The sequence below is a fragment of the Hyla sarda genome, chromosome 1 (genome assembly GCF_029499605.1).
Source record: "Hyla sarda isolate aHylSar1 chromosome 1, aHylSar1.hap1, whole genome shotgun sequence".
Lineage (NCBI taxonomy): Eukaryota > Metazoa > Chordata > Amphibia > Anura > Hylidae > Hyla > Hyla sarda.
In genome coordinates, this window is record NC_079189.1 from 60,215,117 (window position 1) to 60,359,295 (window position 144,179).

The 144,179-nt window shown below is 44.2% G+C and overlaps 1 protein-coding gene across 1 annotated transcript; it reads left to right on the top strand.

Moving 5' to 3' along the window:
* Window positions 1-9,235: 9,235 nt before the first annotated feature.
* On the top strand, window positions 9,236-83,083 carry LOC130296478 (proton channel OTOP1-like). The gene is made up of 6 exons (XM_056548460.1): window positions 9,236-9,635; window positions 27,885-28,021; window positions 51,354-51,412; window positions 66,452-66,582; window positions 78,720-79,573; window positions 82,713-83,083. The coding sequence occupies exons 1-6, from the start codon at window positions 9,236-9,238 to the stop codon at window positions 82,890-82,892; spliced, it is 1,761 nt and encodes a 586-aa protein (XP_056404435.1). The 3' UTR covers window positions 82,893-83,083.
* Window positions 83,084-144,179: the final 61,096 nt, after the last annotated feature.

Genomic DNA, 144,179 nt, shown 5'->3' on the forward strand with positions numbered 1-144,179 from the left:
TGTCATGTGACATGTGTCACCTTGTAGCCTTAGCCATAAAGTGGCATTCAGATACAGCATGTGCTATAAATGGCACCCGCTCCATTCATTTGTATGGGAGCACTGGAGATGACGAGTGATGTACTCCTATACAATTGTACTCGCATACAATTTCTATATTATATTTTGTAAGCTAGAAAGAAAACAGCTTATGGCTTTCTATGGGAGAAAAATGCCACAAACTTAGCAAAATTTCGAGAATGCTGCAAAAAGCAAACTGTCACTGTCCCAATCAAAGAGAAACACTGCCACAAAGTTTTTTCAACCAAAAATGCATATTCAGTTTTTATCCTTTAAATGCCATATGTAAAATCACCCCAATTGTCTTGGATGCCTCTAGAGATGAGCGAATCGAATTGGACAAATTTAATTAAAAACTTTGATTCGGACCGAATCCAAATTTCCACTCAATTCGAAATAACAAATTTCTTCATCCACTCCATTTTGTTATTACTCTAAGGCTAGGATTCCACTGAGTTTTTGCAGTAACAAAATGTATTTAACAAAATTTTTATTTTTAAACAAGGACCAGTTTATGTTGGCGGGCAGGGACCTAAAAATGTAGCCGACAGTAATAAAAATGTAGAAAGGGGTCATTTAAATGTAAAAATAACATATTTTTTAGAATTAATTTTGTTAAACTTTTTATTACTAATTAATTTTAATAATGTGTTTAATAAAGTGTGTGTGTTTTCACTTTTTTTTTCTTTTTTTAAACATTTTTTAGGTAGTACTACTACTCCCAGCATGGAACAGACTGTTCCATGATGGGAATAGTAGTACCTGTAATAATAGACAGATCCCCCCGGGTGTCACTTCTGACACCCGTTGCGATCCCTTTGTGTAATGTCTAGAGGCGGGCAGCCGGCTGCTCTTCTGCGTGATCCTGCACTATGTTCTGCGATAAACAGGAAAATATCCACTCCCCTCTCCATGTAGATTGTAGCTGCCATGATTCCTGATTGTTCAAGGGGCTGCCGGGGTGTTGCTGCCGTAGACAAGGTGCGTAATGGAAAAAAAAGGTTTGCTCAGCAGACCTTGAAAAAGGCTACACAGCCGAAACGCGTGGATCCATACTTTTAACTTGATTTGTCACCTTAAGGCTTTTAATGAAGATTAAATAAAGCTTGTGTTTTTATGCACATTAATGTGTCTGGAAGTGCTGAAGGATTCCTGCTCCAAGTGAGCAAACCTTTTTTCCATATGTTCTGCGATGTAAAGTTCTTCACATCACAGATCCATATTTCCCGCAGAAGGCTGTGATTGGCCAGATGGTTCCAGCCAATGACAACTCTCTGCAGGAAATATGAATAATAGGTATATATACGGCAGTGCAGGGTACCAGAGAAGAGCGGCCGTCCCCCGCATCTATACATTATACAGGACGATCGCAGTGGGTGTCAGGAGTGACACCCGCTTGTAACGCTGAGCGCTCCGGGTCCCGCTCCTCCCCCGGGGCGCTCATGGCGTTCTGCTCTTGCTTGCAGCGCCCCGGTCAGACCCGCTGACCGGAGCGCTGCTCTGTGTCTCTCGGCAGGGATGCGATCCCCGTGGCGGGATGTGCCTGCCCACGGGTCGCATCCTGTGTCATTCACCTGCCCCGTCCTCCTGCTCAGTCCCGGCGCGTGCACACAGTTAATTGCCAGACATTATTGGTGGCCCTCTCTGAAGAAAGATGTGACGGACTTTGTACGGGCCTGTACAGTGTGCACACGAGACAAAACTCCACGCCAGAAGCTGGCTGGTCTTCTCCTTCCTCTGCCTGAACAACCATGGTCCCATATAGGTATGGACTTTATCACTAACCTTCCTGTATCTCATGGCAACACTGTCATTTGGGTGGTCGTGGATCGTTTTTCCAAAATGGCTCATTTTGTCCCACTTCCAGGTCTTCCCTCTGTGCCTCAATTGGCTAAACAATTTTTTCTCCACATTTTTCGTCTGCACGGACTTCCCACGCATATTGTGTCTGATAGAGGTGTTCAATTTGTTTCTAAATTTTGGAGAGCACTTTGTAGTCAATTAAAAATCAAATAAAATTTCTCTTCCTCTTATCATCTGCAATCCAATGGACAAGTGGAAAGAGTAAACCAGATTCTTGGTGACTACCTTCGACATTTTGTCTCCTCCCATCAAGACGATTGGGTTGATCTTCTGGTCTGGGCTGAATTCTCGTACAACTTCAAAAATTCTGAATCTTCCTCCAAAGCTCCATTTTTTGTGGTGTACGGCCGTCATCCTCTTCCCCCCCTCCCCATTCGCACTTCTTCTGGAGTTCCTGCCGTGGACGAATTGACTCAAGATTTCTCCTCCATCTGGAAAGAGACTCAAAAGTCGCTCCTACTGGCCTCATCTCACATGAAGAGACATGCTGACATCTTTTCCCCCGGTGACAAAGTGTGGCTCTCTGCCAAATACATCCGTTTCCGTGTCCCTAGCTACAAGCTTGGTTCTCGGTACCTCGGGCCATTTAAAATCCAAAATCAAATCAATTCTGTCTCCTACAAGCTCCATCATCCTCCTTCTCTCCGCATTCCTAACTCTTTTCATGTCTCCCTTCTCAAACCTCTCATACTTAACCGCTTTTCCCCCAAGGTCACTGTTCCTGCTCCTGTCACTGGGTCCTCGTATGTCTTCTCCGTGAAAGAGATTCTCGCCTCCGAAGTTGTCCGAGGTAAAAAATGTTATCTTATTGATTGGGAGAATTGTAGCCCCGAAGAGAGATCTTGGGAACCCGAGGCCAACATCCTTGACAAGGAACTCATTTGTAAATTCTGTGGTTCCAAAAAGAGGGGGAGATCTGAGGGGGGGTACTGTAATGCCGAGCGCTCTGGGTCCCGCTCCTCCCCCGGAGCGCTCACAACGTTCCGCTCTTGCTTGCAGCGCCCAGGTCAGACCCGCTGACCGGGAGCGCTGCTCTATGTCTCTCGGCGGGGATGCGATCCCCGCGGCGGGACGTGCCTGCCCGCGGGTTGCATCCCGTGTCACTCACCTGCCCCGTCCTCCTGCTCAGTCCCGGCGCGTGCGGCCCCGCTCTCTAGGGCGCGTGCATGCCGGGTCTCTCAGATTTAAAGGGCCAGTGCACCATTAATTGGTGCCTGGCCCAATCAGTTCCAATCACTCCCTACTCTATAAAAACCCGCTTCCCCTTCCTGTCCTTGCCGGATCTTGTTGCCCTAGTGCCCTGAGAAAGCGTTCTGTGTGTTCCCAAGCCTGTGTATCCAGACCCTTGCTGTTGCCCCTAACTACGAACCTTTGCCGCCTGCCTTGACCTCTTGCTATGTCCGACCTTGCCTTCGCCTTGTCCTTGTGTACTATGCCTATCTCAGCTGTTAGTGAGGTCGAGTCGCTATCGGGGGATACTACCTGGGAGTTACCACCACAGCAAGTCCATCCCGCCTTGCGGCGGGCTCTGGTGAAAACCAGTAACTTCTTAGAACCGGTCCCCTGGTACGGCCCACGCCATCGCCTCACTAACACAGAGGATCCACTACCCGCTTCCAGTCCAGTTTCTGACACCGCTGTGAACTTTCCTTAACTGCAGGTACTACTGCTCCCAACATGGAGCATACTCTGCTCCATGTTGGGAGCTGTAGTACATGTATTAATAGACAGATCGCATCAGGTGTCACTTCTTACTCCTGTTCTGATCTGTCTGTTAATGTACTACAGGGACTAATTATCGGGAGCGATATTACACAGTATATATTTTCACTTTACTTTTTTAGCCCCATTAATTTTATTTTATTTTTTCGGGCATTATAATTGTAGGGGTCAGAGACGAGCTGAGGACAGGGACATCAGTAATATGCATAATACAGTAGGCAAAAAAAGGCTGACAGTTTCCTTAATTTACCAAAAATCCATAAATTTACAGAGGTCTTCTATCAGAAATTAAAGATCCTTCAAATTGTTATTTGCAGAGGCAGATGGATGGGACAATAATGTATTTGTATGAATATATATATATATATATATATATATATATATATATAATTTCTTTTTTTCTGCTCACACAGCAGACAGATGAATGAAGAACAGGAAAAGGAGGGAAATACCTTAATTGAATAATAAAACCACAGCCAATTAAGGTCAAACCACTTGACCTACATTCCTTTGATGTTCTATTACCTATTTGACCTTAATTGGATGTAGTCTCATTATTCATTTAACTTTAATTTGCTCTAATTAGAACAACTACATATTTCAAAACGTTATTTCTTCCATTCATACGGCCCCAGGACGGCCATAGACTCCCTGCCGGTCCTGCTGCAACCACTGTACAGGAATTCAGGAATTACAACCCCCATCATCCCCTACATAAAAAATAAAGATTTTTCACATACAAAGCAGAGACATTGGAATTTTAAGAAAAGGTTTTCAGTAATTTGTCAATTAAAACCAGCTCATACTGTATAATTACAATGACATCGTCTTTCCCAATTACATCAAATACATACATACATACATTATTGTTCCAGCCATCTGCCTCCGCAAATAATAATTTGAAATATCTTTAATTTCCGATAGAAGACCTCTGTAAATTTATGGATTTTTGGTAAATTAAGGAAACTGTCAGCCTTTTTTTGCCTATTGAATTATACATATTACTTATGTCCCTGTCCTCAGCTTGTCTCTGGCCCCCGCAATTATTGATGCCAGCACATATAAATACCCGAAAAAAGAAAATAAATGGGGTACAGTGAGCCTTAACACCTCACAGGTGTTTGACGACTTTTTATTAAATTTGGATGGGTAAATGAAAAAAAAATGTTTTTCACTAAAATGCAGTTTTTTCCCTTAAAATGTTACATTTTCACAAGGGGTAATAGGAGAAAATAACCCCCAAAATTTGTAACCCCGTTTCAAATGGAGTATGGAAATACCCCATATGTGGACGTCAAGTGCTCTGCTGGCACACTACAATGCTCAGAAGAGGAGGAGCGCCATTGAGCTTTTGGAGAAAGAATTTGTTTGGGATGGAAGTCAGGGGCCATGTGTGTTTACAAAGCCCCCCGTGGTGCCAGAACAGTGGACCCCCCACATGTGACCCCATTTAGGAAACTACACCACTCACAGAATTTAATAAGGGGTGCAGTGAGCATTTACACCCCACTGGCGTTTGACAGGTATTTGGAACAGTGGGCTGTGCAAATGAAAAATTACATTTGTCATCTGTCAGACACCTGTAGGGTGTAAATGCTCACTGCAACCCTTATTACATTACGTGAGGGGTGTAGTTTCCAAAATGGGGTCACATGTGTGGGGAGGGGTCTATTGTTCTGGCTCTATGGGGGCTTTGTAAACACACGTGGACAGATTTTCTCTTCAAAAGCCCAATGGCGCTCCTTCTCTTCTGAGCATTATAGTGCGCCCGCAGAGCACTTTACATCCACATATGGGGTATGGTCTTACTCAGAAGAGATGGGGTTACAAATTTTGGGGGTCTGTTTTCCTATTTTCCCTTGTGAAAATGAAAAATTTAGGGTAACACCAGCATTTTAGTGTAATTTTTTTTTTTTCATTTTCCCATCCAACTTTAATGAAATTTCGGCAAACACCTGTGGAGTGTTAAGGCTCACTATACCCCTTGTTACATTCCGTGAGGGGTGTAGTTTCCAAAATGGGGTCACAAGTGGGTATTTTTTTTTTTTGCGTTTATGTCATGAACCGCTGTAAAATCTGGTATAGACCCCAACTTTTCCATTTCATAAGGGGTAAAAGAAGAAAAAGCCCCCCAAAATCTGTAGTGCAATTTCTCTTGAGTACAGAAATACCCTATATGTGGCCCTAAACTGTCTCCTTGAAATACGACAGGGCTCCGAAGTGAGAGAGCGCCATGCGCATTTGAGGAATAAATTAGGGATTGCATAGGGGTGGACATAGGGGTATTCTACACCAGTGATTCCCAAACAGGGTGCCTCATGCTGTTGCTAAACTTCCAGCATGCCTGGACAGTCAGTGGCTGTCCGTACAATATTTTTCATTTTTATTGGGGGGGGGGGGGGGGGAGACAGTGTAAGGGGGTGTATATGTTGTGTTTTACCCTTTATTATGTGTTAGTGTAGTGTAGTGTTTTTAGGGTACATTCACACTGGCGGGGGGTTACTGTGCAGCTCCAACTTGAAGCAGGAAACTCACTGTAAACCCACCCGTGTGAATGTACCCTGTACATTCACATGGGGGGGGGGGCAAACCTCCAGCGGTTTCAAAACTACAACTCCCAGCATGTACTGACAGACTGTGCATACAGAGAGTTGTACTTTTGCAACAGCTGGAGGCAAACTGGTTGGAAAACCTTCAGTTAGGTTCTGTTACCTAACTCAGTATTTTTCAACCAGTGTGCCTCCAACTGTTGCAAAACTACAACTCCCAGTATGTACTGATCGCCAAAGGGCATGCTGGGAGATGTAGTTGTGCAACAGCTGGAGGTACGCAACTACATCTCCCAGCATGCTGAGACAGCTGTTTGGGCATGCTGGGATTTGCAGTTTTGCAACATCTGGAGGGCTACCGTTTAGAGACCACTGCACAGTGATCTCCAAACTGTAGCCCTCCAGCTGTTGCAAAACTGCAAATCCCAGCATGCCCAAACAGCAAACAGCCATCTGGGCATGCTAGGAGTTGCAGTTTTGTAACATCTGGAGGGCTACAGTTTAAGACTACTGTATAGTGGTCACCAAACTGTAGCCCTCCAGATGTTGCTAGGCAACTCACGGGCTTCTGTAGGATCCAGGGAGCCGCATCGCTGTCCTTTGCTGCCGCCAATTGCCGCCCGCTGCCGCCGCCGATGGGTAAGTGGACCTTTGGCGCCGGTTCCTGTCGGTTCCCCTGCTCTGCCCGGAAAACAGTGGGTGAGCAGAATGGGGGAACCGAATGTTAACCTCCCTCCCCCGATCTGCTATTGGTCGTCACTTCTGAACTCCCAATAGGAGGGATAGGAGGGGTGGCACCCCTGCCACCTCACCCCTATACCTTCAGGGGGATCGTGGGTGTCTTGGACAACCCCGATCCCCCTTATTTTCCGGGTCACCGGTTCATTGGAGACCTGTGTGACCTGGAATCGCTGCAAATCGCCGGTGTGAATTCACTGGCGATTTGTGGCGATCGACGACATGGGGGGGGGGGGGGGGTCCATCAGCAGTCACCCCCCGGTCCATGCCCAAGGTATGGTCCCTGCCCAAGGTAAAGGTACGCCCTTGGTCCTTAAGTACTAGGGAGCGAAGGCATACCTGTACGCCCTTGGTCCCTAAGTGGTTAATGCAGGTACTACAGCTCCCAGCATGGAGCAGAGTGTGCTCCATGTTGGGAGCAGTAGTACCTGCAGTAAAGGAAAGATCACAGCAGGTGTCACTCCTGACACCTTCTGTGATCCTCCTGTATCATGTATAGATGTGGCGGCCGGCTGCTCTTCTCTGTCCCCGGCACTGCCGTATATATACCTATTATTCATATTTACTGCAGAAAGTTGTGATTGGCTGTAACCATCTGGCCAATCACAGCTCTTTGCAGGAAATATGAATCTGTGATGTGAAGAACTTCACATCGCAGAACATAGTACAGGATTGCGCAGAAGAGCGGCCAGCCACCCGCTTCTATACATCATACAGGAGGATCACTTCTGACACCCGGGGAGATCTGTCTATTAGTACAGGTACTACTACACCCATCATGGAACAGTCTTTTCCATTCTGGAAGTAGTAGTACTACCTAAAAAAAAATTTTTAATAAAGAAAAAAAGGGAAAAAAGTTAAAAACACACACACACTTTATTATATCGATTCGCCGCAAATTTATTCGGATCAAATCAAATTTCTTTTTTTTTAATTTGGCAAATCAGCTGAATCGAACTTTTCGAAAATTTGCTCATCTCTAGATGCCTCCATCCTAAATAAAATTTTAAAAGTAGAAGATCTATGCAGCATTCATTGTAATGCCCAATGTGGTGCACTCCTATGGGAGAATACAGAGCTATTAAACACTTTCCATTGTTCAACATGTCTGGGCCATGTTAGTATTAACATCATTGTTTTCATGTAAACTGACAGAAAATTATTAGCTGAGACCATGTGGGATCTTTTGGTTTACGGAAAAAAATAATAGACCTAAACAGTACAGCGATGTAATTCAGCACCAGTGACAAGTGCTTAAAGGGGTACTCCAGTGAAAAACAAATGTTTTCAAATCAACTGGTGTCCGAAAGTTATACAGATTTTTAAATTACTACTATTAAAAAATGTTTTAATCCTTCCAGTACTGATCAGTTACGGCATGCTACAGAGGAAGTTGTGTACTTCTTTCCAGTCTGACAACAGTGCTCTCTGCATCTACCTAACATATATATTTTTTTCCTCTGAAGCTGACTTTTTTTTTTTTAATCAACTGTTGCCAGGAAGTTAAACAGATTTCTAAATTACTTCTATTAAAAAATCTTAATCCTTCCAGTGCTTATTAGCTGCTTAATACTACAGAGGAAATTATTTTCTTTTTGGAACACAGAGCTCTGTGCTGACATCATGACCACAGTGCTCTCTGTTGACACCTCTGTTCATTTTAGGAACTGTCCAGAGTAGGAGAAAATCCCCATAGCAAACATATGCTGCTCAGGACAGTTCCTAAAATGGACAGAGATGTCAGCAGAGAGCTCTGTTTTCCAAAAAGAAAATTATTTTCTCTGTAGTATTTAGCAGCTAATAAGTACTGGAAAGATTAACATTTTTTTAATAGAAGTAATGTACAAATCTGTTTAACTTTCTGGCACAAGTTGATTAAAAAAAAAAGTTTCCCACCGGAGTACCCCTTTAAGTTCACAACATAACAAAACATGGTAAATGACCAAAATGTAGTCACTAGTTGACTGTGATTGAGCCATTGAAATGAGTGGTGCCTGAGCGTGACTATGATAGTCTAGATGGTACCCAGTTTTAATTTATTATATTCATTTATTATTATTATTATTAATAATATTATTAATAATAATAATAATAATAATAATAATCTTTTGCACTCTGTATAGAGTTGTAGCAGAGCTAACTCGATCACATATCTTTTATGCAAGATAATTAGGTTGTGTTTTTCCCCCCATAAATAATAGAATATACATTGTAACATGGTGTCAAGTCCAAGTATACCACACATATATAGACATATTGAATTGCTATGGTTCATGACAGGCATTTTCTTTCTATGAATAGGTATGGCCACGATTTCCAACAGTGGGTCCACTTCAGTCAATGGAACAACTCCAGAAAGTATGGATCTCAAAGATGAAATGATTCTTCCTCCTCTGCCACCTCCTCCTCCTATTATGGCTGAACCACATATTGGAAGCATGAAAAGGATTTCGGGCAGGAAGCATAAGAACAGTGAGGTTGCCAGCAGACAGTATGGCATTAACATCTTCATTGTTGGACTTCTTCTGATGTTTGCCGCCTATTTACGGATTAATGGCCTGTCTGAAAGTGACCGGCTGATCTTCCTGATCGCTTTAATGCTGATTCAGATCCTGTGGATGATTTTTCATATGGCTGTAAGTAGTAGAAAGACATGGGGTTTTCCTGAGAGAGATGGACACGCTGGTGCCAGGTGGCTGCGATGTAAGTCAATGTGTTATTATTGTTTTAGTAGTTGTTTTTTGTATAGAACTAACACCTTCTGTGGGAAATGTACAAAAAATACAGACATGTCAGCCCATCTTCCATCAAACCACATACAGGCCTGAATTACATGAGGGGAAAAGGGAAATTGCCCAAAATCCTCAACCAAAAAGCCTCCATCTTCCAGTTCCTCCACCCAAAGGCTATTTCAAACTCCTCTAAAAGGGGTACTCCGGTGGAAAACATTATTTTTAAATCAACTGGTCCCAGAAAGGTAAACAGATTTGTAAATAACTTCCAGTACTTATCAGCTGCTGCATACTACAGAGGAAGTTCTTTTCTTTTTGAATTTCCTTCCTGTCTGACTACAGTGCTCTCTGCTGACACCTCTGTCCATGTCAGGAACTGTACAGAATAGGAGAGGTTTGCTATGGGGATTTGCTTTTACTCTGAACGGTTCCTGACATGGACAGAGGTGTCAGCAGAGAGCACTGTGGTCAGACAGAAAAATAAAATTCAAAAAATAGAGAACTTCCTCTGGAGCATACAGCAGATGATAAGTACTGGAAGGATTAAGATTTGTAAATAGAAGTAATTTAGAAATCTGTTTAACATTTTGGCACTAGTTGAATAACAAAAAAAGAATAATAATTTTCCCACCGGAGTACTTCTTTACAGATGTTATCAGATAAATAGTTTCCAACAATTCCTAAACGGGGAAAATTGTATTTACAGTGTCCACAAATATTAAAGTTTTTTGAGTATCATTAATGGCCTATTCATAGGCATAATACCACTACACAATGAACAGAGCCAACTCCTTCCAGTAGTTCATCGGGTATTCACTGGAGCCCCGTTCTACTAAACAGGGGATCGGAGGGAGTGCTGGGTGTCGGCCCCCCATTGATTAGACATTGATGGCCTATCATGAGGATGATACACTAGGTGATTTTAGTACTCTCACTGCTGTTCCTAAGCCCACAAGAGGGTGGGAACAGAGCTGGGTTGTTTGTCAGTAGTTCACATACATTAATTCTCTGGTCAATCAATGCACAAACTCCTCTCTATGCCATGACAGTGCTGGTAAAAGTGGATTGGGCTGAACAAGCTCCCTATTAGGTACATAGTCCCCCAGTAGGTTGACTGGTGCCTCCTGTAGCTATTCAGATCTATCTGTTAGTAGATAGGTGCCACTTAGTAGTTAATGGGTGCATCCCTGCAGCTAGTAAAAGGGTGCATCCCTATAGCTAGTAAAATGGTCCTACTTAAGGTACATGGGTCTCCCTATTGGTAGACAGTCCTCCCCATCCCCCTTGTAGGTAGACAAGTCCTCTCTTCTAGAAAGAAAATAAGAGCTCCCTTCTCCTACCCTTTATTGTAGCCTAGTGATGAGTGATGTCGTGTATGGCCCAGCGCTTGAGGCAGGATGCAAAGGTTTCTGCTTCGCTCCAGGACCTTTGTAGGCCGCAGGCCTAAAGCAGCATGCAGCCTGCAAAAGAACTTCCTGTGTAGCATACAGCAGCTGATAAGTACTGGAAGGATTAAGATTTTTAATAGAAGTGATTTAAAAATCTGTATAACTTTCTAGCACCAGTTGATGAAAAACATTTTTTTTTTCCACTGGAGTACTCCTTAAAGGCTGTTTATTTGGGTAAGTATAGATTTTTGGGGAATAAAGTGATTTACAAAAGTGTTGGGAATCACATTGGCTATACAATGTAAGGAAGTTATTTAAAACGACAGTCCTCTTTTAACCCATTTGGGACATCAGGTGTATAGGTATGCCCTTGCCCCCTGGGCCTAAACATACAAGGGCATACATGTACCTGGTTTAGCCAGGCTGTACCAATAGATTGCGTATCTTACTGTGCGATACTTTCCCATAAACATAGCATTATACAGTGAATACAATCTAATGATTGCATATAAAAGTTTTCTGTGGGGTCTTAAAAAGGATAAAAAAAAAATTAAAAAGTTTCTAAAATTATATAAAACCCCCTGTTACGCCGAGCGCTCCGGGTCCCCGCTCCTCCCCGGAGCGCTCACAGCGTTCTCCCATTCGCAGCGCCCCGGTCAGACCTGCTGACCGGGTGCGCTGCGATAATGTTCCCAGCCGGGATGCGATTCGCGATGCGGGACGTGCCCGCTCGCGATGCGCATCCCGACCCACTTACCGGACTCGTTTCCCGTCTGTGCTGTCCCGGCGCGTGCGGCCCCGCTCCCTAGGGCGTGCGCGCCGGGTCTTTGCGATTTAAAGGGCCGGTGCGCCACTGATTGACGCATGGGTTTTAATCAGTACCTTCAGCTGTGCACTTCCCTATTTATACCTCACTTCCCCTGCACTCCCTTGCCGGATCTTGTTGCCATTGTGCCAGTGAAAGCGTTTCCTTGTGTGTTCCTAGCCTGTGTTCCAGACCTCCTGCCGTTGCCCCTGACTAAGATCCTTGCTGCCTGTCCTGACCTTCTGCTACGTCCGACCTTGCTCTTGTCTACTCCCTTGTTTTTTGATTGAAAGAGCTTTATTTTCCGTTCAGTCATTACAAGTCGTACAATAAATTACAGTCACACAAAGCATGATAGTACAATACACAGCAAAGGTTCCCTAAGCTATACATCGCACACCATGCTACTCTAACATTCAGCTCAATCCTGCAATAGAAAGGCACAAGAGATCAAACAAAAACCAAATAATACAATCTGTGATCGGGGTAGGGGTGTGGGCGACTATGTGGGGGTAGGGAGGGGGCGGATCACAGGGCCAAACTGTTGGGCTGTATCTTCAGGGAGACATGGGAGAAGGAGAGGGGTCTTCACTCCTCTTCTTCCTCATCAACGGCCGAGCTGTCCAAGATGGAATAGTCTCTAAGCAGGTTCTTGATGAACCTGCGGCAGTCCCGGACGGACATGTTTTCCCTGTTGATCACGAGGCGGTTCCTGGCAAGCCATACTGCGTCCTTAAAACAGTTCATAAGGCGCCAGGCCTCCTGGATGGCCTCCACGTCGTGGGTCCCAGGGAACAGGCCGTAAAGCACCGAATGGTACGATAGGCAGCTCCTGGGCACTGAGTCTCTGAGTTCATGTTCTAGGGCGTCCAACAGACCCTGTGCAAAGGGGCACTGCCAAAACACGTGGAAAGATGTTTCCTCCACGTAGGGGCAACGGGGGCAGTACCGGGTCTTGCACAGGTTGCGGGCATGCATGAATGACCTGAGAGAGAGACCTCCCATGACGGCCATCCACGACAAGTCCTTGTGTCCATTGGTAAGCCGCTTTGAGGCCACATTGTTCCAAACTGTCTCTGCAGTGGCTGCGGGGAGTCCCGGAACCAGCTCGGTCAAGTCCTTAGCTCGGATGAGCTTGTGGATTGTCTTCGGCTTCCATAGGTCGGGTTTCAGCCCTTCCAGCTGGTGCTCCCTCACAAACCGGACAACATCCCCATAGAACCAGGGAGTGTTCCAGTTGTAAGGGATGGAGCTGTCCCACTTGTCCCAGCCCAGCTGTCTCCAGAGGGGCATGAGAAGCAAGCGAGACATGGACCTGCCCGCTGAGCCAGTCTTTTCAACAAGAGTCCGCTGCACCGTGACACATGCAAAGGAGGCCCTCAGCAGAGCGGGGATGTCGGGTATTCCCTTCCCACCCTTGCGGGGTTCCTTGTACATCACGGTCCTCTTGACTCTGTCCATTTTGCCCCAGACGAAGCCAAACACTGTCCGGGTGATGGCCTTGCAAACTGTGGTATGGGGAGGCCAGGCCTGTGCGGTATATTGGAGCACAGGCAAAACTTCACTCCGCAGGACAAGTGCCTTCCCTTCCATCGTGAGCTTTCTGGAGCTCCACAGTCCGATCTTCGAGTTTATCCTTCCTAGTCGGTCTTGCCAAGACTTAAGGGCCGCTCCTTCCTTCCCGAACCAGACTCCAAGAATTTGAATGAAGTCCGGCTTAACCGTAAAGGGGAAGGGGGCGGAAGAAGCCAGGTGCCACTCCCCGAAGAGCATGGCCTCCGACTTCCCGCAGTTGACTTTTGCCCCCGAAGCTCTGCCGAAGTCCTCGCAGGTCTGGACGAGTGCAGTCACCGAACGCTGGTCAGCGCAGAAGACGGTCACGTCGTCCATGTAGAGCGAGCACTTGACCTCGTGGCGATCTGGTCCTGGTGCGGTGATCCCTCTGATCACTCCATTCTGCCAGATAGTCTCAGCGAAGAGCTCTATAACACAAACAAAAAGGAGAGGTGAAAGAGGGCAGCCTTGTCTAACCCCTGAAAGAATAGAAAAGGGGTCAGTCTTCCAGCCGTTCACCAACACCGTGCTGTAAATGTCAAAATACATAACGTTAACAAAAGAGCAAAACATCTTCCCCAGACCCAGCCTGCGCAAAACCCTGTCCATGAATGCGTGGGAGACACGGTCGAACGCCTTCTCCTGATCTAAGCTGACCAGGGCGGCGCGGCCCCCGCGGTCCTGGATGTAATGGACCGTGTCTCTCACAAGGGCAAGGCTGTCAGCAATCCTGCGGCCAGGAATGCTGCAGGTCTGGTCCGGATGGACGATCTGCCCCATAACAGGTTTCAGCCTGTTGGCCAGCACCTTGGCGAGGATCTTGTAGTCCACGTTCAGGAGAGAGATGGGACGCCAGTTTTTCAGGTCACATCTCTCCCCCTTCCGCTTATACAAGATCGTGATCATCCCTTCCCTCAACGATGGAGGCATTCTGCCCCCCACCACCATCTCCTCGTACACCTCCAACAGGTCCGGACAGATCAGGTCACCCAGCGCTACGTAGAGCTCGGCCGGGAGACCATCACTGCCCGGGGTCCTGCCGGGCTTAAAGGATTTAGCGGCAGAGAGCAGCTCCCCCACCGTCAAGGGATCGTCCATAGCCGCCGCACCTGCGGGATCAACAACGTTAGTGACACCTGACAGGAACCTCTCGGCGGCTTCGGGGTCGGATGACTTGGGGGCGTAGAGGTTGCTGTAGAAGTCGTGGACGACCCCCATCACTTCCTCCTTGCCGCTCCTCATGTGTCCGGTCTCATCTCGTAGCTCAGTCAGGGGCGTGTGGCCGGCATGGAGCTTCCTGAAAAAGAAAGAGTTACATTTCTCACCCTTCTCCAGGTTCTCCACCTTGGAACGAAAGACGATTCGCTTGGATTCCTCCTCAAAGTGCCTTTTCAAGCTCTTTTTGGTCTCCTCCAGCTCCTCCCTGACGTCCCAGCCACACTGGAGCAGGTCCTGCAGGGACCGCAGCTCGCGCTGCAGTTTCCTCAAGTCCCACTTCTTCGCACACGCCTGTTGTCTGCCTTTTGCCTGAAAGAAACAACGGAATTCGACTTTAACACATTCCCACCAATCGCTGATGCACTTGAACAGACATTTGTCATTTCGCCATACAAGGTACGCATCCCTAAGTTCCTCCATGACCTCCCTCTGCTCCAACAGGGCACAATTCAACTTCCAGGAGCCTGGGCCAGGTGGGAATCCATGGCCCAGAGTCCCCCGGAATCGAATGGCCCTGTGGTCAGAGAAGAAGCAGGGGACCATAGAGTACGACACCTTTCTGACTGCTCTCGAAGTGAAGATGAAGTCTACTCCCTTGTACCGTGCTTATCTCAGCAGTCAGAGAGGTTGAGCCGTTGCCGGTGGATACGACCTGGTTGCTACCGCCGCTGCAAGACCATCCCGCTTTGCGGCGGGCTCTGGTGGAAACCAGTAGCAACTTAGAACCGGTCCACCGACACGGTCCACGCCAATCCCTCTCTGGCACAGAGGATCCACCTCCAGCCAGCCGAATCGTGACACCCCCTCCCCTAATAAACAATAAAATCATCCTTATTTTCCAATTAGAGATACAAATTACATATTTGGTATCGCTGCTTGTGTAATTGTCAAAATTGTTAAAAACAGCTTAAGCTTAAAAAGAAAGTCAAACACCAAAACTACAGATTTTTAATCACATCAAATATCAGTAAAAAATTAAATAAAAAAATAATTAAAAAGCCCTGTATACGGAAAAATAAAAAGTTATAGGACTCAGAAAAGGACAATTGTATGCATACCAATATTATTAAAAAAGTTAGCATTTTTTTGAAAGTAGTACAATAATAGAAAAACTATATAAATTGTGTATTATTTTAATTGCATTGACCTACAGAATAAAGAGAACATATTATTATTTTAACATAAAATGCAGTGTGTTAAAACCAAGCCCCCCAAAATATGCAAAAAGGCAGTTTTCTTATTTTTTTTTGCTGGCAAATAATAATTTTTGGCTTTCACCATACATTTTTATGGTAAAATGAATGGTGACATAACAATGTACAATTGGTCATGCATGGAACAAGCCCTCATGTGGTTCTGTAGGGGGGAAAATTAAAGAGTTATGGCTCTTGAAAGGAGAGGAGGAAAAAACGAAAACACAAAAATTTAAATTGGCTGTGTGCTTAAGGGCAAAATGGGGGATGTCCTTAAGGGGTTAAATCATTGATTTGCATAAACAGTGTTGTTAATTGTAACACAATCTGTACATTTTGTTTGAAGAGACATACACATTTACAATAGCTATTACAGCTTATTGCTTGCCTTTCGCAAGAACCATCACTAGGCAACAATAATGCTCCCCACCTCCTGACAACATTATACAGTCTCTATATCAAGTATACAAAAAAAAAAAAAGGTTGCAGCAGCACTCTTGGTCAAAAAAATGGAGGCTCTTAGGACACTTTTTGATCAAAACATGTCCCCCATACACCACGCAGAGGTATCTCTATATCAAATATTTCCTAACCCATTGTATTAATTTCATGCTTTTCAGTATTGGTTCTGCATCATGAGATCATATAATGGAATTAAAGGGGGTACTCTGGTGGGGAAAAAAAATGTTTTCAAATCAACTGGTGCCAGAAAGTTATATAGATTTGTAAATGACTTCTATTTAAAAATCTTAATCCTTCCAGTATTTATCAGCTGTTGTATACTACAGAGGAAGTTGTGTAGTTCTTTCCAGTTTGACCACAGCGCTCTCTGCTTACACCTCTGTCTGTGTCAGGAACTGTCTAAAGCAGAGGAGGTTTACTATAGGGATGTGCTCCTGACAGAGGTGGCAGCAGAGAGCACTGTGGTCAGACTGGAAAGAACTACCCCTTTAATATGTACACTTTTCCTTGTTAACTACATATTAAACACATCAAGGGCTAATGTTAAAAACATTAAAGTCTTTGGGCACTATGGTAATCACCAGCACAGTAAACCAAAAGCGCATACAATATTAACACTAGGAGGTCAATGGCAGTCATTTTATCATGGTAATTTGTTATACTAAGACTCTCTGTACCCGGTCAAACTACTTCCTATTTGGATTGGCTACTCCTTCTGTGCCATGCTTGCCTGGGAATTGGAATGCAATTGTAGTGTCAGTATGTCTATGTAGCTTTAAAGGGGTACTCCAGCGCTTAGACATCTTATCCCCTATCCAAAGGATAGGGGATAAGATACCTGATTGTCGGGGTCCCGCTGCTGGGGACCCCCGTGATCTTGCATGCAGCACCCCAGTTAAAATCAGTCTGCGTGCAAGATCACGGGGGTCCCCAGCGGCGGGACCCCCGCAATCAGGCATCTTATCCCCTATCCTTTGGATAGGGGATAAGATATCTAAGCGCCGGGATACCCCTTTAAATCTACCGCTGTCTGCTACAGAAGATAGAATCATGGAAGGGTGCTTATGGAGCAGTCTGTATGAATAAGGAGCAGTCTGTGAGTAGCTGGGGTAGGGGGAGGTAAAAGGAACCTTTACAATATCCCACATTTTGAGGGATTTGAAATACCTTGTATATCAAATGTGGCTTTACTCAAAAATACAGTAATGAGAAAAAGGACATAATTACAAAAAAAATAAGCTTTAACTGTGTACAGATACAATATTTAATTCTATTGAGCAATTGCTATAGTTGGGAGTTGATGGTTGCACCTGCAATGATTAAACAAACAGCTATACAAAGCTAAGTTCGGATCCTCCCTACAATGAGTCAATGTCAGGGTAACATGCAATGTCCAAATAATTGTATGCAGATCTAAAAAATCTGACATATCACAGAGGATGAACCATTTAGAAAGGGGGGTATTAAATTAACTCCCAGGCCTGAACAAATGTAATTTCGAAAGGTTCATCTGAATCCCAAGGATTAGCTTAAACAAAGCTTAAAGGAGTACTGCAGTAGGGGATAAGTGTCTGATCGCGGGGGGTCGACCGCTGGGACCCCCCATGATCTCCCTGCGCTAATGCGTGTGTCGTCAAACTCACGGAGGTCAACAACACGCCCCCCCCCCCCCATACACCTCTAAGGGAGAGGTGGGGATGTACGAACCCCATAGAGATACATGGAGGGGACATGGCGGATACAGCGTCATGCTGCGGCCGACATGCCTCCTGCACGGTAGAGACCGGGGCCCTGTAAAGGAGATCGCGGGGGGGGGGGCTCTCCTGTGGATAGGATATAAATGTCTAGGGCTGCAGACTGCAGAGCTCCTTTAAGCAACACATCAAGGCATCTGTCAGAAAGTTGGGTTATAACCAGGTACCACAAAAACCCTTCAACTATGAGAAAGAAAAGATGACACAAATAAACCATAAACGTAAGACATATCCAATCACCTACAACACTATACGAAAGTAATGTAAAAACTATCACTGCCGAAGCCTGATATTCTAACATGTTTTTCATTTTGTGGAATAGTATTTTACGCAATTAAGAGAAGTGCTTTTAATTTAGAGTACTTTGGAGCTATTAGTTTCACCAGGTGAAGCGCCACTAGATATTGTTCAACTTTTCCCATATGAAGTTCGGTCCTAAACTACAGGCAGAAGAAAAGGGAAGGAAAATCCAGCTTCCAAAGGTGCAGGTGCAATAAAACTTAACGTTTACTTCATCCACTTAAAAATAAAGAAACATAGTGAAGGTGGGTAGTGACATGTCACTCAAAAATCGGAGTGAAACGCCAGTGGTGGATCCCTGAATCCGTGCTTCTGCATTTCCATCTACCGTATTTTTCGTCCTATAGGAAGCACCGGCGTATAAGACGCACCCTATTTTTAGGTGCAAAATCTAAAAAATTTAAGATTTTGAACCCAATAGTGGTCTTCAACCTGCGGACCTCCAGATGTTGCAGAACTACAACTCCCAGCCGTTGGCTGTCCGGGCATGCTGGGTGTTGTAGTTTTGCAACATCTGGAGGTCCGCAGATTGAAGACCACTGCATAGGAGGTAATACTCACGTGTCCCCGCCGCTCCGGACCCGTCACCGCTGCCCTGGATGTCGCTCCATCGCTGTCGCCGTGTCCCCGTCGCTCCGGAACGTCTCTGCTGCCGGCCAGGTATCCTCGCTCTCCGTCGCCGTCATCATGTCGTTACGCACGCCGACGCACGTACGCGACGACGTGATGACGAGGAAGGAGAGCGCCGGCCATACAGGGGATCCTTGAACGGAGAAGACATTAAGGAGGCAGGTAAGGTCCCTCCCGGTGTCCTGTAAGCACTAACCTGGCTATTCAGTCGGCTGTTCGGGACCGCCGCGGTGAAATCGCGCCGGTCCCGAACAGCCCGACTGAACAGCTGGGTTAGGGTCAGCTTTGATCACCGCGTCTGAAGGGTTAATACAGGGCATCACCGCGATTGGTGATGTCCTGCATTAGCCGCGGGTCCCAGCCGTTGATGGCCGCAGGGACCGCCGCGATAGGGGTGTATTCGCCGTATAAGACGCACCGACTTTTTCCCCCCAGTTTTGGGGAAGAAAAAGTGCGTCTTATACGGCGAAAAATACGGTACTTGTGTCTGGGGGCCTTCATATTTGAGCGGTGAGCTGATCTATTTTTCCTTCTGTACCTGCTATCGGTCCGAAACTACCTTTGCATTAATACCGGCTCATCCTTATGGTCCAAGGAGGATGCAATGGCAGTTTATCCAGTTCATTGGTGAGACTACAGGCATACAAAGGTGTTGTGGAACAACAAAGTCCGGTAAGCATAATTTCTACCTACTTTATATATAGGGGTCTCCCCCTCCCCAAAACATACTAAACTAGGAGCGCACATTTTTTTCCCTTTAGATAACATGTTTATTTTAACATTGTCAGGTACTTATCCTAAACTTAGTTTCAAATAAGAACTGATAGACAAGTATTTTCGTTTATATTGGGATATTACAAAAAAAAAAACTGTAAATATAGATAGAAGATATATACAAAAGGTATACACAATATATAATGTGGGGTAGAGATACAAAATTCCCGGTACATACTGTATCTTTTGTCTACAGTGCAATGAAATGTATTTGTTTCTTGCCCAGTTTCATCTATTTTTGCTTATTTATCACACTGAAATGTTTCAGCTCATCCAACTAATTTTAATATAATATAAAGAAAACACAAGTATGCACTATATGCAGCCTTTACTTCTTCATTCCATTATATTGAAAATAGTTTTATTTAAAACCTATATCACCCATGTGCAAAGGTAATCAACCCCCCGTTAGCTTGTTTACATGACTGTGCTTACTTGTGTGCTTCTGATCATTACTTCAGAGTCGGAGTTTATCTTCCCACTGCACTAATCTTTCCAGTTGCAAAGGGCATTGGAAGCAGCATCAGATATATGATAGGTACTCTGACTATTGAGGTTTAACACTGGTTTAACTGTGTATGTTATGGTCATTTTGGGCATTTTTTTTTGTGGTTGGGGCACAAGGAACACCCTGTATGCGTGGGAGAACATGAGGGAAGTCTGTGAGCAAGGAAGGGGCAGGGAGAGAGCTTTATGTAACAAAGGGGACATGGGGAACAATCTGTTTTATGGCGGACCAATGTGGAGCACTTTATGAGAAAGGGAGGCACTGGAAGCAGTAGTGTTGAGCACGAATATTCGTAATGCGAATTTTTATCGCGAATATCGGCACTTTGCGACTTCAGGAATATTTATAATATAGTACTATATATTCGTAATTACGAATATTCGTGTTTTTTTCACATTTTTATGTGAATTTCCATGCAAATGTTTCCTGCAGTGCAGAATGTAGTGGACTCAACAGTGCAGAATGTACTAGACTCAGCATTTGGGGGCCAAACTTTTGCAAAGGGCTATCCTTTGGTCCTGCCCAAACCTTGCCAGTTTTTTTGCCAGAAATGGTGGGAGCGTGTTGATGCACAAGTTGAGAGATTTTTCTGGTGAAAAGGTAGACATTGCTCCACTGATATGGTGTGAATTTAGCCTAACAAAGGAGTTGACTGACTACGTATTTGTCTTGGGTGACCAAACCAGATATTACCTGATGGAAAAACTTACAAAGTCATAAAATCAAGAAAGGAAGCGTAGGTGGTGGCCTGGCCCCTGGGCAGATATGACAGGTAGCACAAAATGACATACATGTCACGATTTCCACTTCCGCCAGCTTTCTAAAAATAATACTATCTCCAATTCTGGGTGTGTTAGACATTGTTTATATATGTTCCCTAAGTAACATTATATCAGAGCCAAGTGAAAACTGATCAGTAGTGACATTAAGTAGTAGCTATGTACAAAGCCTGAATTGAATTTGATACTTTACTCTCAGTGAATGTATTGTTTGTACATAGTTCTGCAGTTCTTTGTATAACCACAGATAAACGTCGTGATTTCACAGTGAGAGACTTGGCTCTGATGCCTCTATAATTTAACATAATCAGTCTCTTAGTAGCATAGTAACATAGTCCATAAGGTTGAAAAAAGACCAGAATCCATCAAGTTCAACCTATAACCCTAATAAGTCCCTGTTGAGCTGATCCAGAGGAAGGCAAAAAAACCTCATACTAGAGGTAAAAATTCCTTCCCGACTCCAAATATATGGAAAAAATTACCTTAGGGTAGTAAGGGGCCAAAATCAGACTCAATAACTAAACCCCAAGGCCGAAGCCCGGGGTGTAAACCCCTATTGCTTACCCCTTAAAAATTAGCTTTTATTAATATTGATTAAAATATAGTTCCCACAACAAAAACGATTAAAACTGACAACCATGTGATCCAAATATATCAGTGGGTGCATCTATAGGATCAATGTCCTCTCAGGTGCTAGGTAGCCCTGCAGTGGCTGCCTGTTAAAGGGATCACTCTGGTGTCGCTTAAAACATAAACACAATTGCCGCCTCTACATGTTTCGCCGCCTCCGCGGCTTTCTCAAGAGGCAATAGTGGCAATGACCTTTTTAAGCGACTCCAAATATGGCATCAGAATAAATCCCTGGATCAACGTTCTGTCCCTATAAATCTAGTATACATAACCAGTAATGTTATTACTCTCCAAAAATGCATCCAGACCCCTTTTGAACTCATTTACAGAGACCTCCTGACCACCTCCTCAGGCAGAGAATTCCACAGTCTCACTGCTCTTTCAATAAAGAACCCCCATCTGTGCTGGTGTAGAAACCTTCTTTCCTCTAGACGTAGAGGATGCCCCCTTATTATAGATACAGTCTTGGGTATAAATAGATCATGGGAGAGATCTCTGTACTGCCCCCTGATAAATAGTTATTAGGTCGCATCTAAGCCTTCTTTTTTCGAAACTAAATAACCCCAATTCTAATAATCTTTCTGGGTACTGTAGTCCTCCCATTCCCCGTAATACTCTGGTTGCCCGTCTTTGAACCCTCTTCAGCTCCACTATATCTTTCTTGTACACTGGTGCCCAGTACTGTACACAGTATTCTATGTGTGATCTGACTAGTGATTTGTACAGCGGTAGAATTATTTCCTTGCCATGGGCATCTATGCCCCTATTGATGCACCCCATGATTTTATTTGCCTTGGCAGCAGCTGCTTGACACTGGTCACTACAGCTAAATTTACTGTTAACTAAGACTCCAAAGTCCTTTTCCATGTCAGTCGTCCCAAGTGTGCTCCCATTTAATACATAATCCCAGCCTGGATTTTTCTTCCCCTTGTGCATTATCTTACATTCATCAGTGTTGAACCTCATCTGCCACTTCCCAGCCCAAACTTCCAACCTATCCAGATTCATTTGTAACAGTGCACTGTCCTCTATAGTGTTTACCGCTTTACAGAGTTTAGTATCATCTGCAAAGATTGCTACTTTACTATTCAATTAATATATTAAATAATGAATATATTAAATAGAACAGGACCCAAGACTGACCCCTGTGGTACCCCACTAGTAACAGTCACCCAATCAGAATAAGTACCATTAATAACCACCCTCTGTTTCTTATCTTACATTGGCTTTGTATGGTACCATAGAGATGTGTTGAAATGCTATAAATGAGGGTTACACAGGCTGTCAAAAAGGAGCCATATTCTCCTGGTGCAATGAATGGAGTGCTATTATTAGATGGTGACTCTGTTCTGCCTTACTTTTACTTATCATAGATATCTGTGCAGGTCTTGGAAGATCCCCATAAAAGCTCATTCTTGGTCACTCCCATGGGTCCTCCATGTTTAAGAGATACTCCGCCCCTATACATCTTATTCCCTATCCAAAGGATAGGGGATAAGATGTCTGGTTGCAGGGGTACCGCCGCTGGGGACCCCCGCGATCTCCCTGCTGCACCCTGCGTGTTTAGAGCGTTGGGTGCAGCGCCAGGTGCTCGTGACATCACGGTCACACCCCCTCAATGCAAATCTATGGGAGGGGGTGTGGCGGACGTCACGCCCCCTCCCATAGACTTGCATTGAGGGAGCATGGCCGTGACGTCACGAGCCTCGGCCTCGCATTGCCAGTCATCCGGCACAGAGCGAAGTTCGCTCTGTGCACTGGATGTCAGGGGTGCCACAGCTGAGATCGCAGGGGTCCCCAGCAATCAGACATCTTATCCCCTATCCTTTGGGTAGGGGATAAGATGTCTAGGGGCAGAGCAGCAGAAGAGGAGTGGAGAGCAGCAGAATGCGGCTGTCAATCTCTGTGGGGTGGGGTAATTGGCACTGTTAAGCTATGTTCACATGGTTGAATGTCCACACAGAAAAATTCTGTGCAGATTTTCCCTGACAGCGGAGCATCGGCAGAACAGGCCGGCGGTAGGACTAGTCGGTAATGCACCAACGCATTTCTGTGCAGACTCCTCAGAAGAATAGACATATCTTTTATTTCTGCTGATTCAGGAATTGGGACATTTGTTGCAGAAGTTCCGCCGCGTGCACAGTGCCGCATAATCCCATTGAAATCACTGGGACTCTTAGCGGAATGTGCTTGCAGAATTCTTATGCTTGAAAATTCCAATGTGTGAACATGGCCTAATAGGATCACTGTGAAATGGCACCAATAGAGAGGTAATCTAAATGTTGCTGTTATGGGAAACATTGTAGGGCATTGCACTATGCACCATCCCATTGTTGGTTTTTCCCAGGGAGATCTTTCAAAGTTGTATTCCTATCTAACACATCAATGTCATTTCCCCTGATTCCCTGCTTGACACTCCATAGAACAGGAGATGAGGTAGAGACGTGGCCATACATGTGTTCTGTTGTCTCCACTGTGGTTGTGCAACAATTGCCTGTTTCAGTTTTTTTCTGATGGATGGGAACCCCTACATTTCAAGGGATCTATAGGGTACATACAGTTGACATGACATGAATATCCCAGATAGACATACCTTTGTTTAAAGGGGAGGGGGGGTGTCACTGGTTTACAAACCCCATTTTAATTTACTTTATCAAGGAATTCATGAGTTCATAGGGGAGAAACTCTGCTCAGAAACATAATCCCTCAGCTGAAGTTAAAAGTGGCTACAAAGAGTGTCTGTCACAACAACTCATTGGACTTGGATTGGCATTGCTTCATTTCCCCTGCAGGGAAATTGAACATTTGCTGTCATATTTTAAAAAACAAAAACAAAACAGAAACCATCTTAATACAGTTTTTTTTTCCCATTCACATGTCTGTTTGATTGGTGGCAAATTGCTCCATGTAAATTCATCCTAAAATATATTTCCAAAAATAACAAAATGACACCCTGTTAATACCAAGGATGATAGTAAATTGCCGTTTGCTTACAGATTGCTTGTGAAGTAGGTCATACGCAGCTCAAAAAAATAAAAATAAAGGGAACACTTAAAGAACACAATGTAACTCCAAGTCAATGACACTTCTGTGAAATCACACTGTCCACTCAGGAAGCAACACTGATTGACAATCAATTTCACATGCAGTTGTGCAAATGGAACAGACAACAGGTGGAAATTATAGGCAATTAGCAAGACACCCCAAATAAAGGAGTGGTTCTGCAGGTGGTTACCACAGACCACTTCTCAGTTCCTATGCTTCCTGGCCAATGTTTTGGTCACTTTTGAATGCTGGCGGTGATTTCACTTTAGTGGTAGCCTAAGACAGAGTCTACAACCCACACAAGTGGCTCAGGTAGTGCAGCTCATCCAAGATGGCACATCAATGCGAGCTGTGGCAAGAAGGTTTTCTGTGTCTGTCAGCGTAGTGTCCAGAGCATGGAGGCGCTACCAAGAGACAGGCCAGTACATCAGGAGATGTGGAGATGTGGACCGCTACCTCCGCCTTTGTGCAAGGAGGAGCAGGAGGAGCACTGCCAGGGCACTGCAGGCCACAAATGTGCATGTGTCCATTCAAACGGTTAGAAACAGACTCCATGAGGGTGGCATGAGGGCCCGATGTCCACAGGTGGGGGTTGTGCTTACAGCCCAACACTGTGCAGGACGTTTGCTATTTGCCAGAGAACACCAAGATTGGCAAATTCACCACTGGCGCCCTGTGCTCTTCACAGATGAAAGCAGGTTCACACTGAGCACATGTGACAGATGTGACAGAGTCTGGAGATTCCGTGGAGAATGTTCTGCTGCCTGCAACATCCTCCAGCATGGCGGTGGGTCAGTAATAGTGTGGGGTGGCATTTTTTGGAGGGCCGTACAGCCCTCCATGTGCTTGCCAGAGGTAGCCTGACTGCCATTAGGTACCGAGATGAGATCCTCAGACCCCTTGTGAGACCATATGCTGGTGCGGTTGGCCCTGGGTTCCTCCTAATGCAAGACAATGCTAGACTTCATGTGGCTGGAGTGTGTCAGCAGTTCCTGCAAGAGGAAGGCATTGATGCTATGGACTGGCCCGCCCGTTCCCCAGAGCTGAATCCGATTGAACACATCTGGGACATCATGTCTCGCTCCATCCACCAATGCCACTTTGCACCACAGACTGTCCGGGAGTTGGCAGATGCTTTAGTCCAGGTCTGGGAGGACATCCTTCAGGAGACCATCAGCCACCTCATCAGGAGCATGCCCAGGTGTTGTAGTGAGGTCATACGGGCACATGGAGGCCACACACACTACTGAGCCTCATTTTGACTTGTTTTAAGGACATTACATCAAAGTTGGATCAGCCTGTAATGTGGTTTTCCACTCTGATTTTGAGTGTGACTCCATATCTAGACCTCCATGGGTTGATAAATTGGATTTCCATTGATAATTTTTGTGTGATTTTGTTGTCAGCACATTCAACTATGTAAAGATGAAAGTATTTCATTCGATTAGTTCATTCTTTCAGATCTAGGATGCGCTATCTTAGTTTTCACTTAATTTTTTTGAGCAGTGTATGTGTTTTGATATCTATGTCAACAAAAGTCTCTAAGGTTAAAGGGGTACCCCGGTGATTTAAATTTTTTTTTTTTAACTCAACTGGTGCCAGTACTTATCAGCTGGTGTATGCTTCCAGTACTTATCAGCTGGTGTATGCTCCACAGGAAGTTCTTTTCTTTTTTAATTTATTTTCGGTCTGACCACAGTGCTCTCTGCTGAAACCTCTGTCCATGTCAGGAACTGCCCAGATCAGGAGTAGAGTTGAGCGGCATAGGCCATATTCGAATTTGCGATATTTTGCGAATATATGGACGAATATTCATCATATATTTGCTAAATTCGCATATTCGTAATATTCGCGCTTTATTTTTGCGTATGTGAAAATTAGCATAAGCGAAAATTCGCATATGCGAAATTTCGCATATGCGAAAATTAGCATACACAACTTTTCGCATATGCGAAAATTCGCACGCCAGTCTCACAAAGTAGTATTAGAGCCTTCTTTACACCACACAAGCTGGAAGCAGAGAGGGGTAATCACTGGGATGTTTACTGTGAAAAAAAAATGAATATTCGTAATTACGAATATATATTGCTATATTCGCAAATATTCGCAAATTCGCGAATATGCGATATTCGCGAATAAAATTTGCATTGCGAATATTCGCGAGCAAATCCCCATAGCAAACCTATCATGGTCTGGACAGTTCCTGACATCGACAGATGTGTCAGCAGAGAGCCCTGTGGTCAGACAGAAAATACATTTTAAAAGAAAAGAACTTCCTCTGGAATGGTTAAGATTTTTAAATAGAAGTAATTTACAAATCTTTTTGACTTTCTGGTACCAGTTGATTTAAAAAAAATATATATATCACCGGAGTATGGCTTTAAACATCAAATGAGCAAAATTGCATTTCAGGAGGCAAAAGATTAATCTTAATGAATGCACTACGGCCCTTACCAATAAAATAAATAGTGCCGGTGTTCCTATCAGAAACATATAAGATTGTTTCTTTGATCATTCTAAAACATTTCCTAAAAAGAGATGATCTGATTGTAGTTTTGGAATACACTGATGCCTTTCATGGAACCATTTGAATGCATGGCCCCCTATGTTTTTCTGTGAAGTGACAGTACCATGTTTAAGTTTATCTTGATGAATACATGTTCATTAAAATAGGTTTATCTAGTCCTACTTTCTGACTGCAGCCTTTATTTCCAACATCAAAACTTTTTCTTTAACTGTCTAATATACTAACATATATTCTTAAATAAAATTATTTTACTACCTTTCTGTGGTTTTTCATGCTTTCCTTCTGCTTCTGATACAAACTGTCTGCAATGCAGTATTTATTGTCCCAGTAGCATACATTGTATAACATACTTCCTGTTTCTGCTGTACACTCTAGCTAGGAATTCAGCCAACTTGGTCTCTTTATAACTAGTCATTGTTTACTGTATCCTTTCCCCCCCACTAAGGAGCCTCCCACATAGTAGGAGGAGAAAGTTGAGGGCCCACAATAAACAACAATGTCAGCAAAGAGTCCCTCAACAACCCTGATAAAACCCATTAAACCCCAATAAATATGACTGTACATATCATTCAACTGGTATACATTTCCCACACGTGCCTAGTGTTGTTTCTTAACCAATATATTTAACCCATCTATATTAATTCTGTCTCTAGGTGGCATTGGTCTGTTTGCATTAACCACAATAGTTATGCATGCTTTGAAGTTAGGTTACTTTGTTGGATATGCAGAATGCAAGTCAATAATCGAAGGAATATACCCGATCACCCACATCATTCACACAGTTTTACAGGTACGTCATGTTGAAGTCCTGACTTTGTTTCACTCGATCTATCAGTTAAATCATGTTCATAAATTGATATTCAAGTATGTCATAAAAACCTTCAGTTCATAGCAAATTGACCCCATAAGAAAAATACTTATTGAGTTGTGTTAAATAAGCAACAAAGTGTCATTATTACTTATGTACGTGCCATGGTCACAATGTCACAAGAAGTAAGAAGCAGTCAAGAGGACTGATGTGATGTGAGCTGATGTGTAAATTACTTCTATTCTATCTTAATCCTTCCAGTACTTATCAGCTGCTGTATGCTTCACAGGAAGTTCTATTCTTTTTTAATTTATTTTCAGTGTGACTGCAGTGCTCTCTGCTGACACCTCTGTCCATATCAGGCACTGTCCAGAGCAGGAAAAAATACCCATAGCAAACCTATTCTAACTTGGACAGAGGTGTCAGCAGAGAGCACTGTGGTCAGACAGAAAAGAAATCCAAAAAGAAAAGAATTTCCCCTGTAGTATACAGCCACTGATAAGTACTGGAAGGATTAAGATTTAATAGAAGTAATTTACAAATCTGCTTTACTTTCTGGCACCAGTTGATTTAAATAAAAATTTAATGGTGTTCCACCGGAGTACCCCTTTAACCCTTTATGGACATGATGTCCTGGTAGTTAAGGACACAGGGTGTACCTGTACTGGACGATTCCGGTCACATGGGTCACGTGTGACCCGATGACCCGGGAATTAGAAGGTGATCGGCGGTGTACTATTCACAGCCAATCACCTCCTGTAGCTAGGGGGAGGTGGTGATCCCGTCACCTCCCCAGGAGCGCTGCTATTGGTCAGACAATCCGATAGTCCGACCAATAGCAGCCAGCATCCCCTTCTCTCAGCTCTGCATGCCCACTGCGTTCAGTCAGCGGGCAGAGCTGAGAGAAAGAGCCAGGGACCCCCCCCCCCCTCTGCCGAGATCTGTGCCCCTCAGGGCTGAAGTGCTGCTGTATAGTGCAGGGTGAGATTCATAGTAAAGGGACTGGTAGGAGGTAAAAAAAAGAAAAGAAAAAGTAAAAAAAAAAAATTCCCCCCAATTGGTCCTCAAGGGTCCGCTGCATTTGACCCCACTTTATTTGTTTATTTGGCCGCAGTGTTTTTTCTTTTTTTGTATATAAAAGTTACACCAAACACACACACTACACACTTACCCGCCCCTGCCACAGCCTCATGCTGCAAATGGGCCTGGTCAAAAAACCAAGTGTCAGGCAGTACTGGAGTGGGGACATCCTCTACCAGACCCCACTCTACGGTATGGCCATGGCACGAGGACGGTTCGAGGCCATTCGGAAATGACTGCATTACGCTGATAATGCGGCATGTCCCCCTGCCCCCCCCCCCCCCCCCCCCCGAGGTGATCCCGCCTATGACCGTCTTAATAAAGTGAGGCCGGTCATCGATCACTTTGGGGCCAAATTTTTGAAGGCCTACGTACCCCTTAGTGAGCTCTCGGTAGATGAGTCTCTTATCAGTTTAAAGGGGAGATTCATTTTCCGCCAGTATATTCCCTCTAAGCAGGCGGAGTATGGCGTGAAACTCTACAAACTTTGTGAGAGTACCTCCGGGTACACTTGCTAGTTTAGAGTATATGAGGGACGAGATTCCCTCAATTAAACCCTCAGAATGTCCCCCACTCTGTGGGACCCTGTGCACCCATTGCTGGATAAGGGTTACCACGTGTACGTTGACAACTTTTATACCAGCATCCCTCTGTTCACATCCCTTGCCGCCAGATTCAAGCCCGCTTGTGGGACCGTGCAGAAGAACCAGAGAGGCCTCCCTCAAAATTTTGTTCAGACACCTATGTCCAAAGGTATGTCCTGTGCCCTTGCCCATGAAAACCTGTTGCTGGTCAGGTATAAGGATAAGAGGGATGTCCTTATGCTGACCACAATTCATGGTAACGGCAGCACCCTTGTCCCTGTGCTAGGTACCACAACAAAGTTCCTAAAGCCTGATTGTATTCTGGACTACAATCAGTATATGGGGGGAGTCGATCTTTCTTATCAAGTCCTCAAGCCCTACAATGTCATGTGGAAAACACAGGTATGGTACAAAAAAGTTGTCTACTTGGTACAGGTTGCCATGTACAACTCTTTTATACTGTCTCAGTATGCTGGCAACACAGGGACATTGCTCCAGTTCCAAGAAGAAGATTATAAAAAAAAACAACAACCTGATAAGACCTCTGGGGGGGGGGGGGGGGTGGGGGTGGCGGGGGGGGTTCTCTGGGTCATGGGTCACTGAGTCACTATCACTGGGGACTTTTTTTATGTTGCCTCAAATACGCAGCGCTCTCTTTCCACCTGAGCGGGTGCGCATTTGAGGCAACAGGTTAGGGACGGTCACACACATCACATTCCCAGAATGATGATTCAGAGCATAGGGTTTGGGGTGGGCATATTCTTTAGTTTTGGCTATACTCTTTGTCATCATTCTGGGAACATAACCTATTTTATTATTTTACGGCCCACCATACCCTGCTTTAGTAACTTAGTGTACCCCATGTAACTCTCCTTGTGTGTGTGTGTGTGTGGGGGGGTCCCGCTTTTCTGGCTCCATAGGCAGCTATGTAAATGCTAAAGGCCCCTGACTGCGCCACTGCTCTTCCGAGACCTGGTGTGCACCCACAGAGCAGTTTACGTTCTAATATGAGGTATGTTCTTACACTAAAGAAATGTATTTACAAATTTATGGTGACATTTTCTCCTATTACCACTTGTGAAAATTAAAGAATTTTAGTGTAAAAAATCAAATTTTTCCTTTTCACATCCACTTTAATGAACATTTATCAAACACTTGTGGGGTGTTAAGGCTCACTGTACCCCTTGTTGTGTTCCTTGAGGGGTTCAGTTTCCAAAATAGTATGCCAGTTTTTTGTTTTTTTTTGCTGTTCTGGCACCATAGGGGCTTCCAAAATGCGACATGCCCCCCAAAAACCATTTCAACAAAATCAGCATTTTAGTGGGAAAAAAATAATAATTTTCACATCCAACTTGAACGAAAAGTTGTGAAACACCTGTGGGGTGTTAAGGCTCACTGTGCCCCTTGTTACATTCCTTGAGGGGTGTAGTTTCCAAAATAGTATGCCATGTGTTTTTTTTTCTGTTCTGGCATTATAGGGGCTTCCTAAATGTGACATGCCCCCCAAAAACCATGTCAGAAAAACTCACTCTCCAAAATCCCATTGTCGCTCCTTCCCTTCTTAGTCTTGTAGTGCACACGCAGAACACTTTACATACACATATGAGGTATTTTTTTTCTCCTTTTACCCCTTGTAAAATTTCAAAAACTGGGTCTACAAGAACATGTGAGTGTAAAAATTAAGATTTAGAATTTTCTCCTTCCCCTTTCTGCTATTCCTGTGAAACACCTAAAGGGTTAACACGCTTTCTGAATGTCATTTTGAATACTTTGGGGGGGGGGGGGGGGGGGGGTGCAGTTTTTATAATGGGGTTATTTATGGGGAATGTCTAATATGAAGACCCCTCAAATCCACTTCAAACCTGAACTGGTCCCTGAAAAATTTTGATTTTGAAAAATTCTGATGTAGAAAATGCTGTGAAAAATTGGAAAATTGCTGCTGAGCTTTGAAGCCCTCTGATGTCTTCCAAAAGTAAAAACTTGTCAACTTTATGGTGCAAATATAAAGTAGATATATTGTATATGTGAATCAATATATCATTTATTTGGAATGTCTATTTTCCTTATAAGCAGAGAGTTTCAAAGTTGCATTTTGGGGGGGGATTTTTCACCAAGAAATTATGCAAGTAATTCTGAAAATTTACCACTATGTTAAAGTAGAATATGTCACAAAATAACAATCTCGGAATCAGAATGAAAAGTAAAAGCACCCCTGAGGTTTAAATGGTTAAAGTGACAGTGGTCAGATTTGCAAAAAACGCTCTGGTCTTCAAGGTGAAAATGGGCTTGGTCTGTAAGGGGTTAATGAAAATTTCTGGTGGAAATCTATGTCTGCTCATAAAAGAAGCATATTTTATTTTAGCCTGTTTGAGAGGCCAAACTGTGCCAATTATATTGAAGAGTGTGTACGTGCACCTTTTTACTAACTTGGTGCAAATCACTTTCATTCTACCTTGATTTTGTGGGCCGAGGTGTTTTTCTTCTTTTGGTTCATGTATGCTCTGTCACTACTAGTACACATAAACCTACTCAAGTGCATATACTGCAGGCTATGTACCGTATGTATTTGCTCTTCAATATGTTATTATTATAATAATTATTATTATTTATATTATTATGATGCTTATAAAATTCATAAATAACAATAATATTATTATCTAGTTTTTCTCTAGCTTTTGTTGTATATCATGACAGTGTTCATTGACTTTCTAGTTTCATAGTCTCCCTTGACTGCCCAGTTTTTCCACGGTTAAATCACACATAACTACAGTGAACACTGTGCAACATAATATGTTGTTTAGGTATGGTCCTTTAGAAGATTATTATATTCTCAAATGTACCTAACAACAAAGGTTACGTGTCTCAGTTACGGAAGTTTTTTTTTTTTTCATTTTTTGCCATCCCAGTTCAACAAAAACAGCTAAATAAAAACAAAACAGAAAATATTAATTAATTAATTAATTAATTAATTAGCATGCATAGTTCTAACAAAGTTCAAATGCCAGCCAGACTCTATTAGATAACACCAATTTTTCCCCCCAAAAAATGCCACAAATGCCACACAGTGTCTTTTTGTTGTTGTAAAAATGCTGCGACCAGGTTTTGGCTAACAATCAATAGATTAGAATAGTTTTTCAAGCTACCACTGAGCAGCATGTTGAGACTATGGCGTTGTTTTTGGGCAAAATCTTAGCGGTTCTCTCTAAGAAGTAGCAAATAAACACTATAAAAACACCCTGTGAGTTTAGCATTGGCATTTTTTCAGGTGTTTACCCCCCCCCCCCCCCGCCCTCTTATTTCTTCAATATAAATCCTTAAAGGGATATTCCGGTGAAAAAAGTTATTTTGCATATAAACTGGCTCGAGAAATTTAAACAGATTTGTAAATAACTTCTATAAAAAAAATCTTAATCCTACCAGTACTTATCAGCTGCTGAAGTTGAGTTGTTCTTTTCTGTCTGACAACAGTGCTCTCTGCTAACACCTCTGTTTGTCTAAGGAACTGACTAGAGCAGGAGAGGTTTGCCATGGGGATTTGCTGCTACTCAGTACAGTTCCTGAGACAGACAGAGGTGTCAGCAGAGAGCACTGCTGTCAGACAGAAAATAACTCAACTTCAGCAGCTGATAAGTACTGGAAGGGTTAAGATTTTTTTTAATAGAAGTAACTTACAAATCTGTTTAACTTTCTGGAGCCAGTTGATATAAAAAAATGATTTTCACCTGAATACCCCTTTAAGTCACATGATGAAAGACTCACATAATAAAAATGCAGGAGAAAAACACCAAAGAAAAAAACACCAAGACAAAAACCCACAAAAAAGGCATCCTGGGAGCACAAAATAACAGTAGTAAAAAAACAAAACAAATGAGTGGAAAGCTAATTAGTTTTTAAAGATCTCTCCCGTTGTTTTAAAATACAGTAGAAATATTTTACTATTGGGATTGTTGAGTTTTTTTTTTTTAAATCAATGTGTGCACCGACAGCCACTTTTCCGTAGAATTAAACGTAACACATAAAAAAAAATACTTCTGTTTTTGTACCTATTTACTGTAGTTTTTTTGTTTTGATTTTGAGTGAACCAGAATAATACCTTTATGTAATTATTGATTTTTGAAGTTTTTGCACATAATCCTTATTATTTGGTTTTAATCGCAGATGTGCGGCTATGATTGATTGACTGATTAAATGTCCAATACAATAACACTAGGTTCACACTGCTGCACCAAATTTCTGAGTGGAATTTAAAAATGGAATTTCGCTCGGAAACTCTGGTGCAGCAGAATCCCATTGCTGTGGATAGGATCCCGCTGCATAATGCACACTAGGGAATTTCAGTCTTGGAGCTTCTGCATGGAATATATTTCCGCTTATGGGGACAGCAATGTCTGTGTGGTCCTAGCGCTGACTGATTCAGCCGACGCTAGTTGCCCTTGGAATTTCTGGCTAGATCACACTTAGCCTGTCTGAACCCAGCCTTAAAGGGGTACTCCGCTGGAAAACATTTTCTTTTAAGTCAGAAAGTTAAACAGATTTGTACATTAATTCTATTTAAAAATCTTAATCCTTCCAGTACTTATCAGCTGCAGAGGAAAATCTTTTCTTTTTGAATTTCCTTTCTGTCTGACCACAGTGCTCTCTGCTGACTGAACTATCCAGAGCAGGAGAGGTTTGCTATGGGGATTTGCTCCTTCTCTGAACAGTTCCTGACATGGACAGAGGTGTCAGCAGAGAGCACTGTGTCAGACAGAAAGGAAATTAAAAAACAAAAGAACTTCCTCTGTAGTATACAGCAGGTGATAAGTACTGAAAGGATTAAGATTTTTAAATAGAAGTAATTTACAAATCTGTATAACTTTCTGGCACCAGTTTATTGTAAAATAATGTTTTCCAGTGGAGTGCCCCTTTAACCCTTTAAGGACGAAGGGTGTACCAGTACGCCTGTGGGAATTTCGGTCCCTGCTGCTAGCCGGTCAGGGACCGGACCGGGATGCCTGCTGAAATCATTCAGCAGGCATCCCGGTACATCGCAAAAGGGGGTCCTGAGAACCCCCATGTCAGCGATCACCGATCTGCGGCGATTCCGGGTCATACGGGTCTCCAGTGACCCGCAAAATAAGGGTCACCTATGATCCCCCTGAAGGGATAGGAGTAAGGTGATAGGGGTGCCATCCCTCCTATCCCTGCTATTCATTGACCAATCAGGGGCAGGGGGAGGTTAAAGTTTGTTTCCCCCATTCTGCCCACCCACTGTAGTCTGGGCAGAACGGGGGAACTGTCCTGTGACTTACCATCGGCAGTGGCAGTGGCGATTGGCGGTGGCGATTGGCGGTGGCAGCAGGCGGCAATGACATGCGGCTGGCTCGCTGGTGCAGACTATGGAAGCTGGTGAGCCGGTGCCTAGAAACATCTTTAGGGCTAAAGTTTGGAGACCACTATACAGTGGTCTCTAAACTGAAGCCCTCCAGATGTTGCAATACTACAACTCCCAGCATGCCCAGGTCTGCCAGTGCATGCTGGGAGTTATAGTTTTGCAACAGCTGGAGGTTCCCCCCCCCCCCATGTGAATGTACAGGGTACATTCACACGGGCGGGTTTACAGTGAGTTTCCTGCTTCAAGTTTGAGCTGCGGCAAATTTTCTGCCGCAGCTCAAACTCCTAGCGGGAAACTCACCGTAAACTCAACCCTGTGAATGTACCCTAAAACACTACACTACACTTACACTTAATAAAGGGTAAAATCTGGCCCTTCAGATGTTGCCAAACTACAACTCCCAGCATGCCAAGGCAGTCTGGGCATGCTTGGAGTTGAAGTTTTGCAACATCTGGAGGGCTACAGTTTGGACACCCCTACACAGTGGTCTACAAACTGTTTTCCTCCAGATGTTGCATAACTACAACTCCCAACATGTCTGGGCATGCTGGGAGTTGTAGTTTTGTAACAACTGGAGGCACACTGATTGGGAAACATTGTCTGTTTCCTAACTCAGTGTTTCCCAACCTGTGTGCCTCCAGCTGTTGCAAAACTATAACTCCCAGTATGCAATGACAGACCATGCATGCTGGGAGTTGTAGTTTTGCAACAACTGGAGGCACACGGGTTGGGAAACACTGAGTTAAGTAACAAACTCTCAGTGTTTTCCAACCAGTGTGCCTCCAGCTGTTGCATAACTACAGCCCCCAGCATGTATGGACAGCCAAAGTGTATGCTGAAAGTTGTAGTAGTATGCCTCCAGCTGTTGCATAACTACAAGTCCCAGCATGCCCTTCGGCTGTCACTGCATGCTGACAGGCATGATAGGCACACTGATTGCAAAACACTAAGAGTTTGTTACCTAATTCACTTTTTCACAACCAGTGTCCCTCAAGCTGTTGCAAACTACAACTCCCAGCATGCAATGATAGTCCGTACATGCTGGAAGTTGTAGTTTTGCAACAGCTGGAGGCACACTGGTTGCGAAACACTCAGTTAAGTAACAAACTCTCAGTGTTTTGCAACCAGTGTGCATCCAGCTGTTGCATAACTACAACCCCCAGCATGCACGGACAGCCTAAGGGCATGCTGAGAGTTGTAGTTTTGCAACAGCTGGAGGTTTATCCCCCCCCCCCCTCCATGTGAATGTACAGGGTACATTCACATGGGCGGGGGTTTACAGCGAATTTCTCACTGCAAGTTTGAGATGCAGCAAATTTTCCGCTGTAGCTGAAACTCTCAGCAGGAAACTCGCTGTGAACCCCCACCATGTGAATGTACCCTAAAAACACTACACTACACACACAAAATAAAGGGTAAAACATTGCATATACATAAACCCCTACACGGTTACACCCCCCTCCCCCCAATAACAATGAAAAACATCTCATACAGCACTGTTTCCAAAACGGAGCCTCCAGCTGTTGCAAAACGACAGCTCCCAGTATTGCAGGTCAGCCATTGACTGTACAGGCATGCTGGGAGTTTTGCAACAGCTGGAGGCACCCTGTTGGGGAAACACTGCTGTAGAGTAATTTTGGTATCGAAGGCCAGTGTAATTTTTGCATCCGGGTCTGTCTCATGCAAATCCCTAATTTAGGCCTGTCGTATTTAAAGGCAACACTTTAGGGTCACATATGGGGCACCTCCGTACTCTGGAGAAATGTCCTCACAAATTTTAGGGGCTTTTTCTCCTTTTACCCCTTATGAAAAGGTAAAGTTGGGGTCTACCCCAGCATGCTATTGTAAATTTTTTTCATTTTTTACCCTAACATGCTGGTGTTGCCCCATAATTTTCATTTTCACAAGAGGTAAAAGGAGAAAAAGACCCCCAAAATTTGTACTGCAATTTCGGAGTACGGAAATACCCCATATGTGGACATAAAATGCTCTGCGGGCGCACAACAAGGCTCAGGAGTGAGAGAGCGCCATGTACATTTGCACAGTGGTGGCTGATCATTACAGCAGTTCTAACATAAACACAAAAAAAAACCACCCACATTTGACCCCATTTTGGAAACTGCACCCCTCACGAACATAATAAGGGGTATAGTGAGCCTAAACCCCCCCACAGGGGTTTGAAGCTTTTTTGTTAAAGTTGGACGTGAAAATGAAAAATCTTAATTTTTTTAACAAAAATGCTGATGTTATCCCAAATGTTTCAATTTCACAAGGGTTAATAGGAAAAAAGCCCCCCAAAATTTGTAACACCATTTATATAAATACTCCATATGTGGGTGTAAAGTGCTCTGCTGGCACACTACAATGCTCAGAAGAGAAAGAGTGCCTTCCAACTTCTTTATTTAGTAAAATACTCACATAGATTATTCAGGAAGGGACATACACGGGGGTGGGGGTGGGGGGGTGGTACAGAAAGGCAACAAGCTCCGTTTCGCACTGTCTAGTGCTTCATCTGGCCATATGACCTCGTCTGGATACGTGCACCATAAATACAGGTATGACCCGTTAGTGACCACCCACACATGTGATCAACGACGTCAGAGAAACAGGTGGAACCTTCACAAGCACACTGCTTTATCTGCTCTGTCATTTAACCCTAAAGGGCCCGTTGCATTGGATCTAATGATCCAATGCAACTCCCGTAGGAGAAGCTTCTTGTCTCCATTTTCTCCATATGTACCCCCCCCCCCTGTGTATGTCCCTTAGAAAATCATCTATGTGAGTATTTTACTAAATAAAGAAGTTATAAGCCCCCATGGTGGCAGAACAGTGGCTCCCCCCCCACAAGTGACCCCATTTTGGAAAATATACCCCTCATAGAACATAATAAGGGGTATAGTGAGCATTTACACCTCACAGGTGTCTGACAGATTTTTTGAACAGTGGTCTATGAAAATGAAAAATAAAATTTTTCATTTGCACAGCCCACTGTTCCAAAGATCTGTCAAACACCAGTGGGGTGTAAATGCTCATTGCACCCCTTATTACATTTCGTGAGGGGTGTAGTTTCCAAAATGAGGTCACATGTGGGGGGGGGGGGGTTCCACTGTTCTGGCACCATGGGGGCTTTGTAAACACACATGGTCTCCGACTTCCATTCCAAACAAATTCTCTCTCCAAAAGCTCAATGGCGTTCCTTCTCTTCTGAGCATTGTAGTTCGCCCGCAGAGCACTTTACATCCACATATGGGGTATTTGCATACTCAGAAGAAATGGGATTACAAATTTTGGGAGGCTTTTTTTTCCTTTTACCCCTTGTGAAAATAAAACATGTGGGGTAACACCAGCATTTTAGTGAAAAAAATTGACTTTTTCATTTTCACGTCCAACTTTAGCGGACATTTGTCAAACACCTGTGGGGTGTAAAGGTTCACTGTACCCCTTTTTACATTCCTTGAGGGGTGTCACTTCCCAAATAGTGTGCCATGTGGGCTTTTTTTTGTAGTTCTGGCACCACAGGGGCTTCCTAAATGCGACATGCCCCCTAAAAACCATTTCAGCAAAATTTGCTTTCCAAAAGCCAAATGTGACTCCTTCTCTTCTGAGCATTGTAGTTCACCCGCAGTGCATTTGATGTCCACACATGGGGTATTTCCATACTCAGAAGAGATGGGGTTATACATTTTGGGGGGCATTTTCTCCTATTACCCCTTGTAAAAATGTAAAATTGGGGAAAACCAGCACATTAGTGAAAAAATAATAATTTACACATCCGACTTTACACAACTACAAAAATAATTTACACAACGAAAAGTCGTCAAATACCTGTGGAGTGTTAAGGCTCACTGTACCTCTTGTTACATTCCTTGAGGGGTGTAGTTTCCAAAATAGTATGCCATGTTTTTTTTTCGCTGTTCTGGCACCATAGGGGCTTCCTAAATGTAACAAGCCCCCCAAAAACCATTTCAGAAAAACTCACTCTCCAAAATCCCATTGTCGCTCCTTCCCTTCTGAGCCCACTACTGCGCCCATTGAACACTTTACATACACATATAAGGTATTTCCTTACTCGAGAGAAATTGGGTTACACATTTTGTGGGGATTTCTCTCCTTTTACCCCTTCTAAAAATTCAAAAACTGGGTCTACAAGAACATGCGAGTGTAAAAAATGAAGATTTTTAATTTTCTCCTTCAATTTGCTGCTATTCCTGTGAAACACCTAAATGGTTAACACACTTACTGAATGTCATTTTGAATACTTTGAGGGGTGCAGTTTTTATAATGAGTTCATTTATGGGGTATTTCTAATATGAAGGCCCTTCAAATCCACTTTAAAACTGAACTGGTCCCTGAAAAATTCAAATTTTGAAAATTTTGTGAAAAATTGGAAAATTGCTGCTGAACTCTGAAGCCCTCTGATGTCTTCCAAAAGTAAAAACATGTCAACTTTATGATGCAAACATATAGTAGACATTTTGAATATGTGAATTAATATATAATTTATTTGGTATGTCTATTTTTCTTACAAGCAGAGAGCTTCAGTTAGAAAGTTAGAAAAATGCAAAATTTTCATATTTTTTCAGAAATTTTTGCATCTTTCACCAAGAAATGATCCAAGTATCGGCAAAAATTTACCACTTTGTTAAAGTAGAATATGTCACGAAAAAACTTTCTCAAAATCAAATTCATAAGTAAAATCATCCCAGAGTTATTAACGCTTAAAGTGACAGTGGTCAGATGTGCAAAAAATGCTCGGGTCGTTAAGGTGAAAATGGGCTGGGTCCTTAGAGGGTTAATTTAATACACTTTTAAAAGTGCTAAAATAAAACAAAACCTGTATAAATTGGGTATTATTTTAATTTTAGGGACCTACTGAATTAACCCCTTAAGGACGCAGCCCATTTGGGCCTTAAGGACGCAGAAAATTTTATTTTTACGTTTTCATTTTTTCCTTCTCGCCTTCAAAAAAGCATAACTCTTTTATATTTTCATCCACAGACTAGTATGAGGGCTTGTTTTTTGCGAGACCAATTGTCCGTTTTAATGCCATCACTCACTTTACCATAAAATGTATGGCGCAACCCAAAAAAAACTATTTTTGTGGGGAAATTAAAAAGAAAACCGCAATTTTGCTAATTTTGGAAGGTTTCGTTTTCACGCCGTACAATTTATGGTAAAAGTGATGTATGTTCTTTATTCTTTGGGTCAATACGATTAAAATGATACCTGTGATAACATACTTTTCTATTACTGTTGCGCTAAAAAAAAATCACAAACTTTTTAACCAAATTAGTACGTTTAAGATCCCCCTATTTTGAAGACCTATAACTTTTTCATTTTTCCATATAAGCGGCGGTGTGAGGGCTCATTTTTTGTGCCGTGATCTGTAATTTTTATTGATACCATATTTGCTTATATAAAACTTTTAATACATTTTTTATTAATTTTTTTGGGAATAAAATGTTATAAAAAAGCAGCTATTTTGGACTTTTATTTTTTTTTTTACGTTCACGCTGTTCACCATACGGTATCATTAACATTTTATTTTAATAGTTCAGATATTTACGCACGTGGCGATACCAAATATGTATATAAAATATTTTTTTAACACTTTTTGGGGGTGAAATAGGGAATATGGGGCAATTTACGTTTTTATTGGGGGAGGGGGGTTTTCACATTTTTTTTACTTTATTATTTTACTTTTTTTTACTTTTAGTTTTACACTTTAATAGTCCCCATAGGGGACTATTTAAAGCAATCACTCGATTGCTAATCCTGTTCAGTGCTATGTATAGGACATAGCACTGATCAGGGTTATCGGTCATCTTCTGCTCTGGTCTGCGGGAAGGCAGATCAGAGCAGAAGACTCCCGGAAGACAGCGGAGGGAGGTGAGGGGACCTCCGGCTGCCATGCTGGATGATTGGATCGCCGCGGCAGCGCTGCAGGTGATCCGATCATCCAATTATGTGACCGCGATGCTGCAGATGCCATGATCGGTATTGATCATGGCATCTGAGGGGTTAATGGCGGACATCCGCAGGATCGCGGGTGTCCGCCATTACCGGTGGGTCCCTGGCTGCGATCAACAGCCGGGACCTGCCGCGCATGATCCGAGCATCGCACCAATGCCCGCGGTTATGCTTAGGACGTAAATGTACGTCTTGGTGCGTTAAGTACCGCATCACCAGGACGTAAATTTACGTCCTTCGTCGTTAAGGGGTTAAGATAATGCTTCATTTTTACCAAAAAGTGCACTGCGCAGAAACTGAAGCCCCCAAAAGTTGCAAAATGGTTATTTCTTTTTTTTTTTCAATTTTGCCCCACAAATAATTTTGTGATAAAATGAGTGATTATCATTACAAAGTACAATTGGTGGCACAGAAACCAAGCCTCATATGGGTCTGTAGGTGGAAAAAGGCAAGCAAAAAATGAAAAATCCCTGCGTCCTTATGAGGTTAATATGCACCTCATGGTTTTTACCTTATGTTACTGTCATATGTTGTGTAAGATTAATAAAGGATCTGATCCAGACTTCACTGGAAAGCAGATTCCTATCACACCAATATACAGATATGGATTTTTTTGCATGGTATAATAACTTTGATATCCATTTGTTAAAATGTCAATATACTGATATCTTCTAAACAATAGATACGACTTTGATTAATGTCATTCAATATTTTATATATTGAAGAGTATACAATGTTTTCTTTACTCAAATAATAAATAAACACATTTGCTATTAGCCCTACTATTCCACTTTTCTCATACAGCGGGGCAAAAAAAGTTTTTAGTCAGCCACCAATTGTTCAAGTTCTCCTACTTAAAAAGATGAGAGAGGCCTGTAATTTTCATCATAGGTATACCTCAACTATGAGAGACATAATGAGAAAAAAATCCATAAAATCTGTCTGAGGTTTAAAGAATTTATTTGCAAATTATGGGTGGAAAATAAGTATTTGGTCAATAACAAAAGTTCATCTCAATACTTTGTTATATACCCTTTGTTAGCAATGACAGAGGTCAAACATTTTCTGTAAGTCTTCACACACTGTTGCTGGTATTTGGCCCATTCCCTCATGCAGATCTCCTCTAAAGCAGTGATGTTTTGGGGCTGTTGCTGGGCAACACAGACTTTCGACTCCCTCCAAAGGTTTTCTGTGGGGTTGAGATCTGGAGACTTTCTAGGCCACTCCAGGACCTTGAAACTTCAGATGGGACATGTACTGGCTTAAAGGGGTACTCCGGTGAAAACCTTTTTTCTTTTAAATCAACTGGTGGCAGAAAGTTAAACATATTTGTAAATTACTTCTATTAAACAATCTTAATCCTTCCTGTACTTATTAGCTGCTGAATACTACAGAAGAAATTCTTTTCTTTTTCAAATGCTCTCTGATGACATCACGAGCCCAGTTCTCTCTGCTGACTTTATTATAATAATAACACTTTATTTATTGTTGTCCTAAGTGGGATTTGAACCCAAGTCCCCAGCACTGCAAGGCAGCAGTGCTAACCACTGAGCCACCATGCTGCCCTAAGCATACATCTGCTATGCATGGTTGCTAAAATGGACAGAGATGTCAGCAGAGAGCACTGTGCTCGTGATGTCATCCAAAAAGAAAGGAATTTCCTCTGTAGCATTCAGCAGCTAATAAGTACTGGAAGGATTAATATTTTTTAATAGAAGTAATATACAAATATGTTTAACTTTCTGCCACCAGTTGATTTAAAAGAAAAAAGGATTTCATCGGAGTACCCCTTTAACCCCTTAAGGACCAAGGACGTACCGGTACGTCCTTGGTCCTGCTCTTCTGATATAACGCGGGGTTACACAGTAACCCCGCGTCATATCATGGTGGGCCCGGCGTCATAGTGAAGCCGGGACCCGCCTCTAATAGCGCGCAGCGCCGATCGCGGCGCCGCGCGCTATTAACCCTTTAGCCGCGCGCTCAAAGCTGAAAGTTGAAAGTGAAAGTGAAAGTTCCCGGCTAGCTCAGTCGGGCTGTTCGGGATAGCCGCGGCTAATCGCGGCATCCCGAACAGCTGACAGGACAGCGGGAGGGCCCCTACCTGCCTCCTCGCTGTCCGATCGCCGAATGACTGCTCAGTGCCTGAGATCCAGGCCTGAGCAGTCATGCGGCAGAATCGTTGATCACTGGTTTCTTATGAGAAACCAGTGATCAACATAGAAGATCAGTGTGTGCAGTGTTATAGGTCCCTATGGGACCTATAACACTGCAAAAAAAAAGTGAAAAAAAAAAGTGAATAAACATCATTTAACTCCTCCCCTATTAAAAGTTTGAATCACCCCCCTTTTCCAATAAAAAAAAAAACACAGTGTAAATAAAAATAAAAATAAACATATGTGGTATCACCGCGTGCGGAAATGTCCGAATTATAAAAATATATCATTAATTAAACCGCTCGGTCAATGGCGTGCGCGCAAAAAAATTCCAAAGTCCAAAATAGTGCATTTTTGGTCACTTTTTATATCATTTAAAAATGAATAAAAAGTGATCAATAAGTCCTATCAATGCAAAAATGGTACCGTTAAAAACTTCAGATCACGGCGCAAAAAATGAGCGCTCATACCGCCCCATACACGGAAAAATAAAAAAGTTATAGGGGTCAGAAGATGACAATTTTAAACGTATTAATTTTCCTGCATATAGTTATGATTTTTTCCAGAAGTCCGACAAAATCAAACCTATATAAGTAGGGTATCATTTTAATCGTATGGACCTACAGAATACATATCAGGTGTCATTTTTACCGAAAAATGTACTACGTAGAAACGGAAGCCCCCAAAAGTTACAAAACAGCGTTTTTTTTTCAATTTTGTCGCACAATTATTTTTTTTCCCACTTCACCATAGATATTTGGGCAAAATGACTAACGTCATTACAAAGTAGAATTGGTGGCGCAAAAAATAAGCCATCATATGGATTTTTAGGTGTAAATTTAAAAGAGTTATGATTTTTTAAAGGCAAGGAGCAAAAAACGAAAATGCAAAAACGGAAAAACCTCCGGTCCTTAAGGGGTTAAGCAGGGGGACATGTCTGGCACTGCATGGTTTGAGTCCCTGGCGGTGTAGTGTGTTACTGATGGTAGCCGTTGTTACTTTGGTCCCAGTTCTCTGCAGGTCATTCAGTATTCCCCCCCAATGTAGTTCTGGGATTTTTGGTCACCGTTCTTGTGATCATTTTGACACCACGGGTTGAGATCTTGCGTGGAGCCCCAGATCAAGGGAGATTATCAGTGGTCTTGTATGTCTTCCATTTTCTAATAATTGCTCCAACATTTGATTTCTTCACACCAAGCTGCTTGCCTATTGCAGATTCAGTCTGGTGCAAGTCTACAATTTTGTTTCTGGTGTCCTTTGACAGCTCTTTGGTCTTGGCCATAGTGGAGTTTGGAGCATGACTGCTTGAGGTTGTGGACAGGTATCTTTTATACTGATAACAAGTTCAAACAGGGGCCATTAATACAGGTAATGAGTGGAGGACAGAGGAGACTCTTAAAGAAGTTACAGGTCTGTGAGAGCCAGAAATCTTGCTTGTTTGTAGGTGACCAAATACTTATTTTCCACCATTATTTGCAAATAAATTCTTTAAGAATCAGACAATGTGATTTTATGGATTTTTTTTTCTCATTATGTCTCTCATAGTTGAGGTATACCTATAATGAAAATTACAGGCCTCTCATGTTTTTAAGTGGGAGAACTTGCACAATTGGTGGCTGACTAAATACTTTTTTGCCCCACTGAACGTTCTTGTATTCCTTTTACCTCTCAACCATAAGCATCAATCTTGACCATTACCCTCTAAAGTTTATGCAGAATCGATAATATATTTAGGACCCGAAGCTGTATTTTTATAGATGCAAAATAGCACATTATTTTACTACTACAGTAACTGTCTTGTAGAAGGTTCATAACTCCTTGTAAACCAGCTTCATAATAGCAGAGGCTGGAGTGCCAAGAAGATATTTTATCATATAACATTTCTTTAGCCATAACATTTCTATAACCATCTCTATGTTCATTAAAGTCTGTGACATTAAAATTCCACATTATTTATCCCACACAATGACTGTTGAAAAGCAGTTTTATTAGTTTATTTTTAAATTGTTCACACATTATAAAATAAAAATAAAAATAATGGTCACAACAAATTAAAAAAAAAAAAAATATATATATATATATATGTTAAAAAAAATTTTATATTATATTATAGTCTATGGAAACATGGCCATCAGTGCACACATTGAAATTTATATAAAAAAAAATAAAAAAAAAAAAAAAAAAATATATATATATATATATATATATATATATATATATATATATATTAATATCATTTTAACAGTGTGGTTTACATAGCCTTCAATCTAGCAAAAACAATGTAATTTTACTATAATGTACTTCAGCCACAATTAACTTATCCCTTATCCCAGCAGTCAGACGCTCCATTCATTCTGTTGTCTCGCTGAGAGCCAGGTCCTATTCCAGAGATCGTGGGGGGTCCAGCTACTTATCCCCTATTCTGTGGATAGGGGATTAGTACATTTTGGCTGGAGTTTTCTTTAAACATGTCATTTTAGCTTTTTTTATGGTGAACTGACCTAAAAGCAAATATAAAAATATATAAAAAAAAACCTTATAAAACAGTATCACAATAGTTATTTTTTCCTCTTACCCCACAAGTAATATTTTTTGTTTCTCAATTCATTATGCAGTGAACCTTCTTTGAGAAGACCATCCCAAATTGCAATGAAAAGTGGTCTTCAATAGAGGTGATCTTCTCGAACAAAAATGGGCCTCTATGCCTAATGTAGGGTGATATAAATATGTGGTTGGACCTCTCAATGTGTTTTTTTTTGGAGAGATGTCTCTTCAAAATATACTGTGTCATGCAAACAAACAAACAAAAAAAAAAAAAAACAAGCTGCAACAGGAAGGGGTTATCATTCAATTTAATGTATAGGCTGTCTATACAGAATCTTGTCTTTATGGCAATGTTCATGTGGTGGCCCAGTACAGGAGTTGCACCCCTGTACCCTAGCTGTCCTGTCTGGCAGCCTCCATACAGTGACCCCTGGGTCCCCTTACACCTTTCCCCTTGTATAGTTATCTCTATGCCGATGTTATACAGTATAATGTATATATAGTGTGTTATAGCTTTAAGAACTGTTGTCATGTGATTAACCTGTTGTCATGTGATTGTAACCCAGTGAGTTATCAGTGACCATGTGACTTAAGGGGGACCTATGGGACCCATATAAGCCCTGGTTGGAGCTAGTTCTCTATCTCTTCCTACTTAGCTGAGTTGCAGTGAGGTCAAGTCCTAGGTGTGTCCTAGGGAGTCCTGAGGAGGCCTAAAGTCAGTCAAGCAGCCATGGATTCTCAAGTCCATTGCCCCACAGGTCAAGTCAAAGCCTGGTAAGCTACAGAAGGGGTGAAGTCAGTCATAGTCAAGTCAGTCCAAGGCATCCTGTCTCAAGTCAACATGGCCTGCATCCAAATTGTCCAAGTCCACTATAAGTGCCAGCAAGCTCTAAGGTCTCTGAAGTCGCTGGTCACCTCCGTAGGCCTAGCCAAGCTGTATAGACTGTTACACCTGTCTGACTCAGTAAAGCTGCCATTCCGTAGCTTGGTGTCAAAGTAATTATTTGTCCCTGTGCCTAGTCCAGGATCCAGCGGTATTCCTTCAGGTGGTGTAGAAAATAAGCCACGCCCTGGCGTCATGAACACAAGGGGTTAATGCCATCTGCCCCTAGGGTAATTTCATCTGCCCTCATCACACCCTCACCACATTCACATGGCGGATGTTTTGCAGAATGTCTGCCTGGAAAATTTTCCGGCAGACATTTGGCAGACAGAGGGCGCCAATTTAATGAAGAAAACTGTGTCCCTGTAGCGGAATGTGACCCTCCGCACAGGGACACACTTTTCTGCTTTACAGCTCCCTCTCACTCCCTAATCCTAACCCCTAATCCTAACCCTTACCCCTAATCCTAACCCCTAATCCTAACCCTTACAACCAATCCTTTACCCTAACCCCTAACCCTACTCTTTACCCCACTGTAATCCATAATCCTAAACCTAATCCTAACCCTGACCCCTAATCATAACCCATAATCCTAACCTCTAACCCTAATCCTAACCCCTAACAGTGATCAGCACTGAGAAAGACTGAGAGGGCTGAGCTCAGGTCACATTCAGCTACAGGTCACAATTTTTTCACTTCACCTGTTGTACATGCGGGCGCTCGGATTGCTTGGAAATGAGCAGTCTCCATAGACGACAAAGCATTTCCGAGCAGATTCCAAAGAAAGAAATGACAAATTAACTCTTTCTGCACAGGTCGGATTAGGAATTCCACAATGTGCCTGATGCCATAGAATCCCATTAAAATCAATGGTAATCTGTTGAAATGGAATTTCTGGACCAAATTTTTCTGCCGGAAATTCTACCATGTGAGCGAGGCTTATCTTTTCCTCGGCCCTGGATTATTTTTTACGGGAGTATTTTTCCAGCCCACACCAAGAGATACTATACATATATTACTACTACTGTGTATTCTATAACTATAATTTTTTTTATTGTATATGACCTGAGTATATAAATTGAAAGGTTCTTCACATCCACGCAGACACAGCGGAATTGCTTTATATAAGGTGGGTTAGGCCTGTGAAAGGTGCTCTCTTGTATTTCAGGTCTTTTATAGGAGATTATGTTTCACTTGAAACACAATGACAATGATAGCATAGACTTTTGTGGACTTCAATGGCTGCTCTATCTTTAGATGCAGCGCTTACTTTCTGTAAGGGTAAATGCTGGAAAGAATAGGAAAAAGAGAATGTGGTGTAATTCGAAACATTTGAATAGGAATGTCTAGTTTGAGAAATCTTAGAAAGACTTTAAAAGCGCAAGACAATTTTTTTTGCTGACATCACTATACACCAGCGTTTTCCAAACAGTGTGGCTCCAGCTGTTGCAAAACTAAAACTCCCAGGATGCCCGGACAGCAAACAGCTGTCCAGGCATGCTGGGAGTTGTAGTTTTGAAAGAGCTGGAGACACACAATTTGGAAAACACTGCTTTATACCTTAAAGGAAATGTCAGCATAGCAGTATAAAGAGAACTATGGCATGTAGGCGGTGCTTAAAGGGGTACTCCGGTGGAAAACATTCTTTTTTTAAATCAACTGGTGCCAAAATGTTTAACAGATTTGTAAATTACTTCTATTTAAAAATCTTAATCCTTCCAGTACTTTTCAGCTGCTGTATGCTCCACAGGAAGTTCTTTTCTTATTGAATTTCTTTTCTAGTCTGACCACAGTGCTCTCTGCTGAAACCTTTGTCTGTGTCAGGAACTGTCCAGAGCAGCATAGGTTTGCTATGGGGATTTGCTCCTGATCGGGACAGTTCCTGACATGGAAAGAGGTGTCAGCAGAGAGCACTGTGGTCAGACAGAAAAGAAATTCAAAAAGAAAAGAACTTCCTCTGTAGTATACAGCAGCTGATAAGTACTGGAAGGCTTAAGATTTTTAAATAGAAGTAATTTTCAAATCTGTTTAACTTTCTGGCACCAGTTGATTGTAAAATTAAAAACTTTTCACCGGAGTACCCCTTTAACTCACAACAAAATTTCTGAAGCAAATTGCAGTCCCTTGTTTTCATTAGGATTTTGCTGCACCTTGCAGAGGGTGGAATTTCAGCACCGGAAGCATCTGCCATGGAAATCCAGATTCTGGCCTCTGCAGTAAATATTGACATGTGAATTTTTCTGCAGAATCCACTCGGAAATACATTGCCGTCTATGGAGAAGGCAAATTTCCGAGTGGTCTTAGCGCCAGCATGTTCTGTCGCGGACAGCTGTTTGCAGTATGTATGCCGAAAACTTTCTGTGCGGACATTCTGCAAAAATCAGACAACAAAATGTAAAGAAATGACCCAAGTTGCCTTTACTATAATAGTTTTTTGTTCCATCATGGTCAGACAGACAGACGCGTGAAAACGGTAAAAGCCGTTTTGTGCTAGTGAGGGCTTCTTCAGACCAGGCCTACTGCTAAATAAATATCCACCTTTATTGTCATAAGATGGCAGTCAGAAAACTGCAATATTTTATGGCTCTTCTTCCAGCACGAATCTCATGTACAGATATAAACCGTTTATTAAGATATGATAATGCAAAGCGTTTTGGACTTGGACCAGGTTTTTTGTCAGGCATGCACCTTCATCATCATGTCCTTTTTTGGACCAGTATTAGGTCATTGGTTTTCCTTAGCACATAATTACAGCAGCCATTCAGGGTTCCTGTTTTCTGATACAAAGCTATAAATTACCTGCATAGATTCAGATGATAAAATTGTAGAAAAAATTTAGCTTAGCAGCTTCCTAGATACTGTCTTATTAGAAAAGTCAGTAGGGAAGATTTTCTATTGTAAATGTGCCAGATTTGCTAAATACCTGGTGCTACATTTATTAGGTATTCTAAATACCTTTTAGACACTTTTGCAGCTCTTTTTGCACTTTTTGATTAATTGCTCACTGCTGCCACATCTGTCCATGTCAGGAACTGTCTGGAGCAGGGGAGGTTTGCTATGGGGATTTGCTCCTGATCTGGACAGTTCCTGACATGGACAGAGGTGGCAGCAGAAAGCACTTTGGTCAGAACTACACAACTTCCTCTGGAGCATACAGCAGATGATAAGTACTAGAAGGCTTAAGAAATTTGAATATCAATAATTAAAGGGGTATTCCAGGAAAAAACTTTATATATATATATATATATATATATATATATATATATAGAGACTGGCTCCAGAAAGTTAAACAGATTTGTAAATTACTTCTATTAAAAAATCTTAATTCTTCCAATAATTATCAGCTGCTGAAGTTGAGTTGTTCTTTTCTGTCTGGCAACAGTGCTCTCTGCTGTCATCTCTGATTGTCTTGGGAACTGCACAGAGTAGGAGAGGTTTGCTATGGAGATTTGCTTCTACTCTGGGCAGTTCCTGAGACAGGTGTCATCAGAGAGCACTTAGACAGAAAAGAACAACTCATCTTCAGCAGCTCATAAGTACTGAAAGGATTAAGATTTTGAAGTAATTTACAAATATGTTTAACTTTCTGGAGCTAGTTGATATATATATGAAAAAAAAATTCCTGGATAACCCCTTTAAAACATGTGTATAACTTTCTGACACCATTTGATTTAAAAAAAATATATATAATAATTCCCTCCGGAGTTCTGGAGTTAAGGGGGTAAAGAAACACTATTCATTATATACACAGATACGGCTCTGTATGGTCCCCTGTGGAGGAGCTGTGCTTTATCATTCCTTGCGCCCATTATATTATGGGTTTTGAACACTTGTTTTGCCTCTTTTGATAAGTAGGCATGACTTATTGGTAATAGGAATGCACCAGAAAGATGTATAATTATAGATGCAACAGCAGAATTGTCGCCAAATTATCTATCTATCACCTATACACTCTAGTCGAATCAGATCAATGTATAATTAATAAAAACAGCTCTCAAGGTATCCATTAAATAGATCCCATATCAGTCTGTGGAGTGACATATGTGATGTCCCCATTAGTATCTATTTAATGTATGCATTGCAAGCATTTCACTACATTTACATTAAAGGGGTACTCCGGTGAAAAACTTTTTTTTTTTTTTTTATCAACTGGTGTCAGAAAGTTAAACAGATTTGTAAATTACTTCTATTAAAAAATCTTAATCCTTCCTGTACTTATTAGCTGCTGAATAATACAGTGGAAATTCTTTTCCGTTTGAAACACAGAACTGTCTGCTGACATCATGAGCACAGTGCTCTCTGCTGACATCTCTGTCCATTTTAGGAACTGTCCAGAGTAAAAGGAAATCCCCATAGCAAACATATGCTGTTCTGGATAGTTCTTAAAATGGACAGAGATGTCAGCAGAGAGCACTGTGCTCATGATGTCAGCAGACAGCTCTGTGTTTCAAAAAGAAAAGAATTTCCGCTGTAGTATTCAGCAGCTAATAAGTACTGGAAGGATTAAGATTTTTTAATAGAAGTAATTTACAAATCTCTTTAACTTCCTGGCACCAGTTGATTTTAAAAAAGAGTACCCCTTTAAAAGGAAACACAAAACATGTGTGGACATTCTCTTTGGTGTTACATTAAGATCTTATTATCCAGGAAATTACTATTTGTTTCTGTCCATCTTAAAATTAATTGTCTAAAATACCAAACATGTGTATGCGTTTGTGTATTACAGGTATGTTTTCTTTGGAGGCATTCTAAAGATGTTATCAAGTCCTTTAAAAAACTTGACAGGTAAGAGTTTTTAATTCCACGTCAGCCTTTTCTTGGGATCATTTTCTGGTTTTATTTTCTGATTGTACTTTTTGTTATTTTCATTACCCGATCATGGTAGCAGACAACTTGTCTTGAGCAGCAGCTCAGAACTTGCTTTACAGCAGTCACATGGGCAGCATGATCAGTTCACCGGCATATTGTTCGTTAGTCTCTATTGTGTATACAAGCAAAGGGAATTGTGGGAAAGTGCATGTTCAACATCACATGTTGGCAACATCAGGATCGCAGTTCATAGAGCGAATCAGGAAGTGATTAGGTCCCTAGGCCCGGCCAGAGGCCCACAAAGATTCTAGGCTCTTTCTATGGAGGTCCTGTACATCTTTTCTCTGCAGTCTAGACTCTAATCCTTCTTTATCACAAATGCTGTAATATTTCTCTTCAGTCTTGAGCAGCCTCTTCGGGGGGGGGAGGACTTCTAGGGTTCTGCACAGGGTTCTGCACAGGGTGTTTGGACTTTCTCCCCTCAGGGGAATAGCAGGAGACTCTTTACCACATCTTCTCAGCTTTAGAGGTAAACTTAGACTCGGATTCTTTCCCTACTGGGGGTAGATGTGGTTCTAACTCCTAATTCTGTCCTAATCTAGACCCTTCTACATGTTAATGTCTGAATGTGTGTAAGCCTAGATGTGGTGTACAAAGAAATAGATTAATCCCTTTGAAACCTGCTGAAACCTGCTATAACTAGAATAATGTTAAAATATGTAAAACAGTGCAACTTCATACAATTTAACAGGGTTCATCCAACATTTAACCTCACATCTTCAAAACTGTTTCTCTGGGACACTTAACAGGTCCTTAGAAGCAGGAAATGGAGGGTACAGATCAAAAATGCAGAAACTGAGTGTCAGAATGACTCTCACATTCTGCAAACAGCTGGAAGTAAAGGTGTTCTCTCCGAAATCCATACCTCTGAGATCCATACTGTCACATATGGGCAGGGAAAAGGTGAAGTCCTGCACTCGTTTACAACCTCTTTCCCTTCTAATTGCGTATTGGTCTTAACTGCTGGATTCACAGCGACAAAAATGGTCCCTGCCTATCTAGGTGCTGGGGCTTCCGTGTCAAAATAACCAACTACAAAAATACACACAGGTCAGGGGATTGTCAGGAATACCAACAGGGAAACGCAGACTTAACAATACAGAGGGGGACAAACAAACCAGTTAAATCAATGTCAGCAAGCTGAAGTCAGAACTGAGAGAACCAGAGAGATGCTGAATCAGAAAGCAAAGGATTAATCCAGAAAAACAGAGCCAAAGTCAGATACCATTAAGTAGAATACCATTCAGGATGTACGATACAGAAATAATTTAATTTCACCGGCAAAGGTGCAGAGACAATGAAGGCTTTTAAATAGCCGGCTAAACAGGTGTGTTCACACCAGGTATCTGATACCTACAGCAACCTAACGCTCGGTTCACACCACATTTTGTCCATACCATGCAGGGACTGGTTCCGGCTGGGGGATGGGAAAAGCGGCACTCCCGTATCCCAGCCCCCATCTCATTTATTTGAATGATCCGACTGGAGTCAGATAGTGACTCTGGACAGCTAATTTTTGCCCTGTATCCGGTTTTCTGGCCGGACTATAAACCACAGCATACCACTCTCTGACTCCAGCGGGCTCCTTCAAATGAATGAGATGGGGGCCGAGTCTGGCTGGGATACAGGAGCGCCTGGTTTTCCCATCTCCAAGCCGGATCCGGTGCCCGTATGGACAAAACGTAGTGTGGACCCAGCCTAACACAGAAAACAAGCAGGAAATTTAAGGAGACACTGCTCTTACAAATACCTTAAAATTTATTGTACTGTAATGGGAACAATGAAGTTAATACAAAAATGAAGCATGAACTACCTTAAAATTCTGTGCTCAAACATTTTAGGACACAAATATGTTTCCAGGTAAACCTACAGCAACATTGTTATTGCAGATAAAATGTGAGCAATTTCCATTGCTTTATTATAGTGACAAAACAAGTGTTTTGCATCATGTACATCAGTATATCTTATGAGTACTGTATATAATTGAATGCGCAGGAATGGGAATGGCGCAACCTATATTTGATGAAAAATCTTTTATATAAAACGACTTTTGATGGCTATATGCAAGGTTTTACCCTTACATAACAAAATTCTAACCATGTTTTTTGTCATTCAGGTAGACTTGGTATATCCCTGTGTTTTCAATGTAAGAAGTGTGGGACGTGTGCTCTAAGTAGATATATTGCTTTCTAGGTGTTCTGTTTATTTTTTTTAATAGATGTTTTCAGTATCTCTTTGGTGTATAGTTGTGGTTGATGATAATCTTTTTTACAAACAGCTGCTTTCCCTTTGGACTATGGAAACCATGACATTTTAAATCCATTATAAGTCTCTTTAAGCTTCTTAAACATTTTACAACCACACACGAATACAGCGGCTTCACCTGTCTCATGTTTATCTAGAAACCAGTAAGACAGTAGCACCATACCTAATGAAAACTCTTTAAGTCAATCACTCATAGTTGCAATAAAAAATGGTATATTACTGGGAAAGTAGGCTTAGCCACTATGCAAAATGTAGGGTGGACTAAACATATGTTTCAAAAAATCTGGTCGGGAAAAAGAGGTGGTCTTCTCAAAGAGGTAGTCATTTACAGAGGTTTCACTGCAAATAAATAGATATCAAAAGGGGGAAAGCCACAAGACCAAGACTCCATGTATCCTTCATTCCACAATGCAATGGAATACAGTGGGACTCTAAAAGTGATTTTAGTAAAGCAAAGCAGGTGTGCAATGTTTCACCTCATTAGGGGCAGACTGACCAGCAGGCCCGTTCGGACGTGGTCTAAGGGCTCGGACGGGTAAAGGGCCTGCCACTGCTGCTAGTGGGGATCCAGAACACTTGTTCTGGATCCCCAGGCAGACAGTGCTGCTTTCTGCTGTATGCGCGTGAACCTCCTCTCTGTGTGCAGGCGCCGATGATGTCACTCATCAGGCCTGCACTGTGGAGGAAAAAGAACGCGACCGGCCTGACCTGAAGAGATAGCTGCCTGGGACAGGTGAGTACATGTTTTTGTTTTTTATTTGTTATTTCAACTGGAAGGGAAGGGGGCCCCTGTCTGCCTAACCTCCTGGCCCACATACCTGGCTACCTGACCACCAGGCCCACATACCTAGCTGCCTAACCACGTGGCCCACATACCTGGCTGCCAAAGCACCTGGCCCACATACCTGACTGCCTAAGCACCTGGCCCACATACCTGGATGCCTTAGCACCTGGCTCACATACCTGGCTGCCTAAGCACCTGGCCCACATACCTGGGTGCCTAAGCACCTGGCCCACATACCTGGCTTCCTAAGCATCTGGCCCTCATACCTGGCTGCCTAACCACTTGGCTTATATACCTGGCTGCCTTACCACCCAGCCCACATACCTGGCTGCCTTGCCACCTGGCCCACATACCTGGATGCCTAAGCACCAGACCCACATACCTGCTACCTAATCACCTGACCCACATACCTGGTTGCGTACCCACCTGGCCCACGTACCTAGCTGCCTTAACACCTGGCCCAAATACCTGGCTGCCTAACCACTTTGTCCACATACCTGGCTGCTAACCACCTGGCACACATATCTGGCTGCCTAACCACCTGGCCCACATACCTGGCTGCCTAAGCACCTGGCTAACATACCTGGCTGCCTAAGCACCTGGCCCACATACCTGGGTGCCTAAGCCCCTGGCCCACATACCTGGCTTCCTAAGCATCTGGCCCTCATCAGAAAAAGGTAAGGTGAAAAAGTCCGGCTCTCATATAAGTAAAAAATATATTTTATTGATCCATATTAAAATCCAAAACACAAAAATGGATTAAAAGTACATATGCACAGAAGGAAACACCTCCAACGCGTTTCGACTTAACAAGTCTTAGTCATGGAGATAACTATTATAATACATATTGCACCTTTTATACCTGGATTACAAATGACCTGTTCTATGGAGAAAGCCAGGGCACGCCCAGCCCCATTCAGAGGGGAGGTGACTATTCAGGTGTGAGCATACTTTGAAAATCAACTAAAGAACCAGATATACTCTAACTAAATAAAGAGAAAAAGAGTAAATGTACAAAATATATATATAATATAAGTATACAAACTATATAAATTATACTCAATATATATAGCTAAGATCATGCCTATAATTGAGACCAGCTGGGAAGCGTGTATCAAGGCATAAAATCCAAAACGCTTCCCGTCTGAATAGTGTCCTATTCCAGTCACCACCTCTCCGGGGTGGACGCACCCTTTCTAAGCCAGTAAGCTCAATATCAGGAACGACACCTGCATGTTTTTCAAGAAGATGTTTAGAAAGCCCTGACATGGATCGATTACCGACTCTTTGGTTATCAGGTAAATTGAGGTGTTCCTGAATGCAAATTTTTTATTTACGACTAGTACATGTACTGTAAATTGCATGTTTTGCACACCAAGCTGTAAATCACATGATGGGTTTGACAATTGATAAAACTCTTTATGCCATATGTTTTATTGTTGACACAGGATGAGAAGTTGGAACTATTGGACATATATTTACATATTTTACATCTAATATGTCCACATTGATAACTGCCTTATTATGGGACATTTTACGTGCGGAGGTGACATATAGTCTGCTTGTTTCTCTGTGATAATTGACAGCGCTACCCCATCCTGTAATATTTTCTTGAGTTTGATTCTGATTGTATTGGTGGGGTCCTCATTTAGTTTACGATATGTCCTTGTGTCTTCCAGCATTTGTAGTATTAGTTGCTTGTATAACATTATATCCATAACTGCCACAGATCCTCCTTCATCCGACTGTCGGATTATTAAAGATTCATTATCAGATAACTCTTTTAAGGCTTTTCTTTGAAGGACCGTAAGATTGTGTTTTTTATAAGTAGTTTTTTCCTGGTACAAATTTTGTAGATCCGCCTCTACTCTGTGGAATACACCAACCCACATACCTGGATGCCTAAGCACCTGACCCACATACCTGCTGCCTAACCACCTGATACACATACCTGGTTGCCTAACCACTAGGCCCACATACCTAGTTGCCTAACCACCAGGCCCACATATCTGGCTGCCTAAGCACCTGGCCCACATACCTGGATGACTAACCACCTGGCCCACATACCTTGCTGCCTAAGCACCTGGCCCCCACATATCTGGCTGCCTAACCACCTGGCCCACATACCTATCTGCCTAAGCACCTGGCTCACATACCTGGCTGCCTTGCCACCTGGCCCACATACCTGGCTGGCTAAGCCTCTGGACCACATACCCGGCTGCCTAAGCACCTGACCTAAATACCTGGCTGCCTAAGCACCAGGCCCACATACCTAGCTGCCTAACCACCTGGCACACATATCTGGCTGCCTTACCACCTGGCCCACATACCTGGCTGCCTAAGTACCTGGCCCACATAGCTGGCTGTCTAAGCCCCCGGCCCAGATACCTGGATGCCTAAGCACCTTACCCACATATGGCTGTCTAAGCACCTGGCCCACATACCTGGCTGCCTAAGACCTTAGCCCACATACCTGGCTGCTTAACCACCTGGTCCACATATCTGGCTGCTTAACCACCTGGCCCACATACCTATCTGCCTAAGCACCTGGCTCACATACCTGGCTGCCTTGCCACCTGGCCCACATACCTGGCTGGCTAAGCCTCTGGCCCACATACCCGGCTGCCTAAGCACCTGACCTAAATACCTGGCTGCCTAAGCACCAGGCCCACATACCTAGCTGCCTAACCACCTGGCACACATATCTGGCTGCCTTACCACCTGGCCCACATACCTGGCTGCCTAAGTACCTGGCCCACATAGCTGGCTGTCTAAGCCCCCGGCCCAGATACCTGGATGCCTAAGCACCTTACCCACATATGGCTGTCTAAGCACCTGGCCCACATACCTGGCTGCCTAAGACCTTAGCCCACATACCTGGCTGCTTAACCACCTGGTCCACATATCTGGCTGCTTAACCACCTGGCCCACATGCCTAGCTGCCTAAGCTCCTGGCCCACATACCTGGCTGCCTAAGCACCTGGCCCACATACCTGCTGCTTAACCACCTGGCCTACATACCTGGCTGCCTAAGCATCTGGCCTACATACCACCTGGCCCACATACCTGGCTGCTTTAGCACCTGGCCCACATACCTGGCTGCCTATGCGACTGGCCCACATACCTGGCTACCTAACTACCTGGTCCACATACCTGGCTGCCTAACCACCTGGCCCACATACCTGGTTGCCTTACTACCTTGCCCGAATACCTGGCTGCCTTACCACCTGGCTCATTAACAAACTACCTGGCTAGTTACCTACCTACATATCTGGCTGATGTATGTGTCATGTGGCAAAGTGGTTTTAACCGAATGTTCCTTTGAGGACCCCCACAAATATCCTTTTTATAAATAAAGCTGTTCACGCATCCAAAGAACAGAAATGAGAATTCTGACCCTAGGATTGTGTAAAACAACTTGTAAACTTTACTGAACTCCTTTCTCAATTCCAGAGATATACTTGAATAAAGCTTTAGAAAATGTAGCCTAGGCGTTAGAAAAAAGGAAGGTTTGGTCACTGCCCCTTGAAATAGTGTTTGTTAGCAGCTTAGCTGAATTTTAGGAAACATGAAGTGTTCTAACGCGTACACGTAATAATGACTCCTGCAGATGGGTGTGCAGGAATTTCTAGAAACATAGAAACATAGAATGTGTCGGCAGATAAGAACCATTTGGCTCATCTAGTCTGCCCAATGATCTGAATACTATGAATAGTCCCTGGCCCTATCTTATATGAAGGATAGCCTTATGCTTATCCCATGCATGTTTAAACTCCTTCACTGTATTTGCAGCGACCACTTCTGCAAGAAGGCTATTCCATTCATCCACTACTCTCTCAGTAAAGTAATACTTCCTGATATTACTGCATAAACCTTTGCCCCTCTAATTCAAAACTATGTTCTCTTGTGGTAGTTTTTCTTCTTTTAAATATGCTCTCTTCCTTTACTGTGTTGATTCCCTTTATGTATTTAAAAGTCTCTATTATATCCCCTCTGTCTCTTCTTTCTTCCAAGCTATACATGTTAAGGTCTTTTAACCTTTCCTGGTAAGTTCTATCCTGCAATCCATGTAGCTCTGTAGTTCTCAAATCCAAATTACTGAAAATAGCCAAGGATTTTCATGGATGGACCCTGTCTAGCTATCTGTAATGTCCATTTATTTGTTTTTGTATTTTTCTGTTTATGTGTGTATTCATACACTAGTTTGTTCAGAGCAGTTTGCTATTTTACCTGGATAGGAAATGGTTAATGCTCTGAACGAATGAAAACTCTGGTGTGGTTATTTAACCAGAGTTCTCCTGCATTCTGGTGCTGGTTATTTAGTTTAATGCCGCTATGTCTGTTTGTGCAATAATCTGACTATGTCTGCTTGAGCATTTACCTTGCATTTATCTTGTCATTTTATCTGGGTTTGTAGCCATGGTTATATAGTATGATCATTGTACTTTAGTTTGTGTTACATTAGTCGGTTTTAGGATTATGTTTGTTCGTTCTACTCTGTCTGTGTTCACACTGTGTCTGAGTCTTGCTTGTACCCTGTGCTCTGTATGTTATATTCCTGTTTGGTATTCTGGAGTCTATTCAGACTCCTCCGGTTCTAGTCTAGTGTTTCATGTATTATATTTCCATTTCCTACTGGGTCAGCATTTTGTCCACACGGTGGAGTGTTTCCGCTGGCCAGTAGCCTATTTAGCTTTATTATTAATGGCTACTCCTTTTGTGGAGTGGGCTGTCGAGCTTGTTTGTTCTATGTCCCAGTGTGAACAGTGTCTATGTTTCCTTATCAGTTTGCCTGTTTATATTCTGCCCTGTTAGTATTTGTATCCTGTTTGGTATATCTGGTTGTCTAGTAGTTTTCCGTTTCTGGCCCGTGACTGACTATGTATATTGTGTGTTTTTACGACACTGCACTTTGGCGCCCAGTTGTCGATCCATCGTTTAGGATGGATGGGTAAGTAGGCAAGGATAGATGTTTTAGGGTCAGTTAAGGGCTCACTCTCCCTGTCCCCCAGTCGGTCATGACACTATCTATCTGATATGAGATAAAAATATGAAAAATATGTTGGAGAAATTTGAATATATTTAATCTGTACGGTTTTTGAGAGTGTGCTGAGGAGGTTTATGCCTATATAGTTGGGCATAGGGATCAACACTAAGTCTAATGCTAGGTTAAAGTACCTACAAAGGTTATAATCCCTTCAGTCAAATAAAGCATTCCTTGTCTGGCTTGATTCTGGTTTGAAAAATACACCATTGCAAAAGTATATACGTTGCCATATATAGAAAGGGCCCTGATACAACATAAGCAGTGTGTGATCTGCCTGCTAGACCTTCAGAAATGTTCCAGTCTAGAAGACAGCCTGCAATCCACACAGCAGGCGAAAGTAGGCCACATGTGGCTCACAAACTATGGTTTCAGGACCCCTGCATTAAGACTTCTAGAAGGAGAGGTCAATCTGGAGAGCTTTGTGATTGGGTGTTGGGCCCGCTGATATTCCATCAGCTATTCCACCGGTATTCGGCTTTACTCATTTTGTACAGTAGCGATGGTGGCAACATATTACAAGACATGGACATTAGGGATCAATCGTCTTCGTGGCGCTCATCTCTGAATTGTTGGTGGCCTTTAAAGGCTAAGGACACCTTAATACTGATTGTTTTATTGTTGACTTTTTTCCTGACTACAAAATGAAGCAAATTTATAAATGTTTTTAATTAGACATTTTCTACGTTTTGGCTGCTACTCTGAGAAAGACCTGATAAATCGATCAGATGGACTTTCTGCTTTGTTGTACAGAAGCTCAGATATTAGACAAGGGAGAGAGGAAGGACAGAACACAAAGGCTGGAAAAATAGGGAAGAGCAGATACTAGGCAGTCTGCTGGGGCAAATCATATAGGTCATGGACAACAAGTACAGAGAGAAATAGACTTCATACAGTTGCAGAGGCTGTATAAGCAAAAAAGTTAGCAGAAATAAGTAAGGAGCTAAAATTAAAAAACTAAATGTTTTTCAAAGCTATATAAGCTAACAAATCCCAGTCACTCATGTCAATAAACATGCTAGTGGAAGTTGAAGTGGAAGCCATTGATTTAGGAATTGTCATTGATGGTGTTTTGGATACGTTCCAAGTGACCGCTCTAGGTTGATATCCTGAGCCAAATTAGATAATACGTGCACGGGGAAAACAGGCTGACTCTCTCATTAGGTCAAAAAGTTATTTGGTTAATTGGTTAGCAGACTACTTTACGTAAGCATTGCATCAAATTTTCTTTGTGCCAAAGGAGATGGTCAGGGCGTGATACAGGATGTAACCTCCATTTTAGAAGAATGATCTTCATTTTATATCTATTATCCATAACAATGGAAGCTTTGGGGAACTGCACTGGACATTACAGAAAGTCACAGTGAAGCTAGTATTGAGGTGAGGCGGCTGGCTCCTTGTTCACTGCAACTGCTACATTAGATAATATAAGGGTAACATCAATGTATGAGGCAGGAAGAAGTTTTTAGAGATCTTTTCAGTAGAGTAACAGCTTGAAAGGTGCTCTGTTAAGTTGGAGATTAAAAATACTGGGTCGGCACAACCGCTTTAAAGATGCATCAATAGGGCGTCTAAGTGTATTAAAATACTTCAGGTTTATTAAGAAAGCCTATTCTATTCTATTCTATTACAATTCCAACTTAGGGAGACATTTACCACTCATCTCTTATGTGTACTTAGTTTTACCATTTCTATATATGTATAAAGTATTTATTATTACTTTTATTTATGTTATATTTATGTGCCGGACCGGACCCAGTCACAACAGGAGGTGCCGATCCTCCAATAAATTGATGGACTTCATTATTATCTGTCTACCTGCCTTGTTCACATTGAGAAAGGGGCTCAAGGTCCTGAAACATGTCTGTTTTAATACATTTGATGCATTTTTGAAGTGGTTGCGCCAATTGCCCTGGTATTTTTCATCTCCAACTTAACGGAGAATCTTTCAAGCCTTTGCAATCTTCGGCTGGGGAATAGTGATGAGCGGCATAGGCCATATTCGAATTCGCAATGTTTCGCGAATATATGGATGGATATTCATCCTATGTTTGCGAATTTCACATATTCGTTCACTTTTTTTCAATGCAAAATTTGTAATTAAATTCATATAGTGCGCATGCGCGATTATATGTTTTAAGTAACTGTGGGCCACTTTCCTATGGGTTGCTAGGGATGTTGCTAACCTCTTACAACTGTATTTGCATCCTTCCCATTGGCCCACAAGCTAAAAGAAGGGAGGGATCAGTGTCCTTTGGAAGTGCCGATATTCCCGAATATTCGCATATACAAAATATTCACGCTTCACACCGATTCACACAGTAAATAATATTGGAGCCTTCTTTGGACTACAAGCTGGAAGCAGGGAGGGATGATCATTTTTTATTTATTTTTTATTTATTTTTTTACACAGGTACACATCATTGTGATGTGTACTGTGAAAAACAACAACAACGAATATTCGCCATAACGACTCTATATCACTATATTCTAAATATTCGCAAAATCGAGAAGTGCCGATATTCACAATACAAATTTGCATTACGAATATTTGTGCACAATACTCCTGGGGAATATCCTTAGTCCGACCATCGGGTGGCTGCACCACTAAACGCAGCACAGGCGAGCAAGCTGCTGTGTCTTTTACACAACAGTAAAAGGTGAGTGGATTACTTTAGCACCCTGTGCATCATTACCAACACCATATTGATGCACTACCCCATGAGAAGCTCTGCTTTTCTTTTATGGTATATAACTACAGTAGAGTAACAGAGAATTTGGCACCAATTACCGTAACTTATCGCAGGAGGAAAGCACCTAGGCCATACCTGTGGCCATGAATTTGCCTTATAGATAAGAGAAGAAGGTGAAGAACTCCAATGGGCCTTCTATTCTTGTTTAGAGAAAAGGGAAATGGTAAACTGAAGTATCCGCAGTATGCTGCTGAAATAACGCATTGGAGTAGCTGCATGTCTCAGTCTATTCCATATCGTGACACAACTAGTCAACAACCTCTCCACATTACTTTGAACACTTCTTTTGTGTCAGACTTGTGTTTATGTTCTGGGATGTCATAATACAGCCATTGTCTGTAGAAGTAACTGTGCTTCTACCCGATAAGTACAGTCATTGCTTTTAATCTCAAATTGTAGGTTCCTTGAATGGTTGCATGTTGTGAAATCTCCCTTTCCATGAACCAAGAATAGGGATAGGAAAGAAAAACGAAACATGAGCCTTTCTCATAATAAACCCGGACCTGTTTACTGAAATGACCCAGACAATGTAACTGTAATGGGATACAAGGTGCTCTACAGAGTAATGTGAAAAATAAAGCAGTCCAATGCATAACATTCTGTGCTATGAACAGCTGGTAGAGTTTATTGTAAATGTACGAAACAGTGAGATGATGGTTTTAGGACCAACCCAAATGTTTGTTATTCCAATAAATATTTTTGCATACTACAGACTTTTACTAAAAATGCAGGATATGAAATTGAACATGGTTTAAATGTACAAGAATGTACAGAATGTTATGCCCCATTGGGATCAGCTTGGTTCCACTGTCAGAGATGAAGGGTATAGGGTACTGTTTAAGACCATAGACTTACAATATGTCTGAGCAAAACTCTTTAATTATGACATGTCCACGTTTCCAATAAGGTCGCACACAACAAGTTTGTTGCAGAATTTTCTACCAATGAGAATCTGCTCACACACACGAATGAGGAGGCTACTGCAGCATGTGTATCAGAGGCCTAAACATAAAGGGGTACTCTTCCCCTTGACATCTTAGCCCCAAGATACAGAGATTGTCCCCAAAACACGACCCCCCCCCCAAATCTCTGGCCCAGCACCCCAGCACATTTATGTTATGAATGCTGGCTACGGGAGGCCGTGTTCATAACATCACGCCCCTTCCATTCATGTCTATGGGAGGGGCCTTGACGGCTGTTGTGTCATACTACTACACCATGGCTGCATAAGACTAACACATGTCTGACTTATACATCCATACTATCACTGAATACAACACAGCATAAACAGACCAATATTCCTCCCCCATACAGAGACCATATAGCTGTAAATACAAGCTCTGCAGTCGCTCTGCAGACCATATGAATGCTTATAGTGCGGTAACTGTACATCCTAACGTTTTCAGTTTTCTACCGGAACATCATAGGCACCGCCTGTGGAAGTACAAGTCTTGTGAAAGAAGAGGTTTAACCTCCATTCTCCTTCTGTATATACAATCTCTTTTATAAATCTAAAGACCTTAAAGGGGTTCTCCGCTGCCCTTCCTTCCGGAGCTCCACTCGCAGCGTCCAGAAGTTTATTACTCTGAACGCTGTGTGCGGGCTTCCGTGTTCGAGGCCGCCCCCTCGTGACATCACGCCCACCCCCTCAACGAAAGTCTATGGGAAGGGGGCGTGACAGCGGTTGCACCCCCTTCCCACAGACTTTTGTTGAAGGGGCGGGTGTGACGTCATGAGGGGGCGGGTGTGATGTCACGAGGGGGCGTCCTCAAACACGGAAGCCCGCACACAAAGTTCGGAATAATAAACTTCCGGACGCTGCGAGAGGAGCTCCGGAAGGCAGGGGAGCGGAGAACCCCTTTTATTTAGGTGTCTATGCGGGACAGTGTCAAATGCTTTTGCAAGGTCCAAAAAACACTGGTTTCTACTTACCCTTTCATAAAAACAAATTAGATTCGTTTGACAACTTACTGTCTCTTTAGTTAAACCATTCTTTCTATCATTTGTGATACTATTTTATGACACATATTCATATTTTACTATAGTTTTCACACAATGGGCATGAGGGTGCGTTCACACGGAGTAATTCAAGAGGAATTTACTCTTGAATTTACTCTTGAATTCTCCGCTCCATATTAATGCACATCTCCCCTGCCATTGACTTTAATGTTATTTCTGCTGTCCTGTTCACACTGTGGAAATTCTGCTAGCAGAATCCTGACGCTGAATTCCGTTCCGCTTGAAGAAAGAGCGTGTTCATTCTTCAAGCGGAATTCGCTAGCAGAGATCAATTGAAGTCAAAGGTAAAAAAAAATTCCGCCCGACATCGTTTTCGCATGGAATTCACGCGCAATTCGCGGGCAATTTGGGCGGAAATGGCTGAAAAACCATTCACTTCTTTCTCCCCCATGTCCGCGCGCAATTCCGTGCGCAATTCCACGCAAATTGCGCACAATTATTATTTTTTTTTCCGCACTGTAAATTTTTCAGTGTGAAATACTCTTCATTTACTCAGTGTGAACGCACCCTTAAGATTACTGGGTTATAATTACCGGGGTAAGATCTACAGCCCTTTTTGGAGTCTGGCATCATTGCCTTGCGCCAGTATATTGGCACTATGCCAGTCACTAGAGACTCTAATTATTCTGAAAACAAGTTTAGAAATAAAGGAACCATGTTTTTCTAATGGGTGTAACCTATCTGGTCTTGGTGCCTTGCTCACATTTATTTCATTTAACCTAGCTTGGGCAATACCTACATTCAGACAATTCAGTAGATTAAATGATGCATATCCAGCACTGGCCTCACCTACAGCTATGTTGGGGAACCAATACTATAAAACAGTACATAAAAAACTAAATAAAATATAATAAAAACACTATTATAATATAATGGCATTTTAGATGGATCTCACACACTGCAATATAACAGCCTTGCTTTACAGGACATACAAGTAATTTATTGTTATGTTTGATTGTGTTTGTTCAAATTTTACCAGTTATTGAGTAGGGTCACAGGGAGGAATTCCGCAACTACTCACAAATTCCACTCAGCAAAGCAGCTGAATGGGATTGCAGAATTGTGGCAGAATTTTGCCAGAATTCTGTGTTCTCAAATCACTGAATTCTGCTGAAATGTAAAGGGTTATTCCAGGAAATGTTTTTTTTTTATATATTTTTTTTTAGATCAACTGGCTCCAGAAAGTTTAACAGATTTGTTAATTACTTCTATAAAAAAAATATCAATCCTTCCAATAGTTATCAGCTGCTGAAGTTGAGTTGTTCTTTTCTGTCTGACAACAGTGCTCTCTGCTGACACCTCTGTCTGTCTCAGGAACTGACCGTATCATAAGATGTTTGCTATAAGGATTCGCTCCTACTCTGCACAGCTCCCGAGACAGGTGTCATCAGAGAGCAGTTAGACAGAAAAGAACAACTCAACTTCAGCAGCTGATAAGTACTGGAAGGATTCAGATTTTTTAATAGAAGTAAGTTACAAATCTGTTTAACTTTCTGGAGCCAGTTGATATTAAAAAAAAAAGTTTTTTTTCCTGGAATACCCCTTTAAAGCCCATAGACTTCAATGTGATTCCACCAAGAAATCATGCAAAATTAAAGACAGGTCTTTAAATTTAGCAAAATGTGGAATGTGGAGTTGCTGTCGTAGAAATTCCACTGTGTCAATGGGACAGCAGAATCCCATTAAAGTCAACGAAAAATACATTTTGACTGAATTTTCGTCAGAATTCTTCTGCGGAATTCCACACAGAATTTCCACCTTGTAAATCTCTCCTAAAAGATCTATGTATAATAATAAAAACTTTACACCCGGATGTCAGATACTTAAGATTATGCAGAGAAGAGCAGCGCTACACATTTGAAAATATGAATTAATGGTAGAGTTTCATGTCCTGCTTAGTCTGCGTCCATGTGCACTTATATTGTTAAAAATTCTTACAATTTACAGTAGAGTGGACATTGTTCCATGTTGCGTGCAAAATATGAATGTTCTATAAATGGTATACAATGACTTAATTCATCTGCCTCCAGGTGTACAGCATCTTTGCTCCATTCTTAGTTATCATTGTTCTTCTCTTTTTTTGTTCTCAGGTTTGGCCTCATCCATTCTGTATATACAAATTTACTCCTTTGGGCCAGTGCGGTAGCGACAGAGTCTGACCACCAGCTGGAAGAACACATGGGTAGATTGACGTCACTTGGCTTTGTGAACATAACTTTACGTAAGTTATAATATTGAGAGATTTAATTTTATTAACAGTCATCATAGCCATGAGTATATGTAAGACTCACAGTGGATGGCAGGTACCCAGGGAGTAGTAGATCCGTAGTTCCATGGTAGTCTGGAGCGGGTGATGTAGTGGATCCACTGAACCTGTGTGGCAGATGACGTGGGCCGTGCCAGGGAGTCTAAGGTGCCGCTGATTTTCACCAGAGCCCGCCGCAAAGAGGGTTGGACTTGCTGCGGCAGGCGATACCCAGGTCGCTACCCCTGGCATGACTCGACCACTGTTACGCCTAGCGCTCCGGGTCCCCGCTCCTCCCCGGAGCGCTCACGGCGTCTCTTTCCCTGCAGCTCCCCGGTCAGTCCCGCTGACCGGGAGCGCTGCTCTCTCATGGCCGTTGGGGATGCGATTCGCACAGCGGGACGCGCCCGCTCGCGAATCGCATCCCAGGTCACTTACCCGTTCCCGTCTCCTGCGGTCATGTGCTGGCGCGCGCGGCTCCGCTCTCTAGGGCGCGCGCGCGCCAGCTCCCTGAGACTTAAAGGGCCAGTGCACCAATGATTGGTGCCTGGCCCAATTAGCTTAATTGGTTCCCACCTGTTCCCTGCTTATATCTAGTCTCCTCCCTTGCACTCCCTTGCCGGATCTTGTTGCCTTGAGCCTAGTGAAAGCGTTTTTGTGTGTTTATACCCTGTGTACCAGACCTTCTGTTATCTCCCCTGACTACGAACCTTGCCGCCTGCCCCCGACCTTCTGCTACGTCCGACTTTGCTTCTGCCTACTCCCTTGTACCTCGCCTATCTTCAGCAGCCAGAGAGGTGAGCCGTTGCTAGTGGATACGACCTGGTCACTACCGCCGCAGCAAGACCATCCCGCTTTGCGGCGGGCTCTGGTGAAAACCTGTAGTGTCTTAGAACCGGTCCACTAGCACGGTCCTCGCTATCCCTCTCTGGCACAGAGGATCCACCTCCTGCCAGCCGGCATCGTGACAGTAGATCCGGCCATGGATCCCGCTGAAGTTCCTCTGCCAGGGGTCGCTGACCTCCCTACGCTGGTCGCCCAGCAAGCTCGTCAGATCGCCCAGCAGTCGCAACAGATAGCGCAACAAGATCACCAGCTGTCGTACTTGACTACCATGACACAGCAACTCCAGTCACAACTACAGCAAGTACAGTCGCAGCTACAGCAGCAACAATCATCTCCTCCGCCAGCTCCAGCACCCCTTCCGCGGCGAGTGGCCGCTCCTAGCCTCCGCCTGTCCTTGCCGGACAAATTTAATGGGGACTCTAAGTTTTGCCGTGGCTTTCTTTCGCAATGTTCCTTGCACTTAGAGATGATGTTGGATCAGTTTCCTACTGAAAGGTCTAAGGTGGCTTTCGTAGTCAGCCTTCTGTCTGGAAAAGCCCTCTCATGGGCCACACCGCTCTGGGACCGCGATGACCCCGTCACTGCCTCTGTACACTCCTTCTTCTCGGAAATTCGAAGTGTCTTTGAGGAACCTGCCCGAGCCTCTTCTGCTGAGACTGCCCTGCTGAACCTGGTCCAGGGTAATTCCTCTGTTGGCGAGTACGCCATACAATTCCGTACTCTTGCTTCTGAACTTTCCTGGAATAATGAGGCTCTCTGCGCGACCTTTAAAAAAGGCCTATCCAGCAACATTAAAGATGTTCTGGCCGCACGAGAGACTCCTGCTAGCCTGCATGAACTCATTCATCTAGCCACTCGCATTGACATGCGTTTTTCTGAGAGGCATCAAGAGCTCCGCCAGGAAAAAGACTTAGATCTCTGGCCACCTCTCCCACAGTCTCCACTGCAATCTGCGCCTAGGCCTCCCGCCGAGGAGGCCATGCAAGTGGATCGGTCTCGCCTGACCCTGGAAGAGAGGAATCGCCGTAAGGAAGAGAATCTTTGTTTGTACTGTGCCAGTACTGAACATTTTCTGGTGGATTGCCCAATCCGTCCTCCACGTCTGGGAAACGCACGCTCGCACTCAGCTCTCGTGGGTGTGGCGTCTCTTGATGCCAAGTCGGCTTCTCCACGTCTCACGGTACCTGTTCGGATTTCCACTTCAGCCAGCTCTCCCCTCTCAGCCGTGGCCTGCCTGGACTCTGGAGCTTCTGGGAATTTTATTCGGGACTCCTTTGTGAATAAATTCCGTATTCCGGTGACCCGTCTTGTCAAGCCACTCCACATTTCCGCGGTCAACGGAGCCAGGTTGGACTGTACCATACGTTTCCGCACGGAGCCCCTTCTTATGAGCATCGGATCTCACCACGAGAGGATTGAACTTTTGGTCCTCCCCAATTGCACCTCGGAAATTCTCCTTGGACTTCCCTGGCTTCAACTTCATTCCCCAACCCTGGATTGGTCCACTGGGGAGATCAAGAGTTGGGGGTCCTCTTGTTCCAAGAACTGTCTAAAACCGGTTCCCAGTAACCCTTGCCGTAACTCTGTGGTTCCTCCTGTATCTGGTCCCCCTAAGGTCATTAAGGACTCTGCCTGCCACAGGAAATGCCCCTCCCCCCCTCCCAGTTCCATCAGGCAAGCTTCTGTGTCCCCTCATGGCCCTCGTCCTGGTGTCACACTGCCCCGTGCCAGGTCCCGCCCTCTGCCCTCTCTCCCCATTCCTACTCCTGCGGTTCTGCCTGCCGTTGAGGAATCCCTCCATCCTTTCCCGGTGTCCTCATCCCAGGGGAGGCAGTTACCCGATAAAGAGAAGGGGAGACCTAAGGGGGGGGGGTACTGTTACGCCTAGCGCTCCGGGTCCCCGCTCCTCCCCGGAGCGCTCACGGCGTCTCTTTCCCTGCAGCTCCCCGGTCAGTCCCGCTGACCGGGAGCGCTGCTCTCTCATGGCCGTTGGGGATGCGATTCGCACAGCGGGACGCGCCCGCTCGCGAATCGCATCCCAGGTCACTTACCCGTTCCCGTCTCCTGCGGTCATGTGCTGGCGCGCGCGGCTCCGCTCTCTAGGGCGCGCGCGCGCCAGCTCCCTGAGACTTAAAGGGCCAGTGCACCAATGATTGGTGCCTGGCCCAATTAGCTTAATTGGTTCCCACCTGTTCCCTGCTTATATCTAGTCTCCTCCCTTGCACTCCCTTGCCGGATCTTGTTGCCTTGAGCCTAGTGAAAGCGTTTTTGTGTGTTTATACCCTGTGTACCAGACCTTCTGTTATCTCCCCTGACTACGAACCTTGCCGCCTGCCCCCGACCTTCTGCTACGTCCGACTTTGCTTCTGCCTACTCCCTTGTACCTCGCCTATCTTCAGCAGCCAGAGAGGTGAGCCGTTGCTAGTGGATACGACCTGGTCACTACCGCCGCAGCAAGACCATCCCGCTTTGCGGCGGGCTCTGGTGAAAACCTGTAGTGTCTTAGAACCGGTCCACTAGCACGGTCCTCGCTATCCCTCTCTGGCACAGAGGATCCACCTCCTGCCAGCCGGCATCGTGACAACCACACAGGTGGCTGAGGTGAAGCGTGGTACCAAAGGAAAAGGCAGGAAGTGGTCAGGCAGGCTCGAGGTCAGGGCAGGCGGCACAGGAGTGTAGTCAGTAGTAAAGCAGAAGGTCAATAGGCTGGCGGCAGAAACACGGTCGGGTCACGGAATGCAAAGGTCTGGTACACGGCAAGGGAACACTGGAACTGCTTTCTCTAAGGCGCTAGGCAAACAAAGATCCGGCAGGGGTGCTAAGGAGGAGCTAGAATTTATTAAAAAAGGTTCAGGTGATAATGTTAATTACGGGCGCACTGGCCCTTTAAATTTCACAGCTCCGACGCGCGCGCTAGAGGACAGGGGCATGCGCGTCGGAACTGAAGGACAGAGGCCGGTGACGGAGGTGAGTGACGGGCTGGGACTCGCATGCGGGCGCGTCCCGCTATGCGAATCCCAGCCCCGCCGAGTGCCGGGACCAGTGGCGTCGCTAGGGGGGGGCCAGAGGGGGCCATGGCCCCCCCTAGATCAGGCCGTGCCCCCCCTTTGGCCCCCCAATTTAAAATAAATAGGGATGTCCCGATACATTGATGGCTCCGCCCCCAGCACAGGAGAGGACAGGCCGAGAGCTGACAGGTCACACAGCAGAGCGGCTGCTTCATGTGAGGTGAGTGATGTCCCGTGTCCTCCCTCTCTCCCCCTGATCAGCAGTATAACCCGGGGCTGAGTAATGTATATGATAGCAGTCCAGAGGGGTCACTTTCCCTCCTCTAGTGTCCACAGGTCACCAACAGGTCACATTATCACAACAATTTTTGGGAAAAATCGCGGCAAAAATTGCACGCTTTTACCGCGATTTTTCGTAAATCGCGGTAAAACAGCGCAATTTTTGCCGCGATTTTTCCATAAATTGTTCTGGTAATGTGACCTGTTGGAGACCTGTGGACACTGGAGGAGGGAAAGTGACCCCTCTGGAAGGACAACATGTGAACACACTGCTAGTTTATCATGAACCCCTTAAGTACATGTACAGGATCTGCTGCATATTTTTGCTGCATATTTTCTGCAGCTGATTTTGCAACCCATTAGCTTCAATAGGTAGCAAAATCAGCTGCAGAAAATATACAGCAGATCCTGTATGTGTGAACATACCCTAAGGGCTCATTCAGGGGTGGATCCACAGTGTATTTTAGGGTGCGTTCACACGGGCGTACTTGTCAGCGGATCCGCAGCTGCGGATCCGCTGACAAAGGCCCCTAAAGTGCTACCCTCTTTGTGCCTGCTAATAGTGGCAATCCGCCGCTACCAGCAGACACACTGTGATGTGCGAGTTACCCTGCAGTGTACTCACACACATCGCGGCCTCTCTCTGTGTAGCTCAGGGAGCCGGGGGAGCGGCCGCGATGTGCGGGATGTGCGGATACATTGCGACTCGCACATCACAGTGTGTCTACTGGTAGCGGCGGATTTCCGCTATTAGCAGGCACAAAGAGGGCAGCACTTTAGGGGCCTTTGTCAGCGGATCCGCAGCTGCGGCTCCGCTGACAAATACCCCCATGTGAACGCACCCTTATGCTGCAGATCCACCGACAATGGACCCTACAGTGCTGCCTCCATCTGTGCCTGCTCATAATGGCGATCCTCCGCTACGAGCAGACACGCTTTGATGTGTATACTCGCGCACATCATGGCCACTCCTCCCGCTCTCTGAGCTAGGCCGAGAGCAGCCGCGATGTGTGCGAATATACACATCAAAGCGTGTCTGCTCGTAGCGGAGGATTGCCGTTATGAGCAGGCACAGATGGAGGCAGCACTGTAGGGTCCATTGTCGGGGGATCCATCCGTGTAAATGAGCCCTAAGGACACAAGGCGTATGTGTACGCACAGTGCCTGCTCCCACTGGGGTGTATAAATCATTAGCTAGAACCCTCAGCTAATGCCAGACATCACCAATCAGGCTGATGTCCGACATTAACCCTTTAGATGTCGCTATCAAAGTTGATGGTAGTGTCCAAAAGTTTTAACGCCTTAAGGACCGAGCGTTTTTCCACTTTTGTTTTTTCCTCCTCACCTTTTAAAAATCATAACCCTTTCAATTTTTTGCACCTAAAAATCCATATGATGGCTTATTTTTTGCGCCACCAATTCTACTTTATAATGACATCAGTCATTTACCCAAAAATCTATGGCAAAAAACGAAAAAAAAATCATTGTGTGTGTGTATATATGTATATATATATATATATATATATATATATATATATACACGCACACACGTATTAAAATTGCCCCCCCCACTTTTGTCACTGGCCCCCCATGTGTCCCCCCTAAATATGAATGCTGGAGACGCCACTGGCCGGGACACGGGGGAAGCTGCGCTCACGGCCGGAATGTCCGGCCGGAGTGCCGCATATGACAGTATATAGTACATAGACAGTAAAATCAAGTTAATCCACCATCAATAAGATCAGATAGGTACCAAATGCAAAGATACAGATGACTGTTGGATGGTCATAAAACTTTTCCAAGTAAAAAAGTTACAAATAAAAGCTGTTATCTTTTTGATTTTAATCAGAGGAATTTCAAAGTTGCTTTCCTTAGTCTGCTACATGTATCTAAGTTCCAGATTATCAGACTTCAAGGACTATTCCATACTGGAAGAAAGGCCTTCCCTCTTTTCTCCTTAGACATACAAACTCCTTGCGGAGGTTGTCCTTGGTGGGATCTGAACCCAGTACCCCAGAACTACTGTGTTGCCCAGTTAACAAGAAGCACTACAACAAACCCAGAAATAATGTACAAATGGAAGCACACCAAGGGTATTCAATTAATGCAAAAATATATAACAATCTTTATTAGGAGCACATGATTGACATAGCAGAAAAAACAACAATAATGACAGACACAGAAAAATAAATTAAAACCACTTAAAAAGGCCCATAACGGGCCACACCACACAAATGAGACATGGTATATGTCTCATCCGGACCAGGGCTGAAACGATGTGGCTCACCTACCAAAATAAGAATAATTGCAGTACAAAATGCCCCCGTCTGACCTAAATCACACAAACTAACCGTAAAGTGTCATGTGCAAATTGAACCTATATATAGAGGTATCACAATAGATATCAGACAATGACATGCGGTTCATCTGGGAATAAAGTGCCAAGCAACCAATATTTATAAAAAAAATATTAAATGAACTAAAGATGCCAGCAAGAAATAAATACGTAAGGTCAGATGTTAGTTAACAAGAAGCAAGCTATAGTCTAAGGGCTTGTTCACACTGCCAGAGTGCTTTGCTAAATGGAGCTCTCTTGGTCCTCTAAAATACCAGACACCCCCCGGATCCCATTCAAGTCAATGAAATCCGTTGGGACTTGGTGGTGTCAGTTGTGTTCTGACTCGTTCAGGGTATAGTGGTCTCTCAAGTTACAATATTAATTGGTTCAAGGATGACCATTGTATGTTGAAACCATTGTATGTTGAGACCAGAACTCTATGGAAACCTGATAATTGGTTCTGAAGCCCCAAAATGTCACCCGAAAAAAAGGAAAAAGTGAGGAGTAAAGAAAAATAAGTAGATAACTATTACAGATAAAGCAAATCCTTACATATAAAAGTAAGAAAGATCTGCTGGGAGCTGTAAATCCCTGTCTATGTCAGTGTTTCCCAACCAGGGTGCCTCCAGCTTTTGCAAACAGCTGGAGGCACCCTGGTTGGGAAACAATGGTTTATGTAGAGGACAGGAGCTTCTTTAGGGTCCTATACAGTACACACAGTGTCCCAAATGGAGCCGCCCTTACCTGGTGTTCAAAGGAGCAGCTAACCCTGGCACAGGTAAGGAGTAGTACAGAACTTGTAGTTCCTCCCTGTACTGTAGGGGGCACTACCAGACAGCCAGTCAGTGCATGCACTTCAGTAATACAGGTGATTTACCAGTAAAATGCCAATTCTGATTGGTCAGTTCCTCCAGTTGTGACAGTTATCACAGATCCGGACTGTCTGTACATTGTATGTTTAGCCTGGTTTCAAGTTAAAATGGTCCAGAAAATACCATTGTATGTTGAAATTATTGTATGTTGAGGCCATTGTAAGATGAGGGATGACTGTACTTTTGACTGAACGGATCGTGAATGGGTCAATGCAAGGTTGTGTGAACTAAGCCTAAGCTGTAGAACTTAGCTAGAGGTTGGTACACAGGTATCATTACTATAAGCGTAAGACTGAAGCATAATCAGTCAGGGCTTTGTGTTTTCAGGCTAACTAGTATTTATTGGTACTGTTTTAGGGTACAAAAATGTACCCTAAAACTGTAATAAATGAAGAAATTCTGCAATGGTTATTCACTTTTTGTTAAGGCATTCTCCATATGGCTTAAATAAGATGTTACCTTTGACAAAATGAAACTACGTTTTATAGAAAAGTGGATTTAATTTTTTTCTGTGCATTATAAAATTATAAAATAATAACTTTTTAAAGCTGTCCCTCTATGGGACATCTCAATGCGTTCTGCAAATCATTTGTATAATGTTCTGGTCTACTGAGAATACCAAAGCATTATTACCTGTCAGCGTTATGCTGACAGGTATTGTCTTAGGCCGTGTCTCTAGCACACACTAATAGCCATTTAGCCATGGCAGGCCTGGGGGTCTTGTTAGGCCCCCACTACCATGGCAACCATTAACAACCGCAATTGTCTTTGGATGCCAATGGATAACAGGGGGAGCCGTCTCGTTGATGCAGTCGCTATTGACTGTGGCATCCAATGGATTAAACTGCTGTGATCGGACTCATCTGCAGATTCAAACTATTATGTTGCAGGACCTCAAGAGCTTAAAGATCTTTCACATAAGAAAGCACCTAAATTGTAAGTGGTTGGTAAGGAACCTGTCAGTAATTTTGATTGGGGTACCATAGTTTCAGAATACATCTCTGCTTCCTAGAGAATAAAAGTAAACAACTAAAGGGAACTAATGGAGGATCAGACTGCACACAGGATGTGTTTGTAGTCTGTAACCATGGAAACAGATTGCAGTAGTTGCTGCATACACTAGGGTGGCTTATTTTTCCACTTTATTCTCTAATTAAATCCTAAAATCATTCAGCAGGGATCCCGGCACATCGCCGAGGGGGGTCCTGAGACCCCCCCATGTCGACAATCGACACAAATCTGAATTGACCGGCGATCTGCGTTGATTCCGGGTCATACAGGTCTCCGATGACCCGGAAAATAAGGGGGATTGGAGGTGTCCAAGACACCCCTGATCCCACTGAAGGGAGCGACCGCCCAATAGCAGATCGGGGGAACTGTAGTGTGACCGGCGGTGGCGGTCCATTACTGGTGGTGATAGATGGCAATCCTCTCCCTGGTGCGGCGACACTCCAGACTACGGAAGCAGGTGAGTTGCCTAGCAACATCTGGAGGGCTACAGTTTGGAGACCACTATACAGTGGTCTCTAAAGTGTAGCCCTCCAGATATTGCAAAATTACAACTCCAAGCATGCTTAGACAGCTATTTGCTGTTTGGGCATTCTGGGATTTGTAGTTTTGCAATAGCTGGAGGGCTACAGTTTGGAGATCACTGTGTGGTGGTTTCTAAACAGTGGCCATCTAAATCTTGCAAAACTACAACTCACAGCATGCACAAACAGCAAACAGCTGTCTCGCCATGCTGGGAGTTGTAGTTGCATACCTCCAGCTGTTGTATAACTACATCTCCCAGCATGCCCTTCGGCGATTAGTACATGCTGGGAGTTGTAGTTTTGCAAAAGCTGGAGGCACACTGGTTGGAGAATACTGAGTTAGGTAACAGAACCTAACTGAAGGTTTTCCAACCAGTGTGCCCCCAGCTGTTGCAAAACTACAACTCCCAGCATGCATGGTCTGTCAGTGCATGCTGGGAGTTGTAGTTTTGCAACAGCTGGAGGGTTGCCACCCCCCCCCCCATTTGAATGTACAGGGTACATTCACACGGGTGGGTTTACAGTGAATTTCCTGCTTCAAGTTTGAGCTGCGGCAAATTTGCCGCAGCAGAGCAAACTCCTAGTGGGAGACTCACCATAAACCCGCCCTGTGTGAATGTACCCTAAAAACACTACACTACACTAACACATAATAAAGGGTAAAACACTACATATACACCCCCCTTACACTGGCCCCCCTATATTAATGAAAAATGTATCGTACGGCAGTTTTTCCAAAACGGAGCATCCAGCTGTTGCAAAACAACAACTCTTAGCAATTCCGGACAGCCACTGACTGTCCAGGCATGCTGTGAGTTTAGCAACAACTGGAGGCACCCTGTTTGGGAATCACTGGGGTAGAATACCCCTATGTCCACCCCTAGGCAATCTCTAATTTAGTCCTCAAATGTGCATGGTGCTCTTTCACTTCGGAGCCCTGTCGTATTTCATGGAAACAGTTTAGGGCCACATATGGGGTATTTCCGTACTCAGGAGAAATTGCGTTACAAATGTTGGTGGCTTTTTCTCCTTTTACCAGTTATGAAAAGGAAAAGTTGGGGTCTACACCAGCCTGTTAGTGTAAAAATATAAAAACATTTACACTAACATGCTGGTGTTGCCCCATACTTTTAATTTTCACAAGAGATAAAAGGAAAAAAATAAAAAATTGTTACGCAATTTCTCCTGAGCACGGAAATACCCCATATGTGGACGGAAAATGCTCTGCGGACGCACAACAAGGCTCAGATGTGAGAGTGCACTATGTACATTTGAGGCCTAAATTGGTGATTTGCACAGGGGTGGCTGACTTTACAGCGTTTCTGACACAAATGCATAAATATAAAGAGCCTCAACATCCCACAGGTGTTTGACTAATTTGTTACCCTAAATTTTTCATTTTTACAAGGGAAAATAGGAAAAAAGCCCCCAAAATGTGTAACCCCATTTCTTCTGAGTAAGAACATACCCCATATGTGGATGTAAAGTGCTCTGCTGGTGAACTACAATGCTCAGAAGAGAAGGAGTGCCATTAGGCTTTTGGATAGAAAATTTGTCCAGAATTGAAGGCCACGTGTGTTTACAAAGCCCTCATAGTGCCAGAACAATGGACTACCCCCACAAGTGACCCCATTTTGGAAACCCCTCACAGAATGTAATAAGGGGTACAGTGAGCACTTACACCCCACAGGTGTCTGACAGATTTTTGGAACAGTGGTCCAGTGGAACAGCCCACTGTTCCAAAGATCTGTCAAACGCCAGTGGGGTGGAGATGCTCACTGCACCCCTTATTAAATTATGTGAGGGGTGTAGTTTCCAAAATGGGGTCACAAAATGGGGGCTTTTTAAACACACATGGCCCCCAACTTCCATTCCAACCAAATTCTCTATAGCAAAAGCTCAATAGCGCTCCTTCTCTTCTGAGTATTGTAGTGCACCAGCAGAGCACTTGATGTCCACATATAGGGATTTTACATGCTCATAAGTAATGGGGTTACACATTTTGGGGGGCATTTTCTCCTATTACCCCTTGTAAAAATGTAAAATTTGGGGAAAAGCAGCATTTTTGTGAAAAAATGTTTTATTTTATTTACACATCCGATTTTAATGAAAAGTCGTCAAACACCTGTGGGGTGTTGAGGCTCACTTTACCCCTTGTTACGTACCTTGAGGGGTGTATTTTCCAAAATATTATTACATCTGGGGTTTATTTTGCTGTTTTGGCACCATAACCAAATGTGACTCCTTCTCTTCTGAGCATTATAGTGCGCCTGCAGTGCACTTGTCATCCACACATAGGGTATTTCCATACTCAGAAGAGATGGGGTTACAAATTTTGGGGGGCATTTCTCCTATTACCCATTGTAAAAATGTTACATTTGGGAAAAAACTGCATTTTAGTGAAAATAAATAAATAATAATTTACACATTCAAATACCTGTGTTGTGTTAATGCTCACTGGACCCCTTGTTATGTTGTTTGAGGGGTATAGTTTCCAAAACAGTATGCCATGTTTTTTTTTTTTGCTGTTCTGGTACCATAGCGGCTTCCTAAATGTGACATGCCCCCCAAAAACCATTTCAGAAAAACTCACTCTCCAAAATCCCATTGAAGCTCCTTCCCTTCTGAGCCCTCTAGCGCACCCACAGAGCACTTGACATACACATGAGATATTTCCTTACTTGAGAGAAATTGGGTTACACATTTTAGACTGATTTATCTCCTTTTACCCCTTGTAAAAATTCAAAAACTGGGTCTACAAGAACATGCAAGTTTAATAAATGAAGATTTTGAATTTTCTCCTTCACTTTGCTGCTATTCCTGTGAAACACCTAAAGGGTTAAAACACTTAGTGAATGTCATTTTGAATACTTTGGAGGGTGTAGTTTTTATAATGGGGTCATTTATGGGGTATTTCTAATATGAAGGCCCTTCAAATCCACTTCAAAACTGAACTGGTCCCTGAAAAATTCCGATTTTGAAAATTTTGTGAAAAATGTGAAAATTGATGCTGAACTTTGAAGCCCTCTAGTGTCTTCCAAAAGTAAGAACATGTCAACTTTATGATGCAAATATAAATTAGACATATTGTATATGTGAATCAATATCAAGATCGGCTTGCTCACCTCAAGTCATTTGTCTCTTTATCGCTTTCATCCCATACATTGTATTTCCTTAATCTTTTTATCAATAGGTTTGTATTTACTACAACTTATTTTAATGTCCCTTTATCTTTCAGATGATGACCATGTAGCGTGTAACTGTACCACTTATTTGTGTGACATCTTTAAAAGAGGAATCTATTATATGTACCCGTTCTACATTGAATATCAGGTTTTAGCTTCAGCTATGCTGTACGTACTGTGGAAGAATATAGGGAACAACCTTGGATATTGCCATCATAGACCAAAGCTTAATTTCAGAGGGGTGATCCCGGGCACCCTCTTGGGACTCATTGTTTTTGCGGCAACACTTGCTATGGTCGCAATATACCTATTGAATATTGGACGCTCAAAGGACAGCAGCGAGTCTGCTCTGAGTATCTTCTACTTTTATTCAATCGCTGTTTTGGCCTTCATGAGTATTGTATCCGTAATTGGCCTTATAATACATAGACTTGATACAACACCCACTATCAAAGTGAATAGCCCAGCTGTAAAACTGGATGAAGACCTACTGGTGGGTTCTGCCGTTGGATCTTGGATTACATCATGGAGCTCCATTATTGCAATAATATTTTCTGATAGCCATCCAGCCTTTACTTGGTACAATCTACCCTACTCCATACTAGTTATAGTAGAGAAATACATACAAAACCTCTTCATAACTACATACATCAACCGAAAAGACAATCCTAATACTAAAATACCACAGGTGGAAATATATGTGACTTCAGGTGAAACCAACTTTCCTACTGAAAGTACAGATTTTGGAACCGGGAAACTAGACAAGACGCCAAATCACCTTCACAAACACTACAGCAACTGCAAAGGCTGTATATGTCACCAAGAAATTCTCCAAAATCCCTCCTCAAGATTTAAGAAAACAGTGCTGAAAAATATCACGGCTGCCTTGTTCTTATGCAACATTTCTGTAAGTATTTGAAAATCTAGATTTGGATTTTTCTTTTTTTGTAAAAAGAGGTTCAAGAATTGTTTTGTTTCAACAAACGATGGTCCATTTGGAATGGATTACCATCGTATGTTGAAACCATCGTATGTTGAGGGATCCGTGCAATGTAAAGTATAGGACAGTGGTCTGCAACCTGGGGACCTCCAGATGTTGCAAAACTACAACACCCAGCATGCCCGGACAGCCAACGGCTGTCCGCGCATGCTGGGAGTTGTAGTTTTGCAACATCTGGAGGTCCGCAGGTTGAAGACCACTGGTATTGGAAGTTATACTCACGTGTCCCCGACGCTCCGGACCGTTTCCGCTCATCATCGTTGCCCTGGATGTCGCCTTCCATCGCTGTCGCCGCGTCCCCGAGGTGTCCTCAACGCTCCGGCAAGGCCTCTGCTTCCCCGGCATCCTCGCTCTCATATGCCGCAATCACGTCGCCACGCACGCCGCTCCTATTGGATGACGGGACGGCGTGCGCAGCGACTTGATGATGAGGATGGAGAGCGCCGGCGATGCAGGGATCCTGAAGAGGACGCGCCGGAGCCCCGAGGACAGGTAAGTGATCGTCAGCGGACCACACGGGGCACCGTAAACGCCTATCTGGTGGCAGCTGAAGCAGTCTGCGCTGCCGGATAGCCGTTTATGCAATGGCCCCGACATACAAAAGCATCGTATGTTCATGCTGCCTTCAACATGAGATGGCCTCCGAGAGGCCATCGTATGTTGAAATGATCGTATATCGGGGCCATCGTAGGTCGGGGGGTCACTGTATAAGCTTAATGCAAGATATGGCTAATCATCATGACTCTGGGCACACCTCTATTATTTCTATAGTCTTCTCCATCTATAATTGCTATGCAAATAAGGTTCACGCGCCCAAAAGGCGTTTCCCAGTATGGCAAGAGCCAAGTAAGTCCACCACATCTCCTCCTTATCTAGTGACTGTCAGGCAAACGGGACACAGACTGTACTTTCCTGGACTTTTGCCATGCTGGGGAATACCCCCTTTGCTCTTGTGCCTTTTTTGCAGAGTAAGGGTGCATTCACCCCACACTTCTTTAATACAGTGACTGGATCCAGCTGGGAGATGTAAAAACCGGGTGCTCCCGTATCCCAGCTGGACCTGGCCCGCATCTCATTCATTTGAATGAGCCACTGGAGTCAGATAGTATACCACGATCTTCAGTCCAGTCACACAACCAGATACGGGGCAGATACTATCTGACTCTGGTTGGCTCATTCTAATGAATGAGACGCGGGCCGGGTCTGGCTGGGATACGGGAGCTCCCTGTTTTCACACCTCCCAGCCGGATCTGGTCACTGAATTAAAGAATCATCGTGTGAATGCACCATAACATAAAGGCTTATACCACACAGATGGAGAGGACTATTAAAATAAAAAAGGTACTGTATGTCCAGAATTATAAAGCAGCCATATGATAAAAAAAAACAAAGGCACTCATGTACTATGCAACAAGTATCCACCTTCTTTATTGTGAATTCAGGACATCAGGCCATACATTTAGGGAGCAGAATAAACGGGACCCCTCGCTCCCTTGATGTATGGTCTGATGTCCTGAATTTACAATAAAGAAGGTGGATAATTGTTGCACAGTTCGTGAGTGCCAAAGTTTTTTGTACTTCTACTCAGGGCTCAAGTCCTGCAGGAATGCATGGGAACTGAGTTCCTGCACTTTTTCCCCCAGCAGGAACCACATTCCCATTAGCAGGAGTCCTGCAGGACCAACCCTTGAGTGGAAATCTTGGATGAGTTCCCTCACTTTTTTTTTTCCAGGACTTGACCCCTGGTTCTACTGCCGCTTTATTTTGCTATAACTGAGCACCCATTTTTGCTGTGTATGGCAGTGTGAAGTTGTGCATGGTCTTTGCTCGTAGCTTCACCAGGGAGGTTTTCCAACTAGTAGTGCCAACCTCGGATTCTTCATGCTGTAAATGTCCAGAATTATGATTACTAGTCCTATCTAGTCATGGGCCTATCTAGTCCTAAGAGGTCATCTTTAACATTTAAGGGTCAGGGCTCCCAAGCGGAATTCAGCTTGCAGCAGCCTTCCATTGCTTTCAGTGGGATTTTTTTTGCACTGTACAGACTTGGGATGGACGCAGGTCCATATTCTGCCAAATGAATGAACGTGTATTTTACCAGAATCAGCCTGGAACTGCATTGCAGTCAAAAGGATTGTGCTTAATGCCCGTCAGGCTCCAGCAGAGGCTAATGCAAGGGCAACTCTGCTTGGAATAATTCAGAGTGGAATTTCTGTGGTAGGGCCATTTTGTAGGGCTATTTTGTTCCGAATACTTGGAGAGGGCGGCGTGGGTCATGATGTCACGGCCACGCTCCCTTGTGATGTCACACCACACCACCTCAATGCAAGTCTATGGGAGGGGGCTTGACATCACGAGGGGGCGTGGCCATGACATCACTGCCCCCCGCTGCCCTCACCCAGCATTCTAAAGGAACGCCAGGTGCTGCACAGAGATTGCGGGGGTCCCAGCTGTGGGACTCCCGCCATCAGACATCTTATCCCCTATCCAAAGGAGATGTCTAGGGGTGGAATACAGCTTTAATCTCCAGATAGGGAAACCTTATTAACTACTGTATAGTCACGTATATAAAGGACAGGTAGCCCTATTGCAAAGATAAACACTTAGACCTGGACAAGTTTTGGTCCTGTACATTTTCTACTTTATTATTTGCTCAAAGTACAGCAACTTTGGAGACAATGTCGTTGAGTTCTCACCAGCCTAGGTCCCATAGCAGTCATATAGGCTGCCTTTTTTGTACTTCATGATTTATACCTTAAGTTTCCTAAATTATATAAAATCCTTATGTTCTCTAACTTTCATGAAAAGAGTCAGATCCCTTTAGCACATGTTATATATTTCCTCTTGGGAGGTGTTGATGCTCCAGCTGGTGGGCAGTTTTTAGGTCAATGCTAATAGGAACAATAGGCACACTAGTTTATCCTTCTGGAGCTGAAATGTTTTTCACAAGGTTTTTTTTTTTTTATATTTAATACTGATAATTGCAATCTTATATAATATACATGATGCTGACATATAATAATATACAGTCTCTTTTTATTTCCAGCTCTGGATACCTCCAGCTTTTGGATGTCGTCCCCAGTATGATAACGGATTGGAGGCCATTGTGTTTGGGTTCATGCCTTGGATTATTATTACTGACATTGCTGTCCCCTTTTCCATCTTCTACAGAATGCACTCAATGTACGCCTTGTTTGATGTCTTCTGTAAAGTTGGTTCTTTCTAAAAAAAAAATCATGAAGAATTAGAGGTTTACATTTTTTTTAAATAAAAATAAAATCAAATTTTCTTTTTAGGGCACTATAGAAAAGCTCAAAACAGTTCCTACTACTCAACAAGAATTTAGCAAAATATACAAAGCCTTCAGTAGAATGTTAGGTTACCACGATGTTGTGATTGTTTATTAATAAAGATATATATATTAGATTGCTATTTTAATATATTTTATTGGTGTGGATGGTTCATGGGTGGTGGGTGCTGTTATTGTCTCAGATTTCACCTCCATGGACATACACACTATTGAAGAACATGGGGCCAAACGAGTTCATAAATACTTTAAAGCTTGAATTTCACATTACTTGTGGGTAAAGTACATACATTCACATACCACAGAGCAAGGAGGTAAAGGTGAAAGGAATTCTCTTGCTTTTTATTGTGAATTCTAATTTAACCCCTTTCAGTACTTCTGGTTTTATTGTGTTGCACTTAAAATCAGATGCCTGTGTGTAAAAATTACACCAAAACTTTCACCAAGGGAACCTTGGGAGCAGCCATATTTCTCTTAAAGGAGAAGTATCATTTGGATAGGGTATAAGTTTTTAAAGGTGTACTCTACTGCTAGACATCTTATCCCCTATCCAAAGGATAGGGGATGTGATGTCTGATCGCGGGGGTCACCTATTGTTCTAAACAAACACCGGGTTTCTGCGGCAAAAGGTTTGGACATCCTTCTTAGGATGCTACTGAATTTTCTTTTTTCTCATTTGAAGGTTTTTTGTATTCCCGTGTCCACCCACCCCTTTTTTTTTTTTTTTAACTAGTAGTAAAAAGAAAAGAGATAAAAAATGGCAAAAGAAAAATGGCAATTCAAAACCCACATTGCGTTTTTAATGTTGTTTTTTCTTTTAGTAGACTTCTATGGGAGAGATATGCCAAGATTTCATAGAAAAAAATACCATATTCTCAACATGCTGCATTTTTTTAAATTGTGCAGGGAGTTTAAATTTGCTAAAAAAAAATTACAAAGTCAAAAATGTCAAGAAGGTATATAGCTTTATTACTCCCTATTGACTTGCAGCTAACATTTGGGTGGTGTTTTTTGAGGATTTTAAAAATAAAATTTAAAAAAAGCAATGACGTTGAAGTCAAATAAACAAACAGAACTGTACATAGTCGGGGAACAGGTCAGGAAAATAATGGGAATACAATAGCTAGAACAGATATAAATAAAAACTAGGAAGGATATAGCATAGTAACATAAAACAGGTCAGGAAATTAAGAGCACTGTTCACACTGGACACAGAACAAAGAACACACTAGACACCCCACTCCAAACATGGAGGGACATCTAGCCCAAAGCCAAATAGACTCCTACCCAGCGGGCACTCGCCACTGAGTGATCAAGATACTGGCCTAGGAGGAAACAGAAATACTAAATACAAGCAAAGATGGGTACAAGCACAAGTCTCATTCACTCCTACATAGACATATTAGTACGAGGCTCAGAGCTGGATTCTATCCTAGGACTAGCAGGAATGAACAAGGTAAAAACCTGACAATATACTAAAACAAAGCTGGCTAAAATCTATATGTCAAACAGGACAGATAACCATAGTTAAAGGGGTATTCCGGGCAAATCTCCCTGCAGCAGCCCGCATTCTATGCATAGCTGCGTCTGAAGTTTCAGAAACCTCCGGGCTTCCGAGACGGGGACGTGACGTTACGCCATGCCCCCTCCATTCATTTCTATGGGAGGGGGCGTAATGGACGCAACGCCCCCTCCCATAGACGTGAATGGAGGGGGCGTGGCGTGGTGTGACGTCACGTCCCCGTCTCGGAAGCCCGGAGGTTTCCGAAACTTCAGACGCAGCTACGCATAGAATGCGTGCTGCCGCAGGGAGATCGCGGGGGGTCCCCGCTGGGACCCCTCCGCGATCAGACATCTTATCCCCTATCCTTTCGATAGGGGATAAGATGTTTTTGCCCGGAATACCCCTTTAAAACTCAGGATATATGCTAAAACAGACAAAAGCTGAAGATGCATAGAAAACAAGACATTGTCAGAGTATAGAACTAAATAACAGCCCAGAGTTCCAGTAGAGCTCAGGTCTAAACAACCACACCCAAGATGCCATAGGCTGAATAGCACAGAAACTGTTCAGACACAAAGCTAATGTCTGAACAGGACCTAAGACAGAAAAATGCAAAAACACAGAAACGGACATTACAGAAATCTAGCACAAGGGTAAGGCCACAAAAGTGGCCAGCTACATGCAGCAACTGATAGATGCAGCTAATGGAAAGTTTGCTGGCAAAGTTGTGCAGCTATTGGCTGCCACATTTTGGTCACATGCTGTGATCTACTGTATAATCCTTTTATTTTGGTTAGTAGATGTAGTAATATTAGGGACATAGAATGCGGCTGTATTATGCTTGTTTATGTTTAAAACTGGCATAGGCTAGAAGCACTATAGACTATCTGTTACGCCGAGCGCTCCGGGTCCCCGCTCCTCCCCGGAGCACTCGCTACACTCTCGCTACTGCAGCGCTCCGGTCAGACCCACTGACCCGGTGCGCTGCGATACCGCCTCCAGCCGGGATGCGATTCGCGATGCGGGTGGCGCCCGCTCGCGATGCGCACCCCGGCTCCCGTACCTGACTCGCTCCCCGTCGGTCCTGTCCCCGCGCGCGCGGCCCCGCTCCCTAGGGCGCGCGCGCGCCGGGTCTCTGCGATTTAAAGGGCCACTGCGCCGCTGATTGGCGCAAGTGGTTCTAATTAGTGTGTTCACCTGTGCACTCCCTATGTATACCTCACTTCCCCTGCACTCCCTCGCCGGATCTTGTTGCCATTGTGCCAGTGAAAGCGTTTCCTTGTGTGTCCCTAGCCTGTGTTCCAGACCTCCTGCCGTTGCCCCTGACTACGATCCTTGCTGCCTGCCCCGACCTTCTGCTACTTCCGACCTTGCTTCTGCCTACTCCCTTGTACCGCGCCTATCTTCAGCAGTCAGAGAGGTTGAGCCGTTGCTAGTGGATACGACCTGGTCACTACCGCCGCAGCAAGACCATCCCGCTTTGCGGCGGGCTCTGGTGAAAACCAGTAGTGACTTAGAACCGGTCCACTAGCACGGTCCACGCCAATCCCTCTCTGGCACAGAGGATCCACCTCCTGCCAGCCGGCATCGTGACACTATCAAAGTGTTACCATACCAATGGAACGAAGAACCTTTACAGTGAAACAAAAAATAGTTGATCCCATGCTACTTTTGCACATTTCCCAACTGAGGGTGCATGCACACCACGTTTTCACTCTACGGGTGCCGGATCTGGCTGGGGGAAGGGAAAACCGTGCAATCCCGTACCCCAGCCGGACCGACGCCCTAATCCATTGACTCTAATGAGCCGACTGGAGTCACCGTTTTACTCCGGTCGGCTCATTTTTGACCTGTATCCGGTTTTGAGGTCCGGTCAGAAAACCAGATACGGGTCAAAAATGAGCCGATCGGAGTGAAACGGTGACTCCAGTCGGCTCATTCAAGTCAATGGATTAGGGCATTGGTCCGGCTGGCGTACGGGAGCGCACGGTTTTCCCCTCTCCTAGCCGGATCCGGCACTCGTAGAGTGAAAACGTGATTTGCATGCACCCTGACAAGAAATGATCAGTCTGCAATTTTAATGGTCGGTTAATTTGAACAGTGAGAGACAGAATAACAACAAAAAAATTATTGTGGCTCCAATATTTCTGGCTCCCAGGTGTCTTTTTTTTACCGGTAACAAGCTGAGATCAGGAGGAGCACCCTCTTAAAGGGTTCTTCTTTATTAATTTAGATTTCCTTGCCTACCCTGGACAATTACATTACCTTGGATAAAGTTTAAAGGGGTACTCTGGTGAAAACCTTTTTTTTTTTTTTTTTTTAAATCAACTGGTGGCAGAAAGTTAAACATATTTTTAAATTACTTCTATTAAAAATCTTAATCCTTCCAGTACTTATTAGCTGCTGAATGCTACAGAGGAAATTCCTTTCTTTTTGGAACACTTATGACATCACGAGCACAGTGCTCTCTGCTGACATCTCTGTCCATTTTAGCAACCATGCATAGCAGATGTATGCTAGGGGCAGCATGGTGGCTCAGTGGTTAGCACTGCTGCCTTGCAGTGCTGGGGACTTGGGTTTAAATCCCACTAAGGACAACAATAAATAAAGTGTTATTATTATTATAATAACTTCAGCAGAGAGAACTGTGTTCGTGATGTCATCAGAGAGCATTCCAAACATTCCAAAAAGAAAATAATTTCCTCTGTAGTATTCAGCAGCTAATAAGTACAGGAAGGATTAAGATATTTTAATAGAAGTAATTTACAAATATGTTTAACTTTCTTCCACCAGTTGATTTAAAAGAAAAAAGGTTTTCACCGGAGTACCCCTTTAAGGTTGTTCTTTCCTGTCTAAGTGCTCTCTGATGACACGTGTCTCGGGAACCGCCCAGTTTAGAAGCAAATCCCCATAGCAAACCTCTTCTAAACTGGGCGGTTCCCGAGACACGTGTCATCAGAGAGCACTTACACAGAAAAGAACAACCTTAACTTCAGAAGCTCATAAGTACTGAAAGGATTAAGATTTTTTAATAGAAGTCATTTACAAATCTGTTTAACTTTCTGGAGCCAGTTGATACATAAAAAAAGTATTTTTCCTGGATAACCCCTTTAAACTGGATAATGGTGATCACTATTTCACAAAGTGTGGCAACCGTGGATAGCTTACTTGGCGAATGGGTCTTATAGGTTTCTGTATCCCCAAAAGAAGATGCCCCTCCCCCCACATTTTTTTTCTTTTTTAAAGGTGCCTCTAGATAATCTTGATTACTTTTTTTTTGTCAGCGAGAACTTTATTGATCATTACTCAGTCGCTGTGGGACATTGCTTCTTTTCTTTAGTCTCATCCTCATTGATGATTTTATTATACCACATTCCTGTTAAACTTGTGCTCTTAATACTCTTTTGCTTACTTACCATATTTTTCGCCATATAAGACGCACTTTTTCTTCCCCAAAACTGGGGGGAAAAAGTCGGTGCGTCTTATACGGCGAATACACCCCTATCGCGACGGGGACACGGCGACAGGGAGGGAGAGACATCCAGGGCAGCGGATGCAGCAACATCCAGCTATGCAGTGGTCTTCAATCTGCGGACCTCCAGATGTTGCAAAACTACAACTCCCAGCATGCCCGGACAGCCGTTTGCTGTCTGGGCATGCTGGGAGTTGTAGTTTTGCAATCTGGAGGTCCGCAGGTTGAAGACCACTATTGGGTTCAAAATCTAAAATTTTTTTGATTTTCCACCTAAAAATAGGATATGTCTTATATGTGCGTCCTATAGGGCGAAAAATACGGTAATCTAGTCACTCGATACACTGAATATATGTTATACTTTGTTTTTGGCACTGTACTTGTTTTCATTGAAAACTGTACTAAAAACTATTGTAAACCAACTCTATAAATCTTCCAGGGCTACAATAAACCATTCCCATAGTAACATTGCTGTCACAACTATGGTTTTTAAATTCAAATGGTATTCATAGAATTTTTCAAGAATTTTTACAATACAATAAACAAAACCAAAAAGAAAACAGTATAAAACACATAAAAGTATAACATATGTGTGTGTGTATATATATATATATATATATATATATATATATATATATATATAGTAGTAGTATGAAAACATCACTAAGTTTAAGGGGTACCTCTCATCAAATAAACTTTTGATATATTTTAGATGAATGAATGTTGAATAACTTTCCAATAGCATGTTAATGTAAAATATGCTTCTTTCTATTGTATTTTTCCCGATCAGTCCTGTCATCAAGCATTTCTGACTCATGCTGGAGTCCTAAACACTCAGAGCTGCCAGCCTGCTTTGTTCACAGCCAAACAGTGGAAAATTAAATAGAAAGAAGCATATTTTTTAATAACATGCAATTGTAAAGTTATTCTGCATACATTAATCTATAATATATCAAAAGTTTTTTTGATGAGAGGTACCCTTTAACCCCTTAAAGACCAAGGGCGTACAGGTACGCCCTTGGTCCTGCTCTCCTGATATAACGCGGGGTTACACAGTAACCCCGCGTCATATCACGGCGGGCCCGGCGTCATAGTGAAGCCGGGACCCGCCTCTAATAGCGCGCAGTGCCGATCGTGGCGCCGCGCGCTATTAACCCTTTAGCCGTGCGCTCAGAGCTGAGCCGCGTGGCTAAAAGCGAAACCGAAAGTGGCCGGCTAGCTCAGTCGGGCTGATCGGGATAGCCGCGGCTAATCGCGGCATCCCGAACAGCTGACAGGACAGCGGGAGGGCCCCTACCTGCCTCCTCGCTGTCCGATCGCCGAATGACTGCTCAGTGCCTGAGATCCAGGCATAAGCAGTCATGCGGCAGAATCGTTGATCACTGGTTTCTTATGAGAAACCAGTGATCAGCATAGGAGATCAGTGTGTGCAGTGTTATAGGTCCCTATGGGAGCTATAACACTGCAAAAAAAAAAGTGGAAAAAAAAAGTGAATAAAGATCATTTAACTCCTCCCCTATTAAAAGTTTGAATCACCCCCCTTTTCCAATAAAAAAAAACAAACAGTGTAAATAAAAATAAACATATATGGTATCACCGAGTGCGGAAATGTCCGAATTATAAAAATATATCATTAATTAAACCGCTCGGTCAATGGCGTGCGCGCAAAAAAATTCCAAAGTCCAAAATAGTGCATTTTTGGTCACTTTTTATATCATTTAAAAATGAATAAAAAGCGATCAATAAGTCCTATCAATGCAAAAATGGTACCGTTAAAAACTTCAGATCACGGCGCAAAAAATGAGCGCTCATACCGCCCCATACACGGAAAAATAAAAAAGTTATAGGGGTCAAAAAATGACAATTTTAAACGTATTAATTTTCCTGCATGTAGTTATGATTTTTTTCCAGAAGTCCGACAAAACCAAACCGATATAAGTAGGGTATCATTTTAATCGTATGGACCTACAGAATAAAGATAAGGTGTCATTTTTACCGAAAAATGTACTACGTAGAAACGGAAGCCCCCAAAAGTTACAAAACGGCGTTTTTTTTTTTCAATTTTGTCGCACAATGATTTTTTTTTCATTTCACCGTCGATTTTTGGGCAAAATGACTGACATCATTACAAAGTAGAATTGATGGCGCAAAAAATAAGCCATCATATGGATTTTTAGGTGCAAAATTGAAAGAGTTACGATTTTTTAAAGGCAAGGAGCAAAAAATTAAAATGCAAAAACGGAAAAAACCCCGGTCCTTAAGGGGTTAAAGAAATGTCCTGTAGAGACCTAGTGTATGTTTTTTTTTTTTTTTTTTTTTTTTACTTACACGAAGCATAGTATTTTCTTACTTGCCAAAAAGGTCATGTTTGGTCTCATAAGCTTTTCATATTTGGCTTTTTCACACTTTCTTTCTCCCATAAAGCTAAAACTAATCACGATCTTTGACGACAGTTCTTCTATGTATAGTTTTTATTATCTTAGTCAGGGTTTTAGTCTAAGAATCAGCATCATGTGTAAAATTCACTTGTGAATTGCTTTGGTCATTGCATTCAATGGACTGGTAAATGTTCAAATCTGGCTACTTCAATTCATCTCATAATTCATAGAAAATAGAGATTACAGTCATTACGTTACATGCATTCTCCTGTTGGCCATTAGAGGTCAGTGTGGTATTAGTGAATTGCAGTTCTGTACTGTGTGTAATTCCCACACTTGAAATAAAATAAGGAGATTACTAGTAACAAATTCAAGAAAATTTCAAAGTAGTGACATACTGTCATACAAAAAAAATATATATGAGCTTTGATCCATTAGTGACGGCTGAAAGGATGCCTTCAGAAGGCCCACTATGGTGAGTTATCTGAGTTTCACAGCTTGGGCTAAGTTGGTTGAAGAAATAAAATGTTGCCAACCCTGGCGAAACTCCCAAACATTTCACTGTCTTTTCAATAGGTAAATCTTCTGATTTCCAAGTGTAAAAATCTCAGATTATCTCAAACCTACCCAGCTACATAGAATAATATTTCATGTGCTTCAGACTCACTGGGGTTAGATAAAATTGAAAGTAAAAAGTAAATAGGGACCATTGTTTTTGAACTACATATCATAAAAACAGTGCTTTTATATGAGAAGATATAGTTATATACAGTATATAGCGGTAGGACTGGGTTGTTCTTGATATCGCAGATGCCACCCCCAGCTATCCTGACTGTCATGAGTGGTTTAAGGGTAACACAATGTAAAAAGAAACTCCATCAGAACATGACAGAATTCCCACAATCCCCTAACCTATGCCATATTACAGAAACATTCTTTAATTCTCCCCATTTCAATGGTATACATATCATGAAAACAATCAAGTAGGCTCATAAAGAAATAATGGTCTAATTGGTTGCTATGGGCAACTCTGCAACTTTTCTTCTGGACATATATCTTTTAAAGGGGTATTCCAGTGAAAAAACATTTTTTTTTTTTACTCAACTGGTGCCAGAAAGTTAAACAGATTTGTAAATAAGATAGATAATACAATATAAGAAAAATAGGAGTACGCGCTGGGAGAAATAATAAAAGTAAAATGACAATAGGAGGTGAAAGAAACAATGTCCTACCTTCCGATTAGTAGTACTTCATTTTACTGGAGCAATAATCCTCTGAAACATGAATGAGGGATTTTAAATAACTGATAAAATGATTGCAGTGAATAGTTTTGTGGACTCTTTGTGCCCCCATAGTGACGTCACTATTAACCGCTCACACCACCGAGTTACTTACCATGAGGACGGAAGCTGGTTGAGACGCTACCCGCCGGAGCGTTCTCCCGCTACCCCCACTCAAGGACCACCACCCTGAAAAGTGACTTTCACGATAGACACCAGGTACTTATTTTCACTATGATGTCATATTTCTCCTGTGTCTAAGGCAACTAGGAACCTTTTTTATCATAATTGCAGCACTGGAGTACCCCCAAAACGGGCCCACTACGGAAGGATTCACCACCTTTTGCTTTTAGAAAGTGCCGCAACACAACCATTTTATTTATCATTGCATTACACAGCATTGCATGACCAGGTATCTGATCAGTAATCATTTTATTCTATTATTCACTACAATCATTTTTTCAGTTATTTAAAATCCCTCATTCATGTTTCAGAGGATTATTGCTCCAGTAAAATGAAGTACTACTAATTGGAAGGTAGGATATTGTTTCTTTCACCTCCTATTGTCAATTTACTTTTGCTATTTCTCCCAGCGCGTACTCCTATTTTTCTTATATTGTATCATCTATCTGTTGTACGCCTTACAGGGAAGCGTACTGGAGTAACGCAGCAGGGGTTATAGCCCACAGTATCCTCCAGCACGGGTGATATACATTTATTTATTTTAGATTTGAAAATAACTTCTATTTACAAATCGTAATCCTTCCAGTAGTTATCAGCTGCTGTATACTACAGAGGAAGTTATTTTCTTTTTTTTAGTTTCCTTTCTGTCTGACCACAGTGCTCTCTGCTGACATCTCTGTCCATGTTAGGAACTGTCCAGAGTAGGAGCAAATCCCCATAGCAAACCTCTCCTGCTCTGGACAGTTCCTGACATGAACAGAGGTGTCAGCAGAGAGCACTGTGGTCAGACAGGATCCCCCGTGATCCCATGCAGGAGGCGTGACGGACGCTGTATGTGGAGGGGGCGTACCGTCGTCTCTGAGGTTGACGCTACACAAATTAGCCAGTGCGGCAATGCGGGGGCCCCGTTTGGGAGATCCCGTGGATAGGGGATAAGTGGTTTTCACTACAGATGCCCTTTAATGTAGCAGGAAAAAAAAAGTAATCCAAAAAGTCCCATCAAAATAAAAATGTACTGATAAAAAAAAAAACTATACAACCCTGTATATGGAAAAATAAGAAAGTTATAGGGGCCAGAAGAGAACATTTTAAGCAAACTGATGCTTTCTTTTTTTTTTAAGATATAAGGGGGAGATTTATCAAAATGTGCTGAGGAAAAATAGAGTAGTTGCCCATAGCAACCAATCAGATAGGTGTGTACCCTAGTGTGTCCTGGAGTCAATGTATGGTGAGTGGCAGTGCTATGGCTCCAAGCTCGGCCAATACTTTCTATATCTCGGCTAGTACCTTCCACCCCGCATCCCCTTCAAGTACATCAGTAACAAAAAAATTCTAATAATACAATTTTACAAAAACTATATTGAAAAAAGTGGGTAATGCATTTTCGGTTTCGGTTTTCGGCCAAGCACAGTCTAAATTTTTGGCCCAAAATTTCCCTTTCGGTGCATCCCTAATAGTTACAAAGCCCATTTTCATGGCAAGACCCGTAACATGAATCTATGGCACTGGGTCTCATACTAGAGACAGGTTCTGCACAGCTATGAGCTGCCGAAAATGGGGAGAACAATTCCTCCGCTGAGACATTTAGGCTATGAATTTAAAATGAAAATGATTGAGCAAAATGACAGCATTAAATCATGCATTGTCTTAAAAACATTAGAATTGCGTGTTAAGCCAACAGTAACTATGATGGGCCCAAAAAACTCCAGCCTGAAACTAGTGGAATGAACTTGTTTAGCACTTTTTAACAGTCACACTTGGGCCCAAAGGCCTCTTGACCACATTAAACAGATTATAGATAATAAATAGCTAAGATAGGTTATACCTTTTTCATTAAGGTCCAGGAACTGAAAGCTATGACTCTGAATAATATCTGAGGAAGTACACACCATGGAAAAGAAAAGAACACCAGGGTTGGTAGGATGCACCACCACAGCAGGGAGCCCGCATTCATTTTGGTCACTGGGCCCCCTCTGTAATCTTTGCCGTACAGTACTTCAGTTCACAATTATTATTGTACTTCTGTCTAGATTTGCAGCTGCAATGTTTAGCGCAATATTAAAATCCATAAAAACAAGCTGTGCACATTGAGAGCACGGACTGCGTGAAATGAAATCTGTCTTTTTCTCCGCCACCTGGCTGGTAACAGGATTTGAGAATCAATTTGCATGCACATAACTGATAGATAAAATGTAGATTTGTCATTGGGATTTTGCAATGATCCTTCATTATCGGAGACGCTGTGAGCGGCACATCATTACTATTCATTACTACAGACATCAATAGGGCTGAATGTCTGCATAATAACACATGGCAGACTTTAGCTTCATTGTATTATCCGGAACGTCAGAAACTCTCTGGATACCTGGAGCTGACATGATTACAGCTGTCTATGAATGATGCCTATATTATGTACGTCTAGGCCATATTAATACCGCTACAGCTGCCATTTCAGTCATTTGAAACCTTAAAGGCAGAGCTGTAGCTAGCTCCTTTTGGGCCTAAGGCAAGCCCGGAATATTGTCTCCCCCCCCCCCCCCCAACCGTTTCAACACTTATCCCCTATATCCCCTATACATCCCAGAGTACCCTTTTTAGGGATTCCTTAAAGGGGTATTCCAGGCAAAAACTTTTTTATGTATATCAATTGGCTCCAGAAAGTTAAACAGATTTGTAAGTTATATACAAAGTGTATAACCAATCCTCAAGGATTCTACCCAAAAAGGTACATAATGATATTTAAATAAAATAAGATGCTATAAGTATAAGATTTTTATTAAATGCAAATATAAAATTGTAATATAAAATAGTCAAATGCACTATATATCCTCTGGCATGCAATATAACAGGATGAAGAAAACCACTGGGCCCAAGTGGTAACACACCCCCTATACGTAAAGATCAAAAATGTAAAATAATGTCCAGCACTCTGGTGACCTTGTTGTATGTATGAGGTCTAATTGAAAAATCCCGGTCTGAAAGATTGTTATAAGTCCTTTGTTGAACAGTATTACATTCTTTGCAAATGGTAGCAAATAATATAAGGTTTCTGGTGTAACTTATAACTGGTTACTAAAGTTACTTAATTGAGCTCAAACAAATGATGCTGCTTGTAGTATCGCTCACCCGCTCCTGTAGGACTCTGCGTACGATATCCTCTATGGTGTACCTCGTGCGGAGGCGTTGGCAGAAGGTGTCTCTGCTGGCAGAGCGGATGCCTCTGTGGGTGCGCTTGGCAGAGCGTCTCCCCTGGCCTCCGCGTTGTTGTTAACAGAGGGGGTACCGCTGAATGGTATGGCGTCCCTTGTGATGTGATGATGGAGTCCTGGGCGGGTGAACAGATGATTCTCTCACAGCAGGATTTCGGCTCAGATCGTGGCAGGCATAAAGAAAATCCAGGTTGGATTTTGAGCTAGAGTTGTACTGGTCTCAATCTTTTCCAGGTACTGGTGCCAGATTCACACTTTGTGTTTAAGTGCGATATTATGTGAATATCCTAGACGCATTTCAGGGTTCTTTTGCAGATAGCGCATGACCCTTTCTTCAGCAGGAATTAAAAGCGAATAAGTCACAGGTTTTCCTATGGATCGTTTTTATATGGTGGTGCACATTTGCATGGGATTACATATGGGTCAGAGCTAATACCTGGCTTGGACTACATACCCCCTATGAGGATAGTATCCTAATTCACGTTATCTGTGGCCCAATTCACATTGGGACATAGCGTTTTTCAAGTCTTAATTCACATTCTAAAGTAAAATATTACATTAAATAATGATAAAAAAGGGGAAGAAGCAGCTTCACAACAAAATATACATACACAGATTGTGATGTGTATACACGCAACTGGAGTGAAAATGAAAATAAAAATACAATACTTGTCAATTATAGCTAGATTTACATGTATAACATTAGTACATCAATAGGATTAAATGTAAATAATATAAAAAACTATGAAATGTATAGTCAAATAAAATAGACATATGAAAAAATAATATAATACACATGTAAAATAATATATATATAAAATAAAAATATAAATATAATAATGATGATAATAATAATGAAAATTGGAGGTGAAAATCCAAAAATTGTACAATAGCAATATGAATGAATAGAGGAAATGGAATGAAATGTGATAAAAAGAAAAAAAGAAAAAGTGAGTATAAAAATGAAATAATGTAGAGGTAAATAAAATAAAAATGGAAATAAAAATAGAAATAAAGACAAAAATAAAAAATAAAAATAAATAAAAATAAAAATGTGATAATAATGAAGAATAAAAATGAAAAATAAATATATATATAAATGAAATATAAAAATGGTCACCAGAGTGCTATACGTAAAGATAAAAAATTTAACATTTTTGATCTTTACGTATAGGGGGTGTGTCACCACTTGGACCCAGTGGTTTTCTTCATCCTGTTATATTGCATGCCAGAGGATATATAGTGCATTTTACTATTTTATATTACAATTTTATATTTGCATTGAATAAAAATCTTATACTTATAGCATCCTATTTTATTTAAATATCATTATGTACCTTTTTAGGTAGAATCCTTGAGGATTGGTTTTACACTTTGCATATTATTTTTCATAATTCCGGCCGTTGGGTTTCGGCTTATAACCAATTATATCCTCGAATTGTGTTTTGTGAGCTGCACACATTTCTATAGATTTGTAAGTTACTTCTATTAAAAAATCTTAATCCTTTCAGTACTTATGAGCTTCTGAAGTTAAGGTTGTTCTTTTCTGTCTAAGTGCTCTCTGATGACACCTGTCTCGGGAAACGCCCAGTTCAGAAGAGGTTTGCTATGGGGATTTTCTTCTAAACTGGGATTTTCCCGAGACGTGTCATCAGAGTGCACTTAGACAGGAAAGAACAACCTTAACTTCAGAAGCTCATAAGTACTGAAAGGATTAAGATTTTTTAATAGAAGTAATTTACAATTCTGTTTAACTTTCTGGAGCCAGTTGATATAAATAAAAAAGTTTTTGCCTGGAATAACCGTTTAATTAAGTAGGAAGGTGGGTGGGGTTGTGGTTAGGTAGGTAGGTGGGTTGGTTGGTTGGTAAGGTATGTGGGGGGGGGCTAATCAGATGGGTGGGGGGAAGTAGGTAGGTAGGTGTTTTGGATAGGTATGTGGGGGGGGGGGTAAGCAGATGGGGGTAGACTAGTGAAGGGAGGTATGTAGGTAGCTGTTCTGTGGAGATCCTAAGTTTTCCACTTTTGCTGTTTAAATACCTATATGGTGGCTCTGACAGGTGGTAGCAAACACAAGAGGCCTAGCACCTCATGCAACATTCAGCATCAGCACATGCAGTCAGACAGTTACACCACTATACAAGGGACAGATAATACCGCAACACTATGACCATTACCATTACCATCATATAATGGCGGGACAATATTACCATACTACCACACCATGATACACGAAATCCCCATTCATGGCAAAATGTGGAAATTTCTGGTCAGCTTTTGGTTCCTGTGGTACACCATTTACTACCGTGACATTTGCCCGTGCAGTTCCCAGTGTGGGGTCTCTCAATTGCTCTGTCAGTTATCCGGAGACACTTCTCAAAGTTACCCGGAGACACTTCTAGATCTAAGACCTGTTGACCGGGTAGGGAAGTTTCTTCTTCCCCCGCTAACACCTGCAAAGGAAAAAGATCATCACTATTAATTTCAGGTGGACCCACATTTCCAATTTGCCCCTCATTGTTACCATTGTTTTCAATAGTGGTCTCACATGACCCATTATTAACAGGGAGAGTTTCTTCCCCAGCTGTAGAAGTACCACCCCTTTTCCACAACTCCCAAAACAATGGGAAATCATGGCATAGTATAACCGCATACATAAGTCGTTTTATGACCCCGATTTTATAGGTCTCAATTCCAGATGGAGTCTCCAACTTAACAGGGGCCACAGGGTAGGCTACAATATCTCTGTGGATGCATAGCACTCTTATGTGTTTGTTCGGCACATAGTCTCTAGCCACAAGGCTGGCCAGAACCAAAGATACCAGGCTACCAAAAGGGCCTTCACGGAGCAGTCATTTATCTTTACCACTCATATATGTGGCTCAGTATCTGGCCACGGAACGGCTGCACAAGCAGGTTCTGCAAATAGCGACTGTTGCCGACTAGCGTCACACTCCATGGGCTCTGGGGAAAGAGGGCAATAGGTGGCTATGTGTCCCCACTCATGACACCTCCAACACTGGGGATCCCTGGCTTCTTAAGCATGGAGTCCTTTCTAGGACTGGGAAGCCCCTAGGGTTCAGGATCAGTCTTTTGCCCTCGCCCAAACTCTAGAGCCCTACTCCCTTTCACACCTTTCCACACACCTCCAGCTGGAACTCTCTTAACCACAGTTGTCACAGGTTTGACAACTCTGGAAGGTTTTGGTGCTGCAGGGACATCACAGAGGTTGTCCTCAGTCTCTACGAACCTTTCCACCATGTTGACGAGCTGCTCAGCAGTCTGGGGGTCTCCTTGAGCAACCCACCGTTGAATCTCTGCCGGGAGGGCCTTGAAGTAATGATCCACCACAATCTTCTCCACGATCTGGGCGGGTGTAGAGAATTCTGGTTCCAGCCTGGTTTTGTACCAGATGAATAAGATCATACATCTGTGACTGGGCAGGTTCGTCCTTGGAGGAGCTCCAACTGTGGACTCTCCCGGCATGAACAGCTGGCATAACACCAATGCGATTAAGGATCTCAATTTTTAGTTTAACATAGTCCCAGACATCCTGCTCCCTGAGGTCATAGTAGGCCTTTTGCGGTTCACCTGTTAGAAAGGGAGCAATCACTTCTGCCCACTCTGCAACTGGCAGTCTCTCAAATACGGTGAGGTAGGCCTCATCGTCATCATCAGGTGTCATTTTTTGTAAGATACTCTGAACAGCCCTCCTCACATTCACAGTCTCAGCGGGGCTTCTTTCCACTTGTGAGGTCTTAGCCACAACAGCCTCTCTGAGCACAGCAATCTACTCCATTAACAAGCGATTTGTTTCCTGCTGTTGTGCCATGGACTGCTGGTGCTGTGCCACGGAATGCTGGTGTTGTGCCATGGTCTGCTGTTGTTGATGTGCCATGGCCTGCTGGGCTTGAAAAGCTTCTGCATGAAACTTCTGTTGCTGCTCCAAAGACTGTTCCTGTCTCAGATTAGCCTGTATCAGCATCTTTTTCACCTCTTCCATTGTGCTGGATGGGCCTTGCAATGTAGCAGCAGCTTTCACCCCGGATATATGCTTCTGGTCCTTTAATTGTCCAAAAAATTCAAATGCAGCGTTTTGTCATGCCGTTCAACAGGTTGCCTGCATCCTCCACCAATTGTAGGGAACAGCTCACATGGTGGGGTTGATAATTACAGTATTCACACAGGCAGCAGGTTTCAAATGTCCAAGAGGATGTTTTATTTAAATGATTTTAGGCACAAAGCATAGTACAAACAAAACAACAAAAACCTAATCCTGTCTGGCTCTAAATAAACATCCAGATACCTCACTATCCTACTGTAGGCCTAATGTCTAGCCCCCAAGCAAACTCACAAAAATGTCCATAGAGGAAGGTTCAGACCTGGTAGGTTTTGAGCTGCCGTTCTGGCTCTGGCTGATTCTCATTTCAGTCTCTCCAGCAATCAGCACAGGAAGCCTCACCTGAGAAGACCTTGAACTAGGGAAACCCATAGTGGACTAGGGGTGTGGACTGGAGTACTCCCACTTCTAGGCCCGTCGCTACCGGACCAGCAAACCAAGCAATTGCTTGGGGCCCCGAGCTGGCTGGGGGCTCCGAGCAGAGCCGGTGCACATCCAGTAGCAACGGGGCACTCCGGGGGGCCTGCACATTTCAATTAAATTACCTTTGTAGGGCGCGGGCCCCTTAAGAAACAAAGCGCAGGGCCGCCACCGGACAGGTCAGGGGCTGATGGGAGTAGAGACGTCACGTGCCCCACGCAGGCACGCACGTCCACTCCGATCACCTGACCTGTCCTTGCTTATGTCCCTACGCGGACCTCCAGCATCCTCCTCATGCAGTGACAGGAGCAGCAGAAGACTCATGCCGCTGCAATGATCCGCGGCAGGGTAAGTAAACTGGCCTGGGGGGGGGGGGGTCGGGGGATTGTATGGTGGTTAGGGGACTACATTGGTGATGAGAGGTGTGTGTGTGTGGGGGGGGTCATAAGAGGTGCAGTAGGGGTGTTATGGGGGTGATAAGAGGTGCAGGGGGGGTGTTATGGGGGTGATAAGAGGTGCAGTGGGGGTGTTATGGGGGTGATAAGAGGTGCAGTGGGGGTGTTATGGGGGTCATAAGAGGAGCAGGGGGGTGTTATGGGGGTGATAAGAGGTGCAGTGGGGGTGTTATGGGGGTGATAAGAGGTGCAGGGGGTGATATGAGGGTGATAAGAGGTGCAGGGGGGGTTATGGGGGTGATAAGAGGTGCAGGGGTGTTGGGGGTGTTAAGAGGTGCGGGGGGGTGTTTTGGAGGTGATAAGAGGTGCAGGGGGGTGTTATGGGGGTGATGAGAGGTGCAGGGGGGTGTTATGGGCGTGATAAGAGGTGCAGGGGGGTGTTATGGGGGTGATAAGAGGTGCAGGGGGATGTTATGGGGGTGATAAGAGGTGCAGGGGGGGTGTTATGGGGGTGATAAGAGGTGCAGGGGGAGTGTTATGGGGGTGATAAGAGGTGCAGGGGGGGGTGTTATGGGGGTGATAAGAGGTGCAGGGGGGTTATGGGGGTGATAAGAGGTGCAGGGGGGTTGTTATGGGGGTGATAATAGGTGCAGGGGGGGTGTTATGGGGGTGATAAGAGGTGCAGGGGTGTTATGGGGAATGTTATGGGGGTGTTGGGGGTGATAAGAGGTGCAGGGGGGTGTTATGGGGGTGATAAGAGGTGCAGGGGTGTTATGGGGAATGTTATGGGGGTGTTATAGGGGTAATGAGAGGTGCAGGGGGGAGTGTTATTGGGGTCATGAGAGGTGCAGGGGTGTTATGGGGGTGATAAGAGATGCAGGGAGTGGTGTTATGGGGTGATGAGAGGTGCCCCCCTGCACCTCTCCTCATCACCCCCCCCCCCCCCATAACCCCCCCTGGTTATAGCAGTATTTTATTCAGGGTACAGTGTATGGCAGTATTATATTCAGGGTACAGTGTGGGGCAGTATTTTATTTAGGGTACAGTGTTGGGCAGTATTATATTTAGTGGGTACAGTGAATAGCAGTATTATATTCAGGGTACAGTGTGTGGCTGTGTTATATTCAGGGTACAGTGTGTGGCAGGATTATATTTAGTGGGTACAGGGAATAGCAGTAATATATTCAGGGTACAGTGTGTGGCAGTATTATGTTCAGGGTACAGTGTGTGGCAGTATTATATTTAGTGGGTACAGTGTATAGCAGTATCATATTCAGGGTACAGTGTATGGCAGTATTATATTCAGGGAACAGTGTATGGCAGTATTATATTCAGGGTACAGTGTGTGGCAGTATTATATTCAGGGTACAGTGTGTGGCAGTATTATATTCAGGGTACAGTGTGGGGCAAGATTATATTTAGTGGGTACAGTGTGTAGCAGTATTATATTCAGGGTACAGTGTATAGCAGTATTATATTCAGGGTACAGTGTATAGCAGTATTATATTCAGGGTACAGTGTATAGCAGTATTATGTTCAGGGTACATTGTGTGGCAGGATTATATTTAGTGGGTACAGTGTATAGCAGCATTATATTTAGTTGGTACAGTGTGTGGCAGTATTATATTCAGGGTACAGTGTATAGCAGTATTATATTCAGGGTACAGTGTATAGCAGTATTATGTTCAGGGTACATTGTGTGTCAGGATTATATTCAGGGTACATTGTGTGGCAGGATTATATTCAGGGTAGAGTGTGGGGCAGGATTATATTTAGTGGGTACAGTGTATAGCAGTATTATATTCAGGGTACAGTGTGTGGCAGCATTATATTTAGTGGGTACAGTGTGTGGCAGTATTATATTTAGTGGGTACAGTGTGTGGCAGTATTATATTCAGGGTACAGTGTATAGCAGTATTATGTTCAGGGTACAGTGTGGGGCAGGATTATATTTAGGGTACAGTGTGGGGCAGTATTTTATTTAGGGTACACTTTCTGCCAAGGTTATAATGATGACTGTCTTCATGCAGAGGATGAGGATCTGCTGACAGTGAGGAGCCAATGATGTCTGGATGTCAGACTCTGCAGAGAAGATGGAGCTGGGGGAAGACCTGGTCTCTGGACCCGATGAAGAAGAAAAGATAACAGAGAAGATATCACTCAAGGCAGAAGATGTCACTGAGGTCACTGATATCATTGTGTATTCTCCTGACTGTCCCATCAGAGCTGTAGTCACTTGTAAGTTCTGCAGTTATGATGGGTAAAACTGTGTCCAATCTGTGTCTCTCCAGCTGTTACAAAACTACAACTCCCATAATGCCTGAGGCTCTCCAGACATGATGGGAGTTTTAGCTTTCCAACAGCTGGAGAACCACTTCAACCCAGGTGATCGGTGGGGGTCTCAGCAGTCAGACCCCACCAAAAAAAAAAAATGGCCCTGGGGAGTGGGGGGGGGGGGGGGGTGGACAGGGGGTATGGGTAGGGAACACTGCTGCACCTAATGTGGGGGGAACACTGCCTGCTTAATGTGGGGGGAACACTGCCTGCCTACTAAGGGGGAACACTGCCTGCCTAATGTGGGGAGAACTATGCTGCACCTAATGTGGGGGGAACTCTGCTGCACCTAATGTGCATCGTATCGACGTTCGCTCACGTTGTGCTCCCAGAATTCAAGGGCCGGCATTACTATGTCCTGACGCCGGTCCTGGAGCGTGACGTGCGTGAACATCAAAGGGGGGGGGGGGGCCTCCATGTCCATTTTGCTTGGGGCCCCCAAATTCCTTCAAACGGCCCTGCCCACTTCCAACCTGTCCTCCAGTCCAGGAACCCTAGTTACACTTGACTTATTAGAGCTATGCATTTAATTGGGGTCATATGAGGAACTTCATCTTGGAAATCAGAAGCACATTACTAACCAAAATATAGTACAGGTGAAAGAATTTGAATATTGTGCAAAGTCGATTTATTTCAGTAATGCAACTTAAAAGGTGAAACTAATATATGAGAGAGACTCATTACATGCAAAGCAAGATAGTTCAAGCTGTGATTTGTCATAATTGTGATAATTAAGGCTAAAGCTCATGAAAACCATAAAGCCCTCCCCCCTCCCCAATTACTATGATATGGGGAGCCATGTCATCTGCTGGTGTTGGTCCACTGTGCTTCATTAAGTCCAGGGTCAACGCATCCGTCTACCAGGAGATTTTGGAGCGCTTCATGCTTCCTTTCCTTTTAAGTTGCATTAATGAAATACAATGGACTTTTGCACAATATTCTAATTTTTTCGAGTTTCCACTGTATAGTACAAAAAGAGCCTGCAGTTGAGAGTATGGGTGATGGTGGGTGTATATTTCTTATACAACAAGTTCACCCAAATGTTTGCTTATACTTAATGGAATATCTATAGTACCACAGAGGCTGGGCATGCAAATACGGCCAAGCTGAACTGCTTCCCCTGCTTGCCATGGCAATCAAGTCTCTGGTGACTACCTCTGACTACTTGTAGGAGGCGCTTACTTCATACATATTCATGCAGCTCCCATTAACTTCAAGTCTAGCTCCATAGATCCATGTAGAGTTAATTCTCCAAGCAATAACTGCATGCAACTGGAAATATATCTGTTATTTAATCAGAGCAACAGAGCTTCCCTATACGGATATATTATTCAGTATTTTACATTTCTAGAAGCGGAATGGTGGACATTAAGTTTAATAAAGAAATAGTACATTTGGCAGGATTTGGCCCATTCTACATTTTACATTTCTTTTCTTTACTCTAGTTTAAAAAAAAAAAAAAAGAAGAAAGAAGAATTAAACAAATGTACACTCACTGGCCACTTTATTAGATACACTTTGCTAGTACAGGATTGGACCCCCTTTTGCCATCATTCTTCATGGCATATTTTTCACAAGGTAATGGAAACGTTCCCCATAGATTTTGGGTCATGTGGACATGATGACATTGAGCAGTTGCTGCAGATTTGTTGGCTGCGCATCCATCATGAGAATCTCCCGTTCCACCACATCCCAAAGGTGACCTATTGGATGAGATCTGGTGACCCTGTGGAGGCCATTGGATTCCATTGACCTCATTGTCATGTATGAGATGATGTAAGCTTTGTGATACGGTGTATTATTGTTGCCATTAGAAGATTGGTCCACCATGGACATAAAGAGATGGAGATGTTCAGTAACAATACACAGATAGGCTTTCATGTTTAAACAATGTTCAAATGGCACTAAGGGGCCCAAAGTGTGCCAAGAAAATGTCATCCACACCATTACGCCACCACCAGCAGCCGGAACCATTGATACAATGCTTTTATGTTGTTTATGACAAATTCTGACCCTTCCATCCAAATGTCACAGCTGGAATCAAGACTAATCAGACCTAGCAACATTCTTCCCATCTTCTATTGAACACATTTAGGAAGGCTGTATACATTGTAGCCTCAGTTTCCTGTTTTAAAACTGACAGGAGTGACACCCGGTGTAGTATTCTACTGCTGTAGCCCATTTGCTTTAAGATTTGATGCTCAGTGGTGGTATTTAAAGAGGTACTCCGGTGGAAAAGATTTTTTTCTTTTAATCAACTGGTGCCAGAAAGTTAAACAGATTTGTAAATTACTTCCATTAAAAAAAATCTTTACCTTTCCAGTACTTTTAAGCAGCTGTATGCTACAGAGTAAATTCTTTTATTTTTGAATGTCTTTTTTGTCTTGTCCACAGTGTACTCTGCTGACACCTGATACCCGTATCAGGAACTGTCCAGAGCAGCATAGGTTTTCAATGGGGATTTTCTCCTGCTCTGGACAGTTCATGATAAGGGCAACAGGTGTCAGCAGAGCACTGTGGACAAGACAAAATTTTTTAACCCCTTAAGGACCAGGCCCATTTTCACCTTAAGGACCAGGCCAATTTTATTTTAGCATTTTCGTTTTTTCCTCCTCGCCTTCTAAAATCCATAACTCTTTTATATTTTCATCTACAGACCCATATAAGGGCTTGTTTTTTGCGTGACCAATTTTACTTTGTAATAAAACCTCTCATTTTACCATAAAATGTACGGCGGACCCAAAAAAAAAAAAAATAATTATGGAGGAAATTTAAATGAAAACCAAAATTTTGCACATTTTGGAGGGCTTCGTTCTCATACTGTACAATTTACGGTAAAAATGACCTGTGTTCTTTATTTTGTGGGTCAATATGATTAAAATGATACCCAATGACTAGATACTGTTATATTTTCATACCTCTTAAAAAAATCTAAAACTTTTTGTACAAAATCAGTAATCTAAAATTGCCCTATTTTAACCACCTATAACTTTTTCATTTTTCCATATATAGGGCGGTATGAGGGCTCATGTTTTTCACCGTCATCTGTACTTTTTTTTAGATACCGCATTTGCATGTATAAAACTTTTAGATCATTTTTTATACATTTTTTTTAATAAAATGTGACAAAAAAGCAGCATTTTTGGACTTTAAAAAAAAAAATTACGTTTATGCCATTCCCCGTACGGGATCATTAACATTATATTTTGATAGTTCAGACATTTATGCACGCGGTGATACCAAATATGTTCATTTAAAAAAAATACGCTTTTTAGGGGTAAAATAGGAAAAACGGACAATTTTAATTTTTATTGGGGGAGTGGATTCTTCACATTTTTTTACTTTTTATTTTTATATTTTTCAACTCTTTTTTACACTTTTTATGTCCCATAGGGGACTATCTATAGCAATCCTTTGATTGATAATACTGTGCAGTGCTATGTATAGAACATGGCACTGCTCAGTATTATCTGTGATCTTCTGCTCTGGTCTGCTCGATCTCAGACCAGAGCAGAAGACCCTGGGAGATGGCCGGAGCCAGGTGAAGGAACCCCCGGCCGCCATGCTGGATGATCGGATCACTGCGGCAGCGCTGCGGGCGATCCGATCATCCATTCAAAGTACCGCAATGCCGCAGATGCCGTGATCTGCTTGCAGACGGGACCTGCCGTGTATGATGCGAGCACCGTTCTGATGCTCGCAGTCATACACAGGACGTAAATGTACGTCCTGGTGCGGGAAGTCCCGCCAAAGCAGGAAGCACATTTACGCCCGTGGTCGTTAAGGGGTTAATAGAAGTAATTTACAAATCTGTTTAACTTTCTAGCACCAGTAGATAAAAAAAAAATAATACATTTCCACCGGAGTACCCCTTTAACATACTTTGGTTGTAACATGTGGCTATTTGAGTTACCGTTTCTTTCACATTAAACCAGTTTTGTCCACACAACTCTTGCTCACTGGATATTTTCTCTTTTTCAGACCATTCTCTGTAAACCCTAGAGAGGGTTGTGTGTGAAAATCCCGGTAGATCAGCACTTTCTAAAATACTCATACCAGCCCTTCTGGCACCAAAAACCATGCCGCTATCAAAGTCACTAAAATATCCTTTCTTACTAGTCTGATGCTCGAACCTCAGCAAGTTGTCTTGACCACGTCTACATGCCTAAATGCATTGCGTTGCTACACATCATTGGCTGATTAGCTATTTGTGTTAACAAGCAATTGAAGGTGTACCTAATAAAGTGACCAGCGAGTGTATATAAGAATACAAATGAACCAAGATGTTATCTCCAAGCCTAACTGTATATCATTTTTATTTTCTGTAGCCCATGGCTGTATCATGTTATGTGGATTCTCGAATAATCGGAATAAAATATATGCAATTAACAATGAAAATTTGCAACAAATTCCCCGGAAGCATTAAATATCCGACTGTAAACCAGGTCACGCAATAAATCCCCAGATCTGCTTAGTCCATTAAATACTTTTGTGTTCATCCCGAGTGTCAAGCGCAGAAATGCAGATGTGATCTAATAGCCTATGACTGCGTCGGTGTAGTCTGCTTAGAAATCAAAGGATTCCAGACTAGAGATGAGCGAACTTACAGTAATTTCGATTCGTCACGAACTTCTCGGCTCGGCAGTTGATGCTTTTCCTGCATAAATTAGTTCAGCTTTCAGGTGCTCCCGTGGGCTGGAAAAGGTGGATACAGTCCTAGGAGACTCTTTCCTAGGAATGTATCCACCTTTCCCAGCCCACCGGAGCACCTGAAGGCTGACCTAATTCACGCAGGATAAGGTATCAACTGCCGAGCCGAGAAGTTCGTGACGAATCGAATTTACTGTAAGTTCGCTCATCTCTATTCCAGACGCATATCGGCTTATCCTTGGGAATGTGGCGCCCAGGGGACCTGATGACAAATACCGAAGGATTCTCCTTTGACTTCACCTGGATTGTTGTAACAGTTTATAATGAATACAGGAGATACAGGCGCTGACATTTTGTATTTGCTTTGAATTCCATAATGTCAATAATCCAGAATGCTGCCACTTGGGAGTCATTACATTGTGTCTCCGCAGACTACACGCATGCGAATAATTGGAGCCACCCCATACAGGCGACTTTATAGATCTGTCAGTAAAATTGTCAAATGTAGCTGAAAGAATGAACATAATACGGTCCCCTGAGGGACAACTACTTAATTGAGAATAAATCGTTGTCTTTCTTTAAACTGACACAATAATATTTGTCGACACGTGTTTCTGGGAAAGAAATACATGTGTTTTCCATAAAGATGATATAATAGGAAAATAAATAAATAAATTAAATTAAAACAAATAAATAAATTAAATTAAATTAAAAAAACAAATAAATAAATAAAAGAATAAATAAATAAGCAATGCTCTGAGTGTAGAAAATCATATGTAGCACAGTAAATCTAGATGTGTATAATTTTAAGACTCCTGGGGAAAGAAGGCTGGAATAGTGTTGCTCGCAAATATTGGCAATGCAAATTTTATTCGCGAATATCGCATATTTGTGAATTCACGAATATAGCACTATATTTGCAATTACGAATATTCGTTTTTTTTTTTTCACAGTACACATCATCCCTCTCTGCTTCCAGCTTGTGTGGTGTAAAGAAGGCCCTAATACTACTGTGTGAGACTGGCGTGCGAAGTTTCGCATATGCGAAAATTTTCATATGCAAATGTTTGCATATGCGAATTTGCGCATATGCAAATTTGTGCATATGCAAATTTGCGCATATGCGAAAAGAAAACGCAAATATTACGAATATGTGAATTTAGCGAATATGACGAATATTCGTCCATATATTCGCGAAATATCGTGAATTCGAATATGGCCTATGCCGCTCAACACTACCCTGGAATCCTGGATGGAGGAACAACGTCTGGTACCGTGCTCCATCACACCTTAGTCAGGGTGGAAATGTATATATATTTAAAACTCCGTACATATTGGAGATGACACGTTTCACAAGACAATATAGGCTTCACTATTGTAATTTTAATGCAACCTGATGTTACATATGATGCTATTTGTACTTTAAAGCGCAGCTGTCATGAGTTTTGACCCCCATAAACCAGCCCCAGCTTGACAAAGTTGTTAGAAATAACAGTTAAATCGTACCTTTTGCTGCTTTCTAGCAGCTTTAATGATGCTAAAAAATGCTTTTAACGATAGTCAGCAACATTGGCAATAGGCATGGCTATGCCCGCAGCCGCCACGCCTATCCCCTGTATGTCAGTGCTGGGGATGCTGTGTGATTGGTCCACAGGTCCACAGGTCCTGAGAGCCCTTATTACTGTACTGTAGAAGAATAAACAGCGCCCGTTCATCTATACACTCCGGTGATGCGGTCAGCCAGCACTTACAGCAAGCATTAGCTTTCTTTCTGCTAGTACTTGCTCCCTATAGCCCAATGCCCAAGTACTAGCAGAAAGAGAGCTAGTGCTTGCTGTAATCGCTGGCTGACCGCATCACCGGAGTGTATAGATGAACGGGCGCTGTTTATTCTTCTACAGTACAGTATAAAGGCTCTCAGTGCTGGGACCTGTGGACCAATCACACAGTGTCCCCAGCACTGACATACAGGGGATACGCGTGGCGGCTGCGGGCATAGCCATGCCTATCTGACTGTTGCTGACTATCGTTAAAAGCATTTTTTAGCATCATTTAAGCTGCTAGAAAGCAGCAAAAGGTACGATTTAACTGTTATTTCTAACAACTTTGTCAAGCTGGGGCTGGTTTATGGGGGGTTAAAACTCATGACAGTTGCGCTTTAAACCCAATTATGCCAAAACAAGTACACACTGGGGGAGATTTGTCAATATGTGTCTGTGTGCAGCCACTTCGCAGCCACTTTTTTTTTATTTTGCTCTGTTTTTAGCTTCTGTGCGCCAAAGTTAGTAAAACGACGCATATACTTTGTTAAATTTTGCAAATGAAAAATCACCTCAGAATTTGCTGTAAAATGTCATTTTCTAAGGCAAGGCAGAGGTGGTATGAATTTTCATATTTTTTAACGCTTGCACAATATTTTTGCGCCATAGTTAAGAATGAAGCACTGCATCTCACAGTCACTTTTGACAAAGTTGTTTTCTATCTAGCATCTTGTTTAGTGTCATACTTTATAATATCAGTATCTGGTATTGGAATTTTCCATGCATGTAATTTTTGTCCCACAAATATGTTATTGTTTCATACAATCCAGGCTGTCATACATATTATTTATATCTTACATCATTTGTATGTGGAACACAAGTGTCACTGCCCATTGTAGCAGGTATAGGCTTTCTATGTGGGAGTTTAGGGGCATGGGTGAATCATTATTTACAACCTTTCACTAAAGTCCCTTCCACTGACCTATGAGACACCAAACACGTCTTGAGTTGAGTTTATTGTACGATATAATCTAGTAGGATTATTTTAAATGGGCAACATGTGATATCGTAGTATGGTAGCTCATCACAGTTGCCAATTTGTATTGATTTTTAAAGAAATTCCTCTTAAAAATTAAAAATAACATTTTTATTTTTTGAAACCAATTCTATGTGCAAGTGAGAGAAACCTTAATGGCGGCTAAATACCCCCCCCCCCCCCATATACAAATATTTATATATAGTAGTATGAGGAAAATGTCATCTCCTTTTTTGAGCTAATCACACTATTTATTATTATTATTTTAGTGCTTATAGGATATATTTTTTTCATAAGTCATTACTTGTGTAACTAATACATCTTATATATAGCTCTTTATTTATTGAAGCAGTGAATATTTTTTCTTAGATATTGCTATACCATCATATATTTCATGAGGTTTCTTCATTCTTTTATAGCCAAATCATGCATATCCAGCCTTCTCTTGATTTCTGTGCCTTTTAAGACCGATTGCTATGTTGTCTTTTATACTATTTCATATCATTTGTGTGTTTTTTTTTGTGTTTACAATTCAATAAATATTATTTGTTTTGATTTTATGTATATTTGTATTTTGGATAGTTAAAACATATGTAAGGGGTATCCCACCTTGGTCACATGGCACGTGATCTGGTGTGATTGCTCCACCTATGAATACCTATGTTTCCCTTTCATTACTGTATAACTAAGAGCGCACCTGCACTTAAAAAGCGTCACTTCTATCTACTTGTTCTCTAGTGTATCGTTATGCTGGAATAAACAGGTACTTTTTTTTTATATATATATTTTCAATAAACAAAAACAGAAAACAAAAAGGAGATTAAAATAACATAGGCAATAACCAGGACATCACAAGAAGTGTAATTGTCACGATTCGGTTGGCTGGAGGTGGATCCTCTGTGCCAGAGAGGGATTGGCGTGGACCGTGCTAGTGGACCGGTTCTAAGTTACTACTGGTATTCACCAGAGCCCGCCGCAAAGCGGGATGGTCTTGCAGCGGCGGTAGTAACCAGGTCGTATCCACTAGCAACGGCTCAACCTCTCTGACTGCTGAAGATAGGCGCGGTACAAGGGAGTAGACAAGAGCAAGGTCGGACGTAGCAGAAGGTCGGGGCAGGCAGCAAGGATCGTAGTCAGGGGCAACGGCAGGAGGTCTGGAACACAGGCTAGGAACACACAAGGAAACGCTTTCACTGGCACAATGGCAACAAGATCCGGCGAGGGAGTGCAGGGGAAGTGAGGTATACATAGGGAGTGCACAGGTGAACACACTAATTAGAACAACTGCGCCAATCAGTGGCGCAGTGGCCCTTTAAATCGCAGAGACCCGGCGCGCGCGCGCCCTAGGGAGCAGGGCCGCGCGCGCCGGGACAGGACCGATGGAGAGCGAGTCAGGTACGGGAGCCGGGGTGCGCATCGCGAGCGGGCGCCACCCGCATCGCGAATCGCATCCCGGCTGGAGGCGGTATCGCAGCGCACCCGGTCAGTGGATCTGACCGGGGCGCTGCAGTAGCGAGGATGTTGCGAGCGCTCCGGGGAGGAGCGGGGACCCGGAGCGCTCGGCGAAACAGTACCCCCCCCTTGGGTCTCCCCCTCTTCTTGGAGCCTGAGAACCTGAGGACCAGACTTTTGTCTAGGATGTTGTCCTCAGGTTCCCAGGATCTCTCTTCAGGACCACAGCCCTCCCAATCAACCCAAAAATTTTTTTTCCCTCTGACCGTCTTGGAGGCCAGTATCTCCTTCACGGAGAAGATGTCAGAAGAACCGGAAACAGGAGTGGGAGAAACAAGTTTGGGAGAGAAACGGTTGATGATGAGTGGTTTAAGAAGAGAGACATGAAAGGCATTAGGAATACGAAGAGAAGGAGGAAGAAGAAGTTTGTAAGAGACAGGATTAATTTGGCACAAGATTTTGAAAGGACCAAGATAGCGTGGTCCCAGTTTGTAGCTGGGGACACGGAAGCGGACATATTTAGCGGAGAGCCATACCTTGTCTCCGGGAGAAAAAATGGGGGGAGCTCTTCTTTTCTTATCGGCAAACTTTTTCATGCGAGATGAAGCCTGTAAAAGAGAATTTTGGGTCTCTTTCCATATGGTGGAAAGATCACGAGTCACTTCATCCACAGCGGGCAAACCAGAGGGCAAGGGAGTAGGGAGGGGGGGAAGAGGGTGACGGCCGTACACCACGAAAAATGGGGATTTAGAAGAAGATTCAGAGACTCTGAAGTTGTACGAGAATTCGGCCCATGGTAGAAGATCTGCCCAGTCATCCTGGCGGGAGGAAACAAAATGCCGTAAATAGTCACCCAGGACCTGGTTAATTCTTTCTACTTGCCCATTGGATTGAGGATGATAAGCAGAAGAGAAGTTTAATTTAATCTTGAGTTGTTTACAGAGAGCCCTCCAGAATTTTGACACGAATTGGACGCCTCTATCCGAGACGATCTGCGTGGGCAAACCGTGAAGACGAAAAATGTGTACAAAAAATTGTTTTGCCAACTGAGGCGCTGAAGGAAGACCAGGAAGAGGAATAAAATGTGCCATCTTGGAAAATCGATCAACGACCACCCAAACAACAGTGTTGCCACGGGATGGGGGTAAGTCTGTAATAAAGTCCATACCAATCAGAGACCAAGGCTGTTCGGGGACAGGCAGAGGATGAAGGAGACCAGCAGGCTTCTGGCGAGGAGTCTTATCCCGGGCACAGACAGTACAGGCCCGCACAAAATCAACAACATCCGTCTCCAGAGTCGGCCACCAATAGAAACGAGAGATGAGTTGCAAGGACTTTTTGATGCCCGCATGGCCAGCGAGGTGGGAGGAGTGACCCCATTTGAGAATCCCGAGACGTTGGCGTGGAGAAACGAAGGTCTTCCCTGGAGGAGTTTGCCTGATGGAGGCTGGAGAAGTGGAGATCAGACAGTCAGGAGGAATGATGTGTTGCGGAGAGACCTCTACTTCCGAGGCATCCGAGGAACGAGAGAGAGCATCGGCCCTAATGTTCTTGTCGGCAGGACGAAAATGAATTTCAAAGTTAAAACGGGCAAAGAACAAAGACCACCTGGCCTGGCGAGGATTCAGCCGTTGGGCAGACTGGAGATAGGAGAGATTCTTGTGATCGGTGTAAATGATAACTGGAAATTTTGATCCCTCCAGCAGATGCCTCCATTCCTCAAGTGCCAATTTAATGGCCAGTAGTTCTCGATCCCCGATGGAGTAGTTCCTCTCCGCCGGAGAGAAGGTCCTAGAAAAAAACCCACAAGTAACAGCATGCCCGGAAGAATTTTTTTGTAGAAGAACCGCTCCAGCTCCCACTCAGGAGGCATCAACCTCCAATAGGAAGGGTTTAGATGGGTCAGGTCTGGAGAGCACGGGAGCAGAAGAAAAGGCAGACTTGAGCCGTTTAAATGCGTCTTCCGCTTGAGGAGACCAGGACTTAGGATTGGCATTCTTCTTGGTTAAAGCCACGATAGGAGCCACAATAGTGGGAAAATGTGGAATAAATTGTCTGTAATAATTGGCGAACCCCAAAAAACGTTGGATAGCACGGAGTCCGGAGGGGCGTGGCCAATCTAAGACGGCAGAGAGTTTATCTGGGTCCATTTGTAGTCCCTGGCCAGAGACCAAGTATCCTAGGAAAGGAAGAGATTGACATTCAAACAGACATTTCTCCATTTTGGCATAAAGTTGATTGTCTCGAAGTCTCTGAAGAACCATGCGGACATGCTGGCGGTGTTCTTCTAAGTTGGCAGAAAAAATCAGAATATCGTCCAGATACACAACAACACAGGAATATAAGAGATCACGAAAAATTTCATTAACAAAGTCTTGGAAGACGGCAGGGGCGTTGCACAGGCCAAAGGGCATGACCAGATACTCAAAGTGTCCATCTCTAGTGTTAAATGCAGTTTTCCATTCGTCCCCCTCCCTGATGCGGATGAGATTATAAGCACCTCTTAAGTCCAGTTTGGTAAAGATATGGGCACCTTGAAGGCGATCAAAGAGTTCTGAGATAAGAGGTAGGGGGTAGCGGTTCTTTACCGTGATTTTATTAAGTCCGCGGTAATCAATGCAAGGACGTAGGGAGCCATCTTTTTTGGACACAAAGAAAAATCCAGCTCCGGCAGGAGAGGAGGATTTGCGGATAAACCCCTTTTTTAAATTTTCCTGGATGTATTCAGACATAGCAAGAGTCTCTGGGGCGGACAGAGGATAAATTCTGCCCCGGGGTGGAGTAGTGCCCGGGAGGAGGTCAATAGGACAGTCATAAGGCCTGTGAGGAGGTAAAGTCTCAGCTTGTTTTTTGCAAAATACGTCAGCATAGTCCATATAAGCCTTAGGAAGACCGGTTACAGGGGGAACCACAGGGTCACGGCAGGGAGTACTGGGAACCGGTTTAAGACAGTCCTTGAAACAAGAAGTACCCCAGCTCTTGATCTCTCCTGTGGACCAATCAAGGGTTGGGGAATGGCGTTGAAGCCACGGTAGTCCAAGGAGAATTTCGGAAGTGCAATTGGAGAGGACCAAAAACTCAATTTTTTCGTGATGAGGTCCGATACACATTAGGAGGGGCTCTGTGCGGTAACGTACGGTACAGTCCAATCTTTCATTGTTAACACAATTGATGTAGAGGGGTCTGGCGAGACTGGTCACCGGGATGTTGAACCTGTTGATGAGAGAGGCCAAAATAAAATTTCCTGCAGATCCGGAATCCAAGAAGGCCATAGTAGAGAAGGAGAAGGTAGAGGCAGATATCCGCACAGGCACAGTAAGGCGTGGAGAAGCAGAGTTGACATCAAGAACTGTCTCACCTTTGTGCGGAGTCAGCGTACGTCTTTCCAGGCGGGGAGGACGGATAGGACAATCCTTCAGGAAGTGTTCGGTACCGGCACAGTACAGGCAAAGATTCTCCATGCGGCGTCGTGTCCTCTCTTGAGGTGTCAAGCGAGACCGGTCAACTTGCATAGCCTCCACGGCGGGAGGCACAGGAACGGATTGCAGAGGACCAGAGGAGAGAGGAGCCGGGGAGAAAAAACGCCTCGTGCGAACAAAGTCCATATCCTGGCGGAGCTCCTGACGCCTTTCGGAAAAACGCATGTCAATGCGAGTGGCTAGATGAATGAGTTCATGCAGGTTAGCAGGAATTTCTCGTGCGGCCAGAACATCCTTAATGTTGCTGGATAGGCCTTTTTTAAAGGTCGCGCAGAGGGCCTCATTATTCCAGGATAATTCGGAAGCAAGAGTACGGAATTGGATGGCGTACTCGCCAACGGAAGAATTACCCTGGACCAGGTTCAGCAGGGCAGTCTCAGCAGAAGAGGCTCGGGCAGGTTCCTCAAAGACACTTCGAATTTCCGAGAAGAAGGAGTGTACAGAGGCAGTGACGGGGTACTGCGGTCCCGGAGCGGTGTGGCCCATGACAGAGCTTTCCCAGACAGAAGGCTGACTACGAAAGCCACCTTAGACCTTTCAGTAGGAAACTGGTCCGACATCATCTCCAAGTGCAGGGAACATTGTGAAAGAAAGCCACGGCAAAACTTAGGGTCCCCATCAAATTTATCCGGCAAGGATAGTCGTAGGCCAGAAGCGGCCACTCGCTGCGGAGGAGGTGCAGGAGCTGGCGGAGGAGATGATTGCTGAAGCTGTGGTAGTAGCTGCTGTAGCATCACGGTCAGTTGAGACAGCTGGTGGCCTTGTTGCGCTATCTGTTGCGACTGCTGGGCGACCACCGTGGTGAGGTCGGCGACAACTGGCAGTGGAACTTCAGCGGGATCCATGGCCGGATCTACTGTCACGATTCGGCTGGCTGGAGGTGGATCCTCTGTGCCAGAGAGGGATTGGCGTGGACCGTGCTAGTGGACCGGTTCTAAGTTACTACTGGTATTCACCAGAGCCCGCCGCAAAGCGGGATGGTCTTGCAGCGGCGGTAGTAACCAGGTCGTATCCACTAGCAACGGCTCAACCTCTCTGACTGCTGAAGATAGGCGCGGTACAAGGGAGTAGACAAGAGCAAGGTCGGACGTAGCAGAAGGTCGGGGCAGGCAGCAAGGATCGTAGTCAGGGGCAACGGCAGGAGGTCTGGAACACAGGCTAGGAACACACAAGGAAACGCTTTCACTGGCACAATGGCAACAAGATCCGGCGAGGGAGTGCAGGGGAAGTGAGGTATACATAGGGAGTGCACAGGTGAACACACTAATTAGAACAACTGCGCCAATCAGTGGCGCATTGGCCCTTTAAATCGCAGAGACCCGGCGCGCGCGCGCCCTAGGGAGCGGGGCCGCGCGCGCCGGGACAGGACCGACGGAGAGCGAGTCAGGTACGGGAGCCGGGGTGCGCATCGCGAGCGGGCGCCACCCGCATCGCGAATCGCATCCCGGCTGTAGGCGGTATCGCAGCGCACCCGGTCAGTGGATCTGACCGGGGCGCTGCAGTAGCAAGGATGTTGCGAGCGCTCCGGGGAGGAGCGGGGACCCGGAGCGCTCGGCGTAACAGTAATGAAGAAAACATCGCTATTTATATCAAGTAGGTCATCCAATACATTAGGCCCCCCCATAAAGTAACCCCTAATCGTCTATGAAGAACAAGAGACGGTGGGGCAGGAAAAGGTTATATCAGCCTCCACGGAGCAAGTAAACGGGAAGAAGCAGACAGTGCCAACAGGAAGAGGGAGGTACAGCATAGCTCCCCAAGCCCCATACAAACCAGACAAAAGAGCATCGTGTGCGGCTCCCCTGTCCAAGAACCGCAATCGACCACAGTAACAGCTTCCTTGACTCCCAGCGGATCCAAGCAAAGAGCAGTAGTGCTCAAAATGGTTGGAGACTATATTATGTATCCGGCAATCGAGCAACCCTAAGGAACCTCTCAGAGATTCCCCTTTATACCAAGTGGTGTATCTAAAAGGTCTCACAATCTCTATGATCCCCTGGGATTTAACGTGAGTAACAAAAAAGGGCTTCCATTTCCGGAAGAAACGTTTAGTGCCAGAATCGAACTGCTGCTCAGCATCTAAGTGATCCACTGGAAGAAAAGACTTCAACTGGTTTATCAGCATAGGCAGATCTGGAGTGGTAGAATCTAACCATCTAGCGAAAAGACACCGCAGTGCAACTAGGATAAACTGGGGATACCTCACTTCCCCTCCTCCCTCTGGTGGTCGTAATTGGTGGAATATCAATGACTGTGGTGTAAGCGAGACCCGCACCTTCCAATGATCCCATATATGCGACTGTATAAGGCACCAGTAATCGGATGAGTGAGAGCATTCCCAGACACCATGATACATGTTTGTGAGTGAGGTTTGGCACTTAGGACAGTGAGTGATCCTATCCGAAAAAATGGGGAGGGTAAAATGTTAAAATCATATAAGGCTGCATGGGCCACCTTGAAATAAGTCTCCCGTAATCTCTCATTAATGACATTTTTCCGAACTGCGTCCCACCCTTGGAGGACTATGTCAGTAATGTCAGTATCTCCTGTCCACTGTTACGCCGAGCGCTCCGGGTCCCTGCTCCTCCCCGGAGCGCTCGCGGCATTCTCCTCTCTGCAGCGCCCCGGTCAGACCCGCTGACCGGGAGCGCTGCACTGTCAATGCCGGCGGGGATGCGATCCGCGTAGCGGGACGCACCCGCCCGCGGGTCGCATCCCAATCTACTCACCTGTCCCGTTCCCCGGCTGTCACGTCCTGGCGTGCGCGGCTCCGCTCTTTAGGGCGCGCGCGCGCCGGCTCTCTAAGATTTAAAGGGCCATTGCACCACTAATTGGTGCCTGGCCCAATCAGTGTCAATTAGCTTCCCTGCTCCATGTGTATAAAAACCCACCTCCCCTTCCTGTCCTTGCCGGATCTTGTTGCCTCAGTGCCTAGTGAAAATGTTTTTGTGAGTGCCCTTACCAGTGTTACCAGACCTTCTGCCGTTGCCCTTTGACTACGAACCTTGCCGCCTGCCCTGACCTTCTGCTACGTCTGACCTCACCTCTGTCTAGTCCTCCTGTACCACGCCAGTCTCAGCAGTCAGTGAGGTTGAGCCGCTACCGGTGGACACGACCTGGTTGCCACTGCCACAGCAAGACCATCCCGCTTTGCGGCGGGCTCTGGTGAAAACCAGTAGCAACTTAGAACCGGTCCTCGGTACGGTCCATGCCAATCCCTCTCTGACACAGAGGATCCACCATCAGCCTGCCGAAACCTGACATCCACCCCTCCCACGTACGAAACACATGTTTGGGGGTCAATTTTTAGAAATCAGTTAAGGAAGGTTGCATACAGATCGGAAATTAATAGACTCTGGGGTTCACTACCTATGATGTCATCTAAAATGTGGGGCGGGACTTCTTCGATAGAGCCGCAATCTAGAGGAGCAAAAGGCATGGACCTGGTTAGCATATAGAGTATGAGACCGGGGAAGGTCTAACATACTGAGCATTTCCCCCGGGGAGAGCCATATACGGTCAACGCTATGGATCAGTCATCCCACCGTCCAAACCTCTTTAGAAAGCCAAAGTCGTAACCACGGGGAAGATCTACCCTGCGGGAATTACGGATAATCATGCAAGGGCATCCATTTAGATAGCTGAAACGGGAGGCCAATAACCTTCAGCACTTCCTTCCAGGTCACTGACCACCACCTGGAGTTTAGTGTAAGAAGTGTGGAGTAATGCCGGCAAAGACAAGGGGCAGCAAGCACCTCTTCCACCGCTAGATTGGAGAAGTGAGTGGAGGTATGCAACCAATCAAGCTCAACAAGAAGCCAAAATTATAGCCCCTAACATATGGGAAATTGACCCCCTCCCCTCCGCCTTACAAAGCATGAGCTTCTGCAGAGCTATACGCGGGCGCTTGTAAGCGTTGAAAGGTCAAGTTGAGTCGCCTAACATCAGCATGATTAAGTAGGAGCGGGAGTGTTTGCAAAGGATATAACAGCACGGGAAACTAATCATTTTAACTAGGTGGCATCTACCCAGAAAATACAGAGGTAAATTCTCAATTCGCTATAATTCAGCCAATATACGCTGGAAAAGAGGCGGATAGTTGAGTGAATAAAGCGTATCAGGAGTCCTCCTAATGCGAATGCCTAGGTATGTAATCAAAGAGGGAGCCATTGTGACACCCAGTACAATCGCATTCGGAAGCCACCCAGGAGAACACGCACTCAAAGGCAGTAGCATACTCTTGGCGGCATTAACCCTGTATCCTGTAAAAATCCCCACATAAGATAAAAAAGTGAGAGTTTTGGCGATAGCCTCTCTGGGGTTACTGAGGTAAAGAAGTACATCATTGGCAAACATGGACAATTTGAATTCCTGTGTGCCCACAGTAATACCCCTGTACATATCAGAGGAGATCAAAAATCGGGCCAAAGGTTCAATCACTAGATTGAACAACAAGGGCGACAAGGGGCGACTAATATGTACCTTTCACTAATATGAGGGGGAGGACAAGATACCCGGCGTATGTACTCTAGCCGTGAGATCCTCGTAAAGGCCGCCTATGAAGGAACTATAATGACCTACAATCCCAAACTTGGACCAGTCCCAACAAGTCCCAACTAACATTATCGAAAGCTTTCTCAGCAGCCAAGGTGAGTAGTGCAGGTTGGGTTGCTGCGTGCGACTGGCCCCGAATACTATCTAGTACTGCAAACACCTTCCTGATGTTCATGACAGCCGAGTGGGATTACACGAATTCCACCTGGGGATGGCAGGAACCTGGCCAAATGATCAGCCAGAATCTTAGACAGTAATTTCACATCCTGGTTGATCAGAGAAATTGGGCGATAGGAGCCCAGCTCTAAGGGGTCCTTGCCAGTCTTGGGGAGTACTTTAATATAAGCTAGCTTTGCCACCGAAGAGAGTACCCCAGTACATAATATTTCGTTAAAATACAGCATCAAGGGGGGGGGGGGGGGTGATACCTGGTCCACTAGGGATTTGTAAAATACTCCCCCGGATAGCCGTCTGGTCTTTCCCAGTCGCCCGGGAGTGTATGCCAGCCGCCACTTAAACAGTACTGTTACGTTATGCGCTCCAGCCACACATGCTGGCCGTGAGTGCATGGTCCCCTTACCTTCTGCTGCCGACATGGCTGGGAATCGCATTGCGGGACACGTCCGCATGCGCGCCCCAGTCCGTCACTCTCCGGGTGTTTTTCCTGCCTCTGCCTCTCTGCTCCGGCGCGCTGGTCCCCATCCCCTAGTGCGCTCGCGTGATGGAGCTTTAGGATTTAAAGGGCCAGTATGCTCATTAGTGTAATCCACCTGTGGCTCATTTATAAATTTCTCCACCCTCCCCAATTCCCTGATGGATATTTGTTGCCTTGTGCCTTTGAGAAAGCGTTCCTCTGTATTACCATGCCGTGTATCAGATCTCTTGCTCTTGGGACTTGACCTTGCTCCTCTGCCGCCTGCCTACTGAAATCCTGCTTCGCTTTGACTATGCTACTGTGCGGCCTGCCCTGACCTTCTGCTATCCAGACTATGAGTTGCCTTATCCCTCCTGGGCCTCGCATCTCCTCAGCCGTCTGTGTGGTCGAGCCGTGCCAGGGGTAACGACCTGGGTGCCACCTGCAGCAGCAAGTCCATTCCGCTTTGCGGCAGGCTCTGGTGAAAACCAGCGGCACATTAGACTCCTCTCACTGGTACGGTCCGAGTCATCTGCCACACAGGTCCAGCGGATCCACATTCACTGGGGTTCGTGTCTTCAGAAACGTGAGTGTTACAAGTACCTTTTTAACGTCTGATGAGCTGGATCTACTTCTTCTGTATTGCCTTGATATGTTGGTGCTGTTCAGCAAATGGATCCGTGCTCAGATCGCCTCGGGCAGGGTAAGTTGGATGCACTGCCTTTCTTCATAATTTTGTTAAATGTAATAATACCAATAATTTGACTTTATAATTTACAGCAAACTATGCAAGACAATCTTTGTCCTTGGTGATCAAGGTAAAGTAGATGGAACTCCTAATCAAAAAGTAAGTTCTGAATATTCAGCTCTCCGAGCTTTGTCATGTCACCCTTGACAAGTGATTCATAATACCCCTTAAAGGGATTCTCCAGGGAAGTTAAGAAAAATAAAAATGCCTCAAAGCCACCACAATACCTCTTATCTGTCCCCTGCAGTTATTCATGTGGTTTTGGCAACTCCTTTGGCCCCTGATGTCTCCTAAATAATTTTTCCTTGTTTACAGCACATACTACAACTCCCAGAAGTCAGTGCAGCTCTGTGTAATGGCTGCCAGCCAAATGCGTTCACTATATGTGTGCATTCTTACACTGCAGCTCACACACACACACTTTATTTGTCTTTTCTTTCAGACTATCCTTTCTCAAGAAATAATTCATGCTGTACTCTGAATAGCAGAAGTCAGTGATTAGATATTCAGCAGAGAAAAAAGAAGCTATGTGTCCAGTTGTGACTAAGAATCTTCACTGCTTTTCTCTCACAGCTCACAAGCTCTCACACAGGGAGGAGAGGGGATGTGTGGCTGTACAGCCAGAGCTCTAGAGCAAACAGAAATGAGACAGAAATCAGGTGGTGTTGTCCTGAAGGGTGGGGGCTAGTCTCAGTGAGGGGTTTACACTAAGAGAAGGTAGATTTGAGAATTACATTTTTCTTTCGTTTTCTGTCTGTAAGTGACAGCTGAAAGAGGGAAACTGTTGTATAAAGCTAATGAATGATATTTAGACAAATACATGGGCTGGTGAAAGGGAAAGGATGGGCTATGGGTTTAGTTCCCCGGAGTACCCCTTTAATGGAGAGTTCATCCTTTTTCAATGTAACTGCTCACAGGGGCATGTCATTCAAGTAGAATGTGACACATTTCATATTTTCTAGTTTGTATTGATAAAGTAAATGAAGTGAATAGGCAGGACCTCACCGTGAAAGATATCCAAACTAGGACAAAAAAGAATAATCGAGCTGCAAATCATGTCACCTTTAGAAGACAGTTTGGGGATATTAGAAGGATTATTCAAAATGACAACCCTATCCTGCTGCAAGATTAGGTGTTGAACCAAGTTGTAGCTGGAGATTAGGGATGATCGAATCGAATCTGATGAATCTGAATTTAAGTAAAATTGATTTGTAACGAATCTGAATATCGATCTTGCAAATCGCTTCATTAAACTCCATTTAGTGCAGTCCAGGCTCCAGGGCATCTAAAATGGCGGATCAACATGTGAGGACATGGGGCAAGGATTCCTGGGAAGGAGGGTAGGCGGGATGACCCTGAATCACACGTAGCATGCAGCCTATCAGCAGTCAGCTACCCCTGTGATGTCACAACCCTATATAATCAGCAGCCATCTTGCGGCCAGTCACTTCAGCCATTTTTGCAGAGAGATAGAGAGGGACAGACAGCCCCAGTAACATCAGTGTTCTGTTGCACAGAGAGAGCGACAGAGAGCAGTGTGTGTTGCACAGAAATGCATTTTTACAGCAGCGTTTCACCTCCCAGTCACTACACCGTTTTATTATACAGAGGGACAGAGAGCAATGTGTTGCACAGTGTGTTGCACAGAACAGCAGCCCAAATCCAGCCTAGAAGCACTGATAGGAAAGGGAGTGAGATTGTGTTGCACACAAATACTGTTTTAAGTGTACTGGAGCGCATTGTCCTGACCTCATAAGTGCATACCACATACGTACATCTAAGTGGTGTACTCTTTTGTTTCTGTTAAAGTCTTAAGGGCCTAGACACTATGAAAGGCCAGACAAAAGTACACACCTGCTGGTGTACACAAATACTGTTTTAAGCATACTGGAGCGCATTGTCCTCCCCTCATAAGTGCATACCACATACGTACATCTAAGTGGTGTAGTATTTTGTTCCTGTTAAAGTCTTAAGGGCCTAGATACTGTGAAAGGCCACCCAAAAGTACACACCTGCTGGTGTTGTAGACAAATACCGTTTAAAGCATACTGGAGCGCATTGTCCTCCCCTTATAAGTGCATACTATATACGTACATCTAAGTGGTGTAGTATTTTGTTCCTGTTAAAGTCTTAAGGGCCTAGATACTGTAAAAGGCAAGGCAAAAGTACACACCGGCTGGCGTTGTACATAAATACTGTTTTAAGCATAGGGGAGCGTATTGTACTCCCCTCATAAGTGTATACCACGTACGTACATCTACGTGGTGTACCATTTTGTTCCTGTTTTAGTCCTAAGGGCCTAGTTACTGTGAAAGGCCAGCCAAAAGTACACACCTGCTGGTGTTGTAGACAAATACTGTTTTAAGCGTAGTGGAGCGTATTGTCCTCTCCTCATATACACACTAAGTATGTCAGGCAGAGAAGTGCGAGAGTATACCTATTTTTCCACAGGGTTCTCAAACTCTTTCACTTTAGGCATAAATTTAATAATAGTGCAGCTCCCACAAGGAAATTATTCTGTGGTTAGTGATCTCAGCCAGTTGCTTGTTGTTGTCTCTGAGAAGAAGCTGCAGCTTCTTTGCACAGAAATTCAGAGTAGACAATCTGCAGCATTTACACCTTTGTGGATGCGCCAGTAGGAAACTAGAATCTGCTCCTTTTTTATATATATACTGATGTGCAACTTTGATCTTACTTATATGACATAGAAAAACTATGCTTGAATTTTCAGAAAAAAAATATTTTCATATTGTCCTGGCTCAGCTTTACTCAACTTTCTCGCCGGATAAAATATATAATCTTAAGCTTTGATTGGGTTTCCATTTTTACGTTACATCTGCTTAGAAATCAAAAGATATTAGTCACACACTGTCAAACTGAGACCTTCGGGAACATTGTGGAATACAACCGAGGACCACATTATAATTGAATAAGTGAACATATCCAAGGAAACAACACACCCCGGGCCTTGTCTGCAGCGAAGCTTTTCAAATGTCAGACACCCCGTAACATTTTAAATTCAAGAAACACGGTTCATGTCTCTGCAAATAATCTTAACAGACCTTGTCTCTATAAAATTCCTCCCTTAAAAATGCAAGTAAATGAGGCATAACACTAGGTTTATTAACCAACAATTTGTAGGCAGTCATTATAGGACAGGTACCTCAAGGGTCACCAGTCATGGCCAACAAATAGTGCATATATACAACACATATGGAAAGTCTTCAGGCCCTTTAACTTTATCACATTTTGTTATGTTGCGCTCTTGAGCTAAAATAAAAAATCTAGCACATGTCCAGACTTAAATCCTATTGGGCATCTGTGTGGAATACTTAAATGGAAGTTGGGGAAGCTCAAGGTCGCTAACATCCACCAGCTCTGTGATGTTGTCATGGAGGAATAGAAGAGTTCTCCATTGACAACCTGCGAAGCAGCGAAGCTCTGGTGAACTCCATGTCCAAGAGGCTTGAGGCAGTGTGATAAAATAAGGGTGGCCACACAAAATATTGACACTTTGGGCCCAATTTGGACAAATCCACCAAGGTGTGTACTCACTTTTATTGGCACGGTTTAGACATTAAAGGGGTTATCCAGGAAAAAACTTTTTTTTAAATCCTTTCAGTGCTTATGAGCTGCTAAAGTTGAGTTTCTTCAATGCCATGCTCTGACCCCTACGGAGATGTGTTAAGGTTTATTTTTTGCGCTAGTTTTTAGCCACTTTTGCATATCTTGACTTTTTGATCACATTTTTAAAAACATTAGATTTTTTTTACACATTTATATGTTCTTATTTTTTTTACTTTTTTTTTTCTTAACACATTTTTTGGACTCCCTACAGGGGTCTATCATAAACTATCAGTAAATGGCCTATATAGATCAATGTAATGCTAAGAGCTTAGCAGCCTTAAACAACTGCCGATCCATGGAGCAGGAAGGATGGGTAGGTCCCCGTACTTCCCCAGCAACCCATCTGCAGCCCACGATTGCAGAGCTCCAGATGGGTCCCAGGGATGACCAGCATTTAATGTTTAAATGTCGCGATCGCTATTAATCATGGCATTTAACCATTTAAATGCAATGGTCGCTATTGATCACGGCATATAACCTGTATACAGGGGGGTTTCTATGTAATAGGGGTAAATTACCTACAAGTTAAAAACCTACCTGCGGGGGGGGGGGGGGGGGATTCCTACCTGAAGGGAGCAAACTACCTACAAGTACTGTACCTACATGGGGTTTCTATCTAATAGGGGTAACTTAGTTACAAGATGGAAAACTATCTACAAGGGGGTCCTACCTACAGAGTGCAAACTACCAACAGGGTGACCTGTCTACCTACCGGGGGCAACTAGCTCCAGAGAGTCCTGTCTACAGGGAGAAAACTACATGGGGGAAAACTACCTTCCAGGGGCAAACCACCTATTAGGAGCAAACTACCTACTAAAAGGGGTCCTACTTACAGGGGCCAAATTATCTACAAGGGGGTCCTAACTACAAGGAGCAAACTACCAACAAATGGGTCCTACCTACATGAGGAAAACTATCTAAATGGGTGTCCTACCTACTGGGTCAGACAACTGGAGCAGCCTATCTAACTAATGAGGGACCTACCTGCTGCTCCCCAACCCTCCTACTTCTCCCACCAATTTACACACTTTACTATGTTCCTGCTTGATTGACATCTGGAAGCTGAGCCCTGTTTCCAAATCTCCTTCCCGCACTTTACATACAAATTGTGTGCAGGTGTGCAATTTGGTGTTACGCCGAGCGCTCCGGGTCCCCGCTCCTCCCCGGAGCGCTCGCTTCTCTCTCGCTACCGCAGCGCTCCGGGCAGCTCCACTGACCCGGTGCGCTGCGATACCGTCTCCAGCCGGGATGCGATTCGCGATGCGGGTAGCGCCCGCTCGCGATGCGCATCCCGGCTCCCGTACCTGACTCGCTCTCCGTCTGTCCTGTCCCGGCGCGCGCGGCCCCGCTCCCTAGGGCGCGCGCGCGCCGGGTCTCTGCGATTTAAAGGGCCACTGCGCCGCTGATTGGCGCAGTGGTTCCAATTAGTGTGTTCACCTGTGCACTCCCTATTTATACCTCACTTCCCCTTCACTCCCTCGCCGGATCTTGTTGCCATTGTGCCAGTGAAAGCGTTTCCTTGTGTGTTCCTAGCCTGTGTTCCAGACCTCCTGCCGTTGCCCCCGACTACGATCCTTGCTGCCTGCCCCGACCTTCTGCTACGTCCGACCTTGCTTCTGTCTACTCCCTTGTACCGCGCCTATCTTCAGCAGTCAGAGAGGTTGAGCCGTTGCTAGTGGATACGACCTGGTCACTACCGCCGCAGCAAGACCATCCCGCTTTGCGGCGGGCTCTGGTGAAAACCAGTAGTGACTTAGAACCGATCCACTAGCACGGTCCACGCCAATCCCTCTCTGGCACAGAGGATCCACTACCTGCCAGCCGGCATCGTGACAGTAGATCCGGCCATGGATCCCGCTGAAGTTCCTCTGCCAGTTGTCGCCGACCTCACCACGGTGGTCGCCCAGCAGTCACAACAGATAGCGCAACAAGGCCAACAGCTGTCTCAACTGACCGTGATGCTACAGCAGCTACTACCACAGCTTCAGCAATCATCTCCTCCGCCAGCTCCTGCACCTCCTCCGCAGCGAGTGGCCGCTTCTGGTCTACGACTATCCTTGCCGGATAAATTTGATGGGGACTCTAAATTCTGCCGTGGCTTTCTTTCCCAATGTTCCCTGCACTTGGAGATGATGTCGGACCAGTTCCCTACTGAAAGGTCTAAGGTGGCTTTCGTAGTCAGCCTTCTGTCTGGAAAAGCTCTGTCATGGGCCACACCGCTCTGGGACCGCAATGACCCCGTCACTGCCTCTATACACTCCTTCTTCTCGGAAATTCGAAGTGTCTTTGAGGAACCTGCCCGAGCCTCTTCTGCTGAGACTGCCCTGTTGAACCTGGTCCAGGGTAATTCTTCCGTTGGCGAGTACGCCGTACAATTCCGTACTCTTGCTTCAGAATTATCCTGGAATAATGAGGCCCTCTGCGCGACCTTTAAAAAAGGCCTATCCAGCAACATTAAAGATGTTCTGGCCGCACGAGAAATCCCTGCTAACCTACATGAACTCATCCATCTTGCCACTCGCATTGACATGCGTTTTTCCGAAAGGCGTCAGGAGCTCCGCCAGGATATGGACTTTGTTCGCACAAGGCGTTTTTTCTCCCCGGCTCCTCTCTCCTCTGGTCCCCTGCAATCCGTTCCTGTGCCTCCCGCCGTGGAGGCTATGCAGGTCGACCGGTCTCGCCTGACACCTCAAGAGAGGACACGACGCCGCATGGAGAATCTCTGCCTGTACTGTGCCAGTACCGAACACTTCCTGAAGGATTGTCCTATCCGTCCTCCCCGCCTGGAAAGACGTACGCTGACTCCGCACAAAGGTGAGACAGTCCTTGATGTCTACTCTGCTTCTCCACGTCTTACTGTGCCTGTGCGGATATCTGCCTCTGCCTTCTCCTTCTCTACTATGGCCTTCTTGGATTCCGGATCTGCAGGAAATTTTATTTTGGCCTCTCTCGTCAACAGGTTCAACATCCCAGTGACCAGTCTCGCCAGACCCCTCTACATCAATTGTGTAAACAATGAAAGATTGGACTGTACCATACGTTTCCGCACGGAGCCCCTTCTAATGTGCATCGGACCTCATCACGAGAAGATTGAATTTTTGGTCCTCCCCAATTGCACTTCCGAAATCCTCCTTGGACTACCCTGGCTTCAACTCCATTCCCCAACCCTGGATTGGTCCTCTGGGGAGATCAAGAGTTGGGGGCCCTCTTGTTTCAAGGACTGCCTAAAACCGGTTCCCAGTACCCCTTGCCGTGACTCTGTGGTTCCCCCTGTAACCGGTCTCCCTAAGGCCTATATGGACTTTGCGGATGTTTTTTGCAAAAAACAAGCTGAGACTCTACCTCCTCACAGGCCTTATGATTGTCCTATTGACCTCCTCCCGGGCACTACTCCACCCCGGGGCAGAATCTATCCTCTGTCCGCCCCAGAGACTCTTGCTATGTCGGAGTACATCCAGGAAAATTTAAAAAAAGGCTTTATCCGTAAATCCTCCTCTCCTGCCGGAGCCGGATTTTTCTTTGTGTCCAAAAAAGATGGCTCTCTACGTCCTTGCATTGACTACCGCGGTCTTAATAAAATCACGGTAAAGAACCGCTACCCCCTACCCCTCATCTCTGAACTCTTTGATCGCCTCCAAGGTGCCCACATCTTTACCAAACTGGACTTAAGAGGTGCTTATAATCTCATCCGCATCAGAGAGGGGGATGAATGGAAAACGGCATTTAACACTAGAGATGGACACTTTGAGTATCTGGTCATGCCCTTTGGCCTGTGCAACGCCCCTGCCGTCTTCCAAGACTTTGTTAATGAAATTTTTCGTGATCTCTTATACTCCTGTGTTGTTGTATATCTGGACGATATCCTGATTTTTTCTGCCAATCTAGAAGAACACCGCCAGCATGTCCGTATGGTTCTTCAGAGACTTCGTGACAATCAACTTTATGCCAAGATAGAGAAATGTCTGTTTGAATGCCAATCTCTTCCTTTCCTAGGATACTTGGTCTCTGGCCAGGGACTACAAATGGATCCAGACAAACTCTCTGCCGTCTTAGATTGGCCACGCCCCTCCGGACTCCGTGCTATCCAACGTTTTTTGGGGTTCGCCAATTATTACAGGCAATTTATTCCACATTTTTCTACCGTTGTGGCCCCTATCGTGGCTTTAACCAAAAAAAATGCCAATCCCAAGTCTTGGCCTCCTCAAGCGGAAGACGCCTTTAAACGGCTCAAGTCTGCCTTTTCTTCGGCTCCCGTGCTCTCCAGACCTGACCCATCTAAACCCTTCCTATTGGAGGTTGATGCCTCCTCTGTAGGAGCTGGAGCGGTCCTTCTACAAAAAAATTCTTCCGGGCATGCTGTTACTTGTGGTTTTTTTTCTAGGACCTTCTCTCCGGCGGAGAGGAACTACTCCATCGGGGATCGAGAGCTTCTAGCCATTAAATTAGCACTTGAGGAATGGAGGCATCTGCTGGAGGGATCAAGATTTCCAGTTATTATTTACACCGATCACAAGAACCTCTCCTATCTCCAGTCTGCCCAACGGCTGAATCCTCGCCAGGCCAGGTGGTCTCTGTTCTTTGCCCGATTTAACTTTGAAATTCACTTTCGGCCTGCCGATAAGAACATTAGGGCCGATGCTCTCTCTCGTTCCTCGGATGCCTCGGAAGTTGAACTCTCTCCGCAACACATCATTCCTCCTGACTGCCTGATTTCCACTTCTCCAGCCTCCATCAGGCAAACTCCTCTAGGAAAGACCTTCGTCTCTCCACGCCAACGCCTCGGAATCCTCAAATGGGGTCACTCCTCCCATCTCGCAGGTCATGCAGGCATCAAGAAATCTGTGCAACTCATCTCTCGCTTCTATTGGTGGCCGACTCTGGAGACGGATGTCGTGGACTTTGTGCGAGCCTGCACTGTCTGTGCCCGGGATAAGACTCCTCGCCAGAAGCCCGCTGGTTTTCTTCATCCTCTGCCTGTCCCTGAACAGCCTTGGTCTCTGATTGGTATGGATTTTATTACAGACCTACCCCCATCCCGTGGCAACACTGTTGTTTGGGTGGTCGTTGATCGATTTTCCAAGATGGCACATTTCATCCCTCTTCCTGGTCTTCCTTCAGCGCCTCAGTTGGCTAAACAATTTTTTGTACACATTTTTCGTCTTCACGGGTTGCCCACACAGATAGTCTCGGATAGAGGCGTCCAATTCGTGTCAAAATTCTGGAGGGCTCTCTGTAAACAACTCAAGATTAAATTAAACTTTTCTTCTGCATATCATCCTCAATCCAATGGACAAGTAGAAAGAATTAACCAGGTCTTGGGTGATTATTTACGACATTTTGTTTCCTCCCGCCAGGATGATTGGGCAGATCTTCTACCATGGGCCGAATTCTCGTATAACTTTAGAGTATCTGAATCTTCCTCCAAATCCCCATTTTTCGTGGTGTACGGCCGTCACCCTCTTCCCCCCCTCCCTACTCCCTTGCCCTCTGGTTTGCCCGCTGTAGTTGAAGTGACTCGTGATCTTTCCACCATATGGAAAGAGACCCAAGATTCTCTTTTACAGGCTTCATCTCGCATGAAAAAGTTTGCCGATAAGAAAAGAAGAGCTCCCCCCATTTTTGCTCCCGGAGACAAGGTATGGCTCTCCGCAAAATATGTCCGCTTTCGTGTCCCCAGTTACAAACTGGGTCCACGCTATCTTGGTCCTTTCAAAGTCTTGTGCCAAATTAATCCCGTCTCTTACAAACTTCTTCTTCCTCCTTCTCTCCGTATTCCTAATGCCTTTCATGTCTCTCTTCTTAAACCACTCATCATCAACCGTTTCTCTCCCAAATTAGTTTCTCCCACTCCTGTCTCCGGTTCTTCTGACGTCTTCTCAGTGAAAGAGATACTGGCCTCCAAGACGGTCAGAGGAAAAAGGTTCTTTTTGGTGGATTGGGAGGGCTGTGGACCTGAAGAGAGATCCTGGGAACCTGAGGACAACATCCTAGACAAAAGTCTGCTCCTCAGGTTCTCAGGCTCTAAGAAGAGGGGGAGACCCAAGGGGGGGGGGGTACTGTTACGCCGAGCGCTCCGGGTCCCCGCTCCTCCCCAGAGCGCTCGCTTCTCTCTCGCTACCGCAGCGCTCCGGGCAGCTCCACTGACCCGGTGCGCTGCGATACCGTCTCCAGCCGGGATGCGATTCGCGATGCGGGTAGCGCCCGCTCGCGATGCGCATCCCGGCTCCCGTACCTGACTCGCTCTCCGTCTGTCCTGTCCCGGCGCGCGCGGCCCCGCTCCCTAGGGCGCGCGCGCGCCGGGTCTCTGCGATTTAAAGGGCCACTGCGCCGCTGATTGGCGCAGTGGTTCCAATTAGTGTGTTCACCTGTGCACTCCCTATTTATACCTCACTTCCCCTTCACTCCCTCGCCGGATCTTGTTGCCATTGTGCCAGTGAAAGCGTTTCCTTGTGTGTTCCTAGCCTGTGTTCCAGACCTCCTGCCGTTTCCCCCGACTACGATCCTTGCTGCCTGCCCCGACCTTCTGCTACGTCCGACCTTGCTTCTGTCTACTCCCTTGTACCGCGCCTATCTTCAGCAGTCAGAGAGGTTGAGCCGTTGCTAGTGGATACGACCTGGTCACTACCGCCGCAGCAAGACCATCCCGCTTTGCGGCGGGCTCTGGTGAAAACCAGTAGTGACTTAGAACCGATCCACTAGCACGGTCCACGCCAATCCCTCTCTGGCACAGAGGATCCACTACCTGCCAGCCGGCATCGTGACATTTGGAAACAGGCTTTGGTTGCCAGGTGACTGCACAGGGGTGAGAGGGAGAGTTAGGAGACATTTCAGTCTTCAGCACTTTAGAGGCTGGGAACACCTCTTTGACTCTTGACACTAGAAAAAAAAATACATTTTTCTATGTTATGGAAGCACAGATAGATATATAAATGATACTGTGTTTCTCCTTTCTTTAACAACTACAACACTCAGTGTCAGCAGTTTAAAAGGCGAATTGCAGCTGACAGTTCCCCTTTTAGGGTACAGCCCCACATAGCGTATTTGATGCTGCATATTTGTTGCGGTGCATAGTTTTGCTACCCATTGACTTCATTGGTTAATCAAATACGCAGCATCAAATACGCTAAGTGGGACCGTACCCTTATACAGAAATTCAGAAGCAAAAAAAAAAAAAGGGTTGGAAGGTGGGAGTGAATATTCATTCCCATTATTCACTGCAAGATTTAATGTATTTCATAAAACCAGCCGTTTTATTATATATGTACCCAGTGTTGGTAAATGCTACTTCCTAAAATCACTGTGTTAGTTACACACAATTTAAGATGATGTGGCTTTGTTTCTCATAAACCAAAATGACAAGTAATAAAAACAAGCTAGAACTAGGAATGTATGTGCATGTCCTCATAACAAATTGTCATGTATCCTGTTGTACTGGACTCAGCTCTTTCTGTCACTTCAGAACGATGGAACACATTTGATGGATTCAGCCTTAGAACTTAGTACATGACGACGGCACTCACACACGTTCGGGTCATTTGAACATGCCTTACAAGATAGTCCGGAGTAAAGTACTTCACAATACTGTGAAAATTAATTTCTATAGTCCAGAGAAAGAGAAAAGCGAACCCGCACTACTCACAGTTGTTACAGGGAAACAGTTCAGGCTCAGAGGCTGTAATCCAGAACACCCGTGCTCAGTGGGGAGGACAGAAGAGACGCTGTAATCCAATCGGTAGAAGAATTCCAAGGCTCTCGGTGTTTTTCATTTGCATGAAAAACACAGAGTACCTTGGAATCCTTCTACCGATTGGATTAATTTCTATAGTATTCCATTGCATTTTAGGTAACCATTAACATGTACCATTGGAAAATCTGAAGTTGAAGCAGCAGCCAAAATTGTGTGACCATGTCTAAAGTGGACTACGAAGTGGGCACAGTAAGTCAACCTACTCCACTTGGTGGGAACTGGCTGTTTACAACATCAGACTCCCCGACAGCAGCTGGGATCAGAGATAACTCAAGGGGGTGAAAAGCACTTAACATGGCAGCTGAGGCCTACTAAATGCCCTCAGGTCTGCCATGTTACTACTCCTATTATACCCTTCCAAAAATACAGTGTAAAAGGATTACAATTATAGCAGTGTATGATACTAATGATTGTGTAAATTAGTGGTAAACAACTCCACTAGAAGTTTTAAAAATATAAAAGGAAGACAAATTATAAAAGTTAACATGTAAGGTATAAAGAAATTATGGCACTCACCATACCTCATATGTTGATGCTGGACTTTCAAAGTGACATGCACCCTGTGCTGTTTGTCTCGATCCATCCTGGAGAGAAGCCTGTTGAATAAGTCTGTATCTTGGTCAAGTACTTTGCATAATGCCTTTCAGACAGCTCTCCTAGCCAATCAGGAGGCAGTATAGGGGTGATGTCACTATAGTTACTATAAAAGCCTATGCGCATAGCTTCAGCAGCCATTTTAGAGATAGCAGGTTTTAGGTGAAGGTCTCCGTAAGAGTCACTTAATGGTGAACAACACACATATATAAAAACTGTAGTTAAAGGGGTACTCCACTGGAAAACATTTTTTTTAAATCTAAATTTTTTTTAAAGCTAAACAGATTTGTAAATTACTTCCATTAAAAAATCTTAATACTTCCAGTACTTATCAGCTGCTGGATGGTCCACAGGAAGTTCTCTTCTTTTTGAATTTCCTATCAGTCTGACCACAGTGCTCTCTGTTGACACCTCTGTCCAGATCAGGAACTGTCCAGAGCAGGAGAAGTTTGCAATGGGGATTTGCTACTGCTCTGGAAAATTCCTAAAATTGACAGAGATGTCAGCAGAGAGCACTGTGGTCAGACAGAAAGGAAATTCAAAAAGAAAAGAAGTTCCTGTGGAGCATATAACAGCTGATAAGTACTGGAAGGATTAAGATTTTTAAATAGAAGTCATTTACAAATCTGTTTAATTTACTGGCACCAGTAGATTTATTTAATTTTTTTTCCCCAGTGGAGTACCCCTTTAAGCAGCACTGCAGAGAATGTTTTGCTTCTGTTCTGTCAGTGCCAAATCTGTTTTATTGAAAGTTTAGTGTTGTACACTAATTGTGGAAAAGTCATGCATAGTTGGCTTTGTGTCACTTTTGTTCATTTTCTAGGATGCCAGAAATGGCTATCATTATTTTACAGCTTGTTAAAAGTCACCGTGTATTCACTTTCCAGGCAAAAAACCTGTTTCTACTCCCATAAAGGGATAATTTTTGGCCCATTTGAAAAAATCCATTGCTTCTTTTGATACTTATGTGTGCATATACACCGGTAGGCTTATACCTCAAAAAGGGATTATTATTATTCACTTAAAAAAAAACTAAAATAAAATTTATGTATGACCCCTTTATATCCCCAAGATAGAAATGATCATAAGAGTTCTATTTAGAAAAGTATTTTAGTAAAACTACAGAAAAATGACACAAAAATTATTTAGAAGTTTATAGCGTTTATAGAGTTTCACATAGGAGATGCTGGGCAGCCTGCCTGATGGAATAGTATGGGCGTCACTAATAGGTTGTAAGCCGGCATGGTGCACTACACGTATCATGTAACTAACACCCTGTATATGCCTTATCTATGTGCTATTATAATGCTAAGCAGCTATAACCCTCATGAATAGTAGGCGTGTGACTGGTTGTTCATCAGTATTTTCCACCTGTGAAACCTCCCATTATTTAGCATTGTGGCTAATCTGCATCATAACCTAACCTGCCCTTGTATCGGTAACCGGTAAGTAGCCTTTTTTCTGTGATTTTTTTTTCCACAATATAAGGACAGAGTCCTTCTTCAGACTGTCTAGTAGGCGGAGTAGCACATGATGAACCCTTAGTTTGTTAGCGAGGCTTTAAATAAATTTGAAGGGGTACTCCGCCCCTAGACATCTTATCCCCTATCCAAAGGATAGGGGATAAGATGTCAGCTCGCCGGGGTCCCGCCGCTGGGGACACACCTGTAACTGCTTAGGGAAGCGCTGGAGGATCTCAGGCTAATTCCTCCCGACCACAGGGACTTCGCCCCTGTGTGACGTCACGCCCCGCCCCCTCAACAAAAGTCTATGGGAGGTGGCGTGACTGCTGTCAGGCCCCCTCCCATAGACTTGCATTGAGGGGGCGGGGCATAACATCACGCAGGGCGGAGTCCTGATGTCAGGATCTTCCGTCCCAGTGGTCCGGAGGAATTAGCCTGAGATCCTCCAGCGCTTCCGGAAGCAGTTACAGGTGGGTGCTGCTTGCTATATTGCGGGGGTCCCCAGCGGCAGGACCCAGGCGATCTGACATCTTATCCCCTATCCTTTGGATAGGGGATAAGATGTCTAGGGGCAGGGTACCCCTTTAAAGACATGATGTCCATGGTTTATCCAATAATAACACTCACCACCATGCTGGGATATTGTTGTGGTACTGTGTGCTGATTCAGGTCCTTACTGCCAAGGAACCTACGTATTGTTAACCGGGAGAGAAGAAACCACACCATGTTTTTTCATGAATGAAGGAAGCTATAAATCACTTTACAGACTCCATTGCCTTCTGAACGGGAAATGATTTATAGCCTTCCTTATTCACAGCTCATAGAGGGTTTCATCATGTTCTTGCTGACCAGCCTGCAGAAGGACTCTCTCCCATACATCTGTGAAGAAAGGCACATTTCCTAAACGTGAGGAAGAAAGCATCTACTTCTCCTTCGACTGACAATCTGGTGGGTTCTGTGATAGTGAGGACCTGAATCAGCTCACAGAACCACAACCTATATACACAGAGGCCACTAGGTTTGCATATTATACAGTACTAGGGAACACTATTACAAAATATGAGTTGCTGACCTATACCTAAAATAATTATTTAGCAATAAGATAACAAAATATGTTAGAAAACTATAAGAAAATATAAGATGCGCTGAAGAAAATCATACATAAAAAGCAAGGTAAAAAAGACTAGTGTTGAGCGTGAATATTCGCAATTGGAATATTTATTGCGAATTTTGCATATTCGTGAATATGGCGAATATAGCACTATATATTCGCAATTACGAATATTCATTTTTTTTCCCCACAGAACACATCCCAGTGATCTCATCCCTCCCTGCTTCCAGCTTGTGGTCTAAAGAAGGCTCCTATACTATTTACTGTATTAGACTGGAGAGCGAATTTTCGCAAATATGAGATTATGTGAATATGCGAATATCGTCACTAAAGAATATTTGGAGATAGATAGATAATATAGATAGATAATGTAGATAGATAATGTAGATAGATAGCTAGATATGACATAGATAATTGTCACGATGCCGGCTGGCAGGTAGTGGATCCTCTGTGCCAGAGAGGGATTGGCGTGGACCGTGCTAGTGGATCGGTTCTAAGTCACTACTGGTTTTCACCAGAGCCCGCCGCAAAGCGGGATGGTCTTGCTGCGGCGGTAGTGACCAGGTCGTATCCACTAGCAACGGCTCAACCTCTCTGACTGCTGAAGATAGGCGCGGTACAAGGGAGTAGACAGAAGCAAGGTCGGACGTAGCAGAAGGTCGGGGCAGGCAGCAAGGATCGTAGTCGGGGGCAACGGCAGGAGGTCTGGAACACAGGCTAGGAACACACAAGGAAACGCTTTCACTGGCACAATGGCAACAAGATCCGGCGAGGGAGTGAAGGGGAAGTGAGGTATAAATAGGGAGTGCACAGGTGAACACACTAATTGGAACCACTGCGCCAATCAGCGGCGCAGTGGCCCTTTAAATCGCAGAGACCCGGCGCGCGCGCGCCCTAGGGAGCGGGGCCGCGCGCGCCGGGACAGGACAGACGGAGAGCGAGTCAGGTACGGGAGCCGGGATGCGCATCGCGAGCGGGCGCTACCCGCATCGCGAATCGCATCCCGGCTGGAGACGGTATCGCAGCGCACCGGGTCAGTGGAGCTGCCCGGAGCGCTGCGGTAGCGAGAGAGAAGCGAGCGCTCCGGGGAGGAGCGGGGACCCGGAGCGCTCGGCGTAACAGTACCCCCCCCCTTGGGTCTCCCCCTCTTCTTAGAGCCTGAGAACCTGAGGAGCAGACTTTTGTCTAGGATGTTGTCCTCAGGTTCCCAGGATCTCTCTTCAGGTCCACAGCCCTCCCAATCCACCAAAAAGAACCTTTTTCCTCTGACCGTCTTGGAGGCCAGTATCTCTTTCACTGAGAAGACGTCAGAAGAACCGGAGACAGGAGTGGGAGAAACTAATTTGGGAGAGAAACGGTTGATGAAGAGTGGTTTAAGAAGAGAGACATGAAAGGCATTAGGAATACGGAGAGAAGGAGGAAGAAGAAGTTTGTAAGAGACGGGATTAATTTGGCACAAGACTTTGAAAGGACCAAGATAGCGTGGACCCAGTTTGTAACTGGGGACACGAAAGCGGACATATTTAGCGGAGAGCCATACCTTGTCTCCGGGAGCAAAAATGGGGGGAGCTCTTCTTTTCTTATCGGCAAACTTTTTCATGCGAGATGAAGCCTGTAAAAGAGAATCTTGGGTCTCTTTCCATATGGTGGAAAGATCACGAGTCACTTCATCTACAGCGGGCAAACCAGAGGGCAAGGGAGTAGGGAGGGGGGGAAGAGGGTGACGGCCGTACACCACGAAAAATGGGAATTTGGAGGAAGATTCAGAGACTCTAAAGTTATACGAGAATTCGGCCCATGGTAGAAGATCTGCCCAATCATCCTGGCGGGAGGAAACAAAATGTCGTAAATAATCACCCAAGACCTGGTTAATTCTTTCTACTTGTCCATTGGATTGAGGATGATATGCAGAAGAAAAGTTTAATTTAATCTTGAGTTGTTTACAGAGAGCCCTCCAGAATTTTGACACGAATTGGACGCCTCTATCCGAGACTATCTGTGTGGGCAACCCGTGAAGACGAAAAATGTGTACAAAAAATTGTTTAGCCAACTGAGGCGCTGAAGGAAGACCAGGAAGAGGGATGAAATGTGCCATCTTGGAAAATCGATCAACGACCACCCAAACAACAGTGTTGCCACGGGATGGGGGTAGGTCTGTAATAAAATCCATACCAATCAGAGACCAAGGCTGTTCAGGGACAGGCAGAGGATGAAGAAAACCAGCGGGCTTCTGGCGAGGAGTCTTATCCCGGGCACAGACAGTGCAGGCTCGCACAAAGTCCACGACATCCGTCTCCAGAGTCGGCCACCAATAGAAGCGAGAGATGAGTTGCACAGATTTCTTGATGCCTGCATGACCTGCGAGATGGGAGGAGTGACCCCATTTGAGGATTCCGAGGCGTTGGCGTGGAGAGACGAAGGTCTTTCCTGGAGGAGTTTGCCTGATGGAGGCTGGAGAAGTGGAAATCAGGCAGTCAGGAGGAATGATGTGTTGCGGAGAGAGTTCAACTTCCGAGGCATCCGAGGAACGAGAGAGAGCATCGGCCCTAATGTTCTTATCGGCAGGCCGAAAGTGAATTTCAAAGTTAAATCGGGCAAAGAACAGAGACCACCTGGCCTGGCGAGGATTCAGCCGTTGGGCAGACTGGAGATAGGAGAGGTTCTTGTGATCGGTGTAAATAATAACTGGAAATCTTGATCCCTCCAGCAGATGCCTCCATTCCTCAAGTGCTAATTTAATGGCTAGAAGCTCTCGATCCCCGATGGAGTAGTTCCTCTCCGCCGGAGAGAAGGTCCTAGAAAAAAAACCACAAGTAACAGCATGCCCGGAAGAATTTTTTTGTAGAAGGACCGCTCCAGCTCCTACAGAGGAGGCATCAACCTCCAATAGGAAGGGTTTAGATGGGTCAGGTCTGGAGAGCACGGGAGCCGAAGAAAAGGCAGACTTGAGCCGTTTAAAGGCGTCTTCCGCTTGAGGAGGCCAAGACTTGGGATTGGCATTTTTTTTGGTTAAAGCCACGATAGGGGCCACAACGGTAGAAAAATGTGGAATAAATTGCCTGTAATAATTGGCGAACCCCAAAAAACGTTGGATAGCACGGAGTCCGGAGGGACGTGGCCAATCTAAGACGGCAGAGAGTTTGTCTGGATCCATTTGTAGTCCCTGGCCAGAGACCAAGTATCCTAGGAAAGGAAGAGATTGGCATTCAAACAGACATTTCTCTATCTTGGCATAAAGTTGATTGTCACGAAGTCTCTGAAGAACCATACGGACATGCTGGCGGTGTTCTTCTAGATTGGCAGAAAAAATCAGGATATCGTCCAGATATACAACAACACAGGAGTATAAGAGATCACGAAAAATTTCATTAACAAAGTCTTGGAAGACGGCAGGGGCGTTGCACAGGCCAAAGGGCATGACCAGATACTCAAAGTGTCCATCTCTGGTGTTAAATGCCGTTTTCCATTCATCCCCCTCTCTGATGCGGATGAGATTATAAGCACCTCTTAAGTCCAGTTTGGTAAAGATGTGGGCACCTTGGAGGCGATCAAAGAGTTCAGAGATGAGGGGTAGGGGGTAGCGGTTCTTTACCGTGATTTTATTAAGACCGCGGTAGTCAATGCAAGGACGTAGAGAGCCATCTTTTTTGGACACAAAGAAAAATCCGGCTCCGGCAGGAGAGGAGGATTTACGGATAAAGCCTTTTTTTAAATTTTCCTGGATGTACTCCGACATAGCAAGAGTCTCTGGGGCGGACAGAGGATAGATTCTGCCCCGGGGTGGAGTAGTGCCCGGGAGGAGGTCAATAGGACAATCATAAGGCCTGTGAGGAGGTAGAGTCTCAGCTTGTTTTTTGCAAAAAACATCCGCAAAGTCCATATAGGCCTTAGGGAGACCGGTTACAGGGGGAACCACAGAGTCACGGCAAGGGGTACTGGGAACCGGTTTTAGGCAGTCCTTGAAACAAGAGGGCCCCCAACTCTTGATCTCCCCAGAGGACCAATCCAGGGTTGGGGAATGGAGTTGAAGCCAGGGTAGTCCAAGGAGGATTTCGGAAGTGCAATTGGGGAGGACCAAAAATTCAATCTTCTCGTGATGAGGTCCGATGCACATTAGAAGGGGCTCCGTGCGGAAATGTATGGTACAGTCCAATCTTTCATTGTTTACACAATTGATGTAGAGGGGTCTGGCGAGACTGGTCACTGGGATGTTGAACCTGTTGACGAGAGAGGCCAAAATAAAATTTCCTGCAGATCCGGAATCCAAGAAGGCCATAGTAGAGAAGGAGAAGGCAGAGGCAGATATCCGCACAGGCACAGTAAGACGTGGAGAAGCAGAGTAGACATCAAGGACTGTCTCACCTTTGTGCGGAGTCAGCGTACGTCTTTCCAGGCGGGGAGGACGGATAGGACAATCCTTCAGGAAGTGTTCGGTACTGGCACAGTACAGGCAGAGATTCTCCATGCGGCGTCGTGTCCTCTCTTGAGGTGTCAGGCGAGACCGGTCGACCTGCATAGCCTCCACGGCGGGAGGCACAGGAACGGATTGCAGGGGACCAGAGGAGAGAGGAGCCGGGGAGAAAAAACGCCTTGTGCGAACAAAGTCCATATCCTGGCAGAGCTCCTGACGCCTTTCGGAAAAACGCATGTCAATGTGAGTGGCAAGATGGATGAGTTCATGTAGGTTAACAGGGATTTCTCGTGCGGCCAGAACATCTTTAATGTTGCTGGATAGGCCTTTTTTAAAGGTCGCGCAGAGGGCCTCATTATTCCAGGATAATTCTGAAGCAAGAGTACGGAATTGTACGGCGTACTCGCCAACGGAAGAATTACCCTGGACCAGGTTCAACAGGGCAGTCTCAGCAGAAGAGGCTCGGGCAGGTTCCTCAAAGACACTTCGAATTTCCGAGAAGAAGGAGTGTATAGAGGCAGTGACGGGGTCATTGCGGTCCCAGAGCGGTGTGGCCCATGACAGAGCTTTTCCAGACAGAAGGCTGACTACGAAAGCCACCTTAGACCTTTCAGTAGGAAACTGGTCCGACATCATCTCCAAGTGCAGGGAACATTGGGAAAGAAAGCCACGGCAGAATTTAGAGTCCCCATCAAATTTATCCGGCAAGGATAGTCGTAGACCAGAAGCGGCCACTCGCTGCGGAGGAGGTGCAGGAGCTGGCGGAGGAGATGATTGCTGAAGCTGTGGTAGTAGCTGCTGTAGCATCACGGTCAGTTGAGACAGCTGTTGGCCTTGTTGCGCTATCTGTTGTGACTGCTGGGCGACCACCGTGGTGAGGTCGGCGACAACTGGCAGAGGAACTTCAGCGGGATCCATGGCCGGATCTACTGTCACGATGCCGGCTGGCAGGTAGTGGATCCTCTGTGCCAGAGAGGGATTGGCGTGGACCGTGCTAGTGGATCGGTTCTAAGTCACTACTGGTTTTCACCAGAGCCCGCCGCAAAGCGGGATGGTCTTGCTGCGGCGGTAGTGACCAGGTCGTATCCACTAGCAACGGCTCAACCTCTCTGACTGCTGAAGATAGGCGCGGTACAAGGGAGTAGACAGAAGCAAGGTCGGACGTAGCAGAAGGTCGGGGCAGGCAGCAAGGATCGTAGTCGGGGGCAACGGCAGGAGGTCTGGAACACAGGCTAGGAACACACAAGGAAACGCTTTCACTGGCACAATGGCAACAAGATCCGGCGAGGGAGTGAAGGGGAAGTGAGGTATAAATAGGGAGTGCACAGGTGAACACACTAATTGGAACCACTGCGCCAATCAGCGGCGCAGTGGCCCTTTAAATCGCAGAGACCCGGCGCGCGCGCGCCCTAGGGAGCGGGGCCGCGCGCGCCGGGACAGGACAGACGGAGAGCGAGTCAGGTACGGGAGCCGGGATGCGCATCGCGAGCGGGCGCTACCCGCATCGCGAATCGCATCCCGGCTGGAGACGGTATCGCAGCGCACCGGGTCAGTGGAGCTGCCCGGAGCGCTGCGGTAGCGAGAGAGAAGCGAGCGCTCCGGGGAGGAGCGGGGACCCGGAGCGCTCGGCGTAACAATAATATAGATAGATAGGTAGATGGTTATCCGCATGCGCATACGCGCTTGTGAAAATAACCGCGAATGTATTGAATATGCAAATTTCACGAATATAGGATGGATATTCATCCATATTTTTGTGAAATATTGCAAATTTGAATATGGCAAATACCGCTCATCGCTAGTGCCAGAACGTTAAACAGATTTGTAAATTCATACACACGTAAAGTGGTGGTTTCAGCACCTTCCCTTTGTTGCACTAGATTAAAGTAAGCGGACACCTAATCCACACAGTCCCTGGAAGCCAATCCCGATATACTCTTTGGTTCTGTTACTCAATGTAAGAATAGCAGACTATATAAAACAATGTAGAAACTGCGGTTCATTCACCAGGTCTGTTCAATCAGAGGCTTCTTTATTGTCAACTAGCTGAGTACCCGGCATTGCCTGGTTTTTCCTTCCTCATCCTTGTTGGGGAGGAAAATCAACAAAGGAGGAAGCTTTTGACTTCAAATCCCGTCCTCATATATTATTGTCATATCCCAACCCCATATCCTGTCCTCCTATCCCATCCTCATACCCCGACCTCCTATCCCGACATCCTATCCCGACATCCTATCCAGTCCTTCTATCCCGTCCTCCTATCCCGTCCTCCTATCTCGACCTCCTATCTCGATCTCCTATCCCGTCCTCCTATCCCATCCTACTATCTCGACCTCCTATCCCGTCCTCCTATCTCGACCTCCTATCCCGTCCTCCTATCCCGTCCTTCTATCCCGTCCTCCTATCTCAACCTCCTATCTCTACCTCCTATCCTGTCCTCCTATCCCGTCCTCCTATCTCAACCTCCTATCCCGTCCTCCTATCTCAACCCCCTATTCCGTCCTCCTATCTCCACCTCCTATCCCGACCTCCTATCTCAACCTCCAATCCCGTCCTCCTAGCTCGACCTTCTATCCTGACCTCCTATCCCGACCTCCTATCTCCACCTCCTATCCCGTCCTCCTATCCCATCCTCCTATCCCATCCTCCTGTCCCGTCCTCCTATCTCCACCTCCTATCCCGTCCTCACATCCCGTCCTCATACCTTGACCTCCTATCTCGACCTCCTATCTCGACCTCCCATCCCATCCTTATATCCCGACCCATAATATGTGTACCAGGTATTGAAATATCTCCAGCCGTACGGAAGTTATGTGGGAACATACATTTCCCATTGATTTGCATGGGACTTTAAACAAAAACCCCAACACTCACAAATGGGGGTAGTTAAGGGTTAAATTAACTATCCTATATTTTAAATGGACATATAAGTAACATGTGACCAAGTATTGTCGAAATATCTCCAGCCGTTTGGAAGTTATGCAGTAACATATATTTCCCATAGATTTGTATGGGACTTTAAACATAAACCCCGCCCCTGGCAAATGGGGGTGAGTAAGGGTTAAATCACCTATCCTATGTTTGTCGTTGACATATAAGTAACATGTGTGCCAAGTTTCATGTTAATATCTTTAGCCGTTTGGAAGTTTTTGTGGAACATACCCACATACATACACACACGTTGAGTTTTATATATATAGATTCGATCAAGTGGGATACGTGCAGGGGAGGATGGTAAAGACGCGGGGTATTCAAGATGGACCATTTACACGCCAGAGCGCTTCGTCAGGCTGGTACTTGATATGTGAAGGAAGGGGAGTGTTGGAACAGGTGTGTATTAACCCTACACATACCACAGTGAAAAGGGATCACATATATTGTGTTACACTAAAAACAACCTTCTAGCTTAGCGAGTCCATTTTTAGATGACTTGAATAAAAGGGGCTCTATGTAATTCATTTTGTTTTCTACCGTACTGATTAATATATAGAATTCTATTTATGAAACATTTCATCTTCTGCCATACTGGATAACATATATGTGGTGTTCCGGTACTGTACACGTACTGTACCTTGTCTTATAAGTCCCCAAAGCCAGAGTTCCTCCGCACTGATAGAATGCTCTTCATGGGATAACCCCTAGTCACCTCTTCCTTCTTTAATTTTATGTGTTTCTAATATATATATAATGTATAGTGTAAATATTGCTTCCATGACCTTAGGTCATATGATTAATAATTATATTCTGCTCAGGTTAAGGACCTTCCAGGTCAGGTGCTCATGTCACGTGTTGTACCATAATGCTTTGTATTAGGACTGACAGGTCTGGGGGACCAATAAGCTTGAAGCCCGCCCCTTTAGATATAAGGGCGCTGTTATCCAATCCTCGCTCTCTTGGTTCCTAATTGCAAAGCAAGCAACATCTCTCTTGGGTTCCGGACTAGCAGAGAGAGAGGAGTTCTGTGTATACCTGCAAGACAAATCTAGGCCTGAAGCCTGCTAACTTCAGCCGAATACAAAACCGTGAGTTCAGTCTAACTCAATCCTAATCCTACGTGACTGCTGGACCTAAACCATTCCCCTAAATCCAGTGGAACAGCGTAAAGCAAATACTTCAAGCTTATTCCCTATACGGTCCCAACCAAACCTGTGAGGAACCTAAAGTCCGGTCCTCTGTAGAGACTGTTTAACCTGCATAAAATCTGCAGTAAAGTTATCTTCAGTTTAATAAAACTCTGGTTGTGGACAATTCTTTATTCCTCCAAATTTGTTTAATCTGTTTTACGTATAGAATTCTATATGTTATCCAGTATGGCAGAAGATGAAATGTTTTATATATAGAATTCTATATATTAATCAGTATGGTAGAAAACCATATAAATGAATTACATAGAGCCCCTTTTATTCAAGTCATCTAAAAATGGACTCGCTAAGCTAGAAGGTTATTTTAGTGTTACACAATTTATGTGATCCCTTTTCACTGTGGTATGTGTAGGGTCAATACACACCTGTTCCAACCCCCACCTGGTATATAACACTCTCCTTCCTTCACATAACAAGTACCGGCCTGACGAAGCACTCCGGCGCGTAAATGGTCCATCGCCGTCTTGAATACCCCCTCGTCTTTACCATCCTCCTCTGCATGTA

Bases quoted from the DNA above. Each gene is read 5' to 3' on its own strand.
- LOC130296478 (XM_056548460.1), top strand. From the start codon at position 9,236: ATGGCCACGATTTCCAACAGTGGGTCCACTTCAGTCAATGGAACAACT. The intron at 28,022-51,353 runs GTACGTCATGTT...TGTGTATTACAG, and splicing joins TCATTCACACAGTTTTACAG to GTATGTTTTCTTTGGAGGCA. The intron at 51,413-66,451 runs GTAAGAGTTTTT...TTTTGTTCTCAG, and splicing joins TCCTTTAAAAAACTTGACAG to GTTTGGCCTCATCCATTCTG.